The sequence below is a fragment of the Podarcis cretensis genome, assembly GCF_951804945.1.
Source record: "Podarcis cretensis genome assembly, chromosome: 17".
NCBI classification, from domain to species: domain Eukaryota; kingdom Metazoa; phylum Chordata; class Lepidosauria; order Squamata; family Lacertidae; genus Podarcis; species Podarcis cretensis.
Window position 1 is genome coordinate 33566614 of NC_137187.1, and position 132591 is coordinate 33699204.

Below are 132591 nucleotides of genomic sequence, written 5' to 3' on the forward strand. Positions count from 1 at the left end.
ATGCACTCTACGTGGGGCTACCTTTGAAGGTGACTCGGAAACTACAACTAATCCAGAATGCGGCAGCTAGACTGGTGACTGGGAGCGGCTGCCGAGACCATATAACACCGGTCTTGAAAGACCTACATTGGCTCCCAGTATGTTTCCGAGCACAATTCAAAGTGTTGGTGCTGACCTTTAAAGCCCTAAACGGCCTCGGTCCAGTATACCTGAAGGAGCGTCTCCACCCCCATCATTCTGCCCGGACGCTGAGGTCCAGCGCCGAGGGCCTTCTGGCGGTTCCCTCATTGCGAGAAGCAAAGCTACAGGGAACCAGGCAGAGGGCCTTCTCGGTAGTGGCGCCCGCCCTGTGGAACGCCCTTCCAGCAGATGTCAAAGTGATAAACAACTACCTGACATTCAGAAGACATCTTAAGGCAGCCCTGTTCAGGGAAGTTTTTAACGTGTGATATTTTACTGTATTTTTGGTTTTTATGTAAGCCGCCCAGAGTGGCTGGGGAGGCCCAGCCAGATGGGCGGGGTATAAATAATAAATTATTATTATTATTATTATTATTATTATTATTAGCAAAAACATGGCTTCAACAAACTAGTTATAAAGAATATAAATTTAAATTTAATTGGAAGACGAAAAGATAAATTTTGGATAAGTAACATTTTATGATTAAGTTTCAATAAGAGTATGTTAAATCCCAAAATTTGAGATATTAATATTGGAAAATTATACTATATGAATTAAACCAAGTTAATAATTTGCTGGTAAAATTTATGAGTTTAGAAAGCAGGAACAAGGGTTGTGAGGAAGTCCAAAGATGAGTATGAAATGTGGATATTGGAAAAGATTGTGTTATTGTCTATGTATTTTATTGTTAAACTAAAATTTAATAAATATTATATATATAAAAAAATGATGATTTAATAGATCTCATGGATATATTAATGTGTGGTGTTTTTTTTTAAAAAAAAAAAAGTTAGGTGGCTATTTTTCTATGTTTTACCTGTTCTTATTTTAACCTGTATGCTGACTCCAGTCCCACATCAAGGAAAGAAAAGGCAGGCTCACATTCCTCCCCTTGTGTAGAATGTGAGGTGAAATAAATATCTAAATAAATACCCACATTCCTCCCCTTGGGAAGAATGTGTGTGTGTGAGAGAGAAAGGATGAGCTCCTCGGAGCAGACTGAGACCAGCCACCTTCCCTCTATAAATCATTTAATGTGTCCACACGAATAGAAGATATTAATATTGCAGCAGTTGTATAAGGGATTATTATTTTGATTAGAATGTAGCTGAAATGAGTAAGATTTTGGAACGCAGAAATAAATAAAATCATCAAGCCATCAAATGTAGCACGTGGGTGAGGTGCACCTAAATTATATAATTTGGTATTTGAACGATTGGCATTAGTAACTGTATTATAATTTGGTATTGTTATAATGAGGATATTATTGGACTGTAATTGAAAATAAATAAAAATCATTACCGTACTTTTCTGTGTATAAGACTGTTTTTTTTACTTTAAAATTATGTGAAAAACTGTGAGTCATCTTATACCCATATAGTGAATGGTGAGGATTTCTTAAATTGGAGTCCCTAAAAATAGGGGGCGTCTTATACATCGGGGCGTGTTATACGAACCTTCTCAATTTTGCCTTTTAGTCTGCTCTCCTTTTAATTCGTTTCTCCCGTTATTCCCCTCCTTCGAATTCCTTCTTTGCTTTCTGTCAAATAAAGCATTTTTCTTTCTTCCTTGCAATGCCCATTGCCCCATTTCCTGAATTTACCCTATCTCTATAATTGTATCCAAGTATTTCCTTGTAATTGTATCTGGGGTTTTAAATCAACACTGCTACTTTATAATTGCCCTCCTCCTCTCCTGCCACACCAGTGTGGCAACACCACATCTTTAGGAGAACCACTGCATTTAGGGTGTGATTATACAACAGGCGTGATTCTCTCCCCCACCCCTACTTGCCCCCCCCCCCCAGTGCCTGCAAAAAGAGGAGTTTTGCTGGCTCTCATTTTCCTGTGAAATTTGTGTTTTTAATGATATTTCCAAACAATTAAACTATAGTATGTTTGCAGTCGGGATGCAGGTGGCGCTGTGGAGCCTAGGACTTGCCGATCAGAAGGTCGGTGGTTCGAATCCCCGCGACAAGGTGAGCTCCCGTTGAGTCCCTGCTCCTGCCAACCTAGCAGTTTGAAAGCATGTCAAAGTGCAAGTAGATAAACAGGGACCACTCCGGCGGGAAGGTAAACTGCGTTTCTGTGCGCTGCTCTGGTTTGCCAGAAGTGGCTGTCATGCTGGCCACATAACCCGGAAGCTGTACGCCGACTCCCTCAGCCAATAAAGTGAGATGAGCACCGCAACCCCAGAGTCGGTCACGACTGGACCTACTGGTCAGGGGTCCCTTTACCTTTACCTATGTAGAGGGGGCATGAGGGAGATGGGGCTGCCAAGGAGATGCCTACCCATAGGGTAAAGTAAAGTGAGACGACTGCCCCAGGATCCACAAATTATCCATTTATGAATGTTGTAAATAGCTATTTTAAACTGCTTTTACTGAAAATATTATTGTTTTATTCTTTTTGTAAACATCTTGGAGGTTTTTCTACAATCAAGTGATGTATACATTTTATTTAAAAAAGTAATAAATCACAATTCACATCCATGCTCATATAAAAGCCGTGACTTAGTATCTACACCTGACTTTTATCCAGTTGAATATTAAATTAATGTTCTTTCCTCTCCTGGGGCTGGAGCTGTTGCTTTACAACAGGGTTTTAACTTGTGTGGCTTTTTGTTCATTGATCCCTAGGGTCTCTTCCACTATTCTTACTCCATATGGTGGAGTTTTCTGAAAACTGAAACTGAAATGGAAGTGACACTGTATTAGGGTCACTTGCTTGTGGTCAAAAGCCTTGCTCAACCAACTACAGTTGTACCTTGGATCTTGAATGCCTTGGCTCCCAAACGATTGAAAACTAGAAGTGTTTCGGGTTTCGAACGATTTTCGGACGCCAGACATCCAGCGTGGCTTCCGATTGGTTGCAGGAGCTTCTTGCAGCCAATCAGAAGCCGCGCTTTGGTTTCCAAATGTTTTGGAAATCGAACGGACTTCCGGAACGGATCCTGTTCAACTTCCAAGGTACAACTGTACAGGCATTTATACACATTCCACTCACGCCCGACTGTGTGTACACGAGGTGCTAGGAAATAATAAAATAAAATAAACATAACCAGCCTCTATTAAAGCTTTAAATTAAATTCTACACACATATGACATTTGACTTTCTTTTTTAATGCTAGCATATATTACACAAAGACAGTGGTGCTGGGAGGGAGGTACAAAAGCAGAATCGCATCAGGAAAAACAACCCACAGACTTTTAATCCTTACCACTGACCAATACTCAGAGTACCAAACCTTCCAATTCCAGTATCAGGTCAATGAGAGGAAGAAAAGCTCAGCTCATCTAACTGCCAGGGCTGCAGTGATAAGGAAGTGAAGAATTGTAGTCAAAGAATGGAGGCTCTGTCACTGAAAGCGCTGTTATGAAACCATCAGAAAGAACTCGAGGAAAGTGGATTTCTAAAAAGAAAACGCCACAGAAGGGAACACAGGGAAGTTCACTGCAGCCTCTCAGACAATTGAAAGGTATCAACTCTTGATCTGAAAGTTTATCTGGGGGGGAAACTTTTCCAAAAGGAGATGCAACATTCCTCTGCTGCTGTTATAGCAAAGGTGTTGACTCTGTCCACAGGTGTTCAATGTTAAGTGTTGTAGCTGAGAGGAGAGATGCTTTGTTGAAGAACAGGTGCCCTCAATGCACCAAGCAATCAAGACTGAACCCAAAATTCCTCCGATCATTTGTAGGAATGATTGCACTAGCATCCTGGGATTTAAAGCACAAGCATGAAGTTATACTCAATAAATTAAAGACCTCTGTTGAAAACAAAAACATGTGCTCAAAGATCTCTGTTGAGGCGTTGAGCTTCCGCCATCTCCTCTTCACTATCGTCATCCAAGTTGGTGCCTGACTGTAGCTCCCGGGGCCCAGGGGTGAGACGGAAGACAACCGGCGTCTGACGCAAAACTGGGTTTGTTTTCTGAAGACCCACAATCCACTTGGCCAAGGTGGCCTGGTCTCCTGCCCCTGCCATACACATGGCAAATACAGGGCCCTCTTCAACTACGGGGAAAGCACAAAGAACAGCGTTATTATTTTGAAACAGGAAAAGAAATAAGAAGTGAAAGCAAAGAATCTCAGCAGTGATCTTGCATATATTGTGTAGAACGAGAAGCCCTGCTCAGCAACCAGACGTGAGACTCCAAACATCCCTAGCTCTGTTCTTTATCCAGCCCAAATGGCTTAGTTACTTTCCTATCTGAGCACCTACCCTTCGAATTAATTCGCCACGTATCGCCTCCAGATGTCTCAAGTGTGCTGCCAAATCACCACCAGGCTGCAACTTCGCCTGGTACAGCTGCTTGAAAAACGTCAATGCAGACGCCGACTCTTTTCTAATATGTACTGCTGCAAGACTGTCCCACATTTCTTTGGCAGTTTTCTTATTCCTTATACAGTGGTACCTTGGGTTACATACGCTTCAGGTTACAGACTCCGCTAACCCAGAAACAGTGCTTCAGGTTAAGAACTTTGCTCCAGGATAAGAACAGAAATCTTGCTCTGGCGGCGCAGCAGGAGGCCCCATTAGCTAAAGTGGTGCTTCAGGTTAAGAACAGTTTCAAGTTAAGAACGGACCTCCGGAACGAATTAAGTACTTAACCCGAGGTACCACTGTATAGACTACTTGCTGGTCGCTGACTGCCAAATTAATTATAGCCCTGCCCAATCAAAGACTGTAACAAGATTGTAGCCTCCTGCAGTGCCACGTGCATGGGAGTCTGTGAAGAATTTGACCCCATGTTTTCATCAGAGCCAACATAAAATGAGCAGTTGAGCAACTTCAACAGAATACAAAAGGGAGGAATTTGCACGGCTGGCAATAGCTCCTGTTTTCAAGTCCACCACCTCCCAATCAACACCATGTTCCAAGATAATCTCAGAAAATGTCGGCAACATATGGAGGATTGGCAGATGAAGATGATGGACTTTTCGGAGCTGGCCGACCTGACTGGAAGAGTCCGCGACCAGAAGGAGGAGGAGTATCAGGAAGAATGGATGAAATTTAAAGACTATATTTAGCTAAATATGTTAAGATAACTTAATTGGAAAAGCTTGCAAATAATAGATAGGCTTTGGATTCAAATATGTAAGGATAAGATTTAAGATGTTTAAAGTTAAATTAGAAAGAATGAAAGATGTTAAGTGATCAAGTTAATTTTTTGAGAAAATAGATTTTGGAAAACTGTTATGATGATATAAAATGAAATTCAACCAAGGGGATTTGGGGAAGTCACTTAATAATGTTACCAAGATTTAAACAGGATGTATGTATGTCTGTTTGTCTGTTTTGAAATTTTGAAAAACAATTTTAAAATTTGGGGGGGAAAAGAAAAAAGAAAATGTCAGCAACATAAGCTAAAGGTGCCCATTAGACAAATTCATGGAAAGCACGGCTAGCTGTGATGGTGTTGCAAGTAGTATGACACTGAATACCAGTTGCAAGGACTCACAAGTAGGAAGAGTGGTGTTGCACTCATGCCTGCTTGGCGGCTTCCAGTAAGCATCTCATTAAGTCATTTCTGGTCTGATCCAGCAGGGCAAATTCTTATGGAATGGCCCAGATTGTCTCCTCTTACCCTGGAGCGCTTCTACCACATTAATGATAAAAAAGATTACCCACAAAAACAACAGGAACGGCAACTACCTTCATCTATGTCAAATTCGTAATCATCCCAAAGATCCCGTTCCAGATCAATATCCAGGTGCATAGGGTAGTAGAAATTCCTTTCTGGGTCAATCACTTCTTCCTTTTGTGAAAAGAAGCAGGGGGGGAGAGAGACTGTATTACTTTCATAGCCAACAAATTGACCTAGCTGCAAAGAACACTAGCCCTGGCGTTTCGAATTAGCACCCACACCCCAACAAGACATATTCCATAGAAGAGCAGGATCAGGCCTACTTGTGCATACCATATCTATGCACAGCAGATGCTTCTGAGGATACTACAGTGCAGTTAAGAGTGATATGTTTCTTTCTCATTCACTTCCAATGGTCAACTTGCTCAACTTGCCCAGCCCAAACCTTACTTGACTGGCAGTGCTTGAACTGTCCTTGCTGAAACCTGTATAACTCCTCAAATATGCTCTCAGTACAGTGGAACCTTGGGTTACACAGGCTTCAGGTTATATACGCTTCAGGTTACAGACTCCACTAACCCAGAAATAGTACCTCGGGTTAAGAACTTTGCTTCAGGATGAGAACAGAAATTGCATGGCGGCGGCATCAGGAGGCCCCATTAGCTAAAGTGGTGCTTCAGGTTAAGAACAGTTTCAGGTTAAGAACGGACCTCCAGAACAAATTAAGTACTTAACCCGAGGTCCCACCTTATTCTGTATTATGAGGGGAGGGAATCTTCCTGCATTAAGCAACCAGCAACTCCCCATTTGCTTTCTCTAGATCACAAGACTTTCCCTTGTTAAACTAAGTTTGCAAAGTCAGGCTCCTTGTTCCTCTTCTGCTCCTGCAAGTGGAAACCCTCCTTTCCCCACACAGCCAAGATTTCTCTGTCTCTTTCTGTTCCTTCCTGCTGCCATATGCACCAACACTTTTCGCTGTACTTGCTCCAGTGCATATTCAATGCACATTCCACTGTGCAGTGAACACAAATGTAGAGATGGCTGATTAAACAGGGCTAGACTTAATAATACAGTATTTGTCTAATGTGTTCAATTTCTGAAAAGTCCCACTGACGATCTTGTCTTGCTCCTTAAATTCAGCAAAAGCACCTAATACCCAATTTCCTTTAAAGGTGCCTCAAGTGAGATTACAACCATTTCTTAAATCCTTTCTAAGCTGCAGAAAGCCTAAAGCACTAGGAATATATTATCCATTTTAAATGCTCTGAATCACCAACCTCCCCAACCCACAGATGTATACCATCTCTCCCCAAGAAACAACATACAAACAGTACTATCCCAACTCTCAGTTTTCCCAAGGCAAGTTCCTTTTCTGCTGAAGCACTTTACCCTTTCTTCTCGAGGCAACAGCTCTGCCCTGAGCACATAGTAATAAACACATGTCTCCTTCAGCCACAAGCGGAAGGGGCCTTCAACAAAAACAGGCCTGTCTGTATTGTGGTGAGCCAGGAGCGATTGCTGGTCAGGGCTCTGGATTCCTAAAAGGGGGAAAGTATAGATAAAGGAAAAGGTTATAAACCAATGGTTAGGTATCACAGCCATATCAAAAATAATGCTTGAAAAGGACATGGTTTCACTGGAGGGAAAGGTGGATCTGATATGCACATCTGTTATGAACTAAACAATAGCAAAGAGTCACCGCATGGCTTTTTTTGGTGTCGTTTCTGATGAAGAATGGAAAGCAGGGAGATGGAAGCAGAAGCCAAGGAACTTAGGCAGGACTCCTACAGGTCAAAGGGTGGGATTTCTAGACCCAGGACTCTTAAAACTATTTCCACCATTAACCAAACGCTGGGCCCATCCCTCCCCTTGTGGTTCTTTACCATGCTTACTGTTACTAAAGTATTCTGGCAGGCCAAGTATTATAGTTTGAAGAAATTTTGTAAACTTAATTTTTTTCCCCTCCTTAATACAGCACTTTTGCAATAGAATGAAAGAATAATACCCCCACTTCTCTCCCCACCAACTGTAAAATGTCTATGACAAAAATGTCTCTCACCAAACGTAAACGAACTGCGAAAAAAGCTATGAATTGAATGTGGAGACAACAGAGGCACTGTTCCCTGTTTATCTGTTTGCTTTGTAACACAAAAAAACCCAATAAAAACTAATTTAAAAAACACACAGGACTTTTGCCATCACACAAAATGTTGTATTCACTTGGGTTTTTGTTCCTAGTTCAGTGGGAGAAGAGAAGTCGCTGAGATAGCCAGAAAGCTTAGAAGCATTTCCCCGTGTTAAGTTGTCCAATGTCATAGCAGTGAGAAGTGGAGACATGGAATACATGTAAATGATGATAATATTCTATGACGACCATCTTGGCTGTGAGACTTGGAATGCCTGTTCCCTCCCTTGCTGGCCTTTTTCCACCTGGTCTGGGAGGATGTGGCTCTGACTCCAACTACAAAAGCTGAGATTGCTGAAGAAGCCAGAGACTCTCTTGACTGTCTCTCAGGTCACTGAGCCTGAGCTTCCACAGACACCATCAACCATGGACATCCACTGGCAAGAATGGCAACAACAACAGCAGCAATGTTCTATGCTTATAATACTTTATTCTCTTGCTAATTATGCTGTTTTAAATGTGCATTTTATATCTGATTTCTTTTGATAATGTTTTCTTTTGAAATGTTTAAGATAAAATTGATTGTTAACTTTGCAGCATTAAATGTGCATTCTGTAGTTGACCTATTTTGTAATGTTTTATTTTGAAATCTTTAAGATAATATTTTAGTTTCCTGTTAAATTATGTTGCTTTGAATGTGCACTTGACTTTCTTCAGTAATGTTTTGTTCTGGATTTTTTTATTTGATCTTTTAATGTAGGTTGCAGACTGCTGAGATTTTTTTAAAACTATAAAGTGATATAGAGATGAAATAAATAATGATAATTCTAAAGTTGATGTATTACCCTCCCAAACTCTGGAATTTCATGCCCTTCAAAATACAGAAGTCACTCAGTGCATAAAAGGATATCACACAGCCCCAAGGAGTCAGGTGAGGGTCTGTATGAAGACAACAGGCAACACTTAGGCTGGTCCACCCCTTGTTCCATTCTGAGTTAAATATTAAGGTAGCATAATTCACACGAGAAACACCTGCTCTTCACAACCCTGTTCAACCAAAGCATACCATAGCCCTATGAGTGCATCCATTTCTGCCTCCTTTATAGCTTGCCTGCTCCCTTCAGCTCCAGAACACAGCGATTATCCACTCAACATAAAGGAATAATGCAAAGGGGTTAAGTACCTACAATATGCGGGTGGTCAATTGTTTTTCCAGAGTCCAAAATCTCCAAATGAGGCAGCTGAAAACATCAAGATAGCTTTATTATTAACTGGCCATTTCCTCCCCCAGCTAAGAACCGCCCCCCCCCCCGAAAGCAGGAATTATACAAACAGTCTGCCCTCACTGCTCTAACAAATCAAGTGTTTAACAGCCAAACCCCAAGTTTACGAGCTCTAAATTAACAGAGACATTTTTAAAACTTCCAATTCTGCAGTCAAGAGGAGGGGGGAATTCCACCACCTCTGCAGCAGAAATACAGCCAGGTATTTTGTGGTTAGGGATGTGGAAATATCAGCAGAGGGGGTTAAGCATACACTATAATGAGGCTTCAAAGTCAGGACGAAACAGGAAAACCTAAAAACACAAGTCATCCAATGTGTTTAAAAATAAAATAAAATATTAATTTAATTTATATACATCAAGAGATCCCAGGGTGGTTCACAGAATAAAATACAGAGATAAATAATTAAATTTAACTTTTTTAAAAAAAAAAATCAGTGCCTAAGACTTCAGGTTCTTGACACTCATTGAATGGAGCAGGTTTATTTCTTAGTAAGAAACCAGGGGAACACTGGCTGCATGGCTTTCCTTACCCCTTTGTAAGCAGACTGACAAGAAACTTTTTTTACAAAATGAAACCACAAACATTCTCACAAAACTCCTTTGGGAATCTGTGCAAAACATTAAGAGGAACGTGCTTCAAATAAAAGGTGTCAACTAGAGAAAGCCTAACCAACCCTTTTGAAATAACGTGTTCAAGTCTCACTGGTTTCAATGTGATGCAAACACACAGCATATTTTTTCCCCAGGAGGGAGAAACAAGACATAGACTCCTTCGCCAAGTTACTTTTTGCAAATGCTTCCTGAATATTTTTTTTCAAATTTAGTGCCCAAAGGACTGGACCTGCACTATTAGCCTGATAGACCACAAATGCCAAAGGTCTGCCCGAGTTTGAGGAATCCAGCTGCACAGAAAGAGATGGGGATGTAGTTATTACAAAACGCCAAGATCCCTACTCGCAAGATTCTGTGTTTTCCTATTACAAAATTCGGAAGCACTGGCACACAATTATAGGGACACCTCACCCAAAGGCACCAGTGCTGGAATGAGATGAGCTGATACAGCTTTCCGTTCTTCCCTCGCAATGCTATCATCATTTCAGGCTGCAGAGCAGAGGGTCTCTTGCACTGCCAGGATCTCAGAGTGCCTCAACCTACCTGATATACGGTAACCTTGCCATCCAAGTCAGCTGCAATTCTCTGCAGGCCCAGCCTTGCCAGGTCTACAGGGTCCTTTGGCAGAGGATCTGGAACTGGGTGAGGGTTGATGTTCTTGAATTTAGGAAACCAGTACATGATCCTCTGGTATTTCCTCACCGGGTGGCTCTTGTCCCCAAAGATCCGGAGGAGCAGAAGCTTTGTCTCCTTGTTCGGCATGATACCTTCAGAGCAAGAGGAATGACAAGCCTGTGATGAGTGTGGCAGGATCTCCTTTCCCCACCCACTAAACATGACTCCAAGTGTCTGGACCCCGGACTGGAGGCTGTACTTAGCGATTCAGTGGGGGACCATTTTAATTGCTGAAGCTGCAACTTAAGGGCACATGCTCTATACTGCTTGGTCCTTCAGAGCTCACTATGAGACACAAGCACCACTTCCCCACCACTCTCGCCCCATAATGTTCCAGTTCCACACATTAACAGTATAAAGAATTACACTGGGCTATGGAGACTTTGCGCCTGCCCATTAGGGGAAATAGGAAGCCTCGAACATATATTTTTTTTAGATGTCCTTTTTATGTTGAGATTCGTAGAGACACCATTGATCCTTTGCTGAAGAGGCTTGCCGATCTTTCAGACAAGTCTAAACTTAATTCTCTCCTCTTAGGCAAGATCATAAGACGACCTGGCTGGTAGCCAGATTCTGCGCCCAGATTTGTAGGCACAGATCATCCTCTGGAATAAAATAGCTTACTAGGGAAATGCTGAAGTTGCCCTTTGGGGCGCCTCAGGATCAATTTTTTATGGTAGCCCAAATCTCAGTTGTACGAGTGTATGTATAATTTTAACTCATGAGCTATTGCTGCAATCTGCTCCAATTGTATATTTTATCTTTATGAACACTGTTTTTATTGTGTTATGTTATGTGAGCTGGTCTTTGACCGTAATAAATTATCTACTCAGAGTAGACCCACTGGGCCATGTGTGGTTCCCATACCATCACACTATGTTGTCCACAATCCCTCCAAAGTAAAAAGACGGGACTCCTTCAAGTGAAGGAAAAACTCTCTGCTAAGTTCTCCAGCTATGTTTGTTCGGATGGCAGTGTTTGACACTAGTTTGACACATTATTTAGAAAACCTATGTGGCATTTTGAAAATATTTATGATCACCCTAGGCTGATGGAAAGGTCCATGCTTTCATTATTTAAGGGACTTATATGTCCTCACTATCCCTAACTTTTCCATTTGTATCCCATTTCCCCACTATTAAGCCCTCAAGGTCATTCAGAGTATCAAACAGAAATAAATAAAATCCAAGTACTACCAAAAATAATACTGATTTGCTAACCAATAATTGTCAGGAGTAACAAGAAGAAACTAGATGAGGAGATAACAGTTTCTTTTACAGGACCAGTAAAAGGTAGCTTTGAGATGTGCATAATTCATCATAAATACAACATGTATTGTTGTTGTTGTTTAGTCGTGTCCGACTCTTCGTGACCCCATGGACCAGAGCACGACAGGCACTCCTGTCTTCCACTGTCTCCCGCAGTTTGGTCAGACTCATGTTTGTAGCTTCGAGAACACTGTCCAACCATCTCGTCCTCTGTCGTCCCCTTCTCCTTATGCCCTCCATCTTTCCCAACATCAGGGTCTTTTCCAGGGAGTCTTCTCTTCTCATGAGGTGGCCAAAGTATTGGAGCCTCAGCTTCACGATCTGTCCTTCCAGTGAGCACTCAGGGCTAATTTCCTTAAGAATGGATGCGTTTGATCTTCTTGCAGTCCATGGGACTCTCAAGAGTCTCCTCCAGCACCATAATTCAAAAGCATCAATTCTTCGGCGATCAGCCTTCTTTATGGTCCAGCTCTCACTTCCATACACCACTACTGGGAAAACCATGGCTTTAACTATATGGACCTTTGTTGGCAAGGTGATGTCTCTGCTTTTTAAGATGCTGTCTAGATTTGCCATCGCCTTTCTCCCAAGGAGCAACATGTATACATAAATTAAAATGTATATCCCTTCACTAATAGCTCCCTTCCCACAATGTGTTGACAAAATTTGAGCTTCCTGCAACACAAAACTATTGCTGAGTTCTTCAGCTAACTCCTAGGAGTCTCAAACGCTGATCACAGCACAAACAGCTATTCTATCTTGAAAAGACATCTGAAGGCAGCCCTGTTTAGGGAAGTTTTTAATATTTAATGCTGTATTGTTTTTAACACTCGATTGGAAACCGCCCAGAGTGGCTGGGGAAACTCAGCCAGATGGGTGGGGTATAAATAATTAAAAATTATTATTATTGTTATTATTATTATTATTATTATTATTATTATTATTATTATTATAGGTCCGTATAGTTAAAGCTATGGTTTTCCCAGTAGTGATGTATGGAAGTGAGAGCTGGTCCATAAAGAAGGCTGATCGCTGAAGAATTGATGCTTTTGAATTATGGTGCTGGAGGAGACTCTTGAGAGTCCCGTGGACTGCAAGATCAAACCTATCCATTCTTAAGGAAATTAGCCCTGAGTTCTCACTGGAAGGGCAGATCCTGAAGCTGAGGCTCCAATACTTTGGCCACCTCACGAGAAGAGAAGACTCCCTGGAAAAGACCCTGATGTTGGGAAAGATGGAGGGCACAAGGAGAAGGGGACGACAGAGGACGAGATGGTTGGACAGTGTTCTCAAAGCTACCAGCATGCGTTTGACCAAACTGCAGGAGGCAGTGGAAGACAGAAGTGCCTGGCGTGCTCTGGTCCATGGGGTCACGAAGAGTCGGACACGACTAAACAACAACAACATTATTATTATTAACACACCCCTTGGAAACTACTGACGCTCTTGCATGCCTACCATAGGTCTCCATCTGCTCAAGCACCTGGACACCACACTCCTGTTGTCGAGGGTAGTGATTGAACATCCTCTGGATGAAATTGCGAGGCACAAATACTTCCTTGGGGAAGACATCCAAGATTTTGTTGTAGACATTAATGTCCTTCTCTACCCCATACTCTGGCATCTTCTTCAGCGCTGCATAGATGAATTCCACGTGCCCCCTGTGGCGAATGTCCCGCTTGCAGAAGATGTCCACAGCTTCCTGAAATGTGGCTTTAGTCTTTGCAGTTTCAGTGGTGCTCTCAAAGATATCTTCAACAGTCACCAAGGCTTGTTGGGTGGATTCTCTGCCACTGTCTCCATCGCCCTTTGAAGGGGTGGTAGTGCAAAGTGCTGTGCTTACCTGGATGCTCCTCACAGTACCCAACCTGTTCTAAGAAAGAGAAACAAACAAAGGGCTTAGCCACACTTACCTTTCCTCCAGGCTTTCTAGCAGAGTGGATTTGATTTAAACCAAATCGTTTTAAATCACGATTTAAATCACTAGTCAGTAAGATTTGATTGAAATCTTCTTTTTTAACAGGAAGACTCATTCTTGCTGGTATAATCTTAATATGATGAAGGTTTCATTTTTGGAATAATAAATTTTCAGAGTAGTTTTTACAGTTATATCAAAAATTATTGATTTGGTTATACAATTAGAAAGCCAGTGACAGATAATTATGAAATTATTGTGAGGTTTAATGACTTTATATTTGGGCAACTTCTCAGCTGTATTTTATTGGAAGGAGAAAAATAATCATTTCCTTAATAATTTAAACCATTTATTTAACTAAAACAGTAACATTATAGCATATGTATCCATGTTTTTAACTGATGTGGTTAAATGATTTTTTTAAAAAAAACCTTAAGACTTTTAGCACACATGAAAAACTTTTTAAAAATTATTATTTCCTGATGAATTGCTTTGGACTATAATGTAATTTAAATAAAAAACTATCTTTAGAAAGATTTTCCCTCCAAAAGCATTTTATTTTAAAAATCCAATTTAAATTAAAAAAAAATAAATCTGATTTATTTATTTATTTTTAAAAATCATTGATTTTTATCCACCCTGCTTTCCAGGCACGATTCACACTTTAAAATTTCAATGTCTGAGTGCTTTGTTTGGGGTTTTTTTTGCTCTGAAACCTTCCCTGTGAAAACCCACTCTTTACCCCTGAATCAGAGCAAGCAGCAATCTGCAGTAAACCTGCATTGCTGTTTGTTGTGCTTCAGCTTTAAAGAGCGGGTTTTAGTGGGGAAACCTCCAGGGCAGAAAAAAAGAGCACTCAGAAACTGAGCTTAAAAGTGCAGACCTGTGTCTAGAAAGCGAGGACAAAAGGGAAGTGTGGATAAGTCCAAAGAATTATGAGTCGGGAAACTTCACAGAATGACAGGCATCAGACCCCAAACAAATTAACCCAGAACCTAGGAAGCGGCACAGATTTCTGTGAATCTGAAGTATACCGTCAAGAAGGCAAAAGGGAACTGCTTAGATACACTTTTACCTGGAGACAGTCGCTTCTCAGAAGCTGTCGGAGATCCCTCTTAGAAGCAGCCTTCATCAGCAAAGTGCCCCTTCCTGCAGAGAGCTTCTGGGCCAGCAATAACATCCACAAGCAGTTCATGGCGGCAGCCTGTCTTCCCTGAACTGGGCAGCAAAATACAGCAAAATGTTGCTTCTGACAAAAGGCTACAGCTCACATCCATCAGCTACACCTGAAACACAGAGTTTGAGAAGGACAGAAATCTGCTCACTGTCAGAGATCATAGAATAAGAAAGTTACTGGGATATGAACTTTATTTTACTCTCATTTACCACAGTTACAGAGCTAGACTACATTCTGTTAGGACAGCATGCCAGCCCCCCACATGTACAAAACTTTCCCATCTGATATGCACCCCTCTTTAAACATGCCACGTGTAGGTAGCTTGATACATTAGGCACCTTACGATACGATACGATACGATATCTTTATTGTCATTGTCCCATACAGAACAATGAAACTGAAAATCTACATAAGACATTCAAAAACCCCTAAAAACTCTGAAACCCCATTTTAAAATACAATATACTCCTACAGAGACTCTCAAGAGTCTCCTCCAGCACCATAATTCAAAAGCATCAATTTTACACTTCCAGCAAAACTTATTCCCTGTCTTGTACATTTTCCCTAGCTTTGCTGGGGTAATGTACCTGGGACGCAGGTGGCGCTGTGGGTTAAAGCCTCAGCGCCTAGGGCTTGCCGATCGAAAGGTCGGCGATTCGAATCCCTGTGGCGGGGTGCGCTCCCACTGCTCGGTCCCAGCGCCTGCCAACCTAGCAGTTCGAAAGCACCTCCGGGTGCAAGTAGATAAATAGGGACCGCTTACCAGCGGGAAGGTAAATGGCGTTTCCGTGTGCGGCTCTGGCTCGCCAGAGCAGCGATATCACGCTGGCCACGTGACCCGGAAGTGTCTCCGGACAGCGCTGGCCCCTGGCCTCTTAAGTGAGATGGGCGCACAACCCCAGAGTCTGTCAAGACTGGCCCGTACGGGCAGGGGTACCTTTACCTTTACCTTTTAGAAACTGTTTCTCAGGCGGCTAGTCCTAGTCTTTATAACCCTTTATAACCAGAAGGCAGAAGCTGAAAAAGATAATTTCCGGGGTGCGCACTATCCTGCGCTATCTCTGCAGCTTTCTTATGGCACCTGGTAGCATAGATTTGATCTAAGGTGGGAAGAGTGCACCCAATTATTCTCTCTGCAGTCTTTACAACCCTGGACAGCACTGTTTTTTCCCTGGCCGTGCAGCTCCCAAACCACACACACAGACCATAAGTTAATACACTCTCCATAGTACAATGGGAAAATGCCATCAACAGGTCCTTTGAGAGATTGTTTTTCTTCTTGCTAGAAGACAGCTGGAATTCATTACAATACACATTCAAAGCTAACTGGGGCAGACATTTATTTATTTACCTTCCTACCTCCCCTTACCTCCTGAGCGGAGCCACAGGGCATTCACAGGCCAAGTTAGATAATATGAGAAAGCAACCAAGCAGACAGGAATATTCAAAGACAGTTAAATAGCTCCTACCGTTATCATTACCCTTCCATTTACAGGTCAGTCTAAACTCAGCCTCCCACAACTTTGGGTTCCCCACGTGTCATTGAATGACAACTCCCACCATCCCTGACTATCCTGCTATCTGGGAGTGATGAAAGTTGGTAGCCCCAAACCACTTGGAGGACCCAAAGGTTGAGAAAGGCTGGTCTTCACTTGTGCAAGGCAATCGACCACTATTCTCACTATAAAAATCGGGCTATTGAGACTTGAGGTCAGTTTCTACGGGAGGGCTACCACATACGAGGGGGATTCGAAGCCTCTGCAACACACGTGATCACAAACACGTGTTTGACATTCACACATTACTTTTAAAAAAACGAACCCCAACAACCCGGTAATGACATAGTAGGACATAATCTATGGGGATAACCGCCACGGCTGTCAACTATTTGGAGCTTCCTGCTTTCTTCTTCCCCGGAGCCAACCCGCTACCCAGCAGCCCCTCACCGACAACTGACCTCCCTTACCGGGCAGCGCCATCTTGAAACCTCTCCGCGCGACGTAGGCTTCGCAAGCTGCCCAATCAGCGGGAGAGGGCGGGGCCTCGCTCTCAAGCTCCTCCCCGAACGAAGCGGCTGGTTCGCGGCGCATCAGAGGCGAGCGAGCGGCGAAATCTGGGGTTCCTTAGGACCTGCGCGGTCGGCGGTGCTGCCCGCGCGCCTCATCCGAAGGGGTCCCAATTCAGCGGCGGCAAGATACCCCTGCGCCTTTCTCGCAAGGTGCATGCAAGGCGGGAAGCCGGCCGCTGATGCCGGGTTCGCGATGGGGGGAAGGTGTTCCCAGTGCTGGTCCCACGCTATTTTGCGCCCCAGTCCACGCACACGAACTTCTCCCTCCCAAAATGGCTAAAATCAGGTATCCTGTTGTTGTTGTTGTTTAGTTGTTTAGTTGTGTCTGACTCTTCGTGACCCCCTGGACCAGAGCACGCCAGGCACTCCTGTCTTCCACTGCCTCCCACAGCTTGGTCAAACTCATGCTGGTAGCTTCGAGAACACTGTCCAACCATCTCGTCCTCTGTCATCCCCTTCTCCTTGTGCCCTCCATCTTTCCCAACATCAGGGTCTTTTCCAGGGAGTCTTCTCTTCTCATGAGGTGGCCAAAGTATTGGAGCCTCAGCTTCAGGATCTGTCCTTCCAGTGAGCACTCAGGGCTGTTTCCTTAAGAATGGATACGTTTGGTCTTCTTGCAGTCCATGGGACTCTCAAGAGTCTCCTCCAGCACCATAATTCCAAAGCATCAATTCTTCGGCGATCAGCCTTCTTTATGGTCCAGCTCTCACTTCCATACATCACTACTGGGAAAACCATAGCTTTTTTTTTAATTATTATTCTTTTTATTAATTTTCACATTAGATCACCCAAAAGAAAAACAAATCAACGGTTACAACAGTTGTAAAAAAACCCCAACACACACAAAAAAGAAAACTAAATAAATATCAAAACATACGGTATAAACAATGTCGATTTCCATTACGCTTCTTTGTCTTCTCATTTATATCTTTATATCTTTAAGTATTTTAATCATTCTTCTACACATCTATTGACTTCCATCCCTCCCGGTTTCAGCTTCTTAATATGAATAGTTTATTTCTCCTGCAGTTGATAATTATAATGATTTGCACATTGTAAGATCTATATCAGTCCTGCTATAGTTTTTAGGTTCTTGTAATTCCCTTCAATATAAATCATAAATTTATTCCAGTCATTAATAAACTTTGTATTCTTTTGGTTTCTAATTTTTTGTGTCATTTTTGCAAGTTCTACAAATTCGAATAACTTTGTTTGCCAATCACTAATTGGTGGGATACTTTGGCTTTTCCAATTTTGGGCAATTAATAATCTAGCGGCAGCTGTAGCATACTGGAATAATGTCTTATCTTCTTTTTTTAATTTCGTCCCCAATTATTCCCAGAAGAAAAGCCTCTGGACTTTTGGGAAATGTATATTTAAATATTTTTTTTAACTCATTGTAAATATATTCCCAGTATTTCTTCATTTCATCGCATGTCCACCACATGTGGAAAAAATTACCTTCTTTAGTTTTACACTTCCAGCAAAACTTATTCCCTGTCTTGTACATTTTCCCTAGCTTTGCTGGGGTAATGTACCACCTGTACATCATCTTTTCTAAATTTTCCCTCAGTGTTACACATGCCGTGAATTTAGCTTTAACTGTATGGGCCTTTGTTGGCAAGGTGATGTCTCTGCTTTTTAAGATGCTGTCTAGGTTTGTCATTGCTTTTCTCCCAAGAAGCAGGCGTATTTTAATTTCATGACTGCGCCCTAGTCCAGACTAACTATTTGCATGCACACGAACTTCACCCCCCAAAAATGGCTAACTTCAATTTCTAAAAGCAGGTATCTTGAAGGGGAGGGGGGGACGACAATCACGAAACTGGAAAGCTCTCCACTTACTTTAAATTGCCATCACAAGTAATGCAATGATCTTTGATTACCTTTCTGAAATACTACAAAAGAAAACATTTTCGCGCGCAAACATTTCGAACAATCTTGTGAATGTTAGTGTTAAAATGTAAAGTCTCTGAAAAGTTCTGATTTCAGGCATTTCCTTTTGCAAATTTTGTCACTGATTCCTTCAGGTGTGTTCCTTCCTTCCCAGGATAAGTTCTCCAAGCCAGCTGGTGTCTGTGGCAACATTGTTGTAAGTTTTATAAGCCCGACTGAGAAATGGATAACTCAAACTGGGAATACAAACTGACACCACAAAATCCAACTTTGTATGATATAAAACACTTCTCCAGAAAAGGGTCTTTTTTTAAAAAAATGGACCTTTCCTTTCTTTAGTTGTTAAGTTATTTCGGTCGTTGAGGCAGGGCTGGCCCAATGCATTTTGGCACTACCACCACCACCACAAGGGAAGAAGGGGTGACTGAAGATCTACACCAGGAATAAAGGGCAGTACAGTTATACTCGGCCTTGGTCCAGTATACCTGAAGGAGCGGCTCCACCTCCATTGTTCTGCCCAGACACTGAGGTCCAGCTCTGAGGGCCTTCTGGCGGTTCCCTTGCTGTGAAAAGTGTCAGGGAACAAGGCAGAGGGCCTTCTCGGTAGTGGCACCCGCCCTGTGGAACGCCCTCCCACCAGATGTCAACGAGAAAAATAACTACCAAACTTTTGGAAGACATCTGAAGGCAGACCTGTTTAGGGAAGCTTTTAATGTTTAATAAGTTATTGTATTTTAGTGTTTTGTTGGAAGCCGCCCAGAGTGGCTGGGCCAGATGGGTGGGGTATAAATTTTTTATTATTATTATTATTATTATTATTATTATTATTATTACATTGGGAATAAGGGTGGGAAAAGACCAGCAGCAGCTCCTCTTGGCCAAAAGGCCAATGGTGCGTGCGGGGGTGGGGGTGGAGAGAGCTTCCAAAGAGGAGGTGGATCTAGCCTCCATTGAATGTGCCACAGACTGTGTGGATGTCTCTATGGTTGTGGCAGTAACTGCCAGCAGTTGGCGATAATTTCCTTACAGCCCAGATCTGTTGTCTCTGTGGATCCAGCTGCCCAAGAGCTCCCTTTGCTGACCCTGCAATTAAGGCAACTGGGACGCAGGTGGCGCTGTGGGTTAAAGCCTCAGCGCCTAGGACTTGCCGATCGAAAGGTCGGCGGTTCGAATCCCTGCGGCGGGGTGCGCTCCCGCTGCTCGGTCCCAGCGCCTGCCAACCTAGCAGTTCGAAAGCACCTCCGGGTGCAAGTAGATAAATAGGGACCGCTTACCAGCGGGAAGGTAAACGGCGTTTCCGTGTGCGGCTCTGGCTCTGGCTCTGGCTCTGGCCAGAGCAGCGATGTCACGCTGGCCACGTGACCCGGAAGTGTCTCCGGACAGCGCTGGCCCCTGGCCTCTTAAGTGAGATGGGCGCACAACCCCAGAGTCTGTCAAGACTGGCCCGTACGGGCAGGGGTACCTTTACCTTTAATTAAGGCAACCACTCAAAGTTGTCCACACCACTCTTCCCTTAAATTACAGTTTACCTGTCTCCAGTGTTTTGCTATCATTAGCTCTTAGGAAGAATGAAAGCTTTCGAAATGTGTTTTTGTTAGGAATAGTACTCCTGCTTTAGTCCTCCAGCTATTGTATTGTATTGTTTTATATACTGTGGCTTGTCGTTGTTTTATTGATTATGGTTTAGATATTATTTATTGTAACTGTTGAGTGGATTTCTGTTTAACTTTTATATGTTGATATTATTTTATACTATCCTAATGATTGTTACTTTTTTATGTAGGTTGCCTATTTTAAAGTTATGTTTTATTATCACATTTTTGTGTTGCATTAGATTGTTACGAGATGTACATTTTTTGTTTCTTCAGCTTGTAAACCGCCTTGAGTATTGTAAGTTAGAAAGACGGTATACAAATTAAAAATTATGATGATTAAACATGGCTTGTGTAAATCTATTTTGCATGTGTATTCCTGGTCTAAATGTCAGGCTTCAAAAAGGGGTGCACTGTTAATGGGATCCCCTCCACAGTGTCCACCAGCTCCCAGGCTGCAAAGGCACAGTGAGGATACCCAGGGAGTAGGGGTGTCACCAGGATTTTTGTTGGGGGGGGGATCATCAGGACTTTGTGGTGGGGGGCAAAACCGCTGTGATTGGTCAGTTAAGTATTTCTATTGTTTTACTTGATGGGGGTGCAGCTGCCCCTCTTTGCCCCCCCCCTTGGCTATGCACATGCCAAGGAGAGAGGAAGGGAGGGGTACTGCAGGGCACATGATCTCCCTCCCCACCACCCCAGCAAGCCAGGTGCCCTTGGAGGAAGTGAGCAGCGATAGCTGAGCTGCTTATATGGCCGGGCATCGGTGCCTTCATTCCCCCATGACAAGAGTGTCAACCAGGCCCTGCAACCGTGGGTGCCCAGGGCCGTGGGTGCCATGCAGTGTGCATGGCCCTTGCACCAAAATTTGTGGATGCCTAGCCCCTTCATCTCCTGCCAACCTAGCAATTCGAAAGCACATCAAAGTGCAAGTAGATAAATAGGTACCACTCCGGTGGGAAGGTAAACAGTGTTTTTGTGCGCTGCTCTGGTTCGCCAGAAGCATCTTAGTCATGCTGGCCACATGACCCGGCCAATAAAGCAAGATGAGCGCCGCAACCCCAGAGTCAGCCATGACTGGACCTAATGGTCAGGGGTCCCTTTACCTTTAGCTCCTTCATGGGGAATTTTGTGGGTGTTCAGGCACCCAAGTCCCCAGGGAGTTAGCACCTATGCCCCGTGGGCTGAGGCAGCAGGGGTGCTTGGGAGAGCCTGAGGGCGCAATTGGCATGCGAAGGGGCTTGCTCATCTACTTCTTAAACTTTCACCTTGAAATAGAAGCACGTTTTAATGACACAAGCTTCCATGGAGCAGGGGCCCACTTTGTCAGCATGTTCTGACAGTTGATAAATCTCTGCATATATAATAAAATTCCCCACAACAGCCAGTGTGGTGAGCCAGTGTAGTGTTGGACTAGGACCTGGGAGAGAGAGACCCGGGTTCAAATTTGCTCAGCCCCAGGGAAGCTTCCTGGGTGAACTTGGGCCTGTCACTCACTTCCCAGCCCAAACTACCTCACAAGGTTGCCGTGATGATAAAATGGGGAGGAGCAGGAGAAGGACTATGTCTGCCGCCTTGAGTTTCTCGGTGGAAAGGTAATTTAGTACAGTATGTAATGAAATAAATAGAGAAATGCCTGAGGGAGATTGTCTACGTATGAGATCAGAGGCCAATGAAAGCAAATGGAGACGATTCCTTGGGAACTAAGCAGTTTGCTTTACTTCTTAAGCCCATTCCTTGTAATTGCTACTTATGCTATTTTAAAGATCCTTTCCCATTCATTATCTATCATTTCAATTCATTATACAGTGGTACCTCAGGTTAAGTACTTAATTCGTACCAGAGGTCCGTAGTCAACCTGAAACTGTTCTTAACCTGAAGCACCACTTTAGCTAATGGGGCCTCCTGCCGCCGGCGCCATGCCGCCGGAGCACGATTTCTGTTCTCATCCTGAAGCAAAGTTCTTAACCTGAAGCACTATTTCTGGGTTAGCAGAGTCTGTAACCTGAAGCGTATGTAACCTGAAGCATATGTAACCCGAGGTACCACTGTATATCATTTTATCATTTGAAAAACAAACCAAAAGCCTTTCTTTTGGGAATTATAGGGACAGAACTACCGAAACTGTATAGAAACTTATTCATGTACAGCGGCAAGAATGTTACTTGACAAAAAATGGAAAGAAGCAGAAGTCCCAGCAAAGGAAGAATGGATACAAAAACTTACAGAATATGCAGAAATGGGGAAACTTACTAGAAGAATAAGAAATCAAGATAACAAACTTCTTTATATAAAAGAATGGAAATGGTTTATTAAATATTTACAGATAAATTGTAAGCAGATAACAACATGGGCAGGATTATCGGCAGTTTGAAAGTAGATGAATAAGTGAGCAAATTAAGTTAACTTGGATATGTAGAAGATATCAAAAATAAATTTAAGGAACCGCAGAGAGAGGGGGAAGGAAGTCAAGTTCTGAAATGTTCAAACGACTGTAAAATTAGTGAAATGTATAAATCTGAAAAGTATAAATAAAATATAATAATAATAATAATAATAATAATAATAATAATTGGTACTCATGCTGTGGATTTACTACTAACAAGCTGCGTGGGGAGGCTTATTTGCTGGTAAAGTAAAATAAAACACCGCCAGCCTCAGCTGATTGACTAGGCTGGCCTCGGAGCTGCTTTCTCTCCGGGTTCGTGGCACCGCGCGCCCGGCCGGGTGCAACGACCTCGCGCCCCCGCTCGCTTTGGTCTGCCCGCTTCCCACGCCCCTTCGCGGCGTCCGCGGGGCGGATCTGAGCGGGAGCGAGGGCGGCGCGGAGGCCGCCGGTTGGAGGAGGCTGGAGGAGGAGGAGGAGGAGCCCGGGAGGGGGGGAGTGTCGCCTGCCTGGGGCCCCCGCCGCGTCGCGGGCGTCTCGGTGTCCCTGCGCAAAGCAGCAGGCGCGGCCGGAGGGAGGTGCGTGCGCCTTTGCGCGTGGCGGCGCCCGAGGCTGAGGCGCGAGACCCCGGGCAGGCGGGGACCTCCAAGCGGCCGGACTGAAGCTCGGACGTCGGGCAAGCGGGAGCTGGAGGGGCTCGGCTGGGTGTCAGGTGGGTCCCGCGAGCTGTTCGCCCCGGCGGGGCGCGAGCAGAACCGGCTTTTGGAGAGGCTCTGTCCGTCACCAACCGTCCTGCTTTGGGGACGAAGCGTCTCCAAGGTCCCTCTTGGAATGGGCAGCGTTTAGTGGGGAATCCAGGCTGAAGCGGAGTCCCCTTTCCCCCAAAGCGAAGGACATTTTGTTTTCTCGTTATTGCGCAAGGAAGTCAAAGCGTTGCTGCGACATGCTGTGCGTTTCCGTGGCTGTCGAGGGCTACCGGTGGCCACGGTGGCTGGTTGGAGGGCTGTGCGCTCCGCCTCCTCCACAGCTGGAGGCGCACGGGCAGCTGTGCGTCTGAATACCAGTTGCTGGAAACCGCGGGAAGGGTCTCTCGGGTTCGGATCCTGTTCGCTGGTTTCCCATAATGGGCATCTGGTTGGCCACGGTGAGAACAGTGGGTTAGGTGGGCCATTGGCCTGATCCTGGACACTCTTCTTAGGGGGTCCAGTTAACGATTTTTCACCGGCCCGGGGGCATATTTCTCTGGTTCCGCGATAATATCTCCTACTACCTCCCCATCCCGTTTGAATGAAGAGAAGCCGGAGAACTGGCTCCTCGACCTTTCTGGTAAACTGGGACCTTGGGGGTGAATTACTATGGCAAATACGTGGCAAGAGGGAGACGCGCCCCGTGGCAAAGGGAACCGCAGCCTCAAAAAGGGTGGAGAAGCCCAGAGTATGTTTTGCCTGCATGTGTGATTCAGAGCATCATTAACAGAGCAATCCAGCAAGTAAAGTCCTATAGAGGCACAGGGAGTATATTTTCTAGACAAAATAACTTAACTGCTGCAGTTGTATGGTTGAACATGCTTTCCACTATGTATGTGGAATCCTTTGGAAATGTAAATAAGTCTGAGATCACTTGCTTTGTCACAGCCAGCAGCATGTGTAAGGTGGTTTTAAGCCTACATATTTAGCTTTAACCAGTGGTGTCCAAACTTTTTTCAAAGAGGGCCAGATCCAAAGGGCCAACCAAAGTTGTTGACTTTTTTTTTAGGATTGAGGTTGTTGAGCTTTTTTTATGATTGAAGTTTTTAGGGCCGGTGGTCCGGATTAGACCCCCAGAACAGACTTTGAACATGCCTGCTTTAAGCTGTGGTCCTACTTCCTGGGAGTAAGAGCCTTTTAATTCAGTGGGATTTACTTCTGGCCCGGCATGCACAGAATTGGACTGTATGTCAACGATTGAGCAAGTTTAAGCCGACCTGTTGGAGTGTACATATGAAGGCTCATTGCACAGGTTAAAACTTCCATCTGAGACCTGCAAGACTGGAAGAAATTCCAAAGGTTATTAGGTGACAGGTACTGTGATGTGTCTAAGAACATAAAAAAAAATTACCTTCTGCTGAGTCAGGCCGTTGTCTATAATGCTAGGAATTCTACCTTGATTGGCAGCAGCTCTCTGAAACCTTGCACATTCGTTTTCCCCAACCCTGCTTCCTGAGATTCTTTGACTAGAGAGCCGCAGGCTTGGCATATGCCATGGTACTGAAGGAGGAAATTCCTCAGTTGAAGTGCCATAGCCAAAATAGGTGCTCTTTGCTTTTATTTATTTATTTCTGTTGCAATATCTATATACTGCCGCCTTTGATGGCAAAGCTCTCCCACAATGGTTTACATAAACATTCAAAACCATAAAATATAACTGAAAGCAAACCATTAAAAAAAACAAAACGGCAACCTAGGAACAGTACATGGCTGAGCTGAGCAATTCAGATAAAACAGTTTAAAACAAAAAACCAGCAGCAGTTTACACAATTAAGTAGTTAGACCAGTACTTCAGTTAAAACTAGATTTTATTTCATGGGAAGGTGGCATGCAGAGCCGGCCCTCACCTGTAAAAATCTTCATGCAGGGGTTTATGGCACACCTGAGCAGCAGCTGGAAGGCATGTGGGTTTGGATATGGCATAGAGCCATGCTTGCAATTCCACCTGTCTCTTGGAACTGCATGGCTCCGCATCTCAATAGATCACAGCAAAACCACCCCAGGATATAGGGACCTGAATATGTGGTGTAATATACATAAGAATGTCCCTGTCATATCCCTTGGGCTTGACTAGTGTCACACTTGCTTAAATGGTTGTTGGGCTACAACTCCCGTCATCCCTGACCACTGGTCCTGCTGGCTAGGCACGATGGGAGTTGTAGTTCAACAACAGCTGGAGACCCAAATTTAAGAAACATTGTTAAGCTCATGCAAGAACTTCTGCTGGCACAGTGGGGCTTTCTCTCCTCTTCTCTTCTCCCCCTGTGCTCCTCTAAATTGTCTTGAGGTGTGTGTGTGCCCTGAGACACCCCCCAAAAAAACAACAACAACAGCACACAGGGCTAATAGTGAGGAGAATATTGTATGGCAAGCTGAAAAAGCTTCTGTTGATGGAATGATTGCCATAGCACTACACCAATTTCCTCCACTCAAATTCATAGATACCTCCTACTGGAAGGGGACATGGCTTAGTGGTAGAAGACGTGTTTTGCACACAGAAGGTGTTGGGTAAAGAGAGAAAACTGCAAAAGCTTTTGGGAGATGCATAGGTGGTGGTGGTCAGCTTGTATGAACAGGAGCCTCGTTGCAATCATTTTGGAAGCAGAACATCTTTTTGCAAAATTCAGTGCTAGCAACACAAGTCAAAACAGGATGCTGACAAATTAGTAGTTAAGAAACTGCCTTATATGAAGCCATACCATCACTTCAGCTGTACTTTCAGATGCCAGGGATTAAATCAAGGACCTTTTGCACACTAAGTGTGTGCTCTTTGCTGCAGAGCAGTTCTCCTGTGTGCCTGTACGCTTATCCAGTTGGGTTGAATGACATGTTCAGAAGGTTGCACCCCTTTCCCCTGTGGTCCCTACTGTGGATTAGCACCCCCAGTTCCTTTTTATTGAAGAAAACGATGAGCATTCTAACCCTGGAACTCCAGGGAACTTCTGGTATGACCCATAAACTGACTGGGAGGGGTCTTCAGTTCAGAGAACCACAGATGGAAAATGCACATCTTGCAAGAGAGTATTTTTAGAATAATTGAGCCAGAAGACAAATCCTATAGAAGAGTGGTAGCTTCAGGTTTTGAGGGGCCCTTGAGCAAGTTGTTCCTGAGTGGAGCCACCTGGTAGTTGCTGCCAGTACCCATTCATTTGTCCTCTTCCTTTGTGTCAATTCAACACAGCAAGCCAGAGGAAGAGGGCAAGCTGAGTGGAGGTGGTTGCTGCTGCTGCTGTTACTACTTCTTCTGTCTGTCTGTCACTGCCTATTCACTCAATGAGGGCAGGGGAACGGGCAGCAAGAAGGAGCAACAGCAGCAGGATGGAATACCTTGGGAATGACAGTGAAACCTTGGCTCAGGCATGAGCCTCTGAGGGAGTCCAGCAGTTCCAGCCCTTGCTGCCTGCCCTGCTGTGAAAGAAGGACCAAAGGCACTCTGAATGTTTAGCCTGGAGGAAAGAAGATTAGGAGGGCAAGATTAGGCTGTTTCATTCAGAAATATTTTAAATGATTTCAGAAAGAAGAGAGGGAACAGCCATTCCCTATGTGAACAGCAGCAATGACCATGAATCCCAAGGAGGTTGATTTGAGTTCAGTTCAGAACAGATTTCCTAGAGAAACTGTTGTCTTGCTTGGCCTTTTTTTCAAGGAGGGGGCAGTCAGAGAAAGGCTGAACAGACATGTGTTGGGTAGTCAACAGCACACCTTGTTGTACTGTTTTAGAACCAGTTCAAGGTTGTTTTTTATTGTGATCACGCTCACAAATTTGTTGTAAAGTAACTATACAAGCGGGACGCAGGTGGCACTGTGGGTTAAACCACAGAGTCTAGGACTTGACAATCAGAAGGTCGGCGGTTCAAATCCCTGCGACAGGGTGAGCTCCCGTTGCTTGGTCCCAGCTCCTGCCAACCTAGCAGTTCAAAAGCATGTCAAAGTGCAAGTAGATAAATAGGTACCACTCCGGTGGGAAGGTAAACGGCGTTTCCGTGCGCTGCTCTGGTTCGCCAGAAGCGGCTTAGTCATGCTGGTCACATGACCCGGAAGCTGTACACCGGCTCCCTCAGTCACTAAAGCGAGATGAGCACCGCAACCCCAGAGTCCGTCATGACTGGACCTAATGGTCAGGGGCCCCTTTACCTTTACCTAACTGTATGAGCTAATCCCGGGTCTGTTTCTTCAGAAGTCAGCCCCACTGAATTAAATGAGAGTTGCTAACAAGTAAGGGTACAATCCTCTAGTATGGGAGTAAACGCCAGTGAAATCAATGGGACTTTGGAGTAGTCACTCTTTAAATGTGCCCAAGGTTGCAGGCTTAATCTCCAGCTGCCCTGTCCTGTGGCAGGCCTTTACAACTCCTTCCTGGAATCTGGGCTTTGAACAGGATGCACCTTGATCAAACAATTCAGTCCAGACCAGCAAACACAGAAATAAAGCCAGCCAAACACATTTCTGCTCTGCATCCAGATCTCTGTGCGAGATGCCCTTGAGAACTGTGCAGAGACCAGGTGCAGTTGTGTGACTTCTGCATATGTGGATGTGGGGGGAGTGTTTAGAAATCCTGCAGCCATTGGAAGTCTGTGAATCAAGAACAGATGCCCATTTCCTAATTCTGCAACACACATGTTGGTTTCAAGGCAGTTTCATGTTCCTCTGGTTTCCAACATGAACATGTGTTTTTGAACACCTGGCAAGTATTTTGTTGTTCTCAAATACACTTGCCATATGAACATAGGGAGCTGCCTTAGACCATTAGTTCTGACTAGCTCAGAACTGCTCACTCCAACACTCATAATTCATTCACACGAAACGTTCTTCCGTATGATTTGGAGTGCCTCTCTGCATTATACGTTCCATAGTGCCTTGTACATCTCCGCTTAAAGGAGCTCCAATAGCAGACTTGGGGAAGACCCCAGTACCTTGGACAGAAAAGTAGTGGACTGGACTAGGCAAGCTAAGAGTCTGACACCAAGCTATAGAGAACTGCCCAATGTAGGAGCCATATAGGAGAGAGGGAGACCTGGGCAATCCATTGAGAGGAACACTCCTGCCCTTATTTGATGGGCCTGCTTTTTGGAAGGACAACATGACTGCCACACTGCCGATTTAATTCTGCTGTGTGGAGCTGCAGGGGAATATTGGGTGTATTCCATGCCACATTCACGGTTGTTACGAAATAGTGGTGCGATTGCAGATACCTGGCTTGTGCTGTGCATGGACTGATCATGTGCTCTAGATTCCTTTGGAACGAATGTGGGTTCTGATCTGAGACAGACAAGCTGGTGTGGGGCAGCATGTTCTCTAAAACGTTGCTCTTATCTGATAAGATTTGTCTCTCTGCTACCAAGCTTGATTTAAGCTGACTGACAGAACCCAAAGGGTGCTCATCAATGGTTCCTCTTCATCCTGGAGAAGAGTGACTAGTGGGGTGCCACAGGGTTCTGTCTTGGGCCCGGTCTTATTCAACATCTTTATCAACGACTTGGATGATGGACTCAAGGGCATCCTGATCAAATTTGCAGATGACACCAAACTGGGAGGGGTGGCTAACACCCCAGAGGACAGGATCACACTTCAAAACGACCTTGACAGATTAGAGAACTGGGCCAAAACAAACAAGATGAATTTTAACAGGGAGAAATGTAAAGTATTGCACTTGGGCAAAAAAAATGAGAGGCAAAAATATAAGATGGGTGACACCTGGCTTGAGAGCAGTACATGTGAAAAGGATCTAGGAGTCTTGGTTGACCACAAACTTGACATGAGCCAACAGTGTTACGCGGCAGCTAAAAAAGCCAATGCAATTCTGGGCTGCATCAATAGGAGTATAGCATCTAGATCAAGGGAAGTAATAGTGCCACTGTATTCTGCTCTGGTCAGACCTCACCTGGAGTACTGTGTCCAGTTCTGGGCACCACAGTTCAAGAAGGACACTGACAAACTGGAATGTGTCCAGAGGAGGGCAACCAAAATGGTCAAAGGCCTGGAAACGATGCCTTATGAGGAACGGCTAAGGGAGCTGGGCATGTTTAGCCTGGAGAAGAGGAGGTTAAGGGGTGATATGATAGCCATGTTCAAATATATAAAAGGATGTCACATAGAGGAGGGAGAAAGGTTGTTTTCTGCTGCTCCAGAGAAGCGGACACGGAGCAATGGTTCCAAACTACAAGAAAGAAGATTCCACCTAAACATTAGGAAGAACTTCCTGACAGTAAGAGCTGTTTGACAGTGGAATTTGCTGCCAAGGAGTGTGGTGGAGTCTCCTTCTTTGGAGGTCTTTAAGCAGAGGCTTGACAACCATATGTCAGGAGTGCTCTGATGGTGTTTCCTGCTTGGCAGGGGGTTGGACTCGATGGCCCTTGTGGTCTCTTCCAACTCTATGATTCTATGATTCTATAACAGCCTGGCCAGAGATGGTAAAACAAGTTATTGCTTTCAGCTACTGGAGGGCACTTAATAGCCATCAGGCCGTTCCTCTGCCTCTAACTGGCTAAACTTTCATCAACAACTTTTTCTTCCAACTCACAGAGCTCTATAGTGGGGTAGGAGAACTGAAAAAAAATTAATGCCTGCCAACCAATGCACCCCTTTGGTTTCATGTACTACCAAATGGGCACATTGGTTGGCAGATGAGAAACATATTTGCATTATTTTCAGCTCTCCTACCCCCCTACTTGGTAGTCAGACTCCCAATTGCCGTAGTCTCCTTCCTCCACACACACATATATTTTCTCATATTATTTTCCTTCCATGAAAATTCATTATTTACTCCCATCCTCTTGTAGCTATTGTCTGCTGACCCCTTTAGTCCTGTCTCCTCATTTCTGTCTAGTTCTGAGAGAATCACCTTTTTGTCTCTGATAATACTCCTGTCTCTCTTCCTTCTTGGGAGTTTCTACATGCATGTTGACCACCCAGCCTGGTACCCCCAGATTCTCTTTCCACACAACTTCCTTCAGCAGCTACCTTTGGTCAAATTCTCTCCGCATTGTGACCCTCTTGACCTTGTGGAAAGGAAAGGTTGCTCCAGACAATCTTTTTATTGAGCATTCAACCCAATTTACTTACACTGGTGTTGTATGATGTCAGCTCTATCAAACATTCACCCAAATCTGTTTGCACAAAGGTCTTCCCATCTGTCAGTCATGAGCACACACTTTTTAGTCCATTTTGCCATCAATTTCCTAACTGCACGAAGCCTGTGTGTTTGCTGTTCTTTTTTACAAGTGGATTTGTTGTGACAGTGCTTTAATCCACTTCAATTATGCAAATCTAAATTTCCAGTATACGTCTGACTCTTTCCTGCTAAACAGTAGCGGTCTGGAGGCAACTTCCTTCCACCTCTCCATCAGCCTTCTCATCTCTCTTATTCAGTCACCAAGATAGTTCTGGAAGCTTTTGCCTCTTATCCTCTCCTTCCTCTCTCCTTCCTTTCCTTTCCCCCTTCCTTCAGTTTTGCAGCCTCCTCTGCCCTTCACTCCTTCGCTCCTCCCTCTCTTAGCTCCCTTCATCCCACTGATCCTAAGCCCAAGCTCACTTCTACAGTATACAGTATTTCACTTCATCTGCTCCTGTTCGTGCGCAGCTCAGGAAGTCTCCTGACCCTTGCCAGCTGCTCTCGACACTGCAGGTTTGTTTTCTATGCATTTTAACACAGCTGATTCTTGCTAACCAAAATTACTGTTCTTCGCCATTTTTAGGTCTTCCCACCCAAACTCCGCGTTTTGGATATTAAGAAATAACCTGTTTTCCTTCTCTCCACCCATTTTGCACCAGATTTTCCTCCTTTACATTTTAGAGGCTCTTTTCTTGCCTGGTCTTCTTAATCTCATTAGTCTTACAGATCCCTCTTGTCTTGCCTGATTCCCCTTTTACTTCTTTCTGCCAACGTTTAGAACCTGTCGTCCAACTGGATGTCACCAGCTATCTTACCTATATTCTCTGTGTGGGGGTCATCAGTGTATGTTCCCACCTTTGAAAGTTTCGCCTGTCACTTGCTGCTTAGATTGTTCTGGGTACATAAACCCCCTGAGGGAAATCTAGTGACGCTTATCCCTTTGGCATACTGTACTTGCAATTCCTTTAGATAACACGGCTGATCCCCTCCTAAGCTGCCACATAGTTGTGCTACTTGTGCTTCCTATATCATGCATTTTACACCATGTGCAGCCGCTTAATCCTTATGGTGTTATGACGCGCTGGTCAAGCCTAACTTTGTTCCATATACCAGAGACTGAACTTCTTCCCCACCATCACCACTTGGTCCATGCAGTGAATTGTCAGCCCAGTAGTGGGCACTCCCACCCTGTTCTTAAAATGGGAATATATGTGCCATAGCAAAGGATATAACCAAATGTTCCTGCCTTGCAATTCACAAAAATTGCAGATCCATGGGACTGTCTAGGACCGGCTCCATATCTGTGGCTGCATCAATCAATGAGTGGGACAGAAGCTGCAGTCCTTCAGAGCTTGAGACTATGAGTCATTTGCAATATTGCCTGTGGCAGAGTAAACTGGAGAGACTGGGCTGTGTGTAATGGACCCTATAATGCTCTCAACCCAGGCAGCAGTTCAGTGCCCTTTGCTATATGGCTTTGAGACCAAAAATACTTCGTCTGCTACCCCTAGTGTAGCAGTTCTCAAACCTTTTTTCCCCTTTCTTTTTTGGCAAACCACTTGACAATTTACTGGGCCTTGACTGACTCCTGGATAGGTCAGTTAATCCTGGATAGCTCAGTTGGTGTGGTGCTGATAATGCCAAGGTTGCAGGTTTGATCCCCTTATGGGACAGCTACATATTCCTGCATTGCAAGGGGTTGGACTAGATGATCCTTAGGGTCCCTTCTAATTCTGTGGCAGGAAGGTAAACGGTGTTTCCGTGCGCTCTGGCTTCTGTCACGGTGTCCTGTTGCGCCAGAAGCAGTTTAGTCCTGCTGGCCCACATGACCCGGAAAGCTGTCTGTGGACAAACGCCGGCTCCCTTGCCCTGAAGCAAGATGAGCGCCGCAACCCCATAGTCGCCTTTGACTGGATTTAACTGTCCAGGGGTCCTTTACCTTTTCTTTACAATTCTATGATTCTATGACTATTTAATAAACTTTTATTCAATGTCAAGATCATGGTCAAAGCTAGTGTCACTTCAGAAAAATCAAGTGCAGGGCCAAGTGCAGATATTATTTCCTCCAAACACATGATTCTGGTGAATTTGTAGGGGGCTCCCCACCCCCAACTCTGTTCTGTTCCCCCCCCCCCCCGCTCTCCACACACACCCATATACGTTCGTCTTCTTGCAGGTGTTGCTGAGGCCCAATGGAGGACTCCACCCGCCTGGGCTACTGTATTGTGGCTGGCAGCTTTGTGGCCTTCCAATTCTTCTTCTCCGCTGTCAGCCCACAGTTATCTTTGTCGCTGAGTTCCAGATATTCCACCCTTCCATCAGTCAAGCAGAACGAATGGAATTCCAGGTACAGTGGTAGCTCGGGTTACAAACACCTCAGGTTACAGACTCTGCTAACCTGGAAGTAGTACCCCAGGTTAAGAACTTTACCTCAGGATGAGAACAGAAATGGCGTGCCAGCGGCGCACCGGCAGCGGGAGGCCCCATTAGCTAAAGTGGTACCTCAGGTTAAGAACGGACCACCAGAATGAATTACTGTATTTTTCGCTCTATAAGACACACCAGACCATAAGACACACCTAGTTTTTGGAGGAGTAAAACAAGGGGGGGGGGGAATTTCTGAATCCCAGAAGCCAGAACAGCGAGAGGAATCGCTGTGCAGAGACCCCTCTCGCTGTTCTGGCTCCTGGGATAGCTGTGCAGCCTGCATTCGCTCCATAAGATGCACACACATTTCCCCTTACTTTTTAGGAGGGAAAAAGTGTGTCTTATAGAGCGAAAAATATGTTACGTTTGTAACCAGAGGTACCACTGTATAGTACCTTTAAGTGGTCAGGGAGGGGGGACGTGGAGAATCTTGCAGCTCTCTCTCACACTCTCAGCTAGTTCAGTGGAAGAACCGCTCCCCGCTTAGCATGTGAGAAGCCTTGGAGCATTGCTTGCTTTGCAGGAAAGAGATGAGAATGTGTACATGAATGCACATGCGCAGGGAGGGGGGAGAATATCTGCATGACACAGGCACTGCAGTCATGGGGTAACCCTGTCTTATCCTCCTCCCTAGATGTGTGTCCACCCTCCATGCTGTGATAGTCGGCCTCTTCTGCCTCTGCATCCTTTGGTTTGACGATGCTGTAAATGCCAACCCTATCTGGTAAGAAGGAAAGGCCCTCTTGGCTTGCTCGCACGCTTCCTCTGATCACTTTGCTGTCCAGGCTTGCATGTGCAGATTCGTCAAGTCTGCCCTCCCCAGAGAGAGAGAGAGAGAGAGGGGAGGAAGAACTGGTGCATGTGAGCTTGATGGGACACATTGTGCTAGGAAGGCATGAAGGGTTGTTTTGTGTCGGGGAAGAATAGCCCCTTGTGTTTCTTGAGATTTAGGATTGCGGGAGGGGGCGGGCACAGCTTCTGGGCCAGAGCTGGCAGTGGGCCTAAAGAGGTGTTTATGTTGTTGCCCAAGCCATATCCCCCTGCTCCCTTCCTCCCTCCCACTCTGCTTGCAATGCGCATATCCATGCCTTTCTTTCACTTAGCCTTACATTGCTCCTGAGCAGAGCTGGCTAAGTGAGTCCCTAAAGCTCAGCAGGCATTTTGGTCTGCACCCTGCTATTTCTGTTCCTTTCTTACCAACACATCTGTGACCCTGACTAGTCGACTTCACCCTCTTGGAGCACGCAACCCACTGTCAGCTTATGTTCAATCCGGCTTAGATTCACCAGCTGCATGTGGGATATTAGCTGTGTACATCTTTGTGGTAATATAAGGCTGTATTCAGACCAGCCCTCAGCCTGAGGGTTGTGCGACCACAGTCACCGGCATCAGGGTTGTCAGTGATTGAGGAAAGACCAGGTTTTGCTCCCACCTTGTTACAACTTCTCTCTCTCTCTCTCTCTCTCTCTCTTTTAATAATTTTTTTATTAGATTTTCCACAATGATAACACAAACCACAAAGCAAAATGATACACAAAAACAGAAAAAGAAAAAAAAAAGGAACAATAAACAGATAAACAATAACAACAAACTTAATTCTTCACAAATCCAACCTTTTAAACATCTTGGTTGACTTCCTCAAATCCCTCCCTTCTGAGTTTCCTTGTAATTAAAAGTAACAGCTTTCCAATATCATTATTAAACTAAAACAATTTCCAATTATAGTCCATCTTATTCACTTTTCTTAACATTCTAAATCCCATTTATTTAATTATAACTTAGTTTAATCCTAGGCCTATTTGTTTCTTTCAAGTAATTTCTAATTTTTTATATTACAATATTTATTCAAATAGTCCGTCAATTTCCTCCACTTCTCTCTTTTTTTGTTCTTTCTCCCACAGAAGCAGCTAGCTCCTATTGTCTAGTTCACATCAATCCTTACGGTCAGTTGTAATCTGTGAGGGAAAATCTTAAAGACCCATGGGTGTGTTTTATGCAGTTTCAACAACATATCTAAAAACATAAACAGCATATCTAAAAACATAAAGCCTTAAAAACTTCACTAAACAGGGCTGCCTTCAGATGTTTTCTAAAAGTCAGATAGTTGTTTATTTCCTTGACATCTGATGGGAGGGCATTCCACAGGGCGGGCACCACCACCGAGAAGGCCCTCTGCCTGGTTCCCTGTAACCTCACTTCTCGCAGTGAGGGAACCACCAGAAGGCCCTTGGAGCTGGATCTCAGTGTTGAGGATAAAGTCACCCCTAACAATCTTACACTTTCCATGGGAAGTCACCTATGTCCTGCTGGTCTTGATTGTGGACTTCGCACAATATTGGTTACACACACACACACACACACAGAGAGAGAGAGAGAGAGAGAGAGAGATGCTGTTGCTGTTTATGGAACAGGGAGCATTCCTCAGTACCAGGAAAAATATTGAAGGTAGCTACACAACATTCATTCTTATTTGAATGAAATTTCTGAGGTGGTACCTGCACATTTTGCCTCATAACTTTCTTCATGGGGGGGGATAGGATTAGAGACTTACTTGATTCTTAAAAAATGAAAGCTCAGAGTCTGGGGCACCAGTGAAGCCTTTTTAGGCACAAGTTGGCAACCCTTGGTATCGAGGGTTATAGGTTACCCATCCCAGCTAGTTGTTTGTCATCACTTAGTCTGAACCAAACATGTAAAATACAAAAGCATGGCAAGAAAGAAAGAAAGTCCTGAAGTTGTTTCATGGTGATGGAGCAAAGCAAGGGCCTCGCGTCTTTTTTCTGCACGCAGACGGTATGAATGACTGCTGATCTGGATACACCCATAGTGCATTGTAGCGGACAGTCCATTTTTGCCCAGCCTCTCTTACTGAGTCAGGGAGGTCTTTTCCATCTAACACCATGTGGTGCTTCTTGCATGTGAGAAAGAAGGAAACTGGCACCTATTGAAGTACGGTAGATTCATCTCCCAGAAGCAGATCTTACCATTCTCCCACTCTTCCATCCTTTGCAGGGGAGACCCGTGGCTCGTCAAGCTGAACATAGCTGTCACGTGTGGATACTTGCTGTATGGTAAGTATCATGGCCCCCATTTCATTGGGCAGGCTAGAAAGGCCAAGGCTGGTAGCAGAAGTTTTCTGGGGAAGCTTGCCATTCCCCTCACCACAGCCACAGTTTGCCTTTCTATTCCTTGGCCTGCTGCCATCAGATGCCACTGGGGATATCTCGCCCTGACCCAAGACCCATTAAAGTGAACAGGAAAGGTGCTTCTGTACTGAGGCATTCCCAGTGGATTGGGCCCCAAAGAATCACCCTAAAACAAAACATAGGAGCTTGTGCTTCCCCACTTCCCATCTCATAGTGAAGGGGAAGTTTGGACTTCCCAGAAAGAAGAAGATACCTTTGCAGCTGAGGCTGTGTAGGAAAAAACATACTGGTGTGTGTTATCTGCTGCCCTGTTTGCTTGTTTTATGTTTCTTATTTTGTTGCTTTGCTGTTTATCTAATGTTTTTATTTATTGTGGTTATCTATAACTTCACTGTAAGTCATTTTGAGCAGCTTTTAGGTGCAAAAGTGGAATAAAAGGTGTCTAAATGTTTTTTTTTAAGTACACAATCACTTGTGGTGTACAGCATCTTTTTTGCTGCCAGTTGGTGAATTTCATCCAGCAATTTAGTTCTGTGAGAAGTGAATTTGAAGCCCTGCTTCTTCTGCCAGGGAGTCTCTTGCAGCCTCCATCAATTCACTCTCACTCTTCTCAGTTACCCATTGCTAAAGTTTTTATTTACTTACTTACTTGCATTCATATCCTTCTTCCCAAGGTGGCAAACATGCAGTTCCCAAGTGATCTCTCCTCCAGGAAGTGAATGATGGCCTCATGTGCCTTCAGACAAAACTCTGGAAATCACAAGTTATGTCAATCCAATAACACACAAAAATGGTCATATAGCACAGAGTTCCTCTGAATTCCATTGCAGACCCAATCCACACTTCCCAGACCAGATCAGAATGCAACAGTCTTTCTGATTTGCACTTCTCTGAGTTTTGCAATTCAGTCCTTACCTAGAAACATGCCACGGCATATTAAAAATGTGTCTTTTAGGATAACATATATTTAGAAATGTGTATATTGAGATAAAATATGTATTTAACCCAATAACATTTTCAAACACTTTAATGGGAAGGTTTTTGATGTCTGACGTTTTATTATGTTTTTATAATCTGCTAGAAGCCATCCAGAGTGGCTGGGGAAACCCAGCCAGATGGGTGGGGTATAAATAATAATAATTTATAACTTTATAAATAACCAAAATTATCCAAATCTGGTATAATAATAATAATAATAATAATAATAATAATAATAATAATAGAGACATTTGGTGGATGCAGTGGGAATGGGTTTGTTAGCCAATGAAAACAAAAACAAAAAAAACCCAATATGTTGTTTATGGAGTTCTGAGAGGCTTAATTAGCGGAAATTCACATTCCGGTTTTTGTCAAGGTCATTAAAGAAAAGGGAAAACTGCTAGAAAACTGTGGTCCAGGCAGAGGAGAATACAGTGGGGAGGATGCAAAGTTCTGGGTGAAGAAAGCTCATCCCAAATACTGGGATTCACGCTTAGTTCTGGAAGAAGGCTGAAACACCCTCTGTATTTCAAAGGATTATTATGATGTGATGGGGACTATATAAGGTTTCTAGGTTTCCTCAGCGGTAGGTAATATGTGAGGGGGGAGGGAGAGAGGTAAATGTCTCAATATAAAGATAGTGTAATGGGTTTTTTTTTAAAAAAATGGTTGTATTGCTGGATGCTACTGAGTAGCTGACATTGGGGCCCAGAATGCCAACACTCTACTATACCACTGCTGGCAGATGGACATAAAGCTACTAGCTGGTCAGTTCAAATCCCTGCAATGGGGTGAGCTCCCGCTGCTCTGTCCCAGCTCCTGCCAACCTAGCAGTTCGAAAGCACACCAGTGCAAGCAGATAAATAGGTACCACTGTGATGGGAAGGTAAATGGCATTTCTGTACGCTCTGGCTTCCATCACGGTGTCCCGTTGTGCCAGAAGTGGTTTAGTCCTGCTGGCCACATGACCCAGAAAGCTGTCTGTGGACAAACACTGACTCCCTCAGCCTGAAAAGTGAGATGAACGCCACAACCCCATAGTCACCTTTGACTGGACTTAACCGTCCAGGGGTCCTTTACCTTTTTAACCTTTTTTCCTACCCCATTTAAATCTTCCCCTTTTAAATCTCTGCCTGCAGATTGGCTGTTAAAAGAAGAATCACGGGGTCAGGGGTGGAAATATGTCGGCCTTGCTCTGTTACATGCTTGAACCTTGTATCCCGCCTGCTCATCTCCCAGTAAACCTTCCTTGTGCGTATGTTGTGTTGTGTTCTGAATTCTAGATCTGTTGCTGCTAGTGCGGTACTGGAGGACATTGGGAGATTCGCTTTTCGTTTGCCACCACTTGGCAGCACTATACGCTTATGGATACGTGTTGGTTAGTTCCAGAGTCCTTTAGCTATTGGGGAGGAGGGAGGGGGAGAGGTCTCCTCTTATTCTTCATTCTTGTTCCTTTTTCTAAAAGGGAAAAAAAAAAAACCCATTCTTCATCAATCCCTTTGCTTCACTCCGCTCTTCTACAGCTTTCAGTGTTGCATCGTTCCTTCCCAACCCACAGAAACCGGCTGTCATCAGGGCAAAAAAGGACATGGTCGGAAATCTGGACCAGGGAAAATAAAGAGAATTAGAATAGCACAGGCTGAAATCCCCCCCCCCCCCCGCTTCCAATGATCGGTTGGCTGAGAAATATAACTTCCATATGTCTGAGAACTCCTGATTTACTTTTCATTTCCATGCTCCAGGAACTTTTAAAAGGGTTTTTTTTAAGAGAGAGAGACAGAGAGCGTGTGCCATGGGGAGCAACCATAAGCATGATTACTCAGAAATAAGTCCCGTGAAGTTAAATGGGATTGGCCCGCTAATTTGTGTGTTTAGGATTGCAGCCTAAAAAGGTGTTGTATGGAAATGAAGTATAAAGTATAAAGACAGTCCCTGCCTCCAGGTTCACAGTCTAGAACAGGAGCGATAAACCTGTGGCCCTCCAGACGTCGCTGAACTACAACTCCCATAATTCCTGACCTTCAGACAAGCTGGGTGGGACTAAGGGCAACAGGAGTCCATCAACATCTGGAGGACTACAAGTTATTCATCCTTGATTGAGAAGAACAAGATATGCTAGGAAGGGAGAAGGACAGACATTGTGGAGACATAATGAGAAGTAGCATTGGTATGTCACATTAAAGAGGAGGGGGAATGTAAAAGTTTTTTATCTCGGTTTAACTTTTTATTCCATCACTAAGCTCTTTGTGAAATGGTGGAATTATTTTCCCCTTGTCAGAAATAACCACCACCACCAAAGTTAATTTATTAATCAGCTTCCCAAGCACAGTCTTAAGGTGATTTACACATGAAATAATGAAAAACTCAAAAACAACAAGCACATTTAAAACAAGACTAGAAGTCTTAACGCTCGTGGGGAAGTCCTGTTAATTCAGCTGATAAAGCCAGAACAGAAATATCTTCAACTGTTTCCGGAAAGTGCAGACACTGGGCACCTGTCGTATCTCGTATGAGGAGGTGGAGAGTCCTGTTCAAGAGGAATCCATGTGTGCTTCTAAGTTGTGTTTGTCCTGCTCAGCCATTGATTGATTTAGCAACCTTGGAGGAAGTAGTGTTTCCTCAAGACTCCTTACCTCATCTGCAGAATAGCCATTATAACATAGGCTGCCTTCTACATAGGCATTTATTTACATGCTGCTTATATGCCAAAATGGCTTCTAAGCACTTTGCAACTATAAAATCAGTCCATAATTAAATGCACAATAACATAGAAACATTCTTACTTAAAATATACAGTAGAACAAACAATTAGAAAGCATAAAATTAAAACCGTTAAAAGCAGTTTAAAAAAAGCAATCACATGTTGGATTCAAGGGAATGTTTACCTGGCTAGAAATTGATAAGGAAATGTTGGCATCACATTGAGCCTTGAGGTTAACATAACAGCAATCCTTTGCACACTTACATGGAAGCAACTCCTGTGAATTCAGTGGAAAGAAGAGTCCACCATCTCATGGATGAGGTTATGCTGCAATCTTGTCGTACTTGGTAGCTAGTCCTGCTAAATGAAATGGAGATTTTTCACAATCAATAGCAGAGTTTGTGTTACTAGTAAATGGGTTTAGAGGGTGGTCAAGCCGCAACACCATTTACCCCAGATTAATATAACTTCAGCCTACATCTGAGGACTCCTGCCTCCACTGCTGATTACCTTGCCCTTTCTGGCTCTTTCTCTTTCCTGAAAGCATTAACTCTTGAATCCCCTGTGGTCATTCTCCTTGTAACAGCCTAGCCTGCTTCTTCATAGCAAATGGAGTCAGCTAGAGCAATACTTCTGCTGCAACAGATTTCCCTAAAATTCTCAATTCATTTCAAGGGGAATTGAACAGGTAAATGACCCATCAGATTCTGCCTGCCTTTTGACATGCAATTAGGCATTTGTAAGGGACTTGCTAGGGACGTGGGTGGCGCTGTGGGTTAAACCACAGAACCTAGGACTTGCCGATCAGAAGGTCGGCAGTTCGAATCCCCGCGACGGAGTGAGCTCCCGTTGCTCAGTCCCTGCTCCTGCCAACCTAGCAGTTTGAAAGCACGTCAAAGTGCAAGTAGATAAAGAGGTACCACTCCGGCGGGAAGGTAAATGGCATTTCTGTGCGCTGCTCTGGTTCGCCAGAAGCGGCTTAGTCATGCTGGCCACATGACCTGGAAGCTGTACGCTGGCTCCCTCGGCCAATAAAGCGAGATGAGCACCGCAACCCCAGAGTCGGTCACGACTGGACCTAATGGTCAGGGGTCCCTTTACCTTTACCTTTAAGGGACTTGCTTGGATGGGTTTGCAACCCAGCCCAGTAAAGTTGCTTACGTATTGCATGCTAGTCGTGTTGCTGAACTGGTTCAGTTCACGTATTTGGAACAGAAAACAAAGAAGCGGGTATTGCAGGCCAGCTTTTATTGGTATAGATATACACAGGTTAGGCAAGGTCCTGTTGGATGGACAGACATTAAAATTGTTTTGCATCATTCAGGATGGAAAAGCCCAGCGACCAAGGCATGGGTGGCACCAAGGAGTCTGGCTGTACTGGTATTCTGCTCTGCTGCTCTCTAACACTTTCTCTGCTTGGCTGCCTGGCTGTTGAGAGAAAGGGAGGTACCTGAGAGCTGCCTGAATCTTCTGGCACTGGAAAAAGTGAGGCCTTTGGCACTGTCTTGGGGAACAGTGAGGCCAGCATCTCAAGGTTTCTCTTTCTGTCCCCACAGAGCCGTGGGGTGCTGCCCTACTTTGCCAATTTCCGTCTCCTCTCGGAGCTCTCCACACCCTTCGTGAATCTGCGGTGAGTTTTCTGATGGAGTAAGTCAAGGGTTTTTATGGTTTCAGGAGCTTCTTCACATACCTGTGATATCCATTCGATAATATGGGTCTGCATATCCTTTTCATAGCAAAAGAAACAGGCTTGTGGAAAGCAGCTGTTCTCCAGGCCCCTCACAAGGAGCCACAGTAAAGCCCCCCACTTCCTAAATGGCCTCAGCCCAGTATACCTGAAGGAGCGTCTCCACCACCATTGTTCAGCCCGGACGCTGAGGTCCAGTTCTGAGGGCCTTCTGGTGGTTTCCTCCATGCGAGAAGTGAAGTTACAGGCCGAGGGCTTTCTCGGTAGTGGTGCCCGCCCTGTGGAACACCCTTCCATCAGATGTCAAGGAAATAAACAACTACCTGACTTTTAGAAGACATCTGAAGGCAGCCCTATTTAGAGAAGTTTTTAATGCTTGATGTTTTATTGTGTTTTTAATATTCTGTTGGGAGCTGCCCAGAGTGGCTGGGGGATAAATAATAATAATAATAATTATTATTATTACTATTATTATTATTATTATTCCACAGTCAACATCTTAAGTCCTTTGGGTGGCCACCACTAAGGAAGCTCAGCTCACTCCTGATCCCTTAATCCTAGAGGAATTACCATAGGTGGCCCTGTGTTCCACCAACAAGTAAAGCTTAATGGGGGATGCAGAGGGCACCCCCCTTGAATTCGTAGCACTGACCCCATTCAAAGCTTACTTCTCAAGAAACTGCTACATCGTTCTATCTGGGAGAACTATGGCTGATTTAATGCTGCTGAATTCTTGGTTCCCCATACCTCACTAGAGGTCTGGAATAAGCCTGTGGATGACTTGTGGTTTTGCTTTCTTCAAAGAGGTGGAAGGAAGGGGAGGCATCTTCCAGGGCAGCCCCCCGTGTGGTTTTTTATATATATATACATTTGACACAGTACTTTTGCCTTACCTCAGATGGTTCCTGGATGCAGTTGGCTGGCCACGCTCTTCCTGGGTCGTCTTGGCCAATGGCCTGGCCATGATGGTGGTCTTCTTTGTGGTTCGGATTGCCGTCATCCCCAGCTATTACATGCAAGTCTACTCCTGGTATGGGACTCCTGAGTATGAGCGCCTGGGCCTGGGTGTACAGCTGGCCTGGATCGGGCCCAGCCTAGCCTTGGAAGTACTCAATATGGTCTGGATGTATCGCATCACCCGGGGCTTCTACCGAGCCGTCTGCCGGTCCGTGTCTCACAAGGCAGCATGAGGATGTTGAGAACGGGGCAGTACTTGGTCAGGAACACAGAGACTCTCAAGTACTTCTAGACCATGCTGGATACTCCCCCTTCTAATACCCTTAGAAGCCAGTAGCCATAGGAACTGCTTCTGACCATCCCCTTGGCCCAGGCAGACAACCCTGGATCCACACAACTGGAGCATTTGTTTGTTTTTTCTTCCATCATCTTGGCCACCCTGAACAGAATGAGCAACTGGAGAACAACATCCATCTCAGTTTTGGGGATGGACTCTCTGGGCATCTAACATGGTTTGAAATGTATAGTTTAAACTCTCTTTGTGTGTGAAGCAAGCACAGGAATATCCTTTGGCTCACATGGGTGGGTGTTGAGCAAAGAGAGATATAGCTGGATCAACAGTTGTCTGGTCTTTGTGGCTTCAGGCTTAGACTGTGACAGTGTGTCTAAACAGCTCATTGCCTTGTTTCAGCTACATGTCTATCAGTTGGAAGGAAAAATATGCACCATTGCCTCCAGGGTAGAGGGGCCTGGTTTTCTGTTGGAGGGATACTTTAGAGGAAGAGAGAAGGGACGAATGGAAACCGTTCTGCCACTTTGGCCAATGGCTCTTTGTTCTTTTATAGAAGTATGTTGGGAGAATGAAATAGGCTGAATGCATAGAGGAGGAAACTGTGTCAAGCAAGGCACTGAAAATGAAGGATTGTCCATGCTTGGACGGCAGTAGTAAATACTGGAAGACAGTGTTTGGAAAAAGGTGTTTCCACTCTACCAGGTTGGTGTGGAACTTGACATTCCTTCATACCAGGGTCCTCAGAATGCCGTCCTCAGCAAAACAAGGCTTCATAACTCTCTTCACTTGGGCATAACCATGACACTACTCTTGGCTGTGCTCGCTTTTGTTCTGAGAGCTTGAAAGTAAAGAGGTTGACACAAAAAGGCCTGAGCAGAACTAGTTCAAAGCAAACTGTGAGGTTGTTGGGGGCGGGCGGGGCCGACCCAGTTTCCTTTCACGAGAACTACTCCAACAGGTGTGTTGGCTGCCATTCTGAACCCAGGCATCTCTCCTTGAGACAGCATCCTTCTTCAGAGGAAAATTGCATCATTCCAGCACAATACTGCAATATTCTGTTGTACGTCAGTCGTAATATTGAGTGCAGCAGTGTGGATTATCGCTTCCTAAAAGTCACTGATAATGTCATGTGTCACATGTGAACATAAGAAGAGCTTGCTGGATCAGGCTCATGCTCCCTCCCCCCAAAAAAACACACGCATTGTGTGCATGACAAACTGTGACAGCAAGGCCCCAGCTGTGGAGATCTGGTGTTGTGAGTGTCACATTGCTGCTGAACGTGGGAAATAGATGTGTCCCATTCCTCTGTGGTTACTCATAGTGAAATTAAGATGCAACTGTGAGAATGGCCCAGGTGGATTTCTGTGTGGTTTGTATCTTTGATTCACCTTAAGGACCAACAGTAGAAGAACAGTTGCTTCTCTCCCACCCCTCTGCACACACATTCTGATGATACAGTGCTTACAACAAGTTGTCTGGGGTTTAGCATTCTGTTTGCAAGGTTCATTGCACTGATGCTATTACAGTGGTGCCCCGCAAGACGAATGCCTCACAAGACGAAAAACTCGCTAGACAAAAGGGTTTTCCGTTTTTCAAGGTGCTTCGCAAGACGAATTTCCCTATGGGCTTGCTTCGCAAGACGAAAACGTCTTGCGAGTTTGCTTCCTTTTTCGTAAAACCGTTAATACCCGGGGAATCCACGCTCCGCAAAACAAAAAAATCGCAAGACGAAGCAACTTGCGGAACTAATTAATTTCGTCTTGTGAGACACCACTGTACTTCCTTACTTGTTCTCTTATGCTGAATCTTTCCCTGCCCCCCCACCCACAGCACTAATCACAACAGAGTTATTCCATCTCTAAGGCTGAGGGGGGAACCCAGGAAGTTTACCTGTGCTAAACCAGCTGAAATGGAGCCCCCATTAATTTCCGTGGGTTTGCACAGGAGCCTTTTCTTGGGAACTCTGCTTCTAAGGTTGCGCTGGACCAAATATACCAGCACCAGGTGCTTAACGTCTTTGGGTAGACTTCAATAAGAATTTATATGCTCTGGGTCAACCTCTACCATTCCTCTACCTGGCTGCTAGGAGAGCAAGCTAATTTTTAAGAAGCTTGTGAAAGCATTGTTCCCAAATCTGTGCCTTAAAATGCTTCTCCAAGCACTCAACATCACCCTGGAAAAGTACCCTCCAGTTTGTGGTAAGGGTACAGCTGCTGGCATACATCATTTCACTATGAACAAATTTATGCCACAAATACAAGCAGTGGAAATTCTGTTGTTGATTTTCTCTGTTGTTCAGATGGTTTAATCCTCAACTATGCAGCATTTTTTAATTTTCTAACCTCCATTTATTAACTGGAATCAGTGAACATTAATATAATAAATAAGATTAATTTATTAAATTTTGGTTTCCTCTACTCATTCTTGTCTCTGTGTGTATGCGTGTTTATGTGTTGCATTTGGTGGATGTTAGGGCTGCAATACATCTGAAATTTCCCAGACATAGCCAGGATTTGGCTATTGGAAACAGTGCCCAGGTGGAAAACACTTAAATATCTGGGGAAATCGGGAAGTATGGCACCCCAAAACTCAACAACTTTTGTGTTTGGATTTTCACTTTTTGAAATATGGCAACCCTAGGCATGTTATTGGCAGAGAAGTCTGCACCACATATGGATATCTCAACCCTGAAGCCTTCTTCCCACTGTGCCTCCTTGCACGTCTTCCCCTCTGCGTTTCTCAAGTACTACACCTGATGCAGTGAGCCATGGATAGACACCATTCACATAAAAATAACTGGGAAGCTGAGATGACCCCAAAACAAATGTGTCCAGGACCCAAGAACAACAGGCCCAGCCTGGCCTCCTGCCCAGCTGGAAGACTGCAGACTTTAAAAATGTATGCAACTTCTTCCATTGAGAGGTAAAGGTAAAGGGTCACCTGACCATTAGGTCCAGTCATGGCCGACTCTGGGGTTGCGATGCTCATCTCACTTTATTGGCCGAGGGAGCCGGCGTACAGCTTCCAGGTCTTGTGGCCAGCATGACTAAGCCGCTTCTGGCGAACCAGAGCAGCGCTCAGAAACGCCGTTTACCTTCCCACCAGAGCAGTACCTATTTATCTACTTGCACTGGCATGCTTTCGAACTGCTAGGTTGGCAGGAGCAGGGACCAAGCAACGGGAGCTCACCCCGTCACGGGGATTTGAACCGTTGACCTTCTGATCAGCAAGTCCTAGGCTCTGTGGTTTCACCCGCAGCGCCACCCGTGTCCCTCTCCATTGAGAGAGGTGTCTACAAATGGATTAGGAACTGGGTGACAGCAGGGGATATGGACAGAAGCAACTAGGAACAAAAGGAATAGCTCTTAAACCAAAATGAACAGCCAGACAAGACACAGTATCTGGCCAAGTTGATTCCTAGAGTGGATAATATACAAAGGAAGAAAAGCGGTAGCTTTCGCTAACGGCGCTTTATGTCTGAATAGCTGGCAAAGCTTTTGAGCGATGGAGTCGTTCAACTAAAAGTTCTGCGTAAGTAATAGCAGCAACTGCATTTATATCATAGGAGCCAACTCCTTGGGGTCGAGTTCCCTTTGGTCCCCCAATAAAATATTTGAGGGGACTGCTGCCCCAAAGTTGATGGGCATTGCCATTCAGGTGGTGCATGTATGCTGTGTCCCATGTTTGATTATGCAGGGTGGTGTTTACATGCCCCCCCCCCCCAATATTTTATTCAAATTGGCACCCCTGATTTATATGGTACCTGAGTGTTCAGAGTGCTTCACACAGTCTCATTGTCCTTAAGGAAATGCTGTCCTGGAACCAGTCAGAGACCTAACCTTTCTTACTGGTTTATCTCTGGTTGTAAAAATACAGTCAGGGAGCTGAGCCAGCAATTCTTAGTGCTGCCCAATCATGGATCTTCCCTTGAAAAGCAACGTGGCAATGGACTTGCAAGTTAATGTTTTCTCCAATTCAGCTTTAAAGAGCAGGAAAAGCCTGAGGTTAAAAAGAATACCGTAATAATAACGCTTGGACACAGGGTGGGTAGTGTGTTTTGCATACCTTACAATCCAGATGGCACTTTTGGCGCTTCTCAACTACATCCCTGGATTACAGTGGTACCTCGGGTTAAGAACTTAATTCATTCTGGAGGTCTGTTTTTAACCTAAACCTGTTCTTAACCTGAAGCACTACTTTAGCTAATGGGGCCTCCCGCTGCTGCTGCGCCACCGGAGCCCAATTTCTGTTCTCATCCTGAAGCAAAGTTCTTAACCCGAGGTACTATTTCTGGGTTAGCAGAGTCTGTAACCTGAAGCGTCTGTAACCCAAGGTACCACTGTCGGGTTACATACGCTTCAGGTTACAGACTCCGCTAACCCAGAAATAGTGCCTCAGGTTAAGAACTTTGCTTCAGGATGAGAACAGAAATCGTGCAGCAGCGGCACAGCAGCAGTGGGAGGCCCCATTAGCTAACGTGGTGCTTCAGGTTAAGAACGGACCTCTGGAACGAATTAAGTACTTAACTAGAGGTACCACTGTACTCAGATCAGCACTGCAATCTGTCTAACTTTATAATCTACGCATTGCTCTTGCACACAGGCCAGTCTGCTGCCACTCACAGAAGTGCTACAGAACAGAACAGTTGCCCAGGCAGCGCTGTGAACCAGCTGGGACTTCTTGCTTCTAGGGCAGCCCTGTGGGTTCCCTTCCCTTGCATGGGAGATCTCTAAGCAATGACCTCACTCCTCATCCATCTCCACCCATGAGCCATGGATGCCACATCTTTTGGAGCACTAAACATCAGCCACAGCCCTGCCAAGTGGGATGCTGCAGTAGCAACCCAGTAGCAGTTTTGTTCTCTGGTCTAGGAAGCAAGACACACACACACACACACACACACACACACACACACACACACTGTGTTCACCAAGCTCATGGGGCAGTGACGTCAACCCAGCCACTAGGGTTCTATAAATGGAAATGCTCATTCTTAGTTAAGATACAGCACTCGGCGGGGGAGAAAGGAGGGAGCTCTGATTCAGCCTCCACGCATCCTAGCCTCACATCATCAGGAAAAATTAAACTCCCAGAGACTCCCTCAGGAATTGGTGAGGCTGCATTTGCCAAGTGACACAATGAGCTTTGAAGGCTACTGGTGTTAACTATGTGGATGCCGCATTGTGGAACAATTGCCTTCCGTTAAGAGTTTGGATGTAATCCTTGACACCTCCCTTTCCATGGAGGTGCAAGTTACAGCAACAGCCAAGGCGACATTTTTCCACCTTCGCCGCATCAAGCAGTTGGTCCCTTACCTTTCCCGCCCCCACCTGGCCACAGTGATGCATGCGACGGTCATCTCCAGGCTTGACTACTGTAATTCGCTCTACGCGGGGCTGCCCTTGAAGCTGTCCCAGAAACTCCAGCGGGTGCAGAATGCTGCAGTGAGGCTCCTCACGGGGTCTCTGCCATGGGAGCATATTCACCCAGTGCTTTTCCAGCTACACTGGCTCCCGGTGGAGTACAGGGTCAGATTTAAGGTGCTGCTTTTGACCTTTAAAGCCCTTCACGGCCTAGGACCCTCGTACCTACGGGACCGCCTCTCCCGGTATGCCCCACGGAGAGCCTTAAGGTCCATAAACAGCAACACCCTAGTGGTCCCGGGCCCTAAGGAAGTTAGATTGGCTTCAACCAGAGCCAGGGCCTTTTCAACACTGGCTCCTGCCTGGTGGAACGCTCTGCCTCATGAGACCAGGGCCCTGCAGGATCTGATTTCTTTCCGCAGGGCCTGCAAGACAGAGTTGTTCCGCCTGGCCTTTGGCTTGGAGCCAATTTGATTCCCTCCCTCTCTTTCTTTCTTTTTTCTTTTCCTTCTCCTCCTGCGAGGAGGCTACATTTTAATATTTTAATGTTCCATTATTTTAATGTTGTATTTTATTTTTGTTTTTAAGTTGTAATCATTCATCTTGTTTTTATTATTGCTTGTAAGCCGCTCTGAGCCCGGCCTTGGCTGGGAAGGGCGGGGTATAAATAAAAAATTATTATTATTATTATTAAACTTGCCGAGACATCAGGACGGACCAATGGCATTTACTGACAGTGCCTCGCCAAAATCTCCAGCAAAGATTGTGTTGTTGATGTTGTTAGCCTTTCTGAATCAGAGGTTGCCACAGATATATAAAATATGTGCTCTGTTCCTGAGATATTGACACATTTTGAACTTTTTGTACCACATGTACAAAGCCACATAGGCCACCTGAAATTAAGCTCAGCAAAGGGCTTGTCTGAAGGATTGTTGGGCACAATCCGGCCACAATTAAGTCGTAAGGGCATATCTTGTACTTCATCAAGCTCTTGGTCTGATGGATTAATGCCTTTTTGGCCAGGTAGCAGTTCTTTCAGCCTGGCTACCTCAGCTTCTTAAACTGGAGATGACTAGGACAGAATCTTGGGTCTTAAACAGGAAGCTGTCTGTGCTTATCAATTTCATTGTGTGAGAATTACACAAATGTCACCCTGCTGTGACTTTTTCTCCTCAGTTTTCACATGGTAAAGTGATCTTATGAACACCTCACTATGGAGGGAGCTCCCACAGCCTGAAAATTATTACCTTGTGGTGAATTTTCCTCCTTAAGAATGGCCATGTGACGCCTGACTTTCCCCAAAAACATTATTGTTTACCTTGCTTGTCTGTTTTTAATTATATTTTATTTGGTTGCTATAGTACAGAACCATATGAATATAGAATTTGAAAATGGAAACAAACCAACAAAATTACCCCGCCACCCTCTCTGAGAGATAAAGTGTGCATCCAAACCTGAAGTCGATTCAAGTTCACGTCACATATCTCTGCAAAAGATAACATAAAAATAGTCAAAACAGAGCAAAATGCTTATATGAAGTATGAAGTCCTTTATAATAATTATTCACAGTATATATAATAAAACAGTGCCATTCTATCATAAAGGAGTCCTTTCATTTTCTACCTTGTGCCATTCTAAGTTTATTGGTGAGTTTATCAAAACATGCCTACTTCCAGACTTAACTGTGACGAGTTAGTATACTAAGGGTTTACTTAGTACTTATCATTTTGTTTCATTTGGACCTCTTATATTAGCTTTTTCCTTTTTTTTTAACTTTAAGATCCCCAGAGAACCAGAAGCTGCCCTTAAATTCAGACACGTTGCACTTTTGTTTCTCCAACTTTTCACTATAGAATATCTAGGCAAAGATTTTGAATTGCATAAATGAGGAGCAAATTCCCTGCGCATAGACTGCAATCCAGAAGACACTGGAACTTACTTTTGAATAAACATGTACTACGCAGCATTGCATGGCCAATGTAATAAAGGAGGCCATTTGGCATGCAAGTGGAACACAAAATGTGTTCTCCAACAGGCATGCAAGTTTGTGGTTCACTAGCTCTATTCACTGGACATTTTGGATAAAGCTGTAGCCTTACCTTGCAGATGTGCAGTCAGATCTATACGTCGTCTCTATCTTCCTTCTGTAAGGAGTAAAAACACATAGATACGTGTACTTTAAGTTTATGTGCCTTTGATCACTTGCTACTTGGGTGCAACTCAAATAAAAAGGTAAAGGTACCCCTGCCCGTACGGGCCAGTCTTGACAGACTCTGGGGTTGTGCGCCCATCTCACTTAAGAGGCCAGGGGCAAGCGCTGTCCGGAGACACTTCCGGGTCACGTGGCCAGCGTGACATCGCTGCTCTGGCCAGAGCCAGAGCCGCACACGGAAACGCCGTTTACCTTCCCGCTTGTAAGCGGTCCCTATTTATCTACTTGCACCCGGGGGTGCTTTCAAACTGCTAGGTTGGCAGGTGCTGGGACCGAACGACGGGAGCGCACCCCACCGCAGGGATTCGAACCGCCGACCTTTCGATCGGCAAGCCCTAGGCACTGAGGCTTTTACCCATAGCTTTGGCTAATTCTGAAGGTACAGTGGTACCTCGGGTTACAGCCACTTCAGGTTACAGACGCTTCAGGTTACAGACTCCACTAACCCAGAAATAGTACCTCGGGTTAAGAACTTTGCTTCAGGAAGAGAACAGAAATTGTGCGGTGGTGGCGCAGTGGCAGTGGGAGGCCCCATTAGCTAAAGTAGTACCTCAGGTTAAGAACAGTTTCAGGTTAAGAACGGACCTCCAGAATGAATTAAGTTCTTAACCCGAGGTACCACTGTATTGACTTTGCACTGGTCTGGATATCGTTGCATCCCATAGTAACCATTTACTCAATGCTTGTTGATCTTCACACTCTGGCCTTGAATGTAATGTGTCCATTCATTTTCACGGAGCGCATCCTTAAAAGAAGCTCAGCATGTGTTAAGTGTCTAGGTAGAAAGTCATCTAAATATGATGCAAGTATGTGACACAATTTCTGTAGCAACAACACCCATGGCACCTTTGTTCCCAAGAAATTGTTCTGTACCTGCTTAACCCACCCACCTTAATTTTAATAAACATGCCTTTCATTGACTGCAATAAGAATCATAGAATCACAGAGCTGGAAGGAACCCCAATTGTCATCTAATCCAGTCTCCTGCATGCAGATGTCTCAAGTGAAACATCAATAACAGGTGGCCCTCCAACCTGTGCTTAAAAACCTCCAAGGAAGAAGAGTCCACCACCTTCCAAGGGAGTCTATTCCACCGTCAAACAGAAACTTTCTTACTTTCAGAAAGTTCATATTGATGTTTAGTCGGAATCTCCTTTCTTGTATCTTGAATCCAATGGTTCAGGGCCTTGATTGGTTGCCCTTCAGGTTTTCCCCACCCCCAGTTTCCAGCAGGGGAAAAGTGACCTTGCCAGACTGGGCCTTTCTGCTCTATTGAATTCTGAAAACTACCGTATTTTTTGCTCCATATGACACACTTTTTCCCTCCTAAAATGTAAGGGGAAATGTCTGTGCATCTTATGGAGCGAATGCGTGGTCCCTGGAGACGAATGCGTGGTCCCTGGAGAAGCGGACACGGAGCAATGGTTCCAAACTACAAGAAAAAAGATTCCACCTAAACATTAGGAAGAACTTCCTGACAGTAAGAGCTGTTCGACAATGGAATTTGCTGCCAAGGAGTGTGGTGGAGTCTCCTTCTTTGGAGGTCTTTAAGCAAAGGCTTGACAACCATATGTCAGGAGTGCTCTGATGGTGTTTCCTGCTTGCCATGGGGTTGGACTCGATGGCCCTTGTGGTCTCTTCGAACTCTATGATTCTATGAATTGCCCAGGGGCAAAAAGCAGATTGTGCTTTTTCTTTTTAGAAAGAGGGAAGGGGAAGTTGAAACAAAGCTGCTGAGCAGCTGATCGGCAAGTGATCGGGAGGGAGATAAGGGACACTATCGATAAAGGAGGCTGCCCGGGGTGGGGGAGGTAAAAGCCCATGGATGCTCAGGATTTTTGCATTGGGTCACCCCAAATTCACCATCTGATCACATAGCATATCCATGGCTATAGCCTGCACCAAAAAATCACGCATCCACTGTTTTGTGGGACTGCAATGGCGCAAGAATATGGTTACAAAGCATGGATCCACATGGATCCTCAGGATTTTTGCATTGGGCTACCCCAAACTCACCATCAAATCACATGTCTGTGGCCACAGCATGAACCACAAAAATCATACACCCACTGTTTCGTTCAGAATATATTTTTTTTCTTGTTTTCCTCCTCTAAAAACTAGGTGCGTCTTATGGTCAGGTGCATCTTGTGGAGCGAAAAATATGGTGCCTACTTTTTATGTTATGCAGGCAACTCCCCGTTTGTGCAGGGGTTGCGTTCCGGGTCTTTGTGTGTGCAAGCCTGTTCTGCCCCCCTTCCGGGGCTGGAAGTGGCATGCATGTCAATGGCAGAGCCCACAACCTCCTGAGGGAATCCATTCCACGGTCAAACAGCTCTTACTGGAGGCTGAGGTTTAGGTGGTAGCAGCGGTTCACTTGAGAAGAGATGACAAGCAGTGTGCCCAAGGCTACCTCGTGGACCTTTTTGGGTTCATAAGAGTGAGGAGGGGTCTTTTCTCAACTCTCAGGAGCCTTCTTTGAGGGCTCATTGCTGAAGACTGTGGAAAAGGTCCCCTGTGCCTCAGCACAAATACAGTGGTACCTCGGGTTAAGTACTTAATTCGTTCCGGGGGTCCGTTCTTAAACTGAAACTGTTCTTAACCTGAAGCACCACTTTAGCTAATGGGGCCTCCTGCTGCTGCTGTGCCGCTGGAGCACGATTTCTGTTCTCATCCTGAAGCAAAGTTCTTAACCTGAAGCACTATTTCTGGGTTAGCGGAGTCTGTAACCTGAAGCGTATGTAACCTGAAGCGTATGTAACCTGAGGTACCACTGTACCAACAGAGCCTCTCATATCTCTAGTTCATGGTTAGGTAAACAGATAGCCTGAAAAATATTAGCAAAAATATTAGCAGGGGTGGCACTTGAAGTGTCTGTGTGTGTGTGTGTCCACTGCCACTCACAGCACCTGCCAACTCCTACCTGAGGAGGAAAAGCAAAGGGGGGGGGGCTTCGGATAGGATGCCCCGACCCTCCTTAGACTGGGAGCCCCAACGATCCTGAAAGGTCCCGTTTCTCTGCTCCTTTCCCATATAAAGTCTGAAAATGTTCACCGCTTGGCTTAAGGCAAACATGTTTATAAAAGCACTGTGGAACCTGGCACCCGCACAGCCTCTCGCACTCCCGTCTCTCTCATTCCGGCCTGCACTGCCTCACTGGCCCACTGCTGCTCGCTTCTGATTGTTACCAGATTTATGGACAGCCGAGGGAAAGGGAGAGGGGGGGAAACGAAAAGCAAAGCAGGAGAGGAAGGAGGCTGGACTTATAAGGCAAGTTAAAGAGCAGGAATCAATCTGCAACAGCCAGAAGTTTGGCTCATTAGTTATAGCAGCGCGGAGATAAATGGAAGCCGCCACCCTCCCTCTGCTGTGTGCCAGTAACTTTCAGACTTGCATAGTTTAAAAAAACCTTCAGTGGGACTGATAAGGGGTGTGGGAGCTAGCAGTTAGAGCAAGGGGCAGGGAGCCAACGCTCTGTTTCATTGCCTGCTCTGGGCGTGGAGTTGCGGCAGGATTCATGCACTCAGTTCTTTGCTCTATAAAAGTTGTGAGGGAGGGGACTTTGAACCAGAGGTCTTAGATTTTACTAGCCCAGCTCTGTTAGGGAGAGCGGTGACGACTATCCACATGCAGGCACATGGGTAGGCAACACAAGACCGGTGTCCTTGAGAGCCTTTAAAGCAGGGGGGGATACAGCTTGTGAGAAAAACCGTCTCCATCCATGGATAAGGGACGCGGGTAGCGCTGTGGGTTAAATCACAGAGCCTAGGTCTTGCCGATCAGAAGGTCGGCGGTTCGAATCCTCACAACAGGGTGAGCTCCCGTTGCTCGGTCCCTGCTCCTGCCAACCTAGCAGTTCGAAAGTACGTCAAAGTGCAAGTAGATAAAGAGGTACCGCTCTGGCGGGAAGGTAAACAGCGTTTCCGTGCGCTGCTCTGGTTTGCCAGAAGTGGCTTAGTCATGCTGGCCACATGACCCAGAAGCTGTACACCGGCTCCCTCGGCCAATAAAGCGAGATGAGACCACAACACCAGAGTTGGTCATGACTGGACCTAATTGTCAGGGTCCCTTTACCTTTACCCATGGCTGCTCCAACATTGCAGCTTTCTGAAAGCTATACAAGCAGCAACTGGCACGGTTGCACAAGCGACTCAAATGGTTCATTGGGGCAGGAATGTGTTTAGGGGTGCCAAATAATAAGAAGAAGCAGGAAATCCAAGGGGTGCACCCCACAATGTCTTGCAACACAGCAATGGTGCTGGGGCTCAACATCCATCGTCACGTTGCTCTGGGATGACCCAACATCCTCTGCAACACTGACACACAGCTGGAAGCGGCAGGTGCTGTTTGAGCATCTCCTCCCACCTGGAGCTCTTGTGGTTCCAGCATGCTGTACCTAACATGCTGTTCCCATTTGGCAGGGGGTGGGGGCGGGAATCACCCTGGCTGCCATACGTGTTTTCCTGGACATTTTGCCAATTCGTATGGCAGCCCTAGCTGTACCCAGTTGAGGCCAGTCTGTGTATGCATTTCTGGTTTGTAGACATTCCAGGTACTTTTAGGAGAATAAGTGTTTGTTGATTTATTATTATAATAATCTTAATAATAATATTTTTTTATTTATACCCCGCCCATCTGGCTGAGTTTCCCCAGCCACTCTGGGCGGCTCCCAGTCGAGTGTTAAAAACAATACAGCATTAAATATTAAAAACTTCCCTAAGCAGGGCTGCCTTCAGATGTCTTTTAAAAATAGGACAGCTACTTATTTCCTTGACATCTGATGGGAGGGTGTTCCACAGGGCAGACGCAACTACCAAAAAGGCCCTCTGTCTGGTTCCCTATAACCTCACTTCTCGCAATGAGGGAACCGCCAGAAGGCCCTTGGCGCTGGATCTCAGTTTCCGGGCTGAATGATGGGGGTGGTATACAGGATAGATATTTATCGTTCTGGTGAGATGGACAGTTTCTCCTTTCTGCTGTAGCAGATCCTGTCGACCCAAAGGTGCATTTCATATCAGGATGGCGAATTTCTGGACCCAGCAGCCTCATTTTCTTGCCACACCTGCAAACCAGCAAACCAGCTTCTTCAGAACATGAGAAGCCCAGGAATTCCCTGCCAGGAGCTTCTAAACCATGGGTAGGCCAACTAACGCTCGGGGGCCGGATCCGGCCCAGTCGCCTTCTCAATCCGGCCCACGGACGGTCCAGGAATCAGCATGTTTTTACATGACTAGAATGTGTCCTTTTATTTAAAATGCATCTCTGGGTTATTTGTGGGGCCTGCCTGGTGTTTTTACATGAGTAGAATGTGCGTTTTTATTTAAAATGCATCTCTGGGTTATTTGTGGGGCCTAGGAATTCATTTATTATTATTTTTTCAAAATATAGTCCGGCCTCCCACAAGGTCTGAGGGACAGTAGACCGGGCCCCTGCTGAAAAAGTTTGCTGACCCCTGTTCTAAACCTATCAAGTAATTGGGAAGTGAAGAATGTTGGTTCTCTCCTGTGCTTTGAGCTCTTTACCACCGTAATTCATTGATGCAATTTGTGTTGGTTCTCACTAGCTGCACCTGGCAACTCAGTGTGGGTCCTCATTAGCATCTCCCTGGCCATCTATTATGACTGATAAACTTCTTCTAACAAATGCCATCTTCTACTAGCTCTAGAAACAGCAGCTGATCACCACTGCTCATTACAATGCACAGAGCAGCATATATGTAATTATACATAGAATAGATATAGATATACAGTTGTACCTCCATTTATGTAAACCTCTGGTTATGTAAATTTCAGGGTGCATGAGCGGCAAACCTGGAAGTATTTTACCGGGTTTCACCGTGCATGCATGGGCAGAAGCAGTCTGTGCATGTGCAGAAGCCGTGCTTAGGCTGCAGAAACCTCGGTATCCAACCGAATGGATCCCGTCCGCAACACTGTATATACATGCACACACAGTGATATGCTGTACCAGCGTAATGCTGGTGGTCAATAAAAGAGGTTTAAAGACTCTCTCAAGGCAACTCTTTAAAAATGTAGTATAAACACTGACAATTGGGAAACACTGGCCTGCGAGCGCTCCAGTTGGAGAACAGCCTTTACCAAAGGTGTCATGGGCTTTGAAGATGCTCGAACTCAGGACGAAAGGGAGAAATGTGGTAAGAGGAAGGCACGTTTGGCAAACCCTCACTGTGATCAACTCCCACCCGGAAACCTAGGTCCCCACTGTGGAAGGACATGTAGATCCAGAATTGGCCTCCACAGTCACTTACAGAATCACTGTTAAAACCGTGTTTATGGAAGACCATCTTACTCAGCTACAAGTGATCGCCAAAGAAGAAGAAGAGAAGAAGAAAGAAGATATAAATATATATACATGCACACACAGTGATATACAAGCAGCAATTAAACCATTGAGACAAATGGGGTGGTATTCAGTGTTAATTCATTCGCTTCAAGGGGTCTACTCTGAATAAAACTTAGTTGATTACTAAGTTGATGGGTAATCAAGAAGCTGGTCTACGCAATACTGGGATGCAAGGAAGCAGAGCTGCACCGGTGATTTAATTTACTTCTATGTCTCTTGCACCCAAACTGCTGCAGAAGATTGTGGGTTCTGTGTATGATGCATTAAATGCTGCAGATTTATTTAAGAAATACCAGATTGCATGCCTGTTTCCCTGTTTATATGTAGAGAAATAAGAGCTGCCCTCTGACAGTAGGTGTGCGTGACACTTTTTGAGCATCTTCAAAGCCCATGGCACTTTTGCTCCCAGCTCAATTTGGGTTGTGGGGGGGTGTCAGCGGTTCCCCCAGTTGATGCACCAGGCGTCCCCAGTTTCCCCTTGGCAGTGGCAGTGGCAGTCTCAGCAGTTTCCTCTGGCTGGCTTCAGGAGCTGCTCGCTGCTGTGATGCCTGCCATTTTGCCTCGCTGGAAGTCCCCATACAATGTGTCTTGTGCCATTGAACCAATCATGTAACAATCATTCCCTACTAATAAATCTACAACACTTAAAATATAAATCCAGGGACATTAAATGAAATTTGGGGACAGATTTGTGAATCCGGGGACTGTCCCCGGGAAACGGGGCATCTGGTAACCATAGTCTGAAGGCAACCCCGTATAGGGAAGCTTTTTAACATTTAACGTTTAATTATGTTTTTATATATGTTGGAGGCTGCCCACAGTGGCTGGGGCAACCCACTAAAATGTGTGGGGTATAAATAGTAAAATTATCATTATGGAATGGGACGTCCGTATTTTCATCGGAGAAATGTTGGAGGGAATGACTTCAGAGGGAGGGGTGGCTTCGACTGGGAAAATGGCACTGCAAAAAAGGTTAAAAACCCCTGTTGTTGTTTAGTCGTTTAGTTGTGTCTGATTCTTCGTGACCCCATGGACTAGAGCACGCCAGGCACTCCTGTCTTCCACTGCTTTCCACAGTTTGTTCACACTAATGTTCGTAGCTTCGAGAACACTGTCCAACCATCTCCTCTCTGCCGTCCCCTTCTCCTTGTGCCCTCCATCTTTCCCAACATCAGGGTCTTTTCCAGGGAGTCTTCTCTTCTCATGAGGTGGCCAAAGTATTGGAGCTTCAGCTTCACGATCTGTCCTTCCAGTGAGCACTCAGGGCTGATTTCCTTCAGAATGGAGAGGTTTGATCTTCTTGCAGTCCATGAGACTCTCAAGAACAGGAATCAGCAACCTTTTTCAGCCGTGGTCCCTCAGACCATGTGGTAGGCCGGACTATATTTTTTGGGGGGGAAATGAACGAATTCCTATGCCCCACAAATAAACCAGAGATGTATTTTAAATAAAAGCACACTTTCTACGCATGTAAAAACACCAGACAGGCCCCACAAATAACCCAGAGATGCATTTTAAATAAAAGGACACATTCTACTCATGTAAAAACACGCTGATTCCTGGACTGTTTGCGAGCCAGATTGGAAAGGCGATTGGGCCGTATCCGGCCCATGGGCCTTAGGTTGCCTACCCCTGCTCAAGAGTCTCCTCCAGGACCATAATTCAAAAGCATCACTTCTTCGGCAATCCGCCTTCTTTATGGTCCAGCTTTCACTTCTATATATCACTACTGGGAAAACACCCCTATTCAGATCCAATTCCTCATCTCAGATTGTAGCTTTTTAACATTTAAAAACAAAACAAAACTGGGAGGAGACCCAGTGTCTGATCTACTACAGCACATCTGTTGTGGCTTTCAGCTGCTGTATTTTGGGATCTGGGGTATATGTGTATATGGGGGAAGAATCACCCTCCTCCCCAATATTTTAGCCTTATTCAGACTTCAGAGCCAGCTGTCACTGTCATTCATCTTTCTGAATGTAGTCCATTGGGAACCTCAGCTGTGAAAGCTGTGAATTGAACCAGACTTGAGCAAGAGCTGGATCTCAATGAGATCAAGAAATATTCCTGGCGGATTGCGCCCTGCAACAGCACCCAAAGGACAGGTAACCATTAGGCACAATTTTCTGAGGGAAAATTGAGGGTGAATGATATGTCCCCAAAAAACATTTGCTGCATCCCTAGTTGGTACTAAAAGACAAATGAGTGAGTGTGCAGCTGCTGTGAAAAAGGCAAATTCCCTGCTGAGGATCATCAGGAAAGCTACTGAAAATAAAAATAGCAATGTCATAATGCCGTTATACAAATCTACTGTGCAGCCCACCTATACTTAAAACACTGTATAGAGTCCTGGTCACACCTCAGAAAGGTGAGGTAGACCTGGAAAGGGGCCACCAAAATGATTGGGTGTATCAACTTCCCTATGGGACTTTTTAGCTTAGAAAAGTGGTGAGTAATGGGGGAGACATAATACAGGTGTATAAAATTATATATGGCTTGAAGAAATTGGATCTCCCTTGTAAAACTAGGGGTTATCCAATAAAGCTGAATTGTGGAATAGCCAGGAAAGATAAACACACAGCAAAAGATAAACCCTCAGTAGTTGTGCCCGCCTTGTGGAACGCCCTCCCATCAGATGTCAAGGTAATAAGCAACTATCTGGCTTTTAGAATACATCTGAAGGCAGCCCTGTATAGGGAAGTTTTTTAAAAAAATGTTTTTGATAATTTTAATTAAATTTTCAATTTTGTAATTCCAAATAAACAACATCTTGGGGAGGGCCATTTTCCCCCTTCAGCCAAGGAATAAATTTTTTTGTGTGGAAAGACTGATCCAGCGGTCCCCTTTTCTCTGAATCTGAAAGTGAAGAAATCACAGGGAGATGGCAAATAGGAAAAGATAGCAGCAGGGCTGGCAGACACCCCTGATTTCACGGGATAGATTTGAATCCTCAGTCCACAGCATCACCTTTCCGCAGAATATAAGCCTTTGCATGAAGTATTCTCAATTTTGGCAACTTGATGAGGGAACAAAACTCCACAGTCCTTTGCTTTATCCAGCTAACAAAATACGTAAATGAATAATGTTACTGACAGAGCAAAGTGTGTCCACTCAGACTTCCACCAGCAGTTGGTCTTCATAAAAATATACAATGATAAAATGCAGTGTGACATCAGAATTAATTTTTAAGTCACTTTAAAGGAAGCAAGAAAAGGGAAATTACTTCAGTAGGAAGAAACAACGGTGGATCGTGTCAGTCAGCGATGACAATAGGCAGCAGGGGGTATTTGCCTGGCAGCTGCAGTTCAAGGTGACTTTGTATGGTGACAAAGCCCTGTGAGACAAAAGGCCAAATCTCTATGCTGTGTGTCACAAGGCTGCAAAGCATTGGGAAACACTGAATAAGTAGTTTTTTCCAATCTCTGATTCAGTATCATCCGCATCAGCAGGTGGAAAGGGGGATCTCTGAGTCAAGGCAGAGAACTATAGCTAAATTTGAGGTGCCATTGAGGTGTGATTTATTTTTGTTGTTAAAGAAAAGTTGGGCGTAGCATGGTTCTCCAGATCTACTGTGTAGTCCACACTTACTGCCTTTCTGTTGCAGCTCTGCAATTGGTTTAATGTTATTTCCTAATTCTCACAATGCTGCTGAACCAGAAGAGGAGATTTTTAAGCACATAGGAATGTAGTAAGAGTTCTGTTGGGTCAGACCGACCCAATCCAGCATTCTGTTTCCAAGAGCAGGGCACCCAGAGATTTCCCAGAGGTCCACAAGCAGCACGAGAAAACAATATATTCTCCATATTGCATACCTTCCAACATGTGATGCGGGTGGCGCTGTGGTCTAAACCACTGAGCCTCTAGGAAGGTCGGCAGTTCAAATCCCCATGATGGAGTGAGCTCCCATTGCTCTGTCCCAGCTCCTGCCAGCCTAGCAGTTCGAAAGCACACAAGTGCAAGCAGATAAATAGGTACTGTTGCGGTGGGAAAGTAAACGGTGTTTCCACACACTCTGGTTTCCGTCCCGGTGTTTCATTGCGCCAGAAGCAGTTTAGTCATGCTGGCCACATGACCTGGAAAGCTGTCTGTGGACAAATGCCGGCTCCCTCGGCCTGAAAGTGAAATGAGTGCCACAACCCCATAGTCACCTTTGACTGGACTTAACCGTCCAGGTATTGAGGCATCTAATCATAAGCCTGCATTTTTATCAAAGCTTATATTTTTGATTAAGGCCTGTATCTTAAAAAGAGCTTAAAGATTTTCAAATGTTTATGCCAGGCAGAAGACCAGCTGCCTAAGAACCTTGGCAATGTTTATTCTCCTGGACAAGGGGGCCCCCTGATTTATAGCAGAAAACAATTCTCAAAGTCGTAAAAAGGGAATTACAGGCTGAGAGCCAAGGTTACACTGACCCTACATATTACAGAAGATAAAAAAAAGAGATAAACATAATTAAGAGTGGGTAAATAGTAAAATAAAACCATGTGCCTCCCATTAAACTTGAGCCATATTTTCCTAAGGTTGAAAGGTCAAGAGGCTGGAAACTGTTCCTTCCTTTTTTACTTTGAGAAGGTTTATTCTTCTAAAAAGCTATCTATGTTATGTATTAAATATATCGGCTTAAATGTAATTATGCAAAGGATTTAGAAAGAAAGAAATGTTAAATCCTTATGCTAGATTCTTATTTCATATAGTTGGAAGAGATCACAGGGGCCATCAGCCATCAGCCCAGCCCCCCTGCCAAGCAGGAAACATCATTAGAGCACACATATGGTTGTCAGGCCTTTGTTTAAAGACCTCCAAGAGAAGATCTTTCAATGATGATGTGAACTCAAGATCCTTGACATCTGTTTAAGATAAAAATTTAAGATTAACCATTTGTTTTGGAGGGCAATAGGGCAAGGAGGGCAAGAGGTGAGCTGGTAATTAAGGTTCCTTGTTGAGACACATGTAAGATATATTACTACTTATTTGTCATTTATAGATAGAAGAATATATAGCTTTTTGTTTCCCATAAAAGGGCAAAAGGAAATGGGTGTATCTTTTGTGATTGGTTCTAGCAAACAGCCAATAGGAATTTCAACCAGGCTGATTGGACAGAGGCAGCCACAGGAGGAGCAAGGGGGCTGGATTAAGGAAATATAAGTGCTGGCCAGAATGGCAGGAGGGCAGGCCAGAGCTTGGTAACCATATACCACTGTGCCTCTCATTTATTTGTCTGACAAATAAATTATTATTTTAATTTCTCTATTGCTGCGTTGAATATTTCATTCCAGCTAAGTGTTAACCACAAGCAGGGTGCTACAGTATCCTTTATCTTTACCTTTATATTTTTACCCTCCAACATTTTACAGATGAAAATACAGTGGTACCTCGGGTTACAGGTGCTTCAGGTTACAGATGCTTCAGGTTACAGACTCCACTAACCCAGAAATAGTACCTCAGGTTAAGAACTTTGCTTCAGGGTGAGAACAGAAATTGTGTGGTGGCGGTGGCAGGAGGCCCCATTAGCTCAGGTTAAGAACAGTTTCAGGTTAAGAATGGACCTCCAGAACGAATTAAGTTCTTAACCCGAGGTACCACTGTAGGAACATTTCTCACTGCCCCTCCCCAACCCCCACATTTTTGTCCCCCACCCACAGACCATTTCCTATCAGTAGGAGGGTGAGTGCTACCACCAGCACAACAATAGGACACATCACACACACCCTCCACTCTCCTGAGAAAACCCCTTAATCCAGATTTTATTTTATTCTATTCTTTGATAGATTTACAGAAAGAAAAATACACACCAATAAATAAATTATAGAAAGTGGCAAGATTATATTTTTTAAAAAAATTCAAAACTCCTTGTGCTCCACTGTTCTCCCCCTTTCTTCCCATCCAGGGCGGCCCTGCCCTCTGCCTGCCCCTCAGAGCTGGGGTGTCAGGGCTGGGCCTTGGTGGGCACAGCCTCTCCTCTTCCTTTCCAGCAGCTGCTATGAGCTGCCCAAGGGAGCAGGCCAGCTGCAATGGCCAAGAGGCAACAGGATTCTCCCTCGCAGTCATCACTGCTACTGCCATCACACAGGACAAGTGCTGGCTCACCCTCCTCACTGAACTTGGTAGTTGTGGCACTGGCGGCGGAAATAGGGACAGTCCGAAACCAAATCGGAAGCCGGAATGGCTTTCATAGTTCTGGGACTGTCCCTGGAAAATCAGGTCTCTTGGAGGGTATGATGTTTGGTACTGCAGTCGCCATTTTGGTATCATGCTGCTGGTGATAGATCCATCTTCTATGACTTTGTTTAATCTCTTTTGAAAGCCACTGGTTGCCACATCTTGTGACACTGAATTACATGCATCGTGTAAAGAACTTTCTTTTGACTGTACCAAATCTGCTGCTACAACATTTCATTAAAGGTAAAGGGACCCCTGACCATTAGGTCCAGTCGTGACCGACTCTGGTGTTGCAGTGCTCATCTCGCTTTATTGGCCGAGGGAGCCAGCGTACAGCTTCCAGGTCATGTGGCTAGCATGACTAAGCTGCTTCTGGCGAACCAGAGCAGCGCACGGAAAACCATTTACCTTCCCGCCGGAGCGGTACCTATTTATCTACTTGCACTTTAATGTGCTTTTGAACTGCTAGGTTGGCAGGAGCAGGGACCGAGCAATGGGAGCTCACCCCGTTGCGGGGATTCGAACCGCCGACCTTCTGATTGGCAAGTCCTAGGCTCTGTGGTTTAACCCACAGCACCACTCGCGTCCCAGAGAGACCTTTCACTCTCCATCTTCTCCAAACCATGCATTGCTTGATAAATCTCCATAATGTCACCTCTTTGATTCATTTTTCTAAACTAAAAAAGCTCCCATTCCTTTTGCTGAAACCTGCAAAGCAGGAAAACTTTCCATAAGGCATGTGTTGGGCCTCTTGTGCTTGTGAATATGAAAGTCAGTTCACGAACAGATGGGAAATAAAGCATTGAATGACTTGGGGAAATATTTGCATGTTATAGCGCGAGGCCTAACACCCTGTAGTTTTAAAACCACAGAGAACTCAGAACCAATGTTGCATGGGGGACAAATCATAGAATTGCTGAGTTGGATGGTTACCTTGTCCAACCCCCTACAATGTAAGAATCTCAACACTACTGGACTTCAATCTCATTTCAAATTAAGGGTTTAGCTGTATATGATTTTTATGCATGCCCTCAGTGAATGCCTTAGGCCTCAGTTCCTCTGTCTGTAAAATGGAAATTACTGTGACTCAGTTTGAGGAGGACAAATAAAAGAGCACTTTATCAACCTCCATAAAGTAGGTCTCAAGGGGAGGGTGCTAAGTTTTTACAAGTGAAAGATTGGGTATTGGTTAAAATGGGGGGGGGGGTATGGCAAGAGATTGGCTATCAAGTTCCACTTTAAAAGTGTGGCAAACTATAGAAAGTCACAAAGTATTTTGCATGCTAAGAATGCTTTATGAATTAATAAGCAACAGTAAATCATTCTGGGTGTTTCTGATCCCAGAAACTTTCACAGCAGTTAGAAGAGGAGGGGTGATGGATTCTGACAGATGCACAGAAGGCTATTGAGTTTGTAAAAGGAAATCCCAGCAACTCGTGGAGTTTATATGTAAGCCCAGCAGTAAGCACCGCAATATTTTAACAAGACTATATTTCATTGTTTATTAATTCTTGTATCAATTAGTGTGAGAGTTTATCCTACGGTAAGGTTACAAGGAAAGAGAAGTCAAAAGTTTGCAAAAGAATTCTAGGCTGTCTATTGGTTTGCTGAGGGTTTTCTTCTTTCTTGTTCCTTTAGCAAGTGCACAATCAACAACAGTGGTGTACAGGGCCATCTTAACCGTTGGCGCTAGGGGTGCACGGCACCCGGGCACCGGGCTCTCAGGGGCGCCAGGCCGAGAGTCCGGGGCCAAACGTTGGAGTCCGGGGAAGAGCTGCCGACAGTCGAGCAGAGCAGAGCCTGTTGGAGCACCGTGGGCTTTTCTGCTGTGGGCAGCTCAGCGCTCCGACGGGCTCTGCTCTGCTCCGCTCAGCTGTCGGCTCTTGCCCCAGCTGCATGGTGTCTAACTGTTTCGGCGCTGCGCCCGGAGCGCCGTGTAACGTTGTGGGTGCTGCGCGATGCATCCTGTTGTATGTGCTGAGCTGCGGGTTCCATTGCTGCCTTTTCCGCTGTCAGCACACACTCCCAGCGCTGCCCAAGGCAGGGTGCCGGTGCAGAACGATAGGGAATGCAAGCAGCAGCAGAGGAAACATCTGGATGGGATCCGCCACATGCTGACAGTGCCAAAGGTAAACAACTTTGGGGGTTATCTCCCCCAGAAAAGGTAGACAATTCTGGGCAACCTAGGGGTGCCGGGCGGATCTTTGCACCCCGGCGCTGCATATGCTTAAGATGGCCTTGGTGGTGTATCATGGGTTGCCAGTAATCGGGGTAAGAAAGGTGACGTAGAACTCCCAATGCCCTCAAACCACCACCAACGTAGCCCTGGGACCAGCAGCCAGGGGTGGGGGAGCACAGACAGATATATGCACGCCACCCACCTGGCAGAAGCAACACTGCTCCGTAGTGCCCGATAGCAGTGGCGTAGCGTGGGTTGTCAGCACCCGGGGCAAGGCAAGTAATTTGCGCCCCCTAACCCGTGGATTTGCACCCCCTAACCCGTGGATTTGCGCCCCCTAACCCTAACCCCCAGATGTTGCGCCCGGTGCGGCCGCCCCCCCCTGCACCCCCCACGCTACGCCACTGCCCGGTAGTGAAGGTTGTGCAGCCCAGGAGGAAAGGCACGAGAACTAGCAGAGGGTGCAGTACCCACCTCCTCTCCTGTCCCCCAAAAGGAAGCAGAGTCATGCCCGCCCCATCTGGAAACAGTTCCTATCAGGGCTGGGCGGCGTTGGCAGCAATGTTGGTGGGGAAGGGTCTTCTCAGAAGGGAGAGAGAAACTGATGCGCTCCCCCCCCCCCAAAAAAAAGGTGCCCGGGGTAATTGCCCTTCTTGCCCACACACACTACGCCACTGATCAATGATCCCCTGAAACACAAAACGTCCCTTCTGCTAGAGAGCAATACTAGCAGCCTCAGACAACATTTTGCCCATTATTCACACCCCTCTAGCATCACTTCCTGCAGTAATGATCCCTCTCCCTTTCATGGTCCACATTGGAAAGGGTCGCCTTCAACCCATGGATTGGTCTCTGGCTCACCTACAGAGACATCATGGGTCATGCATTCTCCAAAACCAGGAGAATCCTTGATTTCAGTGCCAGGGTCACAAAGGAGGAGGAGGAGAAATTATGAGAACTTTGAAAGCTGTTGCTGCAGCTGCGGCTGCGACTGCAGCTGCGGCTGCGGCTGCGACTGCGACTGCGACTGGGCAGATTTATTTGTGCTGGTTTGGCAAAGGACCTCATGTCTCTTGCAGCCATGTCAAAGTTTGAGGCCACTCCAGAAGCACAAGCTGGGAATTGGGGACTTCGAAGGAAGTGAGAGCTGGGACAAAAAGCTCTAGGACTCTTTAACAAGATTTGCTAACAGGTAGAACCCAGCTTTAGGAATAGTGTGGTAGCAAGGAATAGATGATATGTGAAGGTTAAAAGCCATCATGGCAGATTCCCAGTCAGCAAGAGCTTGGGAAACCATGATCGTCCAGACACAACCCAGTCTGCTATGGAAGATGGTTATCCTTGAATCCATAGTCGGATGGGGAAGCCCCAACAGGATTTCCCCCAACGCCCACCAGTGAGTTTTAAAAGCCAAAGCACAGCTGGAAACAGCTGCCCCACCTGATGTTTATGCCAAATCTGACAACCTTGAGGCCCAACTGAACTGTTTAGGCCAAAAACTGTCCTGCCACACATATAACAGGAAGAAATTGGAAGAGCTGCTCTGCTCTGCTAGTTTTTTCACATCCGTGTCAAGAGACTGGGAACTGGTAGGAAGATGTGACTGAGATATTCTTTAAAAAAAAATCATTTCTTTATTATAGTTTAATGAAGAAGGGTTTATTAAACTTGGGGAGAGTCCTGCTCCCCTGCTACACACTGCTAAATATTCTTTCTTGTCTCTTGAATACATCTCAAAACCTGCTCAACCTTGAAATGCCACCATTGTCTGTACCGGTTTGGTGGCTTCAGCAAATCAGTAAGTTGCTCAGTCAAATGTTCCCTTCCCATGCCTGATTTCTGAACAGTACAGTGGTACCTCGGGTTAAGAACTTAATTCGTTCTGGAGGTTTGTTCTTAACCTGAAACTGTTCTTAACCTGAAGCACCACTTTAGCTAATGGGGCCTCCCGCTGCTGCGGCACCACCACTGCGCGATTTCTGTTCTCATCGTAAAGCAAAGTTCTTAACCCAAGGTACTATTTCTGGGTTAGCAAGTCTGTAACCTGAAGTGTCTGTAACCCGAGGTACCACTGTAGTTTCATTCTGCAAAGCTTTCTTGTCTATTTAGATTCTTCGAGTTTATAGAGACAGGTCTGTTTAGCAGCTGCTGCTGCTGCTGCTGCTGCTGGGAAAAAAAGTACAGAGCTGAACTTTTCTTGTTTCGTGCTGATAGGTTGCAAAAGCTCTTTGCGAAAAGAAAAGGGAAAGGAGCAAAGCAGCTAGCAGAGCAACATGTGAGACTCGAAAGCCAAAGAAGATGACAAAGCAAAGGGAACTGGGGCAGAAAGGGTCAGGGAGGCCTGGCCAAACAGCGGAGTGATGCCCTCTGGATGACTGGACTGTTTTTCTAGCTTGTTCCTTCTGGGTTTTGATGCATGAAAAGGAAAGTGAGTGGCGCAGAGGCTTTGCTTGGGAAAGATGCTAGAAGGGAGGGAGTGGAAGGGAGATGCAGAGGAGCCACACAGAAGCATAAGGTTGAAAAGGGGGACAGAACTAATGAGTAAAAGAGGCAGGAGGTTGCACTACCACCGGGGAGGGAGAGCTGTGGGCAGGGGATGCTTTGCCAGTCAGATCCATCGACTCTTCCCCTCTTTTCACATGCTCAGAAGTGACAAGGGCTTCTGTAAATATTTAAAACATCCATCAGGGAATTGAGTCAGCAGAAGAACTGGATGCCCCCCAAGCCCCCCAAGGTGGAAAAAATGACACCATCATTTCTTAATACCAACAGGCTGACATCAGCATCCCTGGCAGGTGGCGATTGGCCATGCTGTCTGGCCAATGGAAGGACTCCCCCTTGGGCAGGAGGAGGGGGAGAGCCGGAGAGCCAAGAGTTTTTAAAAGTTGCAGGGAAAGCAGCGCAGAGGCAGACACGCCGTGCACCAGGAAGGCACCAAAACACACACAGAGAGCAAACCGCGCAGAGGACAGCACGTGTGCAACATGTCTACGACACACTTCATCAGGGGCCCAGCCTATGGCATGTCAGCTGAAGTCAAGAATAAGGTAAGGACATCTACAATGCCTGGTTTGGAGCGGTGTGTATGTGTGTGTCCTAGCACTGAGAGTTGTGAGGTTCTTCTTAATCTAATGGAGTGGGACTTCTGCCTGTTGCATTACAAATCTAATAACATCAGCACTGCGCAGAACAGCAGGGCATTTTGTTTCATGGCACCTACTCACTCAGAGAAGGGAATAGGGAGGATGCGACTACACGTCCAAGTAGGAAGGGAAAGGCAAGGAGGAAGACCATGCAAGGCTTCAGGAAACAGGCTGTGCAAGGTTTGGGAATGGACTAGCAGAAAACCTAAATTGCTTTTAAGATGGCAACTCTGTTTTGTTTCTGTTCTCGGGATTTTTGTTTGATGAGGTCTGTTGTCTTTTCTTTAATCCCCCCAAATGGACATGGGGTGTGGGGGAGAAACAAACACTCTGAAACAACGGTAATAAGTAATTAATTACAGGCTCTAAGCAAAATCAAATGATGACCTCTGGGACAATCCTGTTACCTGCAGAGGGTGAGATATGTACCACAGATGATGGGCAGTGGAGATCCATCCATTGCCAGGATGAACAATTCAGGCATCAAAGAGCCTCTCTTTCGTGTAGCACATTTCAAACATTCGAAGTTCTTCACCCTCCCTCAGACTCTGCAGTCCTTGCAACAGCCCCGCTTACTAGGGCAGTACAATATTCCCCACGCTGAAGATGGAGGTGTTGAGGCAAGGAGAACAACTGTTTGCCTATGGCTGCCTACTGTGTTTGTGACTGAAGTGAGATTTGAAGCAGCCACAGCCTTACTCGCATTCTTAGCTGCTCCACTGCCTTCTTAAAGAACAGATGGGCTAGCTAGCTGTGGGGAACCTTTGGTCCTCCAGATGTTACTGAACTCCAACTCCCATCATCCCTGGCCTTTGGGCATGCTTGTTGGGACTGATGGGAGTTGTAGTTCAGCAAACATCTAGAGGGCCAAAGTTTTCACACACCTGTGAAAGTGCGTGAAAGAAAGAAAGTGTGTGTGAAAGAAAGAGATTAGGACAGCTAAGATCAGCATACCGGTAATTAACAACCTTAGATCATGGTTGTTTTTTTCCTTATGAGGAAGATCACTGTTCTACCCATTTTACAGATATGAAAGTGTTGGTAAGATAAAGACATTCACAGTCAAACGGGAATTTTTCACGCAAAGATTTTGAGTCTTTCTCATGCCTGGTTGTTGTTCACACAGAAGAGAAGCACTTGGAACCTGAGTTTTTGCTGCTACATGTCTGTTTGGAAACAAGTCCCATTGAATTAAATGAGGTCTGTTTCCAGGTAAATGGGCATAGGACTGTAGCCTACGTTTCACATCTGAAAATGCCCACTCCACTCCCCTGGTCTGGCACCATATAAACCACTCATGACAAAAGCCTATCACAGCAGCCATGCTGGGAAGAACGTACAGAAACACCTTCTCCAGAGGTCCCTCTTTACCAATGACAGTTTGTAGATTTTGGAACCTGCCTTTGACAAAACACTTTTTCCATTTTCTCTCCTTGCGGGGTGGGTGGGAGCAAAACATAGTGGGACTTAATCCAAAATAAAGAAATGAAATTGTGAAAAATTAACAACCATATTGTAAAACACACTGAAGTTAAAATACTAAAGCAGATTAAAATCACCTCAGCATTCTAAGCACCAGGGGAGGCTTGTCTAAACAAGAGTGTTTTTAGCAGGTGCCGAAAACTGTACAGTGGTACCTCAAGTTAAGTACCTAATTCGTTCTGGAGGTCCGTTCTTAACCTGAAACTATTCTTAACCTGAAGCACCACTTTAGCTAATGGGGCCTCCCGCTGCTGCCGCGTCGCTGGAGCACGATTTCTGTTCTTATCCTGAAGCAAAGTTCTTAAACCGAGGTACTATTTCTGGGTTAGCAGAGTCTGTAACCTGAAGCGTATGTAACCCGAGGTACCACTGTACAGTGAAGATCCCTGCTTGATCACAATAGGTAGGGAGTTCCAAACTGCCACACTAAATGCCCGAGTCCTTACAAATGCGGAAAATGGGTATTATGTGGCACCTTCAGTAGTGCCAATTCATATGACGAAAGAGAGGTTTTTATGGCTGGTTTACTTTGGGCTTGTGATGCCTGCTGCTCCTCACCCTTAATGTATCTTTAAGGCCCCTTCCCCACAAATATTCTGTCTGAGGGCCTGGATCAGACCAGTTAATGCTTGGGGAGGGGATTCTCTTCCAACCACGGCATCCTGTGTGTTTTAGGCCTGTCAGAGACCAGGAGGTTCAGCCTGAGACAAGCAGTTCTGCCATACTGCGAGCTGACCAGCAGGTGGTCACAGAGCTATTATTATTATTATTATTATTATTATTATTATTATTATTATTATTAGCCATCCATCGTATGGGGTTTCCCCAGCCACTCTGGGCGGCTTCCAGCAAAATATTAAAAACACAACAAAACATCTATCCTTAGAAACTTCCCTATACAGAGCTGTCTTTAGATGTCTTCTAAAAGTTGTGCAGTTATTCATCTCCTTGACAACTACTGGGAGGGCGTTCCACAGGGAGGGCGCCACTACCAAGAAGGCCCTCTGCCTGGTTCCCCAAAACTTCGCTTCTTGCGGTGAGGGAACTGTCAGAAGGACCACGGAGCTGGACCTCAGTGTCCAGGCTGAAAGATGGGAGCGGATACGCTCCTCAGGGTATAGACTTGAGGTGTGTTAGCCGTCGGGAGGATGACTCTTCTCTAGAGGCACAAAGAGGCATTCACTTCAGGTGACAGGTCTAGGGTACCACTAAGGGGGACAGAATGGGGAACAGGCTATGTTGGGCCGCTGCTTTCGTTGGGTGCTTTAACTGTGGTTTTTTAAAGAAGGTCATGGAGGCATGTTCGATTAAAAGAGGGGAACTGAGAATGGGGCTTGTGGGTTTTGTGAGGGCCCCCCACCTGTTCTTCATAATTCTGCATGAGGCAAAATCCAGCAGGAGGTTCTCCTGTGCAAGGTTAGCAAAAGTGAACACACACAGCATCTGTTCATTTTAAGAAGGCTTATGCAGAAGCACTTTCCACTGGATTGTGCCCCTGCCCCATGTTAATCAGTGGGGAGGGGGGTACCATTCAGATTTTACATCTCAGTCATCACAGTGCCACAAGTTAGAAAGTATGGATGCTGGCACACTGAAATATTAACTCAGGAAGTCAAGGCATTGGCTGGAAAAGGAGAAAAGGATAACTGTATTGCGATATGGCATCCTTTTCTTACACATGCAACGGGCCATCATTCACATGGCATAAGGAACCTTTGTTTGGAGGGTGGTTTGGGTGGGAAGGGAGTAGGGTTGGATGTGGAGGTTGTTATTCCATGTTATTTTTTAAAAAAAAAAAAACAATAAAATACATTTAAAAATAGGACATCTCTGTCCCTAGCAGAGGCAGCTGTGTCATGGCTTGGCAAGGATTGCACTACCTGTTAATCAGTGAAGTGGATTGGCTCTCTGCTCACCACGGACCTTTCAATATCCTACAGCTTTAGGGGTGGTGCTTTATGTATGGAATCTTCCTTTTACTCCCATAAGCTTAGCTTGTTTCTTGTCTTAAAGACCGTTAGGCTTAGGGCCAGGCCAGATTTCCAACAGGGAATTTTTAAGGGGCACCTGTCCGTGAGATACAAATGGTGCCTTTGCAAGTTTGAGGCGCTGTTTTGTGACTCAAGAATTGCCTCCTAGCACCCTCCTAGTTTGCACGCAAAGGATTCCAGGTTCAGACCCTGGTATCTCCAGGTTCAGACCCTGGTGTCTCCAGGTAGGGCTGTGAAAGACTCCTGTCTGAAAATGCAGGATCACTGCCGGTGCCAGGCTAGATGGACCGATGCATTTAAGGGAGCTTCATATTTTCCTGAAATGTCTGGGGCTAAGCCCCGAATGATTAGAGAATACAGACCTTCCTACCCATTCGCTTTTTCTCCTTGCACCCTCCATCTTCCTGGGCTCACCAGAGCACTCTGGCTCCAGCAAAAGGCCGGTCTCTACCCCCCCCTTCCCTCCACAGCTAAATTCTTCAGCTACCGTTTTGGACTGCACTTTGCACTCTGCCGCAGAAGTCTGGGCAGCAACAGACTCACCATATATGGTCAGTTTTGGGGTTTCTTCGTAGGCTGGTTCTATATAAGGCATAGTTTGGCAGGGTGTGCATCTGGTGAGCGGCAGGATGTCTGCCCTGAGACCCCAGGTGAGGGAGACCACCACCACTGCCATAAACACACACCCCAACGAACACATTCCTCAGGCAGAGGGATCTCCTCCACAGCCACCAGAATCGAAAGTTCTTTTGGAACAGTGAGGATTGTGATACAAGAACAAACTTCCCTGCAGGATGGGAGTTACCTGTTAAGGAGAAGTTGGGAGACAGGCTGTCCACGATTTGGCAGGCAAGCTCCTGCAAACCATCAGCTGTTTCCTACAAAAGATAGAGTTACAGTTCCTTTGTCCTAGCAGAGGGACAACAGAAAGAGCCACAGTTCGTCAAATAGTAGGCAGGGAACACAGTTACCATTTGCTGGAAAGCCATGGATGAGAAAACAAAGCTCTTGACTGTTGGGAAGTACGGTAAGCATTTTCAGCACAGTACCTCCCTCTAGTGAGACAATTGGCATCCTAAGCATGCGTTGTGCATCTTCCAAGTGATATGGGGAGTCTGCAAACAGAGCTTTGAGTTGCACAGAACTCTTCCAGCAGAATGGTGCAGAGAGCAAACTTGGTTACAAAAGCAAGTATTTTTAGTTTTCCTCCAACTTAAATAGAAACTCTTGCAGTATGGGTGGGAACTAGATGCGGGGAGAGTAAATCTAGTTTTGTAAACAAGATGGGGGGGGGGACACCTGGCTTACCACTAGTACAAGTGAAAAGGATCTAGGGGTCTTTGTAGACCACAAAGCTTAGCATGAGTCAACAGTGTGATGCAGCAGCACAAAAAGCTATTTCTATTCTAGGCTTCATCAACAGACTTATAGCGTCCAGAGCGAGGGAAATAATAGTACGTTTCTATTTTGCCTTTGTCAGACCACATCTGGAGTACTGAGTCCAGTTCTGGGCACCCAGTTTAAGAAGGATATTAACAAGCTGGAATGTGTGCAGAGAAGGGTGACCAAGATGATCAAGGGTCTGGAAGCCAAGCCTTATGAGGAATGGTTGAGGGAGTTGGGTATGTTTAGCCTGGAAAAGAAGTGACTGAGAGGAGAGGCTAGGACCTGAACAAAGTGAGTAGCCTTCCCAGTAGGATATCAGACAGGGGAGCCTCATGATTCTTATTTTGGGGGTCCATTTGGGGATTGTAATGCACAGAGAGCACCTGTGTTGGAAGGTGAGCATAGGATTGCTGGGGAGTACTGAGTAGTTCTGGTGCTCAGGTGGAAAGCAAGAGACCTCTATCTGCCAGGGATGTAAGAGTTGGACCCACATTCCTCCCTTAAGGAGATAGGGAATAATGTTTCATTTTGCATAGAGAGACATCATAGGAAGCTTCTGCAAACCGGAGGGCCAGAACAAGGAGATGTCTTCACAACCAGTGTGAAGAACCCAGTATCATCGGAATAAACATTAGATTAATGACATGCTAAGAAAGTTAGAATAGGGGTTCTACCCTGGCCAAACTGGCAACATAAAATGGGACATATTTACTGAGAAACTTCCAGTTCCTGAAAGAAGCCCCAAGCATAGCCTGGAATTTGTTAGGGGGCAGGGAGCTACTGGCATAAATTGTATGGAGTGGTGTTAATTCAGAATACAACCACATATTGGAATCCCTGTCTTCTGTCCCACCAGACCCAATTCACTAGAAGCAGGAAACTTACCTTCTTTGCCCATATTGCAAGCTCATATTGCCTGCCTTCATACCGTCATACTCTCATGTCCTCATAACACAATGCACCCATTTAATTGAACATGGTGTCCCTGGGAAACACAAGGCTTGAGAGCTACCATGGCACCTTGTCTGGGAAGCACGGAGAAACTTTTTCCAAGGCAAAATTCACATTGCTCTGGGCATGACAAAACTACAGCTATTTGCTTGTTTCTGTGAAGCTGTGCACAGAGATTGTCCCATCCTGCTTTGCCTTCTTGTGTTGGAAGCAGAGATTAACAGACAGAGTAATCCATGACAGTGGATTCCTGTAAAGACAGTATCCCAGGAACATCATATGATAGCTTCAGATTTTTAAGCACAAAAGAGCCAGAAAGTTGCACAAGCTTGTGTCTTCACTTCTTCAAATGCAGCTCCACAAGCACAAAGGCTACAAACTAGTCCATTACTTTTCATATTCTTTTAAATGTGTGTGTGTGTCATTGACAGAAAGCAAATACGGTTTTCGCAGGGAGGGTACTGGATTCGACCCAAAGTGCCTCAGGTCCCAATCCTTGCTCTGCTATGAAGTTTATTACTGAGTGACCTTGAACCAGTCAGTCAGTTTCTCTCAGCCTAACCCACCTCACAGGGTTGATGTAAAGATAAAATAGGGAATAGGGATAAAATAGGGAATAGGTATAAAATAGGGAAACCACATGCAGTAATTTTCCAGATACAGATATTACAAATTCCTTCAAATGCAACTTTTTTAAAATGGTATTTTTTTGCTAGAGTTTTAGTCATAAGAAAACGGGAAACTAGAATAGCACGCTTGCATCTTGCAAAGAGATTCTTAACTGGCATATAGAATTAAACATGCAAATTACTGTTCTGTGTTATGCTATATATATATACTGTTCTGGGTGATATGTACTGCAGCTGTCAGCTCATATTTAGGCAACCTTTCTGGTAAGCTTTCTGTGGTCCCAAATAAAAAAATTCTCAGTGTTCCCTCTGAAATCCATAACAATGGATAATAAGCAACAACGCATCCGCAAGGGAATGTGGGGAGAAAGGGATGAAAAGACAAGCGGAAAAAAGGACAAATGAGGAGACGACACAAAAGGCCCTGTACCCTTGCATCTTATGCTTAGCTCTCAGTGAAGTGGTAAAAATCCAGCAACTGCTATAATGAAGGCTGGTCAAGGCAAATTCTGATTGCAAATTAATGCAAGTACTTCCCTTCACTCGTGTGCATTCCTGCTTCTGCTGTGTTGTCAGTACCAGGTCTGATGGCTGCATCCAAGTTATGTAGTCCAAACACTTGCTTCAAAGTTTCCTGGACAGACGTGGGCCTGGCTAGCAGATCTAGTACAGAGCCTAGCAATCAAAATATTTCCAAAGAGTTCCTGTTAGAATCCTAGCCCACTCTCATCAGAACCGATAAGCATTCCGCAAACCAGCTCAAATTAATCAGATTGCAAAGAAGCAGAAACTGAGAAAAGAACCTTCTAAGCCAGGGGTCAGCAAACTTTTTCAGCAGGGGGCCGGTCCACTGTTCCTCAGACCTTGCGGGGGGCCAGACTATATATTTTTGTGGGGGGGGGGATGAACGAGTTCCTATGCCCCGCAAATAACCCAGAGATGTATTTTAAATAAAATCACACATTCTACTCATGTAAAAACATGCTGATTCCCGGACCGTCTGCAGGCCGGATTTAGAAGGCAATTGGGCCGGATCCGGCCCCCGGGCCTTAGTTTGCCTACCCATGTTCTAAGCATCTATTACATGTGCAGCTCAAGTAAGCCACCCTAACCATACAAGACTGGCTGCTCAGTGTAATTTTTCCTCTTTTCTTCTCTTAGCTCTGGGATGTCGGCATGGGCGTAGCCAGTATTTTTGTTGGGGGGGGGGGGAGAGCAGGCCTTTTTTGGGAGTGGGGGCAGAATCTCAGTTAGCTATGTATTTTTATTGATTTTTATTGAAGGGGGGCCGCTGTCTCTCCCTGGCCAACCTTGGCTATGCCCATGGGTGTATGGGTGAAACTAGGCTTTATTTCAGCTTGCACTGAAATAGAGACCCAGTTTGCTCCTCACGTGCATTTGTGTACACACACAGGTTGTGAGCCTCAATGACGCCCCTCTGGAGGCTTTACCCAGGGCAAAAACCTCACCTTCCCCCTCCTGTAGCGATGGCGCTGCTATGATGCTCCTAAGTTCCTATGACAAAAAAATCTGATCGCCTCTCTAAACAAAGGACATAATGTGCTTTGTCCCATTAGCTTTCAGTTAGTGCCCAAACTGATTGGCGGCAGTTCCAGACTATTATAATTTTCACTATTTTGGGGTGGGATTCAATCACCCACTGGAAAATTCAGGTTGGCGCTTTTACCCAACAAATGTGCTTGATGAATGAATGAATGAATTTATTAATACGGGCACAGACCAGCATCACACACACAATATCACAGATCATAAAAATATCAGAAATACAAGGGACAATATGAATATAACAAGGCTCTAAATATAAAAATTAAAATTAATTGTTAGCGTGTCCCCAGTAATTAACATTTAGGGGTTTGAACATTATGGGATACCACTTGCTTCCTGCGGTTGATTGCAGACGCACAGAATTTAGCTACATTTAATGTAGTCTTGGGACGCAGGTGGCGCTGTGGGTTAAAGCCTCAGCTCCTAGGACTTGCCGATCGAAAGGTCGGCGGTTCGAATCCCTGCGGCGGGGTGCGCTCCCGCTGCTCGGTCCCAGCGCCTGCCAACCTAGCAGTTCGAAAGCACCTCCGGGTGCAAGTAGATAAATAGGGACCGCTTACCAGCGGGAAGGTAAACGGCGTTTCCGTGTGCGGCTCTGGCTCGCCAGAGCAGCGATGTCACGCTGGCCACGTGACCCGGAAGTGTCTCCGGACAGCGCTGGCCCCTGGCCTCTTAAGTGAGATGGGCGCACAACCCCAGAGTCTGTCAAGACTGGCCCGTACGGGCAGGGGTACCTTTACCTTTAATGTAGTCTTGGGATTCTTGTCCTCTAACGAATGTGCTTCTCTAAAAGATTGGACTGTTTGCAATAAGGAAAGTGACAGGAAAGTGTGGGTAACACTTGCTTTGATGTGACACAGTCTAGCCTCTTTGCTAACATATCAGCCTGAATGCTCACTAAATGGTCAACATTGCCTAACCTCCCTGCAAACATGTCTGAGTCAATGCTCAGTAAACAGGTCACGTGAAAGCACCCTCAGCCTCTTGAAGGTTGCTAGTACCTTCAGGGACATGAGTGGTGCCGTGGTCTAAACCACTAAGCCTCTTGGGCTTGCCGATCGGAAGGTTGGCGGTTCGAATCCCCACGACGGAGTGAGCTCCTGTTGCTCCGTCCCAGCTCCTGCCAACCTAGCAGTTCGAAAGCATGCCAGTGCAAGTAGATAAATAGGTACCACTGTGGCGGGAAGGTAAACAGCATTTCCGTGCACTCTGACACTTGTCACGGTCCTCCATGCACCAGAAGCGGTTTAGTCATGCTGGTCATATGACCCAGAAATCTGTCTGTGGACAAACGCTGGCTCCCTCGGCCTGAAAGCGAGATGAGTGCCACAACCCCATAGTCGCCTTTGACTGGACTTAACCGTCCAGGGGTCCTTTACCTTTTACCTTTTACCTTAGTACCTTCAAATACCAGAAGAGATTTTTGGTTCATTAACAATATTTTATTCTCCTTCACCTCTAAACTCTTGCAACTACAGCACATCATAAAACCATAGATTTCAAGGGACTAAATAGGCCAGATAATGCAGAGGGAGAACATGGATGAAGTACACTAACACACACCACTGATCAATCTATGTGCAGGGATAGACCAAACAGTCTCTGGCATGGAAAGTTTTTGACACCCCTGGCATTTGTTCAGCTTTGGAACAAGTTAACCTTGTTCACACGTAATGCTGGTCATAAACTATGGTTAGATAAATGAGCTGTCATGGAGTGGCTGGATGCAGAGGAGCAGTGGGAGACACCAACTAGGGTACCCTCAGGGGAGCCCCCAGTGGTAGAAGGCTCAGTGCCAGGGGAGTAGTGGTGGGACGACAATGAGTGGTCAGAGGGAGCAGAATGGGAGGAGGAGGTGTCAGAAGCTGAAGAGATAACAGGGTTTAGTGAGCAGGAAGAGGCTGTGGCAGAAGGCATTCCAGAATTGGAGGCAGAAGCAGAGTAGGAGGGGGGAGTGTCAAGAGGCAGAGGGGAGGCAGGCTGCTGAAGAAGACAAGGAATCTCCCCCTTCTGCTATGACTAGCTCCCCTCCTGAATGGTCTCCCAGAACATGGAGAGGAATGAAGAGGGAGGAGCAAAGAGAGATAAGACAACAGATCCTTAGGGAGAAGAGGGAGCAGACTGGGTGAAGGAGGTGTCGGAAGCTGAAGAAGTAACAGGCTATGGTGAGCAGGAAGACTCTGTGGCAGAGAGCAGTCCAGAATCAGAGGCAGATACAGAGGCTGGAGAGGAAGGGGGCCAAGAGGCAGAGATGAGGCAAGTGGCTGAAGAAGCCAGGGAGTCCCCACCCCCTGCTGTGATAAGCTTGCCTCCCCACTGATCTCCCAGAGGTCCTTCCCAAAGACAGACAAGGTGGATAAATCTCAGGTTGCTTGGGAAGGATGAGTTTTAGGGAGCAGTGGGAAGACGGGGACCTTTGGTCCTTGCAACTGCTTCACTGGGGCAAGACCTACTAGGAAGGGGTGTTTCTTTGAATAAAGGGTTAACTTCAATATCTGTAGGTTTTATGATGGGCAGTGCCCCACCAACTTCAGCCTGCTCTCTGCCAGCTCCCATCTGCCTCTGTTCTCACTTGGAACTGGTCCAAGGGATGACAGCTACCTGTCGGCTTCTCCTCCTTAGTCTCAAGTGTTTTCCGGGTATCAAGAGAGGAGGATGGGAGCAAGACTAGAATTAGTTGGCTCTGCCTACTATTGGGCACCAGGTCCAATGGACCACCAGCCACCACTAGCTGTTCTAATGTGGGCTGCACATTCACTAATCTCATGATCATAGGATAAGGTTGACATATTTCAAAATGTGAAAAGTTTTTGAGCAAAATTTGGCAAAAATGACGCTGCCGACATGGGTTGCCATATGTACTGTTTTCCCCCAGACATTTTTCCGATTTCTGTCCGGACACTGCTTCCAACTGCAGTATTCCAGGTATGTCCAGGAAATTCTGGATATATGGCAACCCTATAGTAGGAGCCAACTCCTACGTGGATGGGCATTGCCATTCAAATGGTGTGTGTGCCCTGTGTCATGTGATCAATGCCCCCCAATATTTTATTCTAGTTGGCACCCCTGCTCATGGTGTTCACTTATTTTTATGGTATCGATATCACAATTACTCGTGCACACATCAGTCTGTTGAATGGACATGGAGGCTTTAAGTTTCCCCAGAGAGCCAGTGTGGTGTAGTGGTTAAGAGCAGTGGACTCGTAATCTGGTGAACCGGGTTCGATTCCTCGCTCCTCCACATGCAGCTGCTGGGTGACCTTGGGCTAGTCACACTTCTTTGAAGTCTCTCAGCCCCACTCACCTCACAGAGTGTTTGTTGTGGGGGAGGAAGGGAAAGGAGAATGTTAGCCGCTTTGAGACTCCTTCGGGTAGTGATAAAGTGGGATATCAAATCCAAACTCTTCTTCTTCTTCCCACAAATTGTAATTTAAGAAAACCCAGTGTCCACACAATGCTGGTCATTCAGCTCAGTACGGACAACATTACAAATGACAATACATTGTTGGTACTCCTTGTTCCAGCTATTAAGTAGCTCGCTGAGTGCACCCTGGCAGCTACCTGGGTTACCTGCCATTACATCAGAACGCTACCTATGTGATATAGCTTGAAGAACACTACAATCTCATCTGTGCCTACAGAACAAAGAACTCCTGCTGACTCACACAAGTGAGTCAGTTAAGCCACTTCTCACGGGTGGAAAAATCAGAATGCTTGGCAATGCTTTTTAACCTTTTTTCTTATTTGTTTTGCAAACAGCTAGCTGTAGGGTTTTAAGCTGCGTACAGCGGGGGGAAGCATTAACCAAAATGGTCAGACATGATGCTTTAGAGTTCCAAACCAAATATGAAAACAGTGTTCAAAAGAGCTCAGTGAAGGGGCTTATCAATATTGGGAAAGGTTCCCCCCCCAAAGGAAAAAAAAAAAACACACACACACACACACACCTCACTTGCATTATTTTAGGCACTGGTTGCAAACATAACAATCAGCTTGCGGCTTTTGAGTTATGTTTCAGTAAGGCTTAGCCCCCAAGAAGATAAAACAAATAAATAGGGAATCTTAACATCACTTCTAACACATAGTGTTATGTCCACACAAAAGTCCTGCTCAGCCCACTATGTCTTTGAAACATCCCAGCAGAGGGATAAATCCTTGTGGATCTGGGACGGACACATCCCCCATTTTTCTCCCAAGTTTGGTGAATTCCTCCTAGAGGGGACACAGCCTATTTGGGTTGGCAGAGCTCCCTGGCACTAGCTGAAGGTATGAGGCTGCCTCACGTCCAGAGAGGGCCCAAGGAATGCTCTCTCTCTCAGCTGCAGCCTGGGCTGCCAAGCACCAAGAATGGAGAGGAGCAATGCTATCAGAGCACCTCTGAGATCCAACGCAGGCAGTCCGTTTACAAAACTGAGCAGCCTGCTTGCCATGAATGCAGAAGCTGTTCCTGTGGCCCACGCTACGTCACTACGGAACTACAGCTCCCATAATCCTTGACCATTGGCCATGCTGTCTGGGGCTGGTGGGAGCTGGAAACATCTGAAGGTCCACTTTCCTTTGTCACCCCTGGTCTAGCTGCTCAGGCTCCTAATGGCAAAGGCATGGTTCTGGGACCAAGGATGAGGGCATGGAATCAGTAGTACCTCTAGTTTATAAATTCCTTTCTGGATGCATTGCCAGGAGATTAGGCTGACATTCCAGCCCTGATCTCTCTGTTAAATTCTTCCTCTGACTCACTGCATGTCCTCAGAAGTCTTTCTGTTCTCTCTCTCAGAGCGCATTCTTGTTCACGTTTTTAACTAATCACATTGGATTCTACCACCAAAGGAGCTACTTTACATCTGATCTGCTCTGGACTTTAATCGTTTTCATTTGCTCCCTAATGCATTAGTTCTGTTCATGGTGTTAATAAGAATTCTAAGGTCAAAAATAAAATGAATGTTCATAAGCATTGCTATCTTTCTAGAAAAAGGGGTGCTGGAACTCACCATGGTGGAATCTACACACATATTTTAAAAATGCTGTGAAAATACTTTAAAAAATAATAACAATTTGAAAAATGCATTGAATTTGTCATAGCTCATAGTTGCCATCTAGTGTCACATTTGGATACTGCACTTTACAACACATTTAAAACATTTAATTGCAGCTGTGGTCTAACTAAACCACTGAACCTTGGGCTTGCTGATCGAAAAGGTCGGCGGTTCAAATCCCCACAATGGGGTGAGCTCCTGCTACTCAATCCCAGCTCCTGCCAACCTAGCAGTTCGAAAGCATGCCAAAAGTGGTAAATAGGTACCGCTCCGGCGGGAAGGTAAACGGTGTTTCCATGCACTGCTCTTGTTCACCAGAAGCGGCTTAGTCATGCTGGCCACATGACCTGGAAAAACTGTCTGTGGACAAATGTTGGCTCCCTCAGCCAGTAAAGCGAGATGAGCGCCACAACCCCAGAGTCGTTCGCGACTGGACTTAACTCTCAGGGGTCCTTTACCTATTTTTGCTGAGTCCTTAGAATGCCTCCCTCATTCTCTTAGAATGGCAATGGCGCCCACCTGAGAGGCGCCAGAAATGAGTTCCGGTGAGTTCCGGCTGAAAAAAAGCCCTGTTCATAAGTGCACATGGTAAACACACATACTTAAGTACAGTGGTGCCTCGCAAGATGAAATTAATTCGTTCCACGAGTTTTTTTGTCTTGCGATTTTTTCGTCTTGCGAAGCACGGACTTTGGAAAAGCTTCAAAAATCACCAAAGTCTTCAAAAACCTCAAAAAAGGCTACCACACCGCGTGCTATGAGTTGCTCCTCGAAGTGAATGCACCGTTTTAAGAAAAAGGAAACAAACTTGCAAGACAAAGGAAACAAACTTGCAAGACGTTTTCATCTTGCGAAGCAAGCCCATAGGGAAATCCGTCTTGCGAAGCAACTCAAAAGACGAAAAACCCTTTCGTTTTGCGAGTTTTTCGTCTTCCAAGGCATTCGTCTTGCGAGGTACCACTGTACATAAACCACATGTCTGAAACAGTACAAGAGAAAAATCCCGAAACCACTCTCTTAAATGACCCCAAATATTGTCTCTGCAGTTGAAGGACATATCTTGGAAAAACCCTTTCCAATAGTTCTTTTCAATCGCAAGTCCTTCAAATCCAGTCAAAAGAGCATATTTTGTGTATGAATAGGGGAGGTCTCGGACAATGGTTTCAGGAATTATATTATTTGCCTTTTCAAAAAATGGCCCAGACAGGCCAGAACAAGGCAATCAGCACACATTATTATCCACACTCTCAAATTTCTGTTGTAGACCAGGGGTAGGCAACCTTACGCCCAGGGGCTGGATCCGGCCCAATCGCCTTCTCAATCCAGCCCACAGACGGTCCAGGAATCAGCCTGTTTCTACATGAGTAGAATGTGTCCTTTTATTTAAAATGCATCTCTGGGTTATTTGTGGGGCATAGAAATTCACTCGGGGTTTTTCCCCAAAATATAGTCTGGCCCCCCACATGGTCTGAGGGACGGTGGACCGGCCCATGGCTGGAAAAGGCTGCTGACCCCTGTTGTAGACAATCTCTTTCTGTGATGCTTTTGGGTGGCCTTTGGGCTTTGGCTAGGAGGTCAGGCAATTTCTAAAGTCTTTAAAAACTGCTACACGCTTTTGTCGTGGGTCCTCCTCACCTCCTTGCAAGGGGGGGGGGTCCTTTTCAAACAGGAAAAGGAAGATCAGCCTTGCTTTAAATGGTTCCTTCATCCATCCACTCTTCCCTTTTGTAAATATAATTTGATTTATCATTTTCCATTTTACAACAAAACATAAAGGTAAAGGTAAAGGTACCCCTGCCCGTACGGGCCAGTCTTGACAGACTCTGGGGTTGTGCGCCCATCTCACTTAAGAGGCCAGGGGCCAGCGCTGTCCGGAGACACTTCCGGGCCACGTGGCCAGCGTGACATCGCTGCTCTGGCGAGCCAGAGCCGCACACGGAAACGCCGTTTACCTTCCCGCTGGTAAGCGGTCCCTATTTATCTACTTGCACCCGGAGGTGCTTTCGAACTGCTAGGTTGGCAGGCGCTGGGACCGAGCAGCGGGAGCGCACCCCGCCGCAGGGATTCGAACCGCCAACCTTTCGATCGGCAAGTCCTAGGCGCTGAGGCTTTAACCCACAGCGCCACCTGCGTCCCTACAACAAAACATACAAATTAACAAAACCAGAGGAAGATCACATGGGAGAGGGAGAGTCAATCAGTGACAGGCAGTTGAGGCTGCTAACGATGCAGGAGGCCTAGGTTTTCCATCAGTATTTCTACAACAACGAAAGTCAGATATAAGGACTGGATGTTTTAAATTGGATGTGCAAATTTAGATTTGTGATTCAATTGTAGAATGAGAAATAGAATTTTTTTTAAAAAAACACAGCAAATTACGTATAAGATTCTCAGGCTGCATTTGCATGTATCTTTTAACAGCTATACTATATGTATTAGATATTTAATGGCTGGATGGCCATCTGCTATGGATGCTTTCATTGATATTCCTGCATTGCCACAGGATTCTTACACAAAATCCCACATAATAATAATAATACAGTGGTACATCGGGTTGAGTACTTAATTCATACCGGAGGTTCTTAACCTGAAGCACCACTTTAGCTAATGGGGCCTCCTGCTGCGCCTCCGGAGCACGATTTCTGTTCTCACCCTGAAGCAAAGTTCTTAACCTGAAGCACTATTTCTGGGTTAGCGGAGTCTGTAACCTGAAGCGTATGTAACCCGAGGTACCACTGTAATAATAATAATAATAATAATAATAATAATAATAATAATAATAATAAATAATTTATTATTTATACCCTGCCCATCTGGCTGGGTCTCCCCAGCCACCCTGGGCGGCTTCCAACAAAGTATTAAAATACAATGGTCTGTTAAACATTAAAAGCTTCCCTAAAGAGGGCTGCCTTCGGATGTCTTCTAAAACTCTGGTAGTTGTTCTTCTCTTTGACATCTGGTGGGAGGGCATTCCACAGGGCAGGTGCTACTACCGAGAAGGCCCTCTGCTTGGTTCCCTGTAACTTGGCTTCTCGCAGCGAGGGAACCACCAGAAGGCCCTCAGCGCTGGACCTCAGTGTCCAGGCAGAATGATGGGTGTGGAGATGCTCCTTCAGGTATACTGGACCGAGGCCATTTAGGGCTTTAAAGGTCAGCACCAACCCTTCTTCCTATTTCTGTCAAGCATTGCATCCTGCACTCAACCATACAGCCAGCTTATGAGGGAAAATCTAGAGGCAGTGAAACAGCAGCAGGTTGGGAGAGTCCTATAGCCTGCAGAAATCCCCACAAAATTCAAAGCAAATCTCTCCAGCCTTTGCAACAACCGGCCAGGAGCATGGGATGAGAGCCATCAGAACAGAATGCTGTCACGAGGCTCAGAGTCCTGCCAGCTTAGGAAATACTGTATTAGATTTTCCTCATTGGATTGCTGTATTAGAATGAACTGTTCCCCAAATCAAAATCTTAGTGGAACGCATTGTGGATGGCTGCTGCGTTGGCTGGCTTCGATCAGATTACGTCATAGGAATGCTTACCCTGAAGTCATTGTGGGTTTTGTTGTTGTTTTAAAGTAACCTACAGCAGCTGCAGGAAGCTGCAATCTGGATCAAAAATTCACAAAGGGAACGAGAAGACTTTTCTAATACAAATCCTGCCCCTTTCTCCTCACTGAATTAAACCCAGTGGGAAGGTAAATACAGGCATTTGAAACTTCACCCCACTATGTGCCAAAAAGAAGCTCAGAGAAGATTTTGAGCAGTGGGAAAGCCTGGCGTGAAAGAGAGAAGCACTTGCTTGTTACATCTGGATATATAACTCAGGTTGCTCTTCCTCAGTTTCTTGGGGTTTAAGATGGATCAAACCAAACCGATACAATCTATATTGTGACAGGTGAAGCCTTTGCCACTGTTTGGACAAGTTGGGGCTTATCCACACTTAGCTCTCCTCTCACTGTTCTCTCTCTCTCTCTCTCTCTCTCTCTCTCTCTCCCTCCCTCCCTCCCTCCCTCCCTCCCCCACCCACCCCAGGGGAAAATCACTCTTTATCACTCAATCGGAACAAACAACAATTTGGTTTCCCCCAGACTAACCCTGCCGATAAAGCTTGGGTCAAGCGCAAAACTGCTCAGAACCATGTTTTCTAGGCACAGTACAAGTGATGAGCCCTTGGTGTGATGATTGAAATATGATTCCATGATAACCATGAAATAGGGTTCATATTCTAAGGGGAAGGGACTTAAAGCTCACCCAGCCTCCAAAGAAGGAACTGTGTGGGTTTGGTGGAGGACTTGAAAACTGTGTGGGAAGAGACCCCAAAAGACAAGAGGAGCTGAGGGCCAGAAGACCCTATCTAGCGTAACTAAAAGAAGGATGTAAAGTAAGCACAATAGATTGAGGGGGCTTCCTAATGGGGGCCTTATATCACAAATAGGTCATAAAGACCTTATTTTTCTGCATGCACATTTGCTACATTAGGTAAAGGTAAAGGGACCCCTGACCGTTAGGTCCAGTTGCGGACAACTCTGGGGTTGCGACGCTCATCTCGCTTTACTGGCCGAGGGAGCCAGCGTACAGCTTCCAGGTCATGTGGCCAGCATGACTAAGTCGCTTCTGGTGAACCAGAGCAGCACACGGAAATGCCGTTTACTTTCCCGCCGGAGCGGTACCTATTTATCTACTTGCACTGGTGTGCTTTCGAACTGCTAGGTTGACAGGAGCTGGGACCGAACAACGGGAGCTCACCCATCACAGGGATTTGAACCGCCGACCTCCTGATCGGCAAGCCCTAGGCTCAGTGGTTTAGACCACAGCGCCACCTGCATCCCTTATTTGGTATATTAGCTTCCACAAATTCCTGATTTCGTGTTTTTTTCGCAGAGGGAGGATTCCCTTCCCTTGGACCATCCTTTGGAATCCCTTTTGGGGCCAAGTAGAGAAACTGTGTGGGACGCGGGTGGCGCTATGGGTTAAACCACAGAGCCTAGGACTTGCTGATCAGAAGGTCGGCGGTTCGAATCCCCGCGACGGGGTGAGCTCCCGTTGCTCGGTCCCTGCTCCTGCCAACCTAGCAGTTCGAAAGCATGTCAAAGTGCAAGTAGATAAGGCGGGAAGGTAAACGGCGTTTCCGTGTGCTGCTCTGGTTTGCCAGAAGCGGCTTAGTCATGCTGGCTTAGTCATGCTGGAAACCGTACGCCGGCTCCCTCAGCCATTAAAGTGAGATGAGCACCGCAACCCCAGAGTTGGTCACGACTGGACCTAATGGTCAGGGGTCTCTTTACCTTTACCTTAGAGAAACTGCATGAGATTTCTCCATGTGCTGGTTGCCAGACTGAAGCAGGGATGAGACCTGTGATCCTGCCTGCTCTGGGAGATTCGTTTTTTAAATAAAAAAACCTACAAGGGCAGCACAGATGACTGTCGCTGCAGCGGTTTTGGTTTTAATGGCTTAATCATCTGGCTTCTAGGGCTGGCAGAGAGTGGCTGAAATATCGTCATGGATTTTTTCACAAACCAGCAGATCATAAACTCCTCGAAGCTTTCTCCTGTCACTCAGGCAGCACACTCCCATGGGGCCAGTAGAATCCAAGACCCTAGTTGCTTGGGGGGCTGAAAAAACCCTTAGAAGGAATACCAGGACCTGGTTTGCAAGCACATTTCCAAATAAAGAGGCAAGCTGGCGCCAAGGTTGCTTTTCCCAGAGGTACATAAAAACCCAAATACTGGTGACTCGTTGCTCTCTGTGGGTCGGTATAAGTTTCCACAGCATTAACATACAGTACAACAGAGTTGAAAATAGAGACATTCAGGTCAGGTAATATCCACTATCAATGACCACTCTCAGAGCATCCCCCTGTCGGACACCACTCCATGTTGCTGCAAGCTCTGCTTGGCTCGCTGAACACTATATTCATTAGGTCTGCAACAGTTTGTTCTGTGTTGTCTTCAGAAACAGAATATGTTGACAAACTTACCATTAACTTTTTAAAAAAAGTTTGATGGAATGTGCAGCCTTGTCTGTACATGCTTGTTTGAGGTGTGCACAGAACCAAAGCCTTTGGTGGAATAGGCATTGTCATCCTCCTCGCATTCCATGATAAGATAACCATGGTTGCAATCTTATGCACACATCATTGGGACAATATTTTACCAGGGGTGGGTAGCAGAAAATCAGGATATTGGCCAGGTTTGTACATTGCAAGAAGTCAGGTTTGTCTTAAAATGTGCTTTGCTCATAAACATGCTCCCCGTCTCCCATCCTGGCACATCTCAAAGAAGCTATATTATGCCTTGCCTTGTTTCAACCCACTATGACCAGCAAGCCAGAATTAAACCTTGGTTTTCTTTGAAACAAACACTCCGACTGGAGAGAACTAAGCTCACAAGGGGCAGAATAGAGACCTATGTGGTAGGAGAGCAGCAGAGAGGAGCAAATCCATTCCTATGAAACCATGGTTTAAGACAAATTTTGACTTGTTTGTCCAGATCTGGTCTTTGACAGCTTGCAATCAAAACTAATAAGAAAATTAGAAGAGCCCTTTCTTAATTCCAGTTCCACATCTTGGTCGGGGGGGGGGGGGGGGTGCCCTATTCAACCACCTGCAGTGAAATTAAAAGGTGCTGCTGTGCTAAACCCGCTGAAGCCTCTCTTACCTGAGTTGCATGCTGGCACCTGTGAAGCAGCAGTGGCGAGTTCCAGTGACAACTTGTGGAGCCCTCTCGAGATATCACGAGATTTGAGCAAGATCTCGTGACATCTTGCCAGTGCCACTTCTCTGTTCATGGTGTGGGCCTGTAAGGGTACCACGTTTTTGGACTTCCGCCATTGGCCTTGTCCTGGTTCCACATATGTTGCCATTAAACACCCCTGAAAATTACAGTGGAACCTTGTGTTGCGAACGTGATCTGTGCGGGAGGTACGTTCGCAACTCGCAGTGCCGCATCTGCGCACGCGCGTGATGCAATTTGGCGTGTCTGCGCATGCGCGACCGCCAAAACCTGGAAGTAACCCATTATGGTACTTCCGGGTTTGGTGTGTCCATAACCCGAAAACGCGCAACTTGCGTTCGCAATCCAAGGTACACGCATTCCAAAGAACAGAAGTGCAACTAACATACCAAACAATTTGCACCCCATCGTTGAAAAGTGTGTGTGTGCGTGTGCACCTACAGGCACCTTCCCACTTGTGCATGATCACAAGTACATGACCGCTGATGTGCACACTGTTTTGGGCACTGAAAGGGGTGTGTGGCAGGGGCAGAATGGGGTGAAGCGGGTCGGAATGGACTGGCACGCAGTGGTCATGAATGGAACCCCCATTAGCAGGAATTCCCCTGTATGTAGAAAATTAACAAAGAAATGAAAGCCAGCTTCAGTTTCACAACTTCTTGTTGCCACATAGAAACTAGCTTGAACATACTTAAGAATTTCAGAATTAAAGTGTGCAGATAGTACAATTTAAGGCAGAAATGAGTGCATTTGGATACAATATTGTATGCAATATTGAGTTGTTAATGTTGTGCAAATATTTTGCCTTTCCTTGGTGATGAAAATGAGCAGATTTTGACCGTAATGCTTCATCGTGATCCGAATTGCTGTACTCCTTAGCTGTACATGAACCTTAATTCTCAAACAATGAGGCCACCTCTGGCCAGTTAAGAACATAAAAGGCCCTGCTGGATCAGACCAAAGGGACCAATCTAGTCCAGCATTCTGTTTTCAGAGGTGGATTTAGGGCAGTGCACAGGGTGCTGGGACGCGGGTGGTGCTGTGGGTTAAACCACAGAGCCTAGGACTTGCTGATCAGAAGGTCGGCAGGTCGAATCCCTGTGACAGGGTGAGCTCCTGTTGCTCGGTCCCTGCTCCTGCCAACCTAGCAGTTTGAAAGCACATCAAAGTGCAAGTAGATAAATAGGTACCGCTCCGGCAGGAAGGTAAATGGCGTTTCCGTGCGCTGCTCTGGTTCGCCAGAAGCGGCTTAGTCATGCTGGCCACATGACCCGGAAGCTGTACGCCGGCTCCCTCGGCCAGTAAAGCGAGATGAGCGCCGCAACCCCTGAGTCATCTGCTACTGGACCTAATGGTCAGGGGTCCCTTTACCTTTACCTTTTATAGGGTGCTGAGCCAAAAAAGGCACCTTCCCACCTCCCTCCCAAAGCCTAGTTAGCCCATGTCCAGCTTTGGGAAGGAGCTGAGAGGGCTCTAGGACCCTGCCAGAGCCTTGCACCTCCTTTCCAAAGCCCAGTACCTTGCTTAGCCAGCTTCGGGAAGGCAGCATAAGGGTTGAGTGTTTGTGTGTCAAATTTTGGCCTCACGCTGGGTGCCATATTACCAAGGTCCTCCCCTGCTCCACCCCACATTGACCACCTGCGAAATTGGCTGTGAGAAGCCCCACAAGAAGGAATCTTGAGGGCGATAGTCCTCTCTTGCTGCTGTTTACTCCCTATTGCATTCAGCGCTATGCTGCTTTCGATACTGAACAGAATATGTAGCTATCATCACTAGTAGCCATTGACTGTCTTAAAGGTAAAGGTACCCCTGCCCGTACGGGCCAGTCTTGACAGACTCTGGGGTTGTGCGTCCATCTCACTTAAGAGGCCAAGGGCCAGCGCTGTCCGGAGACACTTCCGGGTCACGTGGCCAGCGTGGCATCGCTGCTCTGGCGAGCCAGAGCCGCACACGGAAACGCCGTTTACCTTCCCGCTGGTAAGCGGTCCCTATTTATCTACTTGCACCCGGAGGTGCTTTCGAACTGCTAGGTTGGCAGGCGCTGGGACCGAGCAGCGGGAGCGCACCCCGCCGCAGGGATTCGAACCGCCGACCTTTCGATCGGCAAGTCCTAGGCGCTGAGGCTTTAACCCACAGCGCCACCTTGCAAGCCTTAACAGGCCCTTCCCTGAAATGGAGATTGCAGCCTTCTACTAAAAAAGGCTTTCCAGGTCTGCTGTCATTTGCAGATGTGATCAAAAGGCTGGACATTAGTGTCACTTTAGTGGCCGGAGGTTTGCCAGATATTGGACCTAATTCCAAAATACTCTGTTCCTCTACAGCTAGCACAAAAATACGATCCCCAGAAGGAGCATGAACTGCGACAATGGATTGAGGAGCTGACCGGGAAGCGCATCGGAGAAAACTTTATGGAAAGTCTGAAAGATGGAGTCATCCTTTGCGAGTAAGGAAGTAGGGGTGGGGGACGTGTTTGGTAACCTCCAAGAGTCTTGGGTGCTTTTTTGAAGGGTGGACACCAAAGAATATCACCACCCACACCCTGGCATCCAGAACCTGCAGCTGTTATGATAAGACAAGTTGTACGACAGGACCAAGCAGTACATAACCTACAGGAAAATGGTGCCCAACGCTGGCAAGAGACAACAGTTTAAGAGAGTTCATAGCGGGTTTGAATAATGCAGACCCATGAGGCAAGGTGGGGCAGTTGCCTCAGGACATCACACTTCAGGTAACTGGAAGGGACAGCAGATCCTGCCTCTGTGAAGAACACCCTACGCTTCTTGGGACGCAGGTGGCGCTGTGGTCTAAACCACTGAGCCTCTTGGGCTTGCCGGAAGGTTGGTAGTTCAAATCCCCACCACGGGGTGAGGTCCCATTGCTCTATCCCAGCTCCTGCCAACCTAGCAGTTCGAAAGCATGCCAGTGCAAGTAGATAAATAGGTACCGCTCCGGCGGGAAGGTAAACAGCTTTTCCGTGTGCTGCTCTGGCTCACCAGAAGCGGCTTAGTCATGCTGGCCACATGACCCGGAAGCTGTACGCCGGCTCCCTCAGCCAATAAAGCGAAATGAGCGCCGCAACCCCAGAGTCGGTCACGACTGGACCTAATGGTCAGGGGTACCTTTACTTTTACCTAAGGACAAAAGACACACAAACCTTGCAGCACATGAGATGATACGCTGCTCTGAGGTCATCGGCCTGACTCTGCAAATAAGCTACACAGCTGAAGCATGAACATTAATGCAGGGGTGCCATGTTTCAAGAAGTAAAAATCCAGATACAAAAGTTTGTTTGTTTGTTTAACTTATATACTGCCCTACACTCGGAGGTCTCAGGGCATTTCGCAGAAAAGATCACAATATATAAAATCATATATCAAATTAAGAACAATAACCCAAGAACACCCCCCCCCCATAAAGAGCCACATTTTAAAAGGAAGTTGAGCCTTTTATGGGAAATAGACCGAAAAAGACAAAGAGTGATACACACACACCACACACTTCCTAGTTCTGCTGGCAAAAACCCAAAGATGTTGTCGATTTTTCTAAATCCCCCCCCCCCCCGACACAAATATCACTATTGGAATCTCGGGGAAAACTGGATGTGTGGCAACCCTAACTAACAGAAATTATGTTGATGGATTTTACAGAAAAAGTCCAGCTGTCATAAGAACTTTCAGGCCAGCCGCAATGCTAGGTTTTACATAAAATGTTCTGGCAACCAGCCCAGAGGTCAAACAACCTAGCTGATGGTTGGTGTTTTTCCCTGGTCGTTTGGCAATCCTACTCACCACCCCAGCCAATTGGCAGAGAGGTGGACTCATTCCTGCCTTCCTTGAGACTGCTTTACCTATTTATCATTTTGAATATTAAAAAAAATTAAAAATCCTTCTGACAAATGAGCTCAACACCTGCCATTCTCTTATTTCCCTCTAGCATCAAGCTAGATTTTAAAAAAAACTTGTCTTCCTCCTAAAGATAGTTTGATAGTTGGAAAGGAAAAAACAACAAAACTGGGAAAATTCAGCGATAATCATCAACTAGTTTTTGTTGTGAGTAGTAAGAGATTTTAAACAAGAACATATCAGAAGATAATATAGCAATTGAATAGGATTGCTGTTCATCTTTTTATTATGTTTTATTATATTTTCTATGTTTGTTTTTTCGTAACCATCATCTTGCAGCTTGAGCAATGGATCATGCAGACCTTTATCTGATCCAGAGGATCTAGTTGTAAACTGAAAAGCAGCAGTATTCATTACCCAATTCTACAATAAGGAATGATCCCAATGTTTCTATATAACAAGGAGCATTCTTTCTGCCGATTGTATTATAAGAACATTTTAGGGCTGCAGCATATACAAGCTGTTTTCTATACGGAGGTTCCCTGTGTATAGAAAAAGTGTGGTGTAGTGGTTAAGAGCAATTGTCTCGGAATCTGGTGAACCGGGTTCGATTCCTCGCTCCTCCACATGCAGCTGCTGGGTGACCTTGGGCTAGTCACACTTCTTTGAAGTCTCTCAGCCCCACTCACCTCACAGAGTGTTTGTTGTGGGGGAGGAAGGGAAAGGAGAATGTTAGCCGCTTTGAGACTCCTTAGGGTAGTGATAAAGTGGGATATCAAATCCAAACTCCTCCTCTTCTTACAAAGTATGGTGTCGAAATAAATAAATAAAATTAAAAATTGTCCAGTAGCACCTTAGAGACTAGCTAACTTTGTTCTGGGTATAAGCTTTCATGTGCATGCACACTTCTTCAGTACGGTGTGTTCTTGCATCAAAAGAGTTGCAGATTGGGAAGTCTTGAAGGAGAAACACATGGCACATGAAGTAATCCTTACAGTGAGCAGCACACACGACACTTAAGAAATAAACTTCCTTTTCCCATTTCTGTCTTTCAGCCTCATTAACAAACTCCAACCTGGATCTGTGAGGAAGGTGAATGAGTCCACACAGAACTGGCACCAGGTAAACATTCCCTCTAATTCACTGCTAATCCATGTATCCCTCATTAAGTTTGCCTCTCCAAATCCTGCTTTGGAAAGTGGAGTGGAAAAGGATGAACTGATTAAAAAAACTTTAATGATGCACCAGGCATCAAATTCTGCATTAAGAGTTCCTTAGCCAAGCTTTTTCTTTATGGCCATCAGCTTTATCTCCCACAAAAGGCTTCTGCACGATCACACAAAATAACGTGCCCCAATTGCATTTTGCTCTTTGACTTTTGTCCATTATTCCTGTGAGCCTTGATTTAGCAACATATGTGCATGTGTGGGGGAAAGAGAGGGCTTAAGCTAAAAAGAGGGTGCTCTCTCCAGAGAAGGGGAATAGTGAGAATCTGGCAACATCTGCATGGCTATCTGCTCAAATGCCACTGTCCATGGGCAATGGGGTATTTGTGGGAGGCAGCCATCGCCTGGACAAGCACGCTAGGGTAAGAAAAGACCCGGCAGATTATTCATTGGCCTCTCCTCTTTTGCAGCTGGAGAACATTGGCAACTTCATTAAGGCAATCACAAAATATGGAGTGAGGCCCCACGACACCTTCGAAGCCAACGACCTCTTTGAGAACACAAACCACACCCAAGTCCAGTCTACTCTGATTGCTCTAGCTAGCATGGTAAGTGGCCTGGGACCCCAGCTGCCCACTTTTCCTGATAAAAATGCAAGTAGCGGTGATGGAACAGCAATTAATAAGAGTGATAAAAGTGTTTCACAAACACGTCCTCAGTAATTTTTTTCAGCCAACATCATCCCCACATTGCATACGAAGTCAAGAGAACAGGCGCTTGACTGAGGCCACCTGGAGAGTTCATGGCTTAAGATAAGATTCAAATAGGAGACCCTTAGTTTGTGGCTCTCACTGCCACTGGCTCTGATTCAGTATGGGATGGCAGCAGAGACGGGCGATATCTGGTTTTCAGCATTGCGATATATCACCAGCTAAACATTACGATATACTGATATATCACAATGTCTGAAAGAAAGATAGATCTGGTTTTCAACTTTGTGATATATCACCAGCTAAACATCGCAATATACTGATATATCACAATGTCTGTAATGAGGATGGAGCTATGTAGAGGCATTGGCTGGCTTCACTGTTTCCCCCACTTTTTGATTTTTGCACACACCCACTCCCCAGGATTCGCAATATATTGCCACGTCAAAAACTATGAAATGGATATCATGATATGGACTTCAAACCGGTTTTGGAAAATATATCAATATATCGCCCAGCTCTAGATGGCAGCAACATGCATTAGCAATGTCACCTGTGTGCTGTGCACTAGTCTGCGCTTGTTACGTTTGCTCAGCCTTTGTCACTTTCCCTTAAAGGGCAATGCTTATTTTCCTCTCTGACACTGGTGGGCAATGGGAACTCTCATCTCAATATCTAGAGCTTACCGTACTTTTCCGTGTATAAGACTCCCCCCTATTTTGGGGGGACTAAATTTAAAGAAAATGAGGGGAGAGGGCCCAAAGTTGTTGAGCGTTTTTTTTAGGGGGAATTGCATGCACGCCATCACCCCAGGAGGGCCATTGCTGGGGGGCTGCCAAAATGGGCAGCCGCTCCCCCCACGCCACTGCGGGCGGGAAGCTCCCTAGAGCGCGGGCCGCCAACCAGTTGGCTGGCGGTACACAGCTTCCCCTCCACGACGCTGTGGGAAACACTCCCTAGAGCACACACCTCTCGCAGCAGCATGGGGGGGAGATTGTGCGCCTGCCAACCAGCATGCAGCTCCCCGCACGCCACTATCCATGTAAAGGACGACCCCAGTTTTTTGACATGATTTCTGAGTCAAAAAACTTTGTCTCATACATGGAAAAATACGACATGTTTTGTCAGCAAGGCTCAGCCCCAGAGTGTGTCTGCAATTTAAGATCCTAAGCCCTGGAATATAAAGTGAGCTTTTCCTCCCACAACCTATTCCCACCCTCTTAGAACTTAAGGCACAGAGATTCTAGGACAGGGAACCACCTCGCATTTTAAGAATAAGCCCAGCAGGTCTGAGCAAGGAAAGCCTTCTGGTCTCAGCAAGAGTTCAAAGCAGAGCCCTCCTCACTCTTGGAAAAGCAGAAGCTTCTGCTATATACCTGAGAGGACAAACTTGCATCTTACCTGTTATGTACTGAAGTTCTCACCCTGGGCCAGCAGGGGGATACTGTAGATAGTTATGCAAATAAGGGATCGAAAGTGACGTTCAGTGATTGGATAGTTTTAGAAAATTGTTACAGTTACGTTGTACTGGAGCTCTATATAAGCAGGCTGACTGAACCCTTCAGTTCAGTTCTGTTCCGGCCTGTGAATAAAACAAGAGCTGTTTGAAGAATTGCTGTGTCGTCTGATATGTTCACCCACAACTTAACATTACCCTTTAGGCATTAGCACAGGGCAAGGGCAAAACTTGAAGGGATTTCTGCCTCTCACTTTCCGACAGGCCAAGACAAAAGGCATCAAGGTGAACATGGGCGTGAAATACGCTGAGAAACATCAGCGCAAATTCCTGCCTGAAAAGCTGAAGGAAGGACGGAACATCATCGGGCTGCAGGTATGTGACTCCAGATCTTCCTGCTGATTTATTCAGTAGGGAATTCTTCCTAGCAGGAGATAAACGGACTGCAAGGATGTCCCAAAGGACCATTAGTGTAGTCATGCCCAGAGCTGGATTTAGGTTTGATGAGGCCCTAAGCTACTGAAGACAATGGGGCCCTTTATATGTCCAGCTGTCCTTTGCCAACAACAAATTGTTGCTTTTTTTTTGTCTTTAATATATGCTATATGGTAATTTATGGACCTAAAGCCATAAATTATCTAAAGCCATTTGCACATGTTGCCACACAACCAGTCCATGCAGAATGTAGGCACCCCATATATAGAAATGAGCAAACCAGTAATATTTTAGGGAGTGGGCTAGCAGGCGGGGCCCATTACTTACATCATAGGAGCCTACACAGCACAAAACACTGTTGCTGTATGTAAGTTTTATTTTATTTGTTTCTTATCTTATATTTTGGAAATGTACATCCAGTTTTTCCCCCCTTTAAACTTTTTTGGGGCCCCCAAAAGAGTGGGGCCCTAAGCTATACAGTGGTGCCCTGCAAGATGAAATTAATCCGTTCCGTGAGGCTCTTCGTATAGCGTTTTTTTCGTCTTGCGAAGCAAGCCCATTGACAGCTTAGCGGATTAGCGCTATTAGCGGTTTAGCGGCTTTTAGCGGATCAGCTGATAAGCGGCTTAGGGCTTAGGAAAGGGGGGGGGAGGGGAAAAACTCCGCAGGAACTCGCAAGACATTTTCGTCTTGCGAAGCAAGCCCATAGGGAAATTCGTTTTGCGAAGCGCCTCCAAAACGGAAAACCCTTTCGTCTAGCGGGTTTTCCGTCTTGCGAGGCGTTCGTCTTGCGGGGCACCACTGTAGCTTGTTTAGCTTATATGTAAATCCAGCACTGGTCCTGCCAACCCTGGCTGAAAATCTGATGCAGCCACAAGTCGCAGGAAGTAGCAGGAGTTTGGGGAGGTGGAGGCTCCCAGATTCAATGCATCCAACCAGGGATAGCCTGTCCCATTTCACCACTGGAGGCGAAATGGAATTGTGCCACTTCCTGCTGCAGCCACCCCACCCCACCCTGGAACACCTCCCTCTCCCTGAAACTCCCTCAGTGGTACCTCAGGTTACAGGCGCTTCAGGTTACAGGCGCTTCAGGTTACAGACTCCGCTAACCCAGAAATAGTACCTCAGGTTAAGAACTTTGCTTCAGGATGAGAACATAAATCGCATGGTGGCGGCAGTGGGAGGCCCCATTAGCTAAAGTGGTACCTCAGATTAAGAACAGTTTCAGGTTAAGAACGGACCTCCAGAACAAATTAATTTCTTACAGGATGTAATAGTTAGAAAGGACTGACACAACCCGAAACCAGGAAGAAGGGACGTTGGATAAAATTAGAAGAGAATTTCTTTTTATATATCTTTTTATTTTTGGAATTAGTGTAATACTAATGAAATATCAGAATGTGTTGGAAAAGAATTAATTGGCTTTAGTAGAAAGGTTTGAAGGAGTTAAGTATAAATATGGTTTAAATTTTGAAATTCTATGGTTTTGAAGGTAAGATAAGGTTAAAGAAATTAACGGTAAATTGAGACAGATTGTTAAGACAAATTATTTAAATAAAAATTGAGAAGTATGGGAAGAATTTGCTGAAATAATGAATGAAATTAGAATACAAAAAGGGAGGTGAGAAGAAGTCTAAGAAACAAGTTAATGAGAGGATGTATTTTTTTTGTTATCTATGTTTTTTCATTGTTTTTTCTGTTTTGTTGTTATTTTTTCGTTTTTGTATGTTTCTTTTTTTTGGTATTTTTGAAAATCTGAATAAATATTATTAAAAAAAAAAAAAACAGAACGAATTAATTTCTTAACCCGAGGTACCATAGTATTCCAGTGGCAGCAGAAACAGTGACGGGGTGTGTGGGGCAAGGTGCTGCCTCTTGCACTTCCGCCACCTGAGGCAGCTGCTTAACCCTGCCTTATGGGTGGGCCAGCTCTGCATTTCGCTTGAGCATTTCAAAGACACAGCTGATAGCACAAATGTATGGGAAGCTGTCTCATGAGCACTGCATTGCCACCTAGAGGCAGAAGGTGATACTAAAGATGCTTTTTAATAGGGGTTTAGGTAGGATTGCCATAAGGGACGCGAGTGGCGCCGTGATCTAAACCATAGAGCCTAGGGCTTGCTGATCAGAAGGTCAGCGAATCCCCCTAGCAGTTCAAAAGCACGTCAAGTGCAAGTAGATAAATAGGTACCACTACAGCGTGCGCTGCTCTGGTTCGCTAGAAGCGGCTTAGTCATGTTGGCCACATGACCCAGAAGCTGTCTGCGGACCAATGCCAGCTCCCTCAGCCTATAGAGTGGGATGAGTGCCGCAACCCCAGAGTCCATCCACAACTGGACATAATGGTCAGGGGTACCTTTACCTTTACCTTTTAGGTAGGGTTGCCATATGTCTGGAATTTCCAGAACGTAGCCGGCATTCAGCCATTGGAAACAGCGCCTGGGTGGAATCGCTTAAATGTCTGGAAGTGTATATATTGGTGAATTTCCTTAAAAATAGCTCCAAAACTTCATTAATTTTGCAAAAAGGAAAAAAAAGGCAAAAACTTTGGGCAAAACTAAAAACATTTGCCCCCTACCCCCGGTTTTTCACTTTTTGAAATATGGCAACCCTAGTTTATATGGAAAATAATTGTGTACAGCTGCAAAGGCTGGCAGCATTAAGACAAATGCAACAGTGTAAAAAATTGGTATAGTTTTTGTAAAATATGCAGGGATATAAAATATGCAAAATGAACCATGGAAAGAGATGAAGGGAAGTCATTGATATCTTAAGTATGTAAAATGTTTCTCTGAAATTGTAAAAAAGAAAATTTAATAAAAATCATATTTTTTTAAAAAAAGAAGCCTTACACTGCCTGCAGATGCAATATGGCCAGGCTATTCCAGACATAATCTACAGGAATATGATGGGAACAAATTACATGAACCCCCCAGCTGTAAGATCTTCCTGAAATCTGGATGAAATCTGTGACAGAACCAGAAATAAATGGAATTCTACATTGTCTAAGTGGCAGGGTAGGGTTGGGGCTTTCCATCTGTGGGTAGCTGAATGGGGACCACTCTTCTAGGGAGACTTGGAGGAGACAGAACGACCAGTCTAACTGTCAACACTGTTTTTGTTTCCTAGATGGGCACCAACAAGTTTGCCAGCCAGCAGGGCATGACAGCATATGGCACACGTCGGCACCTCTATGACCCTAAGTTGGGCACAGACCAACCTTTAGATCAAGCCACCATCAGTCTACAGATGGGAACCAACAAGGGGGCTAGCCAGGTAAGAAATGGAGGGGGGAACAAGAATAAATATGTGTGTTGACTATTTAGTATTTGTGAAGATCTGATAAGATCTTAATTGCACTGGCCAGCTAATTGCTTTATGGCTCCAATTAGCCCCAGTGGTCCGGCACGCTTCCCAGCCAAGCTGCGCAGAACTTCTTCTTCCCCGGTTTCGCCTTGCAGAGTAAAAACACAGCGGATCAAAACCGTTGCAGTCTGCTTCAGATCCAAACACACCAAGCACTGTGTATGTCCAAATTCATCAGTTCTTTATTGCAGCAAATATTTACAGCTCAGCATTTCCCAAATTCTCCTGGACTGCTAGCATTCATGGCTGCCTCTCTCAGAGACACAGAGAGAACAACAAGTAGAGCTCCTCCCTCCTTTCCCACGTCAGAATGGGAGGCACACTCAGAACAAAAATTAACCCAGTAAGTTCTGAACCCCAACACCCCCTCTTGCAGAGCATTCTGACAAGACCTGTGGATGTACCTTTGCAGACCTCTGTGAGATCAATCCCTTCCCCAATGCCTTGCGCCCTCTCCTGGCGTCCCTGTCAGGCATCTGTGGAACATCCTCACAACTCTCAGATTCGCACTGTGCGAAACTTACCCACGCACCTGTGGCCTGATACCTCTCAGGTGGAATTCCCTTCGTTGTGCGACTGGACCTCCTGGGCACAAACTCAGGCACTGCCTCTGACTCACTGTGGTCAGCAGGTGTGTCCCTTGCATCCTGGGATTCCCCCTCTGACTTAACGCGTCTTCGAACCCTTGGAATTACCCTCACAGGAGAACTAGGCTCACTCTTGGGCTCCCTTTTTACAACTTGCGGAGATGCCCCATCCTGCTCCTGACTTTGGTCAGTGAGCTGATCGTCATCAGTAGACTCAGCCCCTGGCTCTCCTTCCTCCTCGTCAGAACCTTCCTGCTCTGAATCAGAAAGACATTCTGAAAGAATATCGCGTCTGGCAGGGGTCTTTGACCTTTCCTCCTGCTTACAGAACTCAGCGTGTTTACTGATCAGCAGCTTACTCTGATCACCTGACGGGTACGCAAACCTCCACGCACGAGCCGTTGGCTCATACCCACAGAAGATCATTTTCTGGAACTTGGGTTCACCTGGCCCTCGCAAAGCTTCAGGCACCAGCAGCGAGGCCGTTGAACCGAACGCACGGAGGAAGTGAACCTGTGGTTTCCTCCCGTGAAGCATGAAAAACGGTGTGTCTCCTACCACTGAATTGTAGGACCTATTCCAGGTGAAGCTCACATATTTAACTGCCTCCATCCAAAACTTTGGAGATAACCCAGAGTCTGACAGCATCACCTGTGCAGCCTTAACCAGAGCCTCACTTCTGAGCTCTGCTACCCCCCTCTGTTGAGGAGAAGTCACTGTGTGACTTATCCCTTTCTTGTGAAAGAACTTCTGCAAAGCAGACCCAGTAAACTGTGAACCTCTGTCACTAGCAATTTCCCTGACTCTGGTGGAGAACATTAGTTCCACCTCCTCAATCCAACGACTAATCAGCTGTGCTGCATCTTCCTTGGATTTGAGACCATGTGTCCAGGTGTTCTGCGAAAAATCATCCTGCAGTGTCAGCAGAAACCTGGCCCCTCCCAGACTTGGTTCCTTCATGGGACCCAACAGATCTATGTGCACAAGATCAAAAGGTTTTGTGGTTACCCTCTCCACCCTGGGGTAACTGCACCCTCTTACCTTTGCCTGTCTGCAAGCCTGACAATCTAGGACTCTTGCACATTCTTCAATTCTACAGCCTTTGGAAACCTCAGGTAGCACCTGTAGTTCTTCAAGACAGGCATGAGCTGTCTTCTTATGCCACACACAACAACATGAAACATGAGTGGGAACTGTAGCACGCAGGGCTTGTGCTTTCTCAACCTTCCCCTCACCCTCCAGAGACATTTTAAGAATGAAGAGATCATTCTGCCCCTTTGCAACTCTGACCAGTTGCTTCCCTCCTTTGGAGATTGTACAAACATCGTGTTCAAAGCAAACCTTAAACCCCTTTTTCAACAAATAAGGCACAGATAAAATACAGTGTTGCACTCCTGGCACAATGCAAACTTCCATCTGCTCCTGCAAAACAGAAAACAATACATTTGCAATGTTAGTCACATTTTTCTTTGTCCCATTTGCAAACTGAACAGTTTTTCCAGCCGGAATTGCCTTGCAATTCCACATCTCGACTGCAGGGGTCTCTGAGATCAGGTTGCAGTTAGCTGCTGAGTCGATTACAAAGCGAAAATCAGTGTGTCTCTCAGAGCTGTCCTCAAACAAAGCCATACTGGCAACAAACGTCCCGCTGCCCCCTCCCTCTGGGCTTCTGCAGCAGTTCTGTCTGGTTGTCTTGGCAACCAACTCCCCCTTGCTCAGGACCTTGGCAGCTTCCGTAGAAGTAGCCTCCTCCGTTGCCTTGGAGACCGGCCTGGCCTCTGCGTTCTCACGCGACTCTTTAGGCCTTATCTTCACTTTGTCCAGGTGGCCGACCTTGAAGCGTCTAGCTCTCCGGAGCTTCCCAGCCTTTGGCTGACGACGACGATCACCAGTGGAAAAACACTGCCCAGGGCTCCTTTCAGCTGGCCTGGCCCCCCTTCTTCCGGAAGAGCACTCAGTGCCAGCCCTGCCCTCGCTGAAACTGCGTTTCACTTCAGCACTCACAGTGGAAAACTTTCGAAACTTGCCTTTGGAACTCTCAGCCCCCCCGACTTGCACCTCAGGGACTGGGGCTTCAGCCATTTCTAGGCTCCTCATGACTTCTCCAGGGCTCTTGCCTCCTGCTGAAGTTTCACACAAACTTCTCAGCACCTCCCAGGCAGCCCTTGCTGACTTTACGCCCTCCAAACTGGGCAAAAGTGATGCATGTACGCATGCTTTTAGCATAGCAAGCTCTCTTTGCATTCTCTGCAGGCTTTCTTCAGGCAACGCAGCCTCAAAGCCTGTAATGTCTGTCCCTTCAGGACCTGGATTCAGGGGACGTGGTTCTTTCTGGCTTACATCCCAAAGCCCAGTAACCAGGAACCAACCCCTTACTCTTCTGGACCAGGTTGCCCAACTTCTTAAAGTGAGCTTCTCAAGCGGAACGTCCTCAAGAACCTGGCTGTCTGCCATTTTCTCCTCTTTCCCGGGGCCCAGCTGTACTCACGTTTCACCAGTCAGCCCTCCGGCACCCGATTTCTCAGCTGCTTTCCCAGCTCTCTGCCTCAGCAACTCTTGCCTCTCTGCAGCAGGCAAAACACAGAACGCAGACCTCTGCCGCTTCAGTAGCGTCTTCCAGCTATTGCCAAGCTGACTTCAAACCTTCAAAGCTCACCGGCAGACTCTTAGCAACAGTTTTATTAGCGGTAATTAGGTCCTCCATAACCTGTGAAGATCTGATAAGATCTTAATTGCACTGGCCAGCTAATTGCTTTATGGCTCCAATTAGCCCCAGTGGTCCGGCACGCTTCCCAGCCAAGCTGCGCAGAACTTCTTCTTCTCCGGTTTCGCCTTGCAGAGTAAAAACACAGCGGATCAAAACCGTTGCAGTCTGCTTCAGATCCAAACACACCAAGCACTGTGTATGTCCAAATTCATCAGTTCTTTATTGCAGCAAATATTTACAGCTCAGCATTTCCCAAATTCTCCTGGACTGCTAGCATTCATGGCTGCCTCTCTCAGAGACACAGAGAGAACAACAAGTAGAGCTCCTCCCTCCTTTCCCACGTCAGAATGGGAGGCACACTCAGAACAAAAATTAACCCAGTAAGTTCTGAACCCCAACAGTATTCCAGCTCTAGCTGGGGCTTCCCCATGAGTGCAATGGTGCCTTGAAGGACTTCTCCTGGTGCCCACGAAGTATCTGTGCAACATTCTTTGCCCCCTGCCCCCTTCATCATGAAGTGGCAAGGGGGTCTTTGTTTTTTCCTCCTTGAAAAGCTCAGAGCCAATGGACTCTCTGAAAGAGTGCCACTCTTTCCCATTCCCTCTTTTAGCTCTATGTGCTTCTCAAGGCTGAGAGGGCATCTGGGCAGTTGAACCATAGGAATTGAAGCAACTAAGAGAAAGTAGGGACGTGAGTGGCACTGTGGTCTAAACCTCTGAGCCTAGGGCTTGCCAATCAGAAGGTTGGCGGTTCGAATCCCGTGATGGGGTGAGCTCCCGTTGCTTGGTCCCAGCTCCTGCCAACCTAGCAGTTCAAAAGCACATCAAAGTGCAAGTAAATAAATAGGCAGCACTCCAGCGGGACTGGGACGCAGGTGGCGCTATGGATAAAACCTCAGTGCCTAGGACTTGCCGATCGTATGGTCGGCGGTTCGAATCCCCGCGGCGGGGTGAGCTCCCGTTGTTCGGTCCCAGCTCCTGCCCACCTAGCAGTTCGAAAGCACTCCTAAGTGCAACTAGATAAATAGGTACCGCTTTATAGTGGTAAGGTAACGGCGTTTCCGTGTGTTGCGCTGGTGCTGGCTCGCCAGAGCAGCTTCGTCACGCTGGCCACGTGACCCGGAAGTGTCTTCGGACAGCGCTGGCTCCCAGCCTCTTAAGTGAGATGAGCACGCAACCCCAGAGTCGGACACGACTGGCCCGTACGGGCAGGGGTACCTTTACCTTTACCTTTACTCCAGCGGGAAGGTAAATGGCGTTTCCATATGCTGCTCTGGTTTTGCCAGAAGCGGCTTAGTCATGCTGGCCACATCACCCACAAAAATTGTCTGTGGACAAAGGTCGGCTCCCTTGGCCGGTAAAGCAAGATGAGCACCGCAACCCCAGAGTACTTCGCAACTGGACTTTAACTGTCAGGGGTCTTTTACCTTTACGCTTTTAAGAGAAAAGGGGAACCACTGAGGGTGCAGTGAGTGAGCTGGCCAGGGGACAAAGGAGTATGTGCTGCAGAAATCAGAAGAATGTAGTGCCAGACAGCCAGAAGGTGCACTCACAAAAGTTGGATGTATTCTCTTGAAATAACATATTTTCCCCAAGAGTTCACCCAGCCTGTCCACCACCAAATCACAGATCACATCTGTCTCTATTGGCTGCACTGTAAAAATCACAGATCCAGTACCTCCCAGTGCTTCCATGGTTCACATGGATACAAGGCACAAATCCTCATGGATCTGTAAGATATTCTCAAAACCACCATCAAATCTTAGGTCACCTCTGTACCAACTGATGTATTCTGCAATTTACTGGTGGCTTTGTTGTCCTTCTTTGGGGTAAAAATCTATGAGGAGCCATGTTTTGTGGTGCATTTTTTTAAAATACTATGCAATCTTCCAGTGGGAGGTTTGTTTTGATTGTGGCTTTGGTGGGATCGAAATTTAAGAGTATGTTTTAATTCTGCTGGATCTAACTTCTATCCAGACCCCATGGAACAATAAAGTGTGTGTGTGTGTGTGTGTGTGTGTGTGTGATTTCTTTGTCTGGGGTAAGGTAAAGTGTCATGAGGGAGCATGGGAAGAAACAGAGGAGGTGGTACCCAGAGCACTCTCTCAACATTTCAAATGTGGCCACAGGGCCTAAAGTTGATGGCACCTGAAAGAGATGATAAAATAGCCTTAGACACACTAAGATGGTGTAAAATCCTCAAGACAGGCCCAGTGTCCCAATTAGATACAGTGGTGCCCCGCAAGACGAATGCCTCGCAAGACGGAAAACCCGCTAGACGAAAGGGTTTTCCGTTTTGGAGTTGCTTCGCAAAACGAATTTCCTATGGGCTTGCTTTGCAAGACGAAAATGTCTTGCGAGTTCCTGTGGGGGTTTTTTCCTCCCCCCCCCTTTTTCTAAGCCGCTAAGCCGCTTATCCGCTAAGCGCCGCTGAGCCGCTAATAGCGCTAATCCGCTAAGCCGTCAATGGGCTTGCTTCGCAAGATGAAAAAACCGCTAGACGAAGAGAACCGCGGAACGGATTCTTTTCGTCTTGCGAGGCACCACTGTATTTTGCATTGCTGGGTTACATTCTTCTTCTCTGTAAAAAACAAAAAACAAAACCCTCATGACTCTGGGAAAGGCACCATCTTTTGCACTCTGTTTTGCATGCTCCCCCACCAAGTGGAACACCACCAGATTATCCCCACTATGGCAGAAGCACAACAGGCACACTGCAGCTGTTCTTAGAAATGTCACAGATATAATGAAGTACAGCAGCGGTGTTAAGAAGAAGTCAGTTTCTCGGAACAGCTGGGAACGTGTGTTACTACTTGGGGACCTATTTATATATAACTGCCTGTCTACAAGAGCAAGGGGCATCCCTTGTGGGTTCTAAGCAACACCCCCTTGTGGACCATTCATAGATTACTGTGCATTAAGCACTTTTGTACAACTAGGTTTTTAGGCATAATGCAAAAATAAGGGTACTCTGCCAAGAAGAGACAATGCTGCTGCTGTTTTGGGTACCGGATTATTTAACCCGGGATAAAACATTCCAAAAGAGTCCATGATTCTTTTTGAGCCAATTGCCTTGCTTTGAAATGCTATCTTACAGCAGCCTTGGAAACACGTGAGCTGAAGTTGAAGCAACTTCAGGCCAGGCGGGGGCAGTTATCTCAAGAAGATACCATTGCCAATAAACAAGTCCTAGCTTGTTCTTTCCTCATAATCCAGAAAGCAGGTACTGCTAATCTCAAAAGTGTTCCACGAGTACTTTTAGGTCCCCAAGAAGATCAAGGTAAACTCAGAAGAGCTATTTGAGGTATTTGTTGTCCTAGAAAGCAAATAAGCTCAGCCTTAATGCAAGGAGAGGAAGATGAGGGATATTCAAACAAGGAAAACCAAACTTTTGCTTGGCATCCCATTGGCACTAATAAAGTTGAACTAAATACAGTGGTACCTTGGTTCTCAAACTTACATCTGTTCCGGAAGTCCATTACAAAACCAAAACATTCCAAAACCAAGGTGCGCTTTCTCATAGAAAGTAATGCAGAATGGATTAATACGTTCCAGGCTGTTGAAAAACTACCCCTAAAATGCTTCTCCCCACCGCCCTAATCAGAGCAATCTTTCCAGATCTCTCTCTCTCTCTCTCTCTCTCTCTCTCTCTCTCTCTCTCTCTCCCTCTCCCTCTCCCTCTCCCTCTCCCGTCAAAGCAGCTGGGCTTCAGAGCGCTGTCTGGACGCTTCTCCTCACAGCCCCAATCAGAGCGATCTCTCTAAAAGCGGAAGCGCAACACTAAAAACAGAAGCTCAGGACAGGTTCAACTTCCAAAAAATTTCAAGAACCGGAACACTCACTTCCGGGTTCCAAGTTGTTCATGAACTAGGCTGTACGAGAACGAAGGTACCATTGTACCAGCAGAGAGGGTATGAAGGGGGCCTCATGCGGAACCTGCTCTGCTTTCCATTCTTCTCCTTAAGTCATTTTACACTCCCAGGCTCACCATTTCCTCTCTTCTTCTTCCTCCTCCTCCACCCATATCCATCCCTAGGCGGGCATGACGGCCCCTGGAACCAAGCGGCAGATTTTTGAGCCCGCCCTGGGCATGGAACACTGCGACACCCAGAACATCTCCCTGCAGATGGGCAGCAACAAAGGGGCATCACAGCAGGGCATGACTGTGTATGGGCTGCCGCGGCAGGTCTACGACTCCAAGTACTGCCTCACACCCAACTATGCCATGATCGGAGAAGATGAAGGCCAGTACAACCACAGCCATCATAACTTCTACAACTCAGAATAGCCAGCAGGAATCATGGGACGGACATAGAACAGAGACACCAGCACTTAAAAAAAAGAAAAAGAAAAAAAAGGGGAACTTCCCAAACAGAAGATCCACCATCAGGTGGCTATTTTCACCTGGGAATATAAGAAGATCATGACAGTTCCCTCAACTGCTAACCAGCTCACTAGAGACTCTTCAAACCATGCCAAAGCCAAGTCTCCCCTCCAAGTCTCCACCACTGAGCCTTAAAAGCTTCACTTCGATCCCTTTCACGCTTTATTTAATGTATGACGTACTGCCACTACTTTTAAGCATGCACTGATGTGGCTCAAAGCCACTAGGATGGAATGTTACAGTAAAAATAATAATAATAATCTAATGGGTTGGGAGAAGCAAATACGAGGCAATGACCACTCTTGATTTCTCCTTCTTTCTCTTTTCTGAACAAGAGCCATCAGTCATCTCTTCCCTGTGGCTTGTGGCAGCTCCTGCTGCTGCTGTTTTGGGTCAAGGCAGAAGCAGGCAATCAAAGGCACAGCTTCTGTTGGTGAACATATTGCCTACTGCACTCTGTTTTGTAGCCTAACAGAAGCTGTTCTGGTACAAGCCCTATCATCTGCCTTGCTCTGTCTACAATCAGGTTAGGGGCAAATTGGCAAGCCCCCCCCCCCACCTGCCTACTTTGTCAGGGGTTCCAGTCATTTTTGCTTCCTAAATACTAATAGTTTGTAGAAAAGCACCGGTGAACTAAGTCAGCCATTGGCTTCCTGGAAACGGAACGTATTTAGGTAGAGTATGTGATACTGCGGAGGGAGACTGTAGAAGGAGGTTGGACGCATCTAACCAGTAAAGGGGTATGTTCACAGTGTCTGAAGTTATCCCAAGATTCATGTGAGAGGTCATTTGGTGAGAATTACACACAATTGTAAACCAAAGCCGTTCATCTTCTACATCTTCAGGGAGAATCTGGAAAATAACTTACCAGGTTATCAGTAATCTAGTCTTCACTAAAAAGGAGAGACAGAGAATTTATAGTCCGAATGGTTCTTGACTGAGCTCCATTATGCAGGCAACTTCTACAAAAACAATCTAGCGTTCAGAAATTGGAACTTCCCATAAATGCATGGCAACTTATCCATTCCTCCTCCTGAATGCCTCTTGTTTACCAATGGTTCTCCTATCAAGTAAGCCACTTCCTTGCCATCAATCTCATTTATTTCCAGCACACACGCCCAATTTCATAGTAAATAACAGAATTCAACGCAACTCCATGCACTGCAAGCGCATTTACACACATTCTGGAGAAGAAATTTAAAATTCCAGAGGTACAGAACATGAACAGTCTTCAATAAGGCTGGCAGAAGTGCCGTGGGACTAATTCATGTTTGAAACTAAAATGCTTCTATTAACTACGATTCACATGCTTCAAATGAAGACAAATGAATCACCTGTTATAAAGCCAAAATCAGTTTTGAGATAAGCCTAACCACAGAAGACCAAAATAAATCCCACTGAATTTACTTACACGAGTAAATTTGGCTATCATCCAGTTCAGTACGTGCTCTGTAATTGATTAACTGCATGGATTTTAAATTTGCATATATCACAATAGTCCTGAAGGGGGAGGGAAAGCATTTACTGTTCTTTCCACCTGTGTGAGGACCAAGGAGGAATTCTCTTATAAGAAGCCCCCTGCCACCACCCATGGATTTATAATCACTTACATTTAAAAGCAATTTCCCAACAAGTCTCCTCTAACTGACCAAAGCATTGATTAATCAATTAGATTAGTTGTCCAAACATGGCAGTCTCGGTTCAAGGATTGGGGTGCTTATCTACCTGCGTGGCATCCAAGTTAGAACAGGAAAAAGTTTGCTGGCTTCACTAACTGCATCACCATTTTGTCTGGTGGCAAATCTAGTGTTTAGCCGGGGGGGGGGCACTTGCTCACTGATTCACACTGTAGTTAGTATGTGGTACCAGATATTGTTACAAACCAACATTGGGGGGAAATGCCAAAGTCTATATTGCCAATGAAAGCAGCTGCTGTCATTAAACCCTGCCCCTGCCCCTCGCTTCTCTCACTGCGGTTAGAGGGGCTCTACATATTGAGCAGCTAAGACACACCCAAAAACCCCGCTCTAAAACATTTTTTGTTATGTTCTGCTAATGACCACTTTTTAATTTCACTGCAGCACAATAAAAAAGAAAGAAAAAAAACACTTTTCTAATATGATTGGAGGTTTTCCTTATCCCTTGGTCAGAGGTTTTCAACCTTTTTGAGTCCACGGCTCCCTTGACCAGCACCATTCTTTCTGTGGCACCCCTGTGGGGCTCAGGAACCCAGTTATGCCACCCCTTGCCTGCAGAGCTGGCAGCCTCTCACCCTTTTTCAAACAGCCTTGTGGAGGGTTCCTTCAGCCTCCTCTTTTCCCTTCTCATTGGGGGTCCTCTGGGAAGCTGCCGCGCCTGGTCTCTGAGCTGTACCCCCTGCACCAAAGAGAGGTGCCTTCTCACACTGCCCCACAGGGGCCAGGCAGCATCCCTTGGGCAGCTTGTAGCCAGAGCTACTGCAACAAACAGCCACTCAAGCCTACGGGAGGCAGAGATGCAAGAGGGCATCAGAGGAGAGAGGGAAGGAAAGAGGGACAGAGGCCAGTGTTGCCCGCAGCACCCCCGACCATCATTCAAGGCACCCCAGGGTGCCATGGCACACTGGTTGAAAACCACTGCTCGTGGTCTATGTAGTCCAGAACAATCTACTTTGGCTTACAGGGAATCTCTAAGACCTCCAGGCAGAAAGGACTTTTCAAACTCTGGAACCCAAGTGTATGCCTAGGATTGAGCCTGGGGGACCTTCTACGAGCAAATTTATGTGTAAAATGGGCAATTTTTAAAGTGCTAAACTAGATTAGACTCTGCTCTCTTCCAACTCAATTTAAAGCTTGTGTTTCTTTGCAAGTGTCTACTGTCAAGTGGAAAGCAGTCAGCCGACAATGCAGAATGGGAGAGAATAAGCCTGCCTGGTTATGAATGTATTCAGTGATTTGTACCGCATTCAACGGCATAAAAATCCATGGGACAAATGGGCTGTCATTTTAAAATGAGCCAAGTTTCTAGCCTTTGTAGTTACAGAGAAAACCTGAAAATAATGGGCAGCCTCTGCTTTAAGTAGAAAATTCAGATTTCTACAAAAAGGGTTATTACTATGCTGCAAAAAAATAATAAAGCATGTAAGCTCAAGCTATACTGTGTGCAGATCTAGAGCAGCTCAGAATCTTCTTCTGGGAACAGATAAACTCAAAACAAGTCTCTTGCTTGGCAGGTCTCAGAAAATAAGTACTGTACAAAATAAGGGAAGTTATGTTTCATTTGCTGTCCATGGGTTGGTGCAAGAACATAAGAGCCTCCTGAATCAGGCCAATAGCCCACTTAGTGCAGTAACCTGTTTCCAGTGGTCAGCCAGGTGCCTGTGGGAAGCCTGCAAGCTGAACCTGAACACAAGTGCTCTTCCCACACCTGTGATTCCCAGCGACTGCCCTAGAGAGTCACACTATCTCAGACAGTGGAGGCAGAGTGTAGCCATTGTGGCTAGTAGCCATTTGATAGGCTTTTCTTCCATGAATTTTTCTAATCCTCTCTTAAAGCTATCCAAGTTGCTGGCCATCACTGCCTCCCAGTAGGAGTTCCATAGTTTAACTATGCATCAGTACTTTCCATGGCGTGTCCTGAATCTTCCATCCAATCTTCATTAGATGGTTCCAAGTTCCAGTATTGCAGAAGGAGATAAACTTCTACTCACTTTCTTCAAACGGTCCACAACTTTTTACAGCTCTTATTCAACTTTTGTCTAAACTGAAAAGCCCCAAATATTGTAAGCCTTCATCATAGACCAGTTGCTCTGTTCCCTTGGTTCTTTGAAATGATTTTCAGCTCTACAGTATTATTTTTTAGGTGAGGCTACCAAAACTGTACAGCATTCCAAGTGTGGCCACACCATAGATGAGTTTAATGGCATTATGTTATTTGCAGTGTTATTTTCAATCCCTTTCCTAATGGACCCCTAGCATGGAATTCAGCCTTTTCACACTGGATCAAAATCTTCTTTGAGCTATCCACTACGACCCTACGTCTTCTTCCTGGTCAGTCACCATCAGTTCGTTTACACTGAATTGCATTTACCATTTTACTGCCCATTCACCCAGTTTGGAGAGATCCTTTTGGAGCTCTTCACAATCTTTTAGTTTTAACCGCTTTTAGCAATTTGGTATCATCAGCAAATGTGGCCACCTCACTGCTCACTCTACACCATGTATGAACAAATTAAAAAGCACAGGTACCAATAAGAACCCTTGGGGAACTCTACTTTCTGACTCCCTCCATCGGGAGAATTGTCTATTTATTTCTGCTCTGATTCCTATTTCTCAACCAGTTACTGATCTACAAGAGGACCTCTCTTATTCCATGTCTCCTAAGCTTATTCAGGATCCTTTGGTGACCATTAGACAAGCATCTCCATTCCACTGGCTGGAAGTGACCAAACATGGCAACCCTATACAACAAGGATAAAAAGGTAATACAGTATACAGGCGACTCTCAACTTAGGAGATTACATTCCGGGGATAGTGTGTATAGTCAAAACACATTGGGTTCAGTGATGGGTGGGATTGTCAAAGTCTTTTTCTTCTGGACACCTGCCCCCCTTTATTTTAAATTGCATAAAGCTGAATGCGCAAGTTGGGAGTTACCGGAACTAAGCACATAAACACCTGTATTTGCATGAACAAATCCAAATACTTTTCTCCATGTCAAAGAAACCTACAGGGTACTTGGTTAATTTTACAGCAGTTTCTATTATATAGTCATTGGATCCAAAACGGATTGGATTCCCCAAGCCGACCTCCAAATAGTTGAATAGCCAATACTTAGTTGACACGTTTCTACCTGGCCTTTAAGACAAGACAGCTTCCAACAGAACAAGTCAAACACAAAAATCGACAAATGTAAAATAAAAAGATGGTTGAGACCTCTGGTCATTCTGTTCCATGCCACATGTCCTACAACCTTTATTCAAAAAGCAAGGTGACCCTGCCAAAGTACAAAGGTTACACAGAAAACAGGGTTAGTTGTCTGGGGGCCCTGATTACCCTAGAACACTGTGCAAAGTCCCAACAGGTTTTATTTACTCAGTCTAATCTCTCACAGCAAACAAGCCCAGTCAGCTGATTTGTCACAAACACTCCATTCTGGTACTCTTGATGTTCTCACCTTGGCCTGGAATGCAGCCATTTGCTCCGTTTTTGCCAAGGTCAATAGGAAAAAAATAGATTACTTCAAGAAGTCATGCTACTTTACAAAGAACAGGATATAAGTAATAATTTCATAATAATCTTTACCAGACAAGTTAAGTGTGATGGCCCGCTTCAGTAGATAGGTAGAGGTTCAATTCTCCACAACAGGACCTATCATTCTCTTTTGAGATTTGGGTATTGTGCAGGAAAAAGACAGCCAGGATGGGCTGCAGCAAGAATTGTGCTCTCTCTCCAAGTGATGCAGGGCTGCAGAGAATGGGAAAAGGCTTTTCTTTCAGCTTGGGTCAGCTACTAAATGTGGTGTTTAGCCACTTGTCAAAATGTGGACGGAGCATCATTCCTTTCAAGGCCAGGTGGAAGGCCACAGTGCCACCTTAAAACTTGTTTCAATGGCCCTCCAGTTGACTCTTCCTTTGTCTGAGAAGTAGGACGTGAGTAGTAGCTGGTCTCCCCAAGGCAAACAGGAGAGAACCCAAGAATATTTTTTTAGGCTCCACCATCCGTGCTTCTCTTTTCTTTCATCACTGCCTGTGGAGCTCTTAAGGAACTCCACCCCCCCCCCAAAAAAAAAACTTGCCTCCCTAACCAAGACAGGTATATAATTGAGAGTTCTGCATTAAAATAGACTTCTAGGAAGTTCAGTGTGATCTTGCACCATTACTATTAGTGGAATGACGACTCCAACAGAAAGCTCAGTTTCCTTAATGGTAGTTCAGCCTTGTGGTTCTTTGATTTCCTTCTTCTACGGAGCTCAGAATGGTATTTTAGCCCCACAGCATCCATGTAAAATGGAGCTGGGATGAAAGAGGGTAATTTACCCAAAGCATCATGAAAACTTACAGGGAACTGAAGATGCAACAGCCAAGAGTATCCAAGCACACAGCTTAAGGCACTCTTGTCTTCTTCAAAATGGGCAGCAATTACAAAACCGAAGACAAACACAAAGTTGCTATCACAGAAGCAGCTAACACAAAAAGCTGTACTGACTTCATACAATCCAAAAAGATTAACGTGGGACCCAACACAACACCAGTAGTAACAGAAAACACTGAACAGATGCTTTTCCATTATAGAATTTATTTAAAGGGGATGATAATTACTCAGTTACTGGCAGAGGCTCCTCTAATACATTTAAAACAAGTGGGTTCCTGCTTTCTTGGACATTATTTACATACAAGGGCACAAGAATTTGCTGTCCAATAGGAATTAATTCCTGCTTAGATCTAAAAAGACAAAGGACTTGATAGAGCAGTAGTGGTTGTTTGGGAATGTACAGCTGGAGGCTGATTTTACCATCAAAGGCAGCCCAAAAAGGCCTCCTGATTCAAGGCCACATGACAGTGAGGGAGGTAAGGTGAGAAGGGGCCAAAATCCTCTGTCATTGACTGCCAAATTCAGAATTAAACCTCTGTCCGTATCGCCATTCACTCCAAAGTAAATCATATGTGGTGGTTGCTGTGACCCCTGTATTTTGTGAGCACTCTGTTATTAGTGCTATTGTTATTAGTGTTATTAGGGAGGCTAATAAGAAAAGGGAAGCCAAACTGGCAATTAAGTGATCTATTTCTGGAAAGCAGAGTTCATGCTCACCACAGTGAGAAGGATAAAAAGCAAAGCAAAACAAAAAAACATACACACTGGAAGGATTCAGTGTTCAATTATCACCTATGTACTTTGCACCAGTACCTATTAATCCGGTGATGGCACAATCTCTGTGATGTAGGCAGAATTCTCCTCAGTAAAGTACAATTAAAATCCCACAGCTACTCCTATGGAGCATTCAGAAGCACAGTTAACATCACTGGCTACTAAATTGGCTTTTAAATAAGTCTTTTAAAATAAAGCAACACTTCTTTTGTGGGATAAAGAGTCCCCATTTAAAACAGTAGCATCAAGGAAGAGTCATGATTTCCCCCCTCCATCATGTTGATGGTCCCATAGTCTTAAGGTCAGAAGTAAGGTCAGATCCCTGCCTATTCAACTGCTGGGCTGGAGCTAAGCTTGCTTTGTTTCCTGTGAAAGGAAAGAAGAGTCCTGTGCACAAAAACACCCAGAAAAAGAAATGATGGTAGGGAAAGAATTATAATAAATTCTTCTGGCAGTTTCAGGAACCCAAGGATGACATACTGCCACCCCTACATAATTGGCACCAACCTACTGAAAGAAATGTTTCCTTAGTGACCAGGTCTACTACTCAGTGAGTCACTAAAGCAATTATACGTGGGGGATTATTTCATGTTCCGTTCCTGTATACTCTTGCTTGCTCAGCATTGCTGTTCAACCATGGCAACAAGGTGTGCAATTTCCCAAGGACTACCTCTGAATATCCAGCGACAAAGGAGCTTGCATGGATGCTCCTTCCATACAAGCCCCACTGAAATGAACAGAGATTGAATAGCGGCCCTTGATAAGAATGCACCCAATGCAACAATGATCCCAATGATCAGTATGTTTACAAAACCGCGGGCCTTTCCAAAGTTTTGCAGATCCTACTTATAGCCTTTAGTCCCTTAATTCCAGGGGCACAATCCCATAATATTCATGTAGGGCAGGATTACTGGATAGAAACAAACAGCACAAGAGTCACATTTCCCAGCCACTTGTTGGATCTTCCAATGCATTATGTAACAGATAACATCCACCCTCCCAAATTAAGAAGTGTTGTTGAATTCCTGGCAAGTTCCTCTCCAGTTGCTATTGATTGGCTGCCTCACAAGCATCTATCCAGTCACTGTAAACATCCACTGGTTCTGAAAGATCTTTAGGGTGAAATGTCAAGGAAGAATCTACCATAAGTGTCCCCCAAATAAAAAAATACTATTGGTTTTGGATGTGTATATTTTTTCAAAAACACTGCCAAATCTTGCAAGTGATTTCTTCTATGAACCACAGTTAAGCTGGTACAAGAGTGGAACTTTAGCTGATTTTAAATATCTGTGGTGGTGGGGTGTTTCAGTTGATTAACCACTCTGGCAAGGCTATGTCTGATCAATTTTGATGCTAACTCTCTATTTCCAGGTCTTTATGCAGGGTAAGATAAAACATGTAAAGGCCGAGACCAAGCAGAAAGCATTACACCCTAGGTTACGAATTACTGACATGAAAACGTAGGAGCCAAGTCTACATGGGGGAAGAGAGTAAAATATTATAAAACTGAATTGAAGTTCAAAGGATACATGTTATAGGAGTCTGAAATTCTTCCAGACACACGGTACAGGATATCACACCCGTATTTCGAGCCCTGTCCCTGAAACACAAAAAACATATTACAGCTGAAAAATACCCATATGTGAGAAAGTGTAAGCCAGAAAAGAGGAAAAAGATGGTACATTCATATGACTTTGGGTATGGAATATTGTTTTAACACGCAGTGAACAGTAGGCACAAACATTCCTACAGCCGTCTCAGTTAGAGGCATAGCAAATAAGAAGTACCCTTCACAAATCTTTCCCTATAGAATGGATGGGGAACCTCTTGCCCAAGAGCCAAACTTATGCCACACGGGGCTCCAATCTGGCTCACAAACCATGTTACCCAAACCATGCCCACTTGTGAATCATTCTGATGGAAAGGGCTTTCCAATCCTGCTTTGCCTGGGGAAGTAGGACACACAGCCAATGCCTGCGGAAAGCAGGAGTGAGCTCCCTCTCATCAGCTAATGTGTGAAGAGTTCGATTCTGCTTGGGGACTTGGGAAAACATAAGGCCAGATCAAGGGCAGCACAAGAAGCATAAATATTCCATTTTCACCACCCTGCATTAGTACTAAAATCATTTCAATGCCAACAATGAAGGAAAGCAAACAAGGACGAATTTGGAAGAGGTACTTCGAAATGAAGAAATGTTGGCCTCTGCACTTAAAATCTGATATGCTTAGTGGGGAATAAAATAATGCACTCTTCATACATTTCTCTTTTTATTTAATCATTTCCCCCCCACCAACATCTGAAGGCCTTGTTCAGCCAACATCTGAAACTTGAGAAAGGACTTTCTTGGTAGCTGCTCCCACAATTTTGAACTCCTTGCTAATAGGAGGCCCAGTTAGCCTCACCTCTGGGGTTTTTTACCTGCTTTTTGGTTTTTTCCTTTTCCTGTGTTATTGTATTTATTAGTTAGCTGCCTTGATCACCTTTTCATGGAAATACAGGATACAGATACAACCAAGGAATAATGGATATTTTTTATGTGCACTTGAGAATTCTCCATCTCCTTGAAATATATCATTTACTTGTTCTTCTGAATGCTTCAGTCTTGTTCTGTTAGATTTCTTTTTAAAAATCCTTTAGTTTTTGTCACTCTCTCTTAAAACCTTTGAATTCTGCCACAAACACTTTCTTCATACACCCTTGAATATAGGGGAGGGGTGGCAAAGGAGCCTGAGTCATCTCGTTGTAGTTTGGCTCTGGAGGGATTGTTTGTGGCACTGCGTACAATGTAATACATGGAAGGTGAGAAGATTGAACTACCAGCAAAGTGCTGGCCTACCCGCTATTTTTCCTTTATTCCCTTCCCAGTTCTAATAACGTCTCTGTTCCCAGCTAAAAAGAAATGTCCTCCTGCATGTCTATTTTCTGAACCTTCCCTTGTGAGGGCCAGGATGCACATGTCTGCACCCTATTAAGCTTCAGTTTGCTGCACAATATTAATCCACACTCCTTTTTTTTTTTTACATAACTTACATTTTAACATCACACGATTTCTCATGGTTACAGAAGGGGCAAGTAAATTGGGTCTCAAGTGTCCCAGTCATCTTCTTCTTGGGTGGAGGCTTCCGCTTTGACTTCCTACGGCCCATTTTTGCCTATAGCATGCAAAGCAAGGAGAAACAAATGTGAAGGGGGGTGGGGGCAGGAGAAGAAGCTTCAGCAAAAGTCCTTTTCATGTCAAAGGGTCTTCCCCAACGTGGTGCCCTCCAGATGCTTCAACTGCAACACCCACCACCCTCAATCATCAGTCATTCTAGCTGGGACTGACAGGAGTTGCAGATCAACAACCTCTGGAGGGCAGCAGGTTGAGGAAGGTGAAGGCGGTTGTAGAACATTAAGGAGTGACTAAAGTATTCAGAAAGCTGTTGCACCAACAAGATCAATGATCCACTTCGGAGGATTAGGGTTGCCCAGATTCAGAAAACTGCAGCCGAGGAAGCAAAGCCAATGACTGGCAGTTCCACTGACTAGAAGATGCAGCCTAGCAGGGAAGAGAATGTGGTGGCCAGGATGCAGGAACCTGACAGCATATGGTGACCCAGGGGCAGAGCAGAGCCAGTAACAGGAGTAATCCAAGAATCATGCAAAACAAAAAGCCCCTATGGTTTGGTTATATCAGCATGCTCAGTAACTAGAGCGTGAGACACTTAATCTCAAGGTCATGGGTTCAATACCAACACTGGACAAAAGATTCCTGCATTGCAAGGGATTGGACTAGATGACTCTTGTGAACCCTCCCAACTCTACAATTCTATGAGATTTCACTCTTCTCCTGCCAACCATATTGGGTGACCCAGAAACATTGACCGCATGAGGGGCTTTCCTTGACTGCCCCCCAATTCATCTCACCCCATAACCAAGGGAGCAAAAACAGGACTGACTACAGAAGGGTGCCCAGCAATGAACTGCATGCACGTGCATATGTGCGTGTGCGCACACACACATACTGTATATATGTCTGCGTGTATATATAGTTTTAATTCTATTACTGTTTAATTGTTTTTTAATGATTGCTTTTTTTCCTGTAAGTCCCCTTGAGTTCCTGGTCAGGGGGAAAAGGTGGGGTATAAATACATATAAAACTGGGGTATAAATAACCATAACACCACTCTGAAAAGGCACCTATAACCTTCTCCCCCCCACCAACTTCCTTTGAACAGCCACCTCAGCAAAGGGCTGTTATAAAATGCGAAGGGCTGCTTACAATGTTTGAAATCAGCACGGTGCCAGGCACATTTTGCACCTGGCTTTTGACCACTTGCAACCAAGTGAAGTTGCCCAGGATGGCGCCTGAACATCTCCACCATCGGGAGCCGCATGCCTGGGGATCCTTGGATCTGGACTGTTTTCACACACTGGTACCCTGTCCTGGGGGAAAGCTTATTTTATCTGCACTACAGGAATGAAGTTCTGGAAACCAAATGCTTTTCTTTTTTCTGCGCAGCCTGAGCAGGGGCAGTCACCACTGCTGGGGGGGGGCGGGCGGGGAAGGTTGGTGTAAGCCAATAAGTATGTGGACTGTCCCTGGATCGAGCGGCTTCTCTTCTTTTAAGTTCTCAAAGTTCTCAATCTAGCTCAAGGTGGTCCTCTGAACTTTCACATAAAGACTTCAGCCTTGTCCCCAAGACATTCCGTTCTGGCGACTACAACCTTGGTTTAAGGCCGTGATTCCCAATGTGGGGCAATTTGATTTTTAAGAGGGGCGATCTGATTCTTAAGGAGGGCAATTTGAGAATGTGTTACTAATAGTGAATAGCCTTTTAGGCTTCTTCCATGTGAATATGAGTTCACTTTTTGAATAATAAGAATTATATGTCACAAGCAAGGGAAGAATCAGGATTTGAGAGATGCTTAGGTGAGGCAATGTCAAGAAAAGGTTGGGAATGAAATAAAAAAATTAAGGTCTTATATATATAATAAATGCTCATAAATGTACCAAGCAAACACGTACATAAATATATAAACCACATGTCTGAAGTAGCACAGGAAAACAGCCCTGGAACCATTTTGGCTCCCAGACTGACCAAATGTTTTCTCTGCAAGGTCAAAGGAAAATGACAAAGATTCCCCATTGTCTTTACATTCACAAAACCTATCTTAAGGGTATATCTGTGTATGAATAGGGTGAGCCTGTGACCTGGCTCAGGAACTAAGTATTTATCATTACAAAAGACTGGCCAGGCTCCCCTGGGTATCCAACAAGTACCGTACTTTTCACTCCATTGGACGCAGTTTTTCCCCTCCAAAAACTGAGGGGAAATGTGTGTGCGTCCTATGGAGCAAATGCAGGCTTGTGCCATAGCCGCGCGCAACCCCTCCGGCAGGGAGAGGCTGCACGGGACTATGGCTTCTTTAGCCCTGCGCAGCCTCTTCCAGCAGGGAGGGGTTGTGTGGGGCTAAAGAGGAAGCCAAAACAGCCAGCGCGATCCATCCCTCTCACTGCCTTGGCTTGTGCCATAGCCGCGCACAACCCCTCCAGCAGGGAGAGGTTGTGCGCAGCCTGTATGCTGCTCTTTGGGGCTGGGGCTGGGGGAATATTTTTTTTATTGATTTCCCCATCTAAAAACTAGGTGCGCCCTATGGTGTGGTGCGCCCTATGGTGCGAAAAATATGGTAAGCATTAACAGGTAACCTGCCACACGTGAGATAAACAATGACAGGAGGTAAACAACGTACTCAGATTTCTCTTGAACTACACCCCTTCTGTGATGTAGGTATGATGTATCTGGGGGTGGTCTTGGACTTCAAGGCGGGCAATTTAAAATGTCTATATATGGGTGGAAGGGACGCAGGTGGCGCTGTGGGTTAAAGCCTCAGTGCCTAGGACTTGCCGATCGAAAGGTCGGGGGTTCGAATCCCTGCGGCGGGGTGCGCTCCCGCTGCTCGGTCCCAGCGCCTGCCAACCTAGCAGTTCGAAAGCACCTCCGGGTGCAAGTAGATAAATAGGGACCGCTTACCAGCGGGAAGGTAAACGGCGTTTCCGTGTGCGGCTCTGGCTCGCCAGAGCAGCGATGTCACGCTGGCCACGTGACCCGGAAGTGTCTCCGGACAGCGCTGGCCCCTGGCCTCTTAAGTGAGATGGGCGCACAACCCCAGAGTCTGTCAAGACTGGCCCGTATGGGCAGGGGTACCTTTACCTTTACCTTTATATATGGGTGGACACACTTTTGTTCTGGGTCCTCCTCCTTCTCCTGTGTGTGAGGGGAGCCCCCTGTTGCAACAGTTCAATAAAGATCTGGCTTACTAGCTGCTTTGCTTCTCAATATTCTCTGGTTGGCCTCTGTTATTTTCTCGGATGGATGGAGAACCTGCAAAGTACTCTAAAAGGGCTCTTGTGTCCCCCATAAGGGAATAAGGGCAGATTTTCGTTTATTACAGAAACCACTGGTCTAAGGTGCTCTTTGGCGCCTAGTTTATACACCCCAGTTTCGAAAGCATCTCTCAGAAGTGAGCCAGAGCAGGCCAAGGGCCCGGCTGGTTTTGCCCGCTTAGTGGGGCGGGCGACTCTCGTCATGGAGCTCCGCAGGGGAGTTCCAGGCGAGGGCCGAGCTAAGCGGCGCCCCACTGGCCGCGCTTGTCCCCGCTGGTGCGGCGAGCGACTCGGAAGCGGGGTGCGGCGTGGTGCTCCTCTTCCCTCCCGCGCTCCCTTCGAGGCCCCAGAAGCAGCTCCGCTTCTGGAGCCAACGCCGACTCGAAGCTCACTCCGGGCGCCACACCGGAGGCCCGCCCGAAACCTCCCCTTCCCCCGCTTACCTGGGCTCGGCTCAAGGCCTGGTTTCTAACGAGGTTCCACAAGGCCTCGTTTCTAACGGAGACCAGCACTTCCGGCGCGCCACCCGGAAGGGAAACGCGACACTTCCCGCCTCCCCCACCCGCCGGGTTCAGGGAAGGCAGGTTGGGAAGGCGTAGAGATAGTGAAAAGGGTAGAGTCGCCCGACGCGGCTTAATGGTTTGGAAGGCGGGAGGTCGCGCCTTTCGGGAAAGCCTGCGGGAGGGGAAAGGAAAGGAGGGAGGAAGGAAGGAAAGGAAGATTCCGTGATTTTAGCCCTGTTTGATTGAGGAGGCGGGCGGGGAAGAAAAAGGAAAACAGAAAGAGAAAACGGGCACCGTATATCTGGTTGCAGCAAAAGACCATAGTGCATAACAGCAGACAGCAGCCTTCTGCTCCGTTCCAGGCAACGCAGGTTGCGGTGTTATGTTTTGTTTTTAAAATTATAAACTGGAAAAAACCCAAAAAACACATTTCCCACACAAAATAAGAGCAGAGATAGAAAGCTCAGGAACTCCTGCCTTAGCTGTTTTTTTTTGGGGGGGGAGGGGGTCTATGCTCCGCAATCCCACAGCTATGCTGAAACCCAAGATCCCCCCCCCTTCACCAGGTGATTTCTGTGGACATATCTGACCCGCCCTAGAGGAGAAGATTTTTATTAAAACAAAACAGAGCCCGCTATTTCACCGCATGATCTGTCAGTCTGCACCCGCTTGTATATCTCTGTATTTATTCCTAACCACCCATTCGCCAAGACGACCGACAAAAGGACCCGGATGTATTGTGAATGAAATGTCAGAACTGCTTCTGTTCATTCAAACCGACAAAGGTCCGTCTCCAGCGCCTCGTTCTACTGGCGACCAGCCGGGTGCCTGAACAATCGCGCAGGCAGGCGCGACGCAGCAATTCTTAAGCAACAAGACTGCAACCCTATGCACACCCTTAGCGAGAACTCGAAATTTATTTATTTATATATTTATTTATTTTCCACCCTTTTCCCTGGCAGGGACTCAAGGCATTTTACAGCTAAGAACAGCTAAAAACAGGAAAATAATAATAATAATTAAAAACAAACGTTAGTAGAATTAAAATCATATACATATATAAAATCTGTTTAAAGCATACAAATAATTACAATAAAACCAGCAGGGCACCAGCCCTTTCATTAAAAGCAGCTGGTTCCCAAAAAAAGACTGTTGGAACAATAAGATTGTCATTTGCTGGTGGAAGCACAATAAGGAGGGTGTAAGTCTGGCTTCTCTGGGGAGGGAGTACCAGAGTCTGGGAGCAGCCACCACCAAGAAGGTCCTGTCCCGTGTCCTCACCAAGCATACCTATGAGGGTGGCAGGAGTGAGAGAAGGGCCTCTCCTGACGGTCTCAGAACCCAGGCAGGCTCATATGAGGGAATCCCGTATCTTATGATTCCAAGTTGGATCTTGGATCAACTTCCCCTTGGCATGCTCTCTTATTCTTCCCTGGCTGCCTCAGCCCAAAATCTCATTTTCTCATCATTACCTGTAGCTACCCATTATAAAAATAAACTTTTACTCTCAGCCATTGCCTCAAAATGACCCGCCTGCATTCTTCTTAACTGAGAACTCCCCCAAAGCACTCCAAATTTACCATTCAAGCTACCACTGTCCCCTGAGAAACCTTTTTCTAAGGCAAGTGGCTCTAGTTACAGTCTGTACTAGTTCCCCCTTCAGATAAATCTAAACTCTTTTGAACTAAGTCTATTGTTAGTGTGCTGTTTACTGGTGGCGTTTTCCTGAATAAGCTAATTTCCTCTTTGGTGCAGTAACTTTTACTTTTGACTTATCAGGTGCCAGATTCTGGAGTGCGTTCGGGTCTCAAGTATGGAAAGATTTCTTTTAAAGGGGTTGTTTCAGGGCTACATGTGAAAACTGAAGGCTTGCCTGCAAACTTCTTAACAATACTTTTACCTGTGCCTATGCTTATAAATGGGACGCAGGTGGCGCTGTGGGTTAAAGCCTCAGCGCCTAGGACTTGCCGATCGAAAGGTCGGCGGTTCGAATCCCTGCGGCGGGGTGCGCTCCCGCTGCTCGGTCCCAGCGCCTGCCAACCTAGCAGTTCGAAAGCACCTCCGGGTGCAAGTAGATAAATAGGGACCGCTTACCAGCGGGAAGGTAAACGGCGTTTCCGTGTGCGGCTCTGGCTTGCCAGAGCAGCGATGTCACGCTGGCCACGTGACCCGGAAGTGTCTCCGGACAGCGCTGGCCCCTGGCCTCTTAAGCGAGATGGGCGCACAACCCCAGAGTCTGTCAAGACTGGCCCGTACGGGCAGGGGTACCTTTACCTTTACCTTTATGCTTATAAATATGTTGTAAGTCCCTCGGAGACCGTTTTTGTGTAAGAAGCAACTAGCAAGTCTTCATCATCTGAAGACCCTTCTCTGGGGGGCACTTTCGGGAGATGTTTGGAGGATGACGAGTGAACAAACCTCTTTAGCAGCAGCCTTCCCCCTGTTCCATCTGTGGAACGCTCTCCCCAGAGAGGATTGCCTGATGCCAACATTTTCATCTTTTCAGCTCCAGGCAAAGACATTCTCATTCTCCCAGATATCCTGCGTTGATATTGTCTTTTTCTGATAGAACTTGATGTTTCTGGGTGCAGAAGGCTTTTCCTATTTTGTCACTCAAGTCTGTGTTCACATCACATTTACCTTGCTTCTGCTGTGATTTTACTCTACATCCCATAATTTAGAAGCACATTTAGCACATATGGCCAACCTAGTTGAATGGGATCCAGCAGGGCTCATCTTATATTCAGATGTGAAGCTGGTTTGGGGGTTATTTAATGGTTGTTGTTGTTTGCAGGTGGTGTTGAAGAAAGGGGTTATTTTGCTCTACAATCCATAATTTAGGAGATATGGGTGGCATTTTTAACCATTACATGATATGTAATAGGACAAATTTAAAAAATCTGCATCAGAGGTTATTGGGGGGCACTTGGATATGGGGTCTTCTATCCTGCAAAGCAATAGTTAGGGTTTTTGGCCTCCTGGGGGAATTTTTTACTGTCACATCTTGCAGCCATTTTGGAAAGTGTCCCACATGCTCCATCTGGGCTCCCGGATGACTTGCAAACTTTCACATGCATATGGCACCCACTAGCAATTTATAGCTGGTAACTTCAAGTAAAATACTTGGGCCACATGGTGCTAATCTCCCACACTAATGACTAAGATGTGGAGTTTTCACCTGAGGAATTTCTGGTTTTTCTCACACACACTTCGCCTCTGTGCTATACCAGTGTTATAAACAAAATCTGCCCTTATTCCCTTATGGGGGACACAAGAGCCCTTATAGAGCCCTTTGTAGGTTCTCCATTGGCAGGAGAAAGTAACAGAGGCCAACCAGAGAATATTGAGAAGCAAAGCAGCTAGTAAGCATGATCTTTATTGAACTGTTGCAACAGGGTGCTCCCCTCACATGCAGGAGAGAGGAGGAAGAGGACCCAGAACAAAGGTGTGCCCGACCTTATATAGACTTTTGGAATTGCCCACCCTCAAACTCCAGACCACCCCCAAAAACATCATACCGCTTACAAGTTTTTGAGGAAGGCTCCCAGCTCTGCTGGCAAAACCAAAATGGGAACTGTACTGGCCCCACACTTAAGCTTATACCCTTATTGTGTCATCTTTCGTATGCAAGTTTAAAACAAATTTCCCAATGACACGGCAATTTGAGACGGGGAGTGAAGAACCTTATGACTCAACGTTTGCACTTCTCTAGTGAGGAGAAGCCAGGTCCTGGGAGATAACATCTTCCTTTTTGGTATCTCTTGAGAGTAGCCAGAAACTGAAAAACAAGTTTACAAGTGCTGCAGAATTGAAGCCATAGAACCAATGTGGTGTAGTTGTTAAGAGTATCAGACGAGGACTGAAGAGTCCCAGATTCAAATCCCCATGAAGCTGACTGGGTGACCCTTGGTCTCTCTGGGTCAATTCTACAGGGTTGTTGTGGGGAGAAAATGGGGAGGAGAGAAACTGAGCTCTTCATTCAGAGGTGGGATAAAAGTGCTGTAAATAAATTTTAGGTCAGGCAGAATATAAAGCCATGGTGTTATGTCCTCTCCTAAAAGGCAGCAGTTGTCACCCAACCTTTACAAAGGACTTTATGGGTTGTGGTAGAGCTTTGAATGCAGAAGGCTGCCTGTTCAAGACCTGGTGTTTCCAAGTACGGGTGGGAATGTCCCCTGTCTGATACCCTGGAGAGTCGCTGTCAAGTGGTGTAGACATCGAGCAATGGTCTGACTCAGTATAAAGCAGCTTCATATGTTCCTGCACATCTTCAGCTCTTCAGATTTAATGGTCAATAACTTGCAACTCTGAAGGGGAAATATTTATTGCCTCTTATGACATGCTTAGAGGGACGCGCGTGGCGCTTTGGTCTAAACCACTGAGCCTTGGGCTTGCCGATCTGTGGTTCGAATCCCTGCGACGGGGTGAGCTCCTGTTGTTCAGTCCCAGCTCCTGCCAACCTAGCAGTTCAAAAGCATGTCAAAGTGCAAGTAGATAAATAGGTACCGCTCCGGCAGAAAGGTGTTGCGTTCGCAAAGTAAAGGTAAACGGCATTTCTGTGCGCTGCTCTGGTTCGCCAGAAGTGGCTTAGTCATGCTGGCCACATGCTGTACGCCGCCTCCCTCGGCCAGTAAAGCGAGATGAGCGCCGCAACCCCAGAGTCGGCCACAACTGGACCTAATGGTCAGGGGTCCCTTTACCTTTACCTCACCCCATGCATGTTTTGTATTCCATTCACTTACTCCATTCATCTTGTATATACTGCCATATTTTAAAACTGAAATAACCCTCCCCTGCTACTGCTGGCCCCCAAAGCATCTGCTGCCTGAGGCAGTTGCCTCACTTTGCCTAATGGTGGGGCTGGCCCTGAGAGTCCTGGTTTCTCTGTGAAAGGATATTGGGGCGGGGGGGTGGATCTGGAATTAACAACTCTGAGCTTTTTTAAAAAACAGCAACTTAGGCATGCAAACTCTTCTTCACAAAAGCCCTACTGAAATTCAGTTTGGTGGGGGGAAAGCCAAAAGTATTAAAAGTAATTTATTGAAAAGCTAGTCAGGAGAAAACATTAGAAGATTCTATGTTTCCTTCAACCAAACCTAAGGAGCCCATATACAGAATAAAACTGGATCCTGGTTGCATAGAATCGTTGATCTTTCAGATAAACATCTTGGCAAGTGAATGACTTCAAAATGCATAACAGCAACTAACGTCTGGAGCAGAATCAAATACAAAACAGAAGAGTCAGAAGAAAAATCCAGAAAGGAAGAGACCTATTCATCCAATAGCAGTTGTTTAGAAGGCAGACGGAGCTCCTCTTCCTTTGGCACACAGAAAAACTTGCATTCTTCATTTGAAGAGTGTTGTTTCACCAGGATAGGATGAAAGGACACTTTCTTGAAAGGACATGGGGCTGAGCAATAAAATTACTAAAGTGAGGACCTTAAATCTGGGTATTCTGCATACCCCCCCCCCACTTTCCTAATCGCCACCATCTCCCGATCTACAGGAGCTGTTTGTCAACAGGAGAAAAACTCCTGCAGCAAAGCCTCGCCTGTGTGGTAGAGAATTTCTAGATAAGAGGTGCATAGAGGAGGGTCATGTACTTGAAAAGTTAAAGGGGAAAGATCCAAATGTCATCTGCATCCAAACACTTCACTGGGTGCTGCTCAGCAGAGCAAAGTTGTTTTTCAGCCCCAACCTTAAACAGCTAGCTGAGTCCCACTGTTTACACCTGAAACAGATGAGCCACCAGATAGTTTCAGAATGGTGATCTTAAGTAGGCAAAAGTTCATTCTTCTTTGAGATAATTCTGAAAGTTCACGGCAGCTACAGACACCATGCTGCAGGAATAGACTATATAGTAAGTGAGGGAACAGTCCCTGCTTTTTCTTCTTCTTCTTTTGTACTAGGAAAGGAATGAATTAGGACTACTCAGTGTTGTCTTGTTCTTCTACCTCTCATGTGTTTGTGTGATAGGCAGCTTGTAAGGGCTCTGGGGGTAGTTAAGTGGCAATTCTACATTCTTCCTTTCTCGGAAGCAGCAATGGGCATAGCAAGACTGCATGGAGGCCTCATCCTATGGTTGGAACAATGGCCAGGAACAAGGGTAAGGATTTCATTTAAGCTGAGCAGATCTCTGACCCTTGCCCACTATGGCTTGTTCCTCCATTCTTGCAAATTTTGAAATGCCGAAAATTTAACACCTATGACAAAGGCTCATAGTAGCCACCAGCCAGGTGACGATTAAGCTGGACCAGTGATGACTCTGGATCTGGTATGTTATCAATATCTAGGCAGGAGCCACATAGGAGGATTCAGAGGCAGCATTCAGAAAGGAATGCTTTGGATGCAGAAGAGATGAGGTTCTACTGGGAGGAAGGTAGAACTACATAACCACAACCGGTTATGTACAGGTGGGTCTTTTGAGGTGTGCAGAAGAGTAGGAGTGCCTCACAAACAGGAGATCTTAGAGCTCTCTCAATGGCTACACTCCCCACAAATGCCAGTTCTCAGCCCTAGGAGGAAGGCGTGCTGTGTTTGTGTGTGTCAGAGAGGCCAACTGTGCCCCTACAAGGCCAATGCTGACTGTTGTCTCATCTTCAGAAACGTCTCCGCCTGGGCAGCGAGGTCTTGTAGAGAGACTTGCCTTTGCCCTCAATGTAGGTAATGCTCATCTCTTTGGCATTAATCTCAATGTAGGCAAAGCCCCCTTGAGAAGAGGCGTGGCCATAGAAGAAGCGCAGGTATCCAGCAGGGACCTCATGAAGGTGTTGCTTGTTGTCATCCATGAAGTTCCCCGCTCCACTTAGCACATAGCCCAAGCCAGTTTTGTCCTGGAGGTACTGTTGGAGAAAGGGAGGAACAGGCTCAAACCAGTATCACCACCGCATAACTTTTGGGTGTCTCAAGCCATCATGTTGTTGCCTAGCTATCCCCCCTGCCCATGCATGTGGGGAAAACATTACAGTGGTACCTTGGTTCTCGAACGACTTAGTTGTCATCAAAGAAATCAGCTCCTGTTTACAAACGTTTTTCAGACGTTGAACGTCCGACATGGCTTCCGCTTGAGTGCAGGAAGCTCCTGCAGCCAATCGGAAGTCGTGCCTTGGCTTTCGAACGGTTTCGGGAGTCCAATGGACTCCCAGAACAGATTAAGTCTGAGAACCAAGGTACCACTGTATATGTGACAGACCTTTATTTAAGAGACAGAGGTACAACTTCCAGCCCATGGAATGATTGTGAGAAGCTCACTATTGCTGAAGCTCAGTGTTGCTCCAAGAAGGAAAGGCAGTGGGGTGCAATAGGTGTCATGATCTTATATGATTTATATTGTACTTGTGATGTTCTATTATGCCAGGCATAGGTAAACTCTGGCCCTCCAGATGTTTGGGACTACAATTCCCATCATCCCTAGCTAACAGGACCAGTGGTCAGGGATGATGGGAATTGTAGTCCCAAACATCTGGAGGGCCAGAGTTTGCCTACGCCTGTATTATGCTCTATTTTGTAAGTGTTATTTATTGTTTGTAAGCTGCTTTGGGATTCATTTGAATGAAAAGCAGCATAAGATTTCAATCAATCAATCAATCAATCAATCAATCAATCAACAATAATGATGACAAAGTATGTTCAAGACAGGCTGCCAGATAGGAAGAGACAGGGCTGTAGGGGCACATTTTTATGTTTAGTGCTCAAGTTCTACACAGACCATCAAATGGCACAGTTCCTCTCCAGAGGGACTTGCTACCTGTGCCAGATATACTAAGTTGGGAGAAGGAAAGGAATGGAAAAGAGGAGAGAGGTTGAGGAAAGGGTATGTCAGGTGGCAGCAGGAGATGCGCACATGGCGCAAGGGTCAGTGGTCAAAGGGAAGTGCTGGTGAAGAGAAGAAAAACAAGACATGGGATGGGAAGTTAGTGAAGGAGCCCATCTGCTTCCCCACTTCTACCAGCTCTCCCAGTGTGCAATGAAAAGCAAAAGGCAGGTGTTGGGATAGCATTATGAGGCAGAAACTGGAGGAAGGGGGAAAGAGGCCGTAAACCAGGAGCAACACCCCAACAGTCACAGGTCATGAAGTAAGAACTTCCTTCTCACTCTTTTCAATAGCACTTGTGCTCGTTTAGCTTGTATTTTCTCACTTATTCCTGTAGCAAGATCATTATTCTTCCCCATTTTACAGATGGTAAAACAGAGCTGGACCATAAAGAAGGCTGATCGCTGAAGAATTGATGCTTTTGAATTATGGTGCTGGAGGAGACTCTTGAGAGTCCCATGGACTGCAAGAAGATCAAACCTATCCATTCTTAAGGAAATCAGCCCTGAGTGCTCACTGGAAGGACAGATCGTGAAGCTGAGGCTCCAATACTTTGGCCACCTCATGAGAAGAGAAGACTCCCTGGAAAAGAACCTGATGCTGGGAAAGATGGAGGGCACAAGGAGAAGGGGACGACAGAGGATGAGATGGTTGGATAGTGTTCTCAAAGCTACGAACATAAGTTGACCACACTGCGGGAGGCAATTGAAGACAGGAGTGCCTGGTGTGCTCTGGTCCATGGGGTCACAAAGAGTCGGACACGACTAAACAACAACAACAACAAAGGAAGCCCAAGACCCAGGCCCAAATCTACCGCTGTCTACCACAAGGGGCATCGTCTTTATAGGAAGTGTGCAAGAGCAAAGTTCTAAACAAGGATGATGGGGCTCTCTCTTCCTTGGCTCACCTGCAGGTTGTGATCATGGCCGCACAAGTAGGCTGTGGCCTTGTATTTCAGCAGCAGCGGCTGCAGGTGCTTCACCAAGCATGTGGTTGGGCCGTGCTTCCCCACCGACCACACTGGGTAGTGCCCAGCCACCAACAAGTAGTCATCCTGAGAGTTGGCCAGCTGTTTGCGGAGCCAGGACATCTGGGAGCGAGCCGCGCCCAGTTCCTGTGGGTGCAGGGGCTGCTCATTTTGGAAGTCATCCGAATTGCCGCAGATAGTCACCGTGTCGATCATGACAATGGAAACAGTGGCGTTGGTGCCGGGCACCTTGAACCTCAGCCTGTAGTAGTTTTTTGGGAAGTGCCTGGTGGTGAAAAGAGCGGGAGGCAAAACAGTTAGAAAGGAAGAAGAAGAAGAAGAAGAAGAAGAAGAAGAAGAAGAAGAAGAAGAAGAAGAAGGAGGTCCTTCTATATTGCAAGGCCTTTGGGATGGGGGACCCACGCAAGGGCTGGCCTAACCAGACATCAAAACAGAAGGGGGATTACTTTGAGCCAGAACTTGTACCTGCAGATCTGCAAGGATCACCTCACAGCTCCAAGGAGAAGCAGCACCTTATCAGGCACTCTGGGCCAAACTACCGTATTTTTCACTCCATAAGGCGCACCTGACCATAAAATGCACCTACTTTTTTTTGGGGGGGGGGGGAATTCAAGAAAAAAAAATGCGGCTCTTGGGGGCTTTTGCGGTAGGTGGGGGAAGTGAGAGAGCCTTGCTCTGTCCCTTCCCCCACCTCCCGCAAAAGCCAGGGATAGCCGCGCGAAGCCTCCGCAGGGCAGCGGGATGAAGGCTCCCCGCTGCCCTGCGGAGGCTTCGTGGGCTACCCCAGAGCTGCTCAGGAGCTTGTCGGGGCTGGCGAAGGAAGGGAAGCCCAGCTTTCCCCCACCACCAGCCCCAAAGAGCAGGTCGGGGAGCAGCGGAAAGGCTGCGTGCACCCTTCCCGATGCTCCCCGGGGCTGGTGGTGGGGGAAGCCCGGATCCCCCACCCAGCCCCAGGGACCACAAATTCGCTCCATAAGATGCACAGACATTTCCCCTTAGATTTTAAGAGAGGAAAAGTACGTCTTATGGAGCGAAAAATACGGTAGATACGATCTGGGAGGTCTATGAAGTGTCTCCTGGTTGGCTTTTTTAAAATTATGCAATGCAGCTGGCAGGGCTCCAAATTTCATTGGAATAGAGGCAGGAGAAGAAATAACTAACTCCCGCCGCGGCTGTTTATGCATTAAATATCCTCAAACTGTTTTTCTCCTCTGAGAGGAAGAGATATGTGGGCCTAGGTATCTTTCCCCCTGTGGGTATGAAAGCAGCTGTCTGGTATGTGGGTGTGAATTTTTTTTTGGGGGGGGGGGGACACCATCAGGAAACATTTAAGTACTTCCCTTTCTCAGCTGTTCTGTACATCACTGGAGAATAATCTACAAATTCAATGCCTCAGTTGCTCTGATGAGAACACAATATACAATTCAGCTAAGTTGTGTGACCTATTTTTTAAAGGACTATGCAGTCAACTAACAGAGCAATCGTATACTTGTCTATTCCAGAATAAGTCCAGTTCAGTACTGAGGCTCCAAAGGCCTGTGACCAGCACCCTACCTTGCCCTTTGAATGCATTTTATAGAAACATTGGCTCTGAAATGATAGAATAATTAAATAAAGTAGGCAATATCACAAAATCCTCTGCAATGTCCAGGTGTTTGATGCTGAGAGAGATTTTTCCTCAAGGAAAGAGGTTTGATAGCCACACAAGTAAGGTTTTTTATTGCTTAATCTGTGGCACAAATTTCAAATCAATGAAGCTGCGGTGTGAGGGCGGCTTTGCTTGGTTGTTTGTTTTGTTACTGTAACAGAGAATTAAAAACAAATATTAAAGATGCTTTGTAAGAGCTGGTGTACCACAAAGTGTGGTACAGTGGTGCCTCACAAGACGAAATTAATCCGTTCCGTGAGGCTCTTCGTATAGCGGTTTTTTCGTCTTGCGAAGCAAGCCCATTGACGGCTTAGCGGATTAGCGCTATTAGCGGTTTAGCGGCTTTTAGCGGATCAGCTGATAAGCGGCTTAAGGCTTAGGAAAAGGGGGGGGAGGGGAAAAACCCCCGCAGGAACTCGCAAGACATTTTCGTCTTGCGAAGCAAGCCCATAGGGAAATTCGTTTTGCGAAGCGCCTCCAAAACGGAAAACCCTTTCGTCTAGCGGGTTTTCCGTCTTGTGAGGCGTTCGTCTTGCGGGGCACCACTGTATATTGCATTTAGGGAGAAACTAACTCCAAAACCGACAAGACAGACAAAGTTACTTCAACTTGGAGCTCTTTTATTAATTATGTTAATAGGTAAGACAATACACAGCATCCTCCCTCATACTGTATACAAATTTGGAATGCTTAACATCTGTATTTATGTTTCGGTATGGTATTTCCATCATGTTCACCGCATTACTGTCAATGGTCTTATCCTTTTATATCTTGTCATGTAAACAATTGCCCTGACCTTATCTCTGCCTTCCACTTATAGTAGAGTTTTGCTGAAGTGTCATTATGGAGGATGCACTGTGTATGGTCTGCTAACAAAAAAAAATATTTTTTTGAAGGGAGAGGAATAGTTATTTGTTCTATTGTTACTTGATGTATTGCATTCATCAACCTTTGCAGTAGCTGTTACTGACTCAAAAATGACTGATATCTGTAGTGCTCAAGGCATTTCTTATTATTCTCCACCTAGATTTTAGTCTTGAAAATAAATAAAAATATACAAAAAAGAGAGCTGGTGTATTCTAGTGGCTAAGGGTGTCGGCTGCAAAGCCTACAGATCAAATCCTACCTCTGCTGTGAACATACTAGGGGGCCCACAGTGCAGACAAGGACACTGGAAGACATTCCCCTCCTCCCGCAAAATCTGTCCCCTAACTTTTCCACACCTGGTAACTCTCTGCAGCTTAGCTAACAACAAGAACAAATCACAGGCCTTACAGCAGTGGAGTCTTACCAACGTTTGGAGATCTTGCTGTAGGCAATCTGTGCAGTGACATTCCCTGAGTGGTCGTGGTTCCCAGCCAGCACATACCAGGGCAAGTTGCGCAATGAGGGCGCCTGGAAAACTGACTCAAATGTCTCCTGCAATAGAAAAAGGAGCGCCTTTGTTTATGGATTCCTCCAGACAATCTGTTTATTGCGCATTCATCCGGATTTGCTTGCAGAGAGCTTACGCTGAAGGTCAGAGTATGCCTCTCTTCGTTCCTTTGCTTGTACAGAGGTTATGCACCTCCCCATTTATAATTTGCCCGCCCCACACTTTTCAGTGCAATCTCCCTGTTGCTTTCCTTAACCACACAAAGTCTTTTTTTAAAAAACGCCGATTTGTTGCGTTAAGGCAACAGAAAGCTATAATCCGCTCTTTGTACGAGCCTAAATTTATAGCATGCGCCTGAAAAACTCCAGTAAAATACTGATATTTTGAATAGTGCCCAAATATGTGTGTG

At 45.7% G+C, this 132591-nt stretch overlaps 5 protein-coding genes across 9 annotated transcripts in view; 2 read left to right on the forward strand and 3 right to left on the reverse strand.

Annotated features, from left to right (window-relative positions):
• Positions 1 to 3281: 3281 nt before the first annotated feature.
• On the reverse strand, positions 3282 to 16851 carry ECSIT (ECSIT signaling integrator). 4 transcript variants are annotated; one of them, XM_079959602.1, is made up of 8 exons: positions 16782 to 16851; positions 14715 to 14933; positions 13191 to 13600; positions 10333 to 10556; positions 9076 to 9133; positions 7157 to 7305; positions 5836 to 5938; positions 3282 to 4193 (listed from the first exon to the last, which is right to left on the reverse strand). In XM_079959602.1, the coding sequence occupies exons 2-8, from the start codon at positions 14840 to 14842 to the stop codon at positions 3970 to 3972; spliced, it is 1296 nt and encodes a 431-aa protein (XP_079815728.1). In that variant the 5' UTR covers positions 14843 to 14933; positions 16782 to 16851; the 3' UTR covers positions 3282 to 3969. The 4 variants fall into 4 exon arrangements, with proteins under 4 accessions (XP_079815728.1, XP_079815729.1, XP_079815730.1 ...); XM_079959603.1 differs by having other exon boundaries at positions 16791 to 16815; XM_079959604.1 differs by having other exon boundaries at positions 13191 to 13605; positions 14723 to 14971; positions 16782 to 16800.
• A 6443-nt stretch (positions 16852 to 23294) lies between these two features.
• On the forward strand, positions 23295 to 44125 carry LOC307206479 (TLC domain-containing protein 4-like). 2 transcript variants are annotated; one of them, XM_079959795.1, is made up of 7 exons: positions 23295 to 23478; positions 32800 to 32970; positions 33685 to 33774; positions 36063 to 36121; positions 38458 to 38552; positions 41432 to 41505; positions 42461 to 44125. In XM_079959795.1, the coding sequence occupies exons 2-7, from the start codon at positions 32816 to 32818 to the stop codon at positions 42750 to 42752; spliced, it is 765 nt and encodes a 254-aa protein (XP_079815921.1). In that variant the 5' UTR covers positions 23295 to 23478; positions 32800 to 32815; the 3' UTR covers positions 42753 to 44125. The 2 variants fall into 2 exon arrangements, with proteins under 2 accessions (XP_079815921.1, XP_079815922.1); XM_079959796.1 differs by lacking the exon at positions 23295 to 23478 and adding an exon at positions 31061 to 31136.
• A 23849-nt stretch (positions 44126 to 67974) lies between these two features.
• Positions 67975 to 109771, forward strand: CNN1 (calponin 1). Its single transcript, XM_079959744.1, has 7 exons — positions 67975 to 68131; positions 90312 to 90433; positions 92888 to 92954; positions 93469 to 93606; positions 95429 to 95539; positions 98729 to 98875; positions 106295 to 109771. Exons 1-7 carry the CDS (start codon positions 68069 to 68071, stop codon positions 106544 to 106546), a joined length of 900 nt encoding a protein of 299 aa, XP_079815870.1. The 5' UTR covers positions 67975 to 68068; the 3' UTR covers positions 106547 to 109771.
• A 4652-nt stretch (positions 109772 to 114423) lies between these two features.
• ELOF1 (elongation factor 1) lies at positions 114424 to 120438 on the reverse strand. Its single transcript, XM_079959851.1, has 4 exons — positions 120299 to 120438; positions 116519 to 116640; positions 115017 to 115087; positions 114424 to 114599 (listed from the first exon to the last, which is right to left on the reverse strand). The coding sequence occupies exons 2-4, from the start codon at positions 116632 to 116634 to the stop codon at positions 114535 to 114537; spliced, it is 252 nt and encodes an 83-aa protein (XP_079815977.1). The 5' UTR covers positions 116635 to 116640; positions 120299 to 120438; the 3' UTR covers positions 114424 to 114534.
• Positions 120439 to 125379: 4941 nt separating this feature from the next.
• The window catches only part of ACP5 (acid phosphatase 5, tartrate resistant), an 11430-nt gene continuing 4218 nt past the window's right edge, over positions 125380 to 132591 (reverse strand). Inside the window, exons 3-5 of the mRNA XM_079959721.1 lie at positions 132099 to 132226; positions 129079 to 129424; positions 125380 to 127200 (exon numbers count right to left, since the gene is read on the reverse strand). Of these exons, the coding sequence (XP_079815847.1) occupies positions 126958 to 127200; positions 129079 to 129424; positions 132099 to 132226 (717 nt within the window). The 3' untranslated portion in view covers positions 125380 to 126957. The remainder of the gene's footprint in view (positions 127201 to 129078; positions 129425 to 132098; positions 132227 to 132591) is intronic.

Coding starts and splice junctions, on each gene's coding strand:
- ECSIT (XM_079959602.1), bottom strand. CDS start 14,842: ATGAACTGCTTGTGGATGTTATTGCTGGCCCAGAAGCTCTCTGCAGGA. Junction 9,134..10,332: donor GCAAGGTTACCGTATATCAG/GTAGGTTGAGGC, acceptor TGATGTTTTCAG/CTGCCTCATTTGGAGATTTT. Junction 5,939..7,156: donor TGTTGCCTCGAGAAGAAAGG/GTAAAGTGCTTC, acceptor TTTTCACAAAAG/GAAGAAGTGATTGACCCAGA.
- LOC307206479 (XM_079959795.1), top strand. CDS start 32,816: ATGGAGGACTCCACCCGCCTGGGCTACTGTATTGTGGCTGGCAGCTTT. Junction 36,122..38,457: donor GTGTGGATACTTGCTGTATG/GTAAGTATCATG, acceptor TCTGAATTCTAG/ATCTGTTGCTGCTAGTGCGG. Junction 38,553..41,431: donor ACGCTTATGGATACGTGTTG/GTTAGTTCCAGA, acceptor CTGTCCCCACAG/AGCCGTGGGGTGCTGCCCTA.
- CNN1 (XM_079959744.1), top strand. CDS start 68,069: ATGTCTACGACACACTTCATCAGGGGCCCAGCCTATGGCATGTCAGCT. Junction 90,434..92,887: donor GATGGAGTCATCCTTTGCGA/GTAAGGAAGTAG, acceptor TCTGTCTTTCAG/CCTCATTAACAAACTCCAAC. Junction 98,876..106,294: donor CCAACAAGGGGGCTAGCCAG/GTAAGAAATGGA, acceptor ATCCATCCCTAG/GCGGGCATGACGGCCCCTGG.
- ELOF1 (XM_079959851.1), bottom strand. CDS start 116,634: ATGGGCCGTAGGAAGTCAAAGCGGAAGCCTCCACCCAAGAAGAAGATG. Junction 115,088..116,518: donor AAATCGTGTGATGTTAAAAT/GTAAGTTATGTA, acceptor TTTGTGTTTCAG/GGACAGGGCTCGAAATACGG. Junction 114,600..115,016: donor ATTTCAGACTCCTATAACAT/GTATCCTTTGAA, acceptor TTCACCCTAAAG/ATCTTTCAGAACCAGTGGAT.